The sequence below is a fragment of the Euleptes europaea genome, chromosome 9, assembly GCF_029931775.1.
Source record: "Euleptes europaea isolate rEulEur1 chromosome 9, rEulEur1.hap1, whole genome shotgun sequence".
Taxonomy (NCBI): Eukaryota; Metazoa; Chordata; class Lepidosauria; order Squamata; family Sphaerodactylidae; genus Euleptes; species Euleptes europaea.
In genome coordinates this window covers 8407068-8551246 of record NC_079320.1, presented here as the reverse complement: position 1 = coordinate 8551246, position 144179 = coordinate 8407068, and the positions used below count along the sequence as shown (strand labels likewise).

The following is a 144179-nucleotide window of genomic DNA, read 5'->3' as shown; positions in this document are numbered from 1 at the left end:
TTATTAATTAAAAAATATATATTTGAAATCATTTTCATTTGATTACAAGCAGAACAGCAATGGGAGCACAGAGGGCTTTCAAGAGACAAGAGGTACGCTGACGAAGGCAAATGTGATTTTTTTTGACATGTTGTTTGCAAGGGTTGCAACACCACTACTTACGTGAACAGATTGCAGGCTCCGTGGTGCCGCTGGAGGCAAAATATTCCTCTCTGGCCTGCAGGGTGCCCCGTTAAAGATTGCTGTTTCTAGAACGCAGCTTCAGCAGCCGTACGTAGAGACACCATTTCACTAGTTCAGGGAACAAATGACACTTCCCGTTGCTCAGCTTTTGTTGCGTGTTGGCATTTCTTTTGGAGGCCCGCGACTCATCGCAGTCAGACTGCGTCCGTGCTTTCTGTAGCCTTCTACGGATGTGCTGGCCATCCCGCGGCTAACTGCGATCCTTCCCAGTGGAGAAATTGTGTGGCTTCTTCTGAAATGGGGCTTTTGTTTTGTTTTATATATCAAAAGGCAATGCTTCACTGTTCTGAACAGGTTCGACCTTAGGCTTGCCAGCCTCCAGGTACTAGCTGGAGATCTCCTGCTATTACAACTGATCTCCAGCCAATAGTTCACCTGGAGAAAACGGCTGCTTTGGCAATTAGACTCTATGGCATTGAAGTCCCTCCCCTCCCCAAACTGTGCCCTCCTCAGGCTCCACCCCAAAAACCTCCTGACAGTGGCAAAGAGGGACCTGGCAACCCTGCCCACCTGCCTCACAAGGCGTCTGTTGCGGGGACGGGATGGGAAAGCGATTCTAAACCACTTTGAGACCCCTTAAAGGTAGGGAAAAGTGGGGCATAAAAACCAACTCTTCTTCTTCCTTGGGGCTGGAGATCAGCCAATGGTTCCTGATTCACACCGCTGGGCGGCAGACACAAGAGAAGGGGTATTTGGGGCTGTTGTCCCTCATCTCCTTCCCTGCCTTCTTCCCTCCTGTCTTTTTTCTTTCCGCTCAGAAACATCTTTATTCTAGAGAAACTTGAAACTGGGCTTCTTTTCATATTTTCAGGCGCTGCGGATTTTGTGTGTGTGTTGCTGTGAGCTGTTCTGAACATGATTCATTGACTCGTAAACAGTGTTTGACGGGTGCGATTTTCGTAGATCGATTGTTTCTTTTTCTGTCGCTAAGAGGCTGGAATAAATAAACGGGAGGGCTGTAGATTTTCTGAATACCCTTAACAGTCAAGGAAAAAGCGGCGAATAGGCATTCTGAGCCCCGTGGTGCAGAGTGGTCAGCTGCAGTACTGCAGTCCAAGCTCTGCTCACGACCTGAGTTCGCTCACGACGGAAGTCGGTTTCAGGTCGCCGGCTCAAGGTCGACTCAGCCTTCCATCCTTCTGAGGTCGGTAAAATGAGGACCCAACTTGCTGGGGGTAAAGCGTAGATGACTGGGGAAAGGCGACGGCAAACCACCCCATAAACACAGTCTGCCTAGGAAACGTCGGGATGTGACATAACCCCATGGGTCAGAACTGACCTGGTGCTTGCACAGGGGACTACCTTTTCCTTTTAGGCATTCTGAACCCTGACCTGCATGGTCCAGGCTAGCAGGACCTTGTCAGATCTCAGGAAGGTAAGCAGGGTCTGCCCTGGTTTGTATTGGGAGACCACCAAGGAAATCCAGGGTGGCTACGCAGAGGCAGGCAATGGCCGCACCTCTTAAAGCATCTTTGGGACAAAGCATCAGTTCTTCTTGAGTGCCACTCATTCAGGGGGCCTGCATCCCACAAAGGGATAGCACATAACAATGCACTGTAATAAAGAGGGGAGACAGAGGGCTTTTTGTTGTTGCTAAAACTGACAGTGTAAGAACATAAGAAAGGCCATGCTGGATCAGATCAAGACCCATCAAGTCTAGCAGTCTGTTCACACAGGGGCCAGCCAGGTGCCTTGAGGAAGCCCACAAACAAGACGACTGCAGCAGCATTGTCCTGCCTGTGTTCCTCAGCACCCAATATAATAGGCATGCTCCTCTGATCCTGTAGAAAATGGGTATGCATCATGGCTAGTATCCATTTTGACTAGTAGCCATGGATAGCCCTCTCCTCCATGAACATGGCCACTCCCCTCTTCAAGCCTTCCAAGTTAGCAGCCATCACCACATGCTTCTCCCTGCCTACTCTCTCCATACCATGCCTAATTTTATAGCCCTCTATCATGTCTCCCCTTAACCGCCTTTTTTCCTAGCTAAACAGCCCTAAGCGTTGCTCTAGCCCCCTGATCATTTTGATTGCTCTTTTCTGCACCTTCTCAAGTTCTGCAATATCCTTTTTTTAGGCGTGGTGACCAGAAATGTACACAGAATTCCAAGTGTGGTCTCACCATAGATTTGTACAAGGGCAGTATGAGAGCAGCAGATAGCAGGGTAGTGTGCTTCCTCCCCCCGGTCGCTTCTCTGGTGGTAGAAAGTACCATCAAGTCGCAACTGACTTCTGGTGATCCCTTATGGGGTTTTCAAGGCCAGAGAGGAACAGAGATAGTTTTCCCTGGCCTGCCTCTCTGTAGCAACCCTGGAGGTCTCCCATCTGAGTACTAGCTAGGGCTGACCCTGCTTAGTTTCCAGGTGAATTCTCTCAAAAACAGGGCTGAGCTTTCCTTCTTATGGATGCCAGCAGGGGAAACTGTTTCATCTTTGTACCTCACTGAGGTCCCTGTCCTCCCCAGGTTCCCCCCCTCAAATCTCCAGGAGTTTCCAAGTCTGGATCTGACAACTATAGCCCCACCTGGCATTAAACTGGCAAGAGAGGTGTGTCATAGGAGCTGGTGGCGGTGACCCAAAAAAGACCCCCAAAGCTCTTAAGAGAGTTGGGGAGCAGTGATGAACACATGAACACATGAAGCTGCCTTATACTGAATCAGACCCTTGGTCCATCAAAGTCAGTATTCTCTACTCAGACCAGCAGTGGCTCTCCAGAGTCTCAGGCAGAGGTCTTTCACATCACCTACTTGCCTAGTCCCTTTAACTGGAGATGCCAGGGATTGAACCTGGGACCTTCTGCACGCCAAGCAGATGCTCTGCCACCGAGCCATCTCTCCAAGGTTGGAGGCAGAGGTCTTTGACATCACCTACTTGCCTGGTCCCTTTAACTGGAGATGCCGGGGATTGAACCTGGGACCTTCTGCATTCCAAGCAGATGCTCTACCACCGAGTCATGGGCTCCCCATCTCTCCAGGGTTGGAGGCAGAGGTCTTTCACATCACCTACTTGCCTGGTCCCTTTAACTGGAGATGCTGGGGATTGAACCTGGGACCTTCTGCATGCCCAGGATGCTCTACCACTGAGCTATGGCCCTTCCCTGTATGATGATCCCTATGGGGAAGGTTGAGTTTCCCTCAGACAAAGCCAATCCCCCTAGCCTCTGGGTGCAGTTGTGCCTCCCCTGCTGGCTTGCTGGCCTTACAACATTTAGTGCCCAAAATAAGTTACTGATGTGTCTGCCTTCAGAGTGACTCCATCCATCATTCAAACCGCATTAAAATCTTAGGAGACAAACAGCCCCTCTCCTCCCCAAGCCTTTATTAGACAGTCTAATAGTCAATGTCATTACGGGAATGAAAAGACACATCAATCATTTCCATCAGGGAATTAGAAATGTACACTCCAATTTCATTTCTAACCCCAACTGTCAAAATAAGAAGTAATTAGCGTCTTCTTAGAATGAGATTCTTCCGGCTGCAGAAACGAAGACTAGAAACATCAGAACACAGATTTGGAAAAGATCGCGATTCTCTTATTCTAATTAGGCTCACTTCTGTCTTGCTTGGGGTACATTAGGAATGATTTTTCTTCTTTATTGAATCATAGGTGGACAGAGCTGAAGCTTACATTTTGTAAACTGTCTTTGCACAGGGCCGCCAATCGCTTTGGATGCATTATGGTGCCATTCCTTGAGATCTCAGTCGAGACGCCTGAGAGTGAACTTGGGTCCTCCAGTCCCTCCTATATAAGAAACATCTGCTCAAGGAATGAAGCACACTAACGTTCCCACAGCTGGACTGGATAGAACTCTCACGGTGTCTCCATCCAATGTCCCACTTCCATACTTTTCATCAGCCAGTGTGTTGTAGTGGTTAAGCGCGGTGGACTCTAATCTGGAGAACCAGGTTTGATACTTGTGGTCTTCCTAGATGCACCTGGTTGGCCACTGTGTGAACAGACCGCTGGAATTGATGGGCCTTGGTCTGATCCTGCATTGCTTTTCTTATGATCTTATGTTTTTATTCCCTGCTCCTCCACATGAACGGTGGACTCTAATCTGGTGAACAAGGTTGGTTTCCACACTCTTCCACATGAAGCCTGCTGTTTGACCCACCTACCTCACAAGGTGCCTGTTGTGGAGAGGGGAAGGAAAGGCAATTGTAAACTGGTTTGAGACTCCTTAAAAGGTAGAGAAAATTGGGGTCTACAAAACCAACTCTTCTTCGTCTTCGTCTACTTCTTGTTCCTCTTCTTCTTCCTCCCATGTGCCCATCTGCCTAGATCAATAATTTCCAAAGTCTGTGCTTTCCACATTGCCTTGTCACCCAAAGAACCCATGCAGGTCCAGCAAACACCCCTCTCCTAGAGGAATGTGGGGCACATTCTTGAATGAACACTGATTTCACATGGGGCACCTGGGTAGACTCCTGAAACAGATGTCAGTGCACCCTAAAAATATGCTCAACTATCCCATCAGAGAACATCACGGGGAGAAAAAAAGTTCTTTGACGCTTTTGCCTGTGTCTTGGTTACCTCCAGGATGGATAGGGCTGAAAAATACCCAGAAAAGTCAGCTCTGGGTTGGGAAATACCTGGAGATTTTGGAGGTGGAGCCTGGGGAGGGTGGGGTTTGGAGAGGGGAAGGACCTCAGCAGGGTACAATGCCATAGAGCCCACCTTCCAAAGCAGCCATTTTCTCCAGGGGAACTGATCTCGGTCGTCTCGAAAGCAACTGTAATAGCGGGAGGTCTCCGGGTACCCCCTGGTGTTTGGCAACCCCAAGAAGGAGGCCCAGGTTGGGCAGGCATTCTGATAAGATTTGTGATGCTCAAAGATGAAGCTTCCAAATGGATAATCAGGCAAGTCCATCTCTAAGTGAGCCCTGCCAGGCTCAGAGCAGGCAAGCAGCGTTCAGCTTCATGAGTTGCATGTTGATCCTTACGATCGTACAAACACACACACACACACACACACACACACACACAAGGGAAAGAGTATTGTCGCTGGCAGCAAAGCAGATTATAGACTATATTGCAGGAACTCTGCTTTTGAAGGTTAATGCGGTTTTGTTCCCATTCCCTCCATTCTCTAGTGATTGAGAGAGTCCAGAGGAGCAGACACTGTTTGGAACGATTTTCTGGGAATCGATCGGGATCACAGAAGTAGAGTTCATTAGATGAAGTGGCTTAAGTGTGCGGTTTAGACTTATGATAGCAATTTTTCCAGCGCCCAGGTTTTCGGGAGGTGTTGCATAGAGGGCTGCCAACCTCCAGGTGGTAGCTGGAGATCTCCTGGGATTATAACTAACCTCCAGGGCAACAGAGATCAGTTTGCATGGAGAAGATGGCCACTTTGGAAGGTGGACTCTATGGTATTATACCCCATTGAAGTCTCTCCCCTCCCAAACTCTGCCCTCCTAAGGCTCCACCTCTCAAATCTCCAGGTATTTCCCAACTCAGACCTGGCAAACCTAGTTGCACAGGAGGGCTACCTGCTTCCTTTGAGACCAGCCAAGCTGCCCTGATTCAGGTCTGCGAAGGCAGTTCGCCTTTTCATTTCTTCCCAGTGCCTCCTAGGTAAGGTTGCCAGCTCCGGGTTGGGAAATACATGGAGATTTTTTGGGCAGAGCCTGAGGAGGGTGGGGTTTGGGGAGGGGAGGGACTTCAATGCCATAGAGTCCCATTGCCAAAGCGGCCATTTTCTCCAGGTGAACTGAACTCTATCAGCTGGAGATCAATTGTAATAGCAGGATATCTCCAGGTAGTACCTGGAGGTTGGCAACCCTACTCCTGGAGTTGCTGAGCCTGGCAACTGGTGGAAGGATTGGGGACAGGGATGTAGGGGGGCATGATGTCAGCTACATTCCTACATCACTTCCAGGAAAAAATTGGAAGTAATGCAGGGTAGCTCTAGGAATTGTTGGAACCCTATGGTAAAACCATAGAGTTTTGAGAGATTCCTAGAACTACCCTCTGCCCTTTTTTTCCTGGAAGTTATGTAGGAATGCAGCCCCCATTGTCATTTTTTTTAAAAAAAACAACAACAACAAAAACAAAAATCCCCCTGCCACCACTTGGAGCAATGGGCCATGAATTCTTGAGGTCGGGATTACCCACCCTAACTGGAGCATTGGCAAGCATAGTAATCTTAGAAATCATAGTCTGAGGAGGGCAGGGTTTGGGGAGGGGAGGGGCTTCAATGGGGTGTCCACCTTCCAACATGGCCTTTTCCTTCAGATGAATTAATCTCAGTTGTAATCCCAGGAGATCTCCAGCCACCACCTCGAAGTTACCCTGAGCTTCTTGTACGAAGACTGGGAGAAGACTGTTGATGGAGCCCAAGGAAAAGAGGTCATCGTTTAGGCCCTTGTTTTCTTCTGGGTAATTTTGAAGCACATGAAGAGTTGATGCTTTCCTTCTTTTCATGTTTTTAAATCATTAATCATCTCACTGTCTTACTGTTCAAGACAGCGGGAAATTTCAGTAAGTTACTAAGGGAGGCAACATTCTTCATTAGCTCACCCAGAATAAGAGCACCAGAAGATTTGAAGCACCGCAAGGGAATCTGCCCACTGATTTACTTCTAATAGGTGCTCAACAGCATGTCCTTGCTTGCTATTTTTCTCCAGGAATTGACAAGCCCAACAGCATCTGCCTGAAAATTAATTAAAAGTGTAGAAATATAGCTGTAGGCATTTGAGGATTTCTTCTTCCCCTCCCTCATGAAAAGGAGTCCATAAAACACGTGCTTTGGTTTAATCAGCGAAAGGCCTACATGGTGATAAACAATTAATGCCACTTTCCTTGCTGTTCACCATGATTTATCAGGCAGCGAATCTGTGAGCTTCTCAACATCAATTCTGAGCGCTGTCAATCTTCAGAGCGCTTGCATGGCACAAAGACCATTTAACTTAATGGTGTGTGTTTTTTCCTGGTGGGCGGCCTCCTGGGAGCATTTCATATCTATAAAAAACAAATTGTACTAGAATGCCCTTACCTTCTCGTGGGCAATAATGAGAGGAAAAGTTGAAGGCAGCAGGAAAGGAGGAAGACCCAACATTAGATGGATCGACTCAATCAAGGAAGCCACGGCCCTCAGTCGGCAAAACCTGAGCAAGGCTGTCAAATGTTTCGGAGGACATTAATTCATAGGGTCGCCATGGATCGGAAGCGACTTGACGGCACATAATAAACATACACATACAGATGGTTCCCATTCTAAAATGAATTCTAATAAGTAATAATAACATATACATTTATAAATAGCATCTTTGTCATAGATACCCCAAGCCTCCAGTACTTCACAAGAACATAAGAAAGGCCATGGTCCATCATGTCCAGCAGTCTGTTCACACAGTGGCCAACTGGGTGCCTCTAGGAAGCCCACAAACAAGACAACTGCAGCAGCACTGTCCCGCCTGTGTTCCACATCACCTAGGCATGCTCCTCAGATCCTGGAGAGAATTGGTATGCATCATGACTAGTATCCATTTTTACTAGTAGCCATGGAGAGCCCTCTCCTCCATGAACATGCCCACTCCCCTCTTAAAGCCTTCCAGGTTGGCAGCCATCACCACATCCCGGGGCAGGGAGTTCCACAATTGAACTATGTGTTGTGTGAAGAAATACTTCCTTTCATCTGTTTTGAATCTCCCACCCTCCAGCTTCTGCAGATGACCTACATTCTAGTATTATGAGGGAGGGAGAAAAACTTCTCCCTGTCCACTCTCTCCATACCATGCATAATTTTATAGATCTCTATCATGTCTCCCCTTAACCGCCTTCTTTCTAAGCAAAACAGCCCTAAGCCTTCAAAGAACATGGTGGTGGTGGAAAGCGCTGCCAAGCCGCAGCTGATTTATGGTGACCCCAAAGGGGTTTCAAGGCAAGAGACAAACAGAGTGGTTGGCCATTGCCTGCCTCTATGTAACAACCCTGGACTTCCTTGGTGGTCTCCCAACCAAATCCTAACCAGGCACAACCCTGTTTAGCTTCCAAGATATGATGAGATCAGGCCAGCTTGATCCATCCAAGTATGGTGGTGGAAAGTGCTGTCAAGTCGCAGCTGACTTATGGCAACCCCCCCCCCATGGGGTTTTCAAGGCATGAGATGAACAAAGGTGCTTTGCAATTGCCTGCCTCTGCATTGCAACCCTGGACTCCCTTGGTGGTCTCCCACCCAAGTCCTAACCAGGCACAACCCTGCTTAGCTTCCAAGATCTGACGAGATCAGGCTAGCCTGGCCTAGCCAACTTGGGAGTGATAATTGGTGGTGCAAAGTGCCGTCAAATTACAGCCAACTCACGGCAGCTCTGCAGAATTTTCATAGCAAGAGACACTCAGAAGTGGCAAGGAACCCTAGATTTCCTTGGTGGTCTCCCATCTAAGTCCTAGCCAGAACTTGGTACCAATTCCCTCAGCCTTTTGAACAAAGGGTATAGTGCATAGTTTGCCTATTCATCAACACTGTAAAACAGCATTTCAGTATGTACTCCTATCTAACCCCCCAATCCAGCTGTTCACCTTGTATCTGACGAAGGGAGCTGTGACCCTCAAAAGCTCATCTACCGAAAATTTTGTTGGTCCCTAAGTTGCATCTGGAGTCAAATAGAGCTCTTCAACTGCAGACATGGCAAGAAGAAGAAGAAGAAGAAGAAGAAGAAGAAGAAGAAGAAGAAGAAGAAGAAGAAAAGAAGAAGAAGAAGAAAAAGAAGAAGAAGAAGAAAAAGAAGAAGAGTTGGCTTTTATATGCTGACTTTCTCTGCCACTTAAGGGAGAATCAAACCAGTTTGCAATCATCTTCCCTTCCCCTCCCCACAGCAGACACCCTGTGAGGTAGGTGGGACTGAGAGAGTGTGACTAGCCCAAGGTCACCCAGCTGACTTCATGGGTAGGAGTGGGGAAACAAATCCAGTTAACCAGATCAGCCTCCACCGCTCATGTGGAGAAGCAGGGAACCAAACTCGGTTCTTCAGATCAGACTCCACAGCTCCATGCCACCGCTCTTAACTATTACACTACGCTGGCTCTCCCTCTGAAACCACCCGAATGAAGGTGAACTCTACGAGCAGGAGACTGCTTGTGCCTTGTCAGAGAGCGATTGCATAAAACATTGAAGACAAATAAGAGTCCAAGAACTTTCAGTGCAGCTGGGTGAATTTATGCAGATGTCTTTACTGCGATGAGCCTTTGAGTACAACAGATGGTGTTAGAAGAAGAAGAAGAAAAAGAAGAAGTAGCAGCAGCAGCAGTAGTAGAAGTAGTAGTAGTAGTAGTAGTAGTAGTAGTAGAAGAAGAAGAAGAAGAAGAAGAAGAAGAAGAAGAAGAAGAAGAAGAAGAGTTGGTTTTTACACCCCGATTTTCTCTACCTTTATGGAGTCTCAAACTGGCTTACAATTTCCTTCTGAGATCTGATGAGATCAGGCTAACCTGGGCCATCCAGGCCAGGGGCTTCAAAGAACGTCGACCTCACATAAAACATATCCAGAATTTCCCAACTGATATGGAAATGTGAGGCAGAACCAATGGGAGGAAAATTGTTATGGCCAAAGTGGATATAAGCAGGAGTCTGCTTGCTGTGTTAGAGCCGCTCCTGTTGCGGCCAGAATGGTTAATACGACCTCCTTGCCTCTTTGCACGTAGGAGAACTGCTCCTTAATGGACTTAGTCTGAGGTGTTTTGATCTTTTGGCTGGAGCTCGACGGCCTCAGCTAGCAACCAGCTGCTCATATCCCTCTGTGCCACTGCACATTAACCTGGCTTTTTGTGCTTTCCTTCAGCAAGCCGGGGAGCAAATACTGCATTCAGCACTTGTTCACTGGGTTGCCAATTTGTGGTGGGAGCTCCGAGCCCTCCAAATTGGCTGGACTGCGACAGGTGCAAATCCAAGGTCTGATTGCTGTCACCCGGGGAGAAGAGCTGACAGGCGCCCCCAATAAAGGCATGTATCATGATCCCTCTTGTTTGTGGGTTTCCTGGAGGCCCCTGGTTGGCCACTGTGTGAACAGACTGCTGGACTTGATGGCCCCGAGTCTGATCCAGAAGGGCCTTTCTTATGTTCTTATGTTTTTATGCAATTGTTTGTAGAACTCAGGCATCGAATGCTGCATGGATCTGCTCAGCACTCCTTGCTTTGGGCTTCCATTTTTCCACTTCCTTGAGAAACCCTGAACTTCCCCCAAAGTCAGTCTCTGGCGGAGTACAATTTGTTTCTTTATTTTTCAGATTTCATATCATCTCCACATCTACAGTCTGTGCATTTCCCATGTGCAAAGCTGTCATTCGTAGCTACGGTGAAATGCCAGCCAGGTTCCCAAGAAAGTATAGATCCGGAATGTGCACACATCAACAGCTATTAGTTGTAATAGCTAAATGGAACCCCCAGAGTCAGGAGCAGTGTGCCTTGGGATTGTAGTTGAGTGGAGAAGCAGATAATGGAGGAAAGCTATTGCTTTTATGCTTTGTTCAGAAGATTCTGGAAGGCCTGTGGCTATACACAGCTGGAGCTGTCCTGATGACTCACAACTTCAAAAACATGCAATTAGGATTGCTCACATTTTGCTTAAATGTAGACTGCCTGATCCCTTCCATCATCCAGATTCTGAAGGGTCGAAAGGATGGGGAGGGGGTAAACATCTCCGATTCTCTATGTGCCTGCTCTTCAAGGGAGGGTTTTAATAGCCTGTAATATGGGAAGGAGAGCCCCGGGGCGCAGAGTGGTAAGCTGCAGTACTGCAGTCCAAGCTCTGCTCACGACCTGGGTTCGATCCCGACAGAATTTGGTTTCAGGTAGCCGGCTCAAGGTTGACTTAGCCTTCCATCCTTCTGAGGTTGGTAAAATGAGTACCCAGCTTGCTGGGGGTAAAGGGAAGATGACTGGGGAAGGCACTGGCAAACCACCCCATAAACAAAGTCTGCCTAGTAAACGTTGGGATGTAACGTCACCCCATGGGTCAGGAATGACCCGGTGCTTGCACAGGGGACTACATTTACCTTTACCTTAATATGGGAAGGGGAATAGAAGGTGACATGGTACAGCCCGATCTTGTCAGATCTTGGAAGCTAAGTAGGGTCAGTATTTGGATGGGAGACCACCAAGCAAGTCCAGGGTTTGCTACGCAGAGGCAGGCAACGGCAAACCACCTGTGTTTGTCTCTTGTCTTGAAAACCCTGCAGTGTTGCCACAAGTCGACTGTGACTTGACGGTAGAAATGGGCAGAAGGGAAGCCACACCGGGGGGAGGGGGGTTTCAAACTGAGGCTAATGCAAGGTTACGTTGGCAGTGGCAAAATTTCTACCAGTCCTTATGTCCTTTTAACAATAGATTTAGAATTACGCTGCTCAAGATTTATGAATCAAGGAGCTTCTAAGGGGGAAAGGAAAGGAAAGAAAATCTCTTTGGTCTCTAAGGCACTGCTGGACTGGAATCCAGATCTTCTGCAGACCAGCATGGCTAACCACCCAGAACAGCCTTCAAAGTCCACAGGCACACACACACACACACACACACAAGGTTGGAAGAGACCACAAGGGCCATCCAGTCCAACCCCCTGCCATGCAGGATCCCACAATCAAAGCGCTCCCGACAGATGGCCATCCAGCCTCTGCTTAAAGACCTCCAAAGTTGGGGACTCCACCACCCTCCGAGGCAGTACATTCCACATCGAACATCCCTCACCGTCAGAATGTTCTTCCTAATGTTTAGGTGGAATCGCTTTTCTATTAGTTTAAATCCATTACTCCGTGTCCTAGTCTGTGGAGCAACAGAGAGCAAGTCAATGGACTTAGTATTTCTATGCACATATAACAACAATAAAACATCACCTGAGATGATTAGAGAACCCAAATAGATTAAAATCAATTAGTGATGACTAACAACATAGTTTTCTTTCCTCCAAACAAACAAAGAAACAAAAAGAATTAGATCAGCGATATTATGCAAAGGATTTTTTTGGTCCTTTTTTTGTAACATTCTTCCCTATCAATACCTTTTCTGTTAGCCAAGCAATCCCAGCTGAGTCATCTCCAAGATGTAGTTGGGGCAACATTGAGGAACGGCTTGGGAGAGGAGTCAAAGGACAGCTGCTGACCATCCAATCTGTTGCAAGTACAAAGAGGAAAGCCAAAGAGGGAGCCGCTGAAACAGCCCGCCGGGAACCAAAAGAGAAAACCCAGCTGGAAAGGAAACACTTTTCTGAAATGATGGGACCTCTAAATATGGGTATGAACTTAGGCAGATCGCGAGAGGGAGGGCAGGAAGAGTTGCGCCAGTGTTTGGCTCTTGTGGCCCTTTCTGACATGCCCAGGGAAATGCCAATCACCACTTTTGGGCCAGGAAGCAATTTTCCTCTAGGTCTTCTGGGCATGGAGTAGGGGTTACTGGGAGTGTGGGAGGGGAGGTAGTTGTGAATTTCCTGCATTGTGCAGGGGGTTGGACTAGATGACCCTGATGGTCCCTTCCAACTTTATGATTCATTAGGGATGTTCTGAGTGGTGGCGGGAGACATTTTAAAAAAATTCTTCAAAAGTCCACCTGCTGTGAACATCTGAGGAATCCCACCTGCCTAATCACTATCATCTCATCTTTAAAAAGAAACAACACACTGGATCTACAAAGTAAATGTACCACATTTATTGAACAATTTCCTCCTCAACTACGAGAATTCATTCTCTGCCTCTGGGAAATTTTCTCATCAAAACGTTCAATATTTGAGTTTCTGAAAGCCAGAACAGGACAAACAATCAGGGTCTTCCCTGGGCACCTTCATGTGACAGGATTGCTCTTTCAAGTTCTCTCTTTCAAGTTTGCTCTTTCAAGGGGCAGGCAGCGGAGGCCGTCAAATGAGTCTTCGAAAAATGATCCCTTGTTGGTCTTCACAGCAGCATTTGAACCATCTCCCTGTGAGGCAGGTGAGGCTGAGAGAGAATGACTTGCCCATGGTCACCCAGCTGGCTTCGTGTGTAGGAGTGGGGAAACAAATCCAGTTCACCAGATTAGCCTCCGCTGCTCATGCGGAGGAGTGGGGAATCAAATCCAATTCTCCAGATCAGACTCCAAATCACCGTTCTTAACCACTACGCCATGCTGGCTCACATATTCCCCATAACTCTGAGAAAGAAGCCTGATTTATGCAAGCAGGAGAAAGAGGTGGGAATAAAGTGGTAGAATGCTCTACCTCAGGTGGAGATTGGGCCTCAGCCAGTAATTTTCCGTATATAATCTAATTTATGCAATAACAGCAAGATTGCAAGTGGAATTTGCTTTAGCTACTTGCATTTTTAGATGCACATTACATTTTGATTTATGGCCTCTAAACTGACAAATTCCATAACTGGAAGGAACACATTAAACTCTAACTTATTGTCTCTAAATTGATGAATTCCAAAACTGGAAGGAACATATTACATTCTGACTTGTCTCTAAACTGATTAATTCCAAAATTGGAAGGAACACATTAAATTCGGACTCATTGTCTCTAAATGGACAAATTCCAAAACTGGAAGGAACACATTAAATTCGGACTTATTGTCTCTAAACTGACGGATTCCAAAACTGGAAGGAACATATTACATTCTAACTTATCGTCTCTAAACCGATGAATTCCAAAACTGGAAGGGGAACAAAATAGTTTATATCTATCACAAGTTGTGACAAGATATACTCTATTGAAAAGGTGTTAAAAGGGGGGGCATTTAAACATATTATGGATAGCTGATAGTAATATGCAAACTCAATTTTTATTATTTGGGAAGTATTTTTAGAAATGTATAACAGTCATCATCATTGTAAGCTTTTTAATCTATTCTTATCAAGTACTGTATAGGGTATCTTACGATTTATGTTAAGATATATTATTATAATAATCACCATTTAATGAGAATCGTTATATCCCTATTTACTGCTCACTGTTGTTGCTTTCATCGTATACAATTTATTGTGTATTATAGCATTGTTTATTATATCATATGTATATTTTCCTCTCTTTTTTGATGCAATTGAAATGGGGTCATCTGCTGAAGCTGGAAGGTGAGAGACTCAAACAGATAAAAAGAAGTATTTCTTCACACAACACATAGTTCAATTGTAGAACTCCCTGTCCCAGGATGTGGTGATGGCTGCCAACTTGGAAGGCGTTAAGAGGAGAGTGGACATGTTCATGGAGCATAGGGCTATCCATGGATACTAGTCAAAATGGCTACTAGTCATGATGCATACCTATTCTCTCCAGGATCAGAGGAGCATGCCTATTCTATTAGGTGCTATTAGGAACACAGGCAGGAGGATGCTGCTGCAGTCAGTCTTGTTTGTGGGCTTCCTAGAGGCCCCTGGTTGGCCACTGTGTGAACAGACTGCGGGACTTGATGGGTCTTGGTCTGATCCAGCGTGGCTTTTCTAATGTTCTTATGGTTGTTTGTGATATGGCTTCTATTTTTTAAAATTTGCTCTGTTCTGTTTATACTTATAAAAATCTTTTTTAAAAACCATGTTGTGACAAGAGCATTTCTTCTTTGTCAGGAAAGTTTGAACATTTCCAAGGCATCTCATCCATCAAACTGAACAGATGTTATGAAAGGGTCCAAATCCCTCATGATTTTTTTTGACAAGCCCAACAAATATGAGTGCCAAAAAAAACCCCTGTAGTCACTATGAGAGATAAACTATGTACAACCTAATTCTATACCCTGACATTTCCCACGTCCCAGGCCTTTTTCAGTGGTGTGATTTGGGATCCAGCTTATGTCAAAGAGCTAGATCAAGTATTTATTGGTACAGGAAGATGGTCTCTCTACAGTAAGGCCAGTCTTACCCATTTTGGCCTTTTGTAATATTTCTAGGTCCTCAGATAAGACTAACAGGAAGAGGAACCTTTAAAAATAATTGTTGTATGAACAGTAACGAAAACATCTACAGCAGTCACTAGCCTTCTTCTTGAACTAAGCTTCTGTGATTTTAGGGTAGGATTGCCAACCACCATGTGAGGCCTGAAGATCTCCCAGAATTACAATCAGGGTTGCCAGGTCCCTCTTTGCCACCGGCGGGAGGTTATTGAGGCAGAGCCTGAGGAGGGCAGGGTTTTACATTTTCATGGAGTGAGGAATCAAACCCGGTTCTCCAGATCAGAGTCCATGGCTCCAAATCACCGCTCTTAACAACTACACCACGCTGGCTCTCCTCCCATCCAGAGATCTCCGTTCCAACTTGTATCTGACAAAGGGAGTGTTGGGTCTTGAAAGCTTACACCCTGAAAAACTTGTTTGTCTCTAGGGTGCTGCAGGACTCGAATCTAGCAGTTCTACTACAGACCAACGTGGCTACTCTTTGAAATGATCTTGAAATGAAGGATGTACAAATTTGGCCTTTCTGCTTGGTTATGTATGCTACGGTAGCCCTTATTTTCAATGCTACCTTGTCGTTAACTCATTTGTACTGTTTTAATCTTTTCAGGCGCTACAAGACCCTTTGGGTGAGCAGCAACTAAAAAACTAACTAACTAACTAACTAACTAACTAACTAACTAACTAACTAACTAGAGAGCTAACTACTTAAATAGAGAGCCAGCATAGTGTAGTGGTTAAGAGTGGTGGTTTGGAGCCATGGACTCTAATGTGGAGAAACAGATTTGATTCCTCACTCCTCCACATGAGTGGCGGATGCTAATCTGGTGAACTGGGCTGGTTCCCCACTCCTCCACACAAAGCCAGCTGGGTGACCTTGGGCTAGTCACAGCTGTCTTAGAGCTCTCCCAGCCCCACCTACCTCACAGGGTGTCTGTTGTGGGGAGGGGAAGGGAAGGTGATTGTAAGTCAGGTTGATTCTTCCTTAAGTGGTAGAAAAAGTCGGCATATAAAAACCAACTCTTCGTCTTCTTCTAAATAAACAAATAAGCAAATAAATAAATATCCTTTATGTCATTTAAACGCCATTGTACATTATGCTCCATTTACCTGCAGTTGATGTAAAGACATTGAACGTTGCATACATTTAAGGGGAAATCTGGGCACGAAGTAAAAGGAAATGGCATGAAAACTCTCTTTTACAGGCTTTTTTGGTAGTCCTTTCCTTCACACAGTGATTTTTTTTTTTTAAAGAGCCATTTATTTATACTGTCACTATTGAATGCTGTCATAGCACATTTCAGATCTCATAATTTTTGCTGTTCCTCTTTTCAGCTTTTATGGTTGCTTTCCTGCGAAGCTGCTGTTGTGTTTAATGGTTATGGATTTCCAATTCTCGCTTTTATGTGTCTGTCAAAGAGTACCTCTGGAATCCTTGGATGAAGAATACATAAATGGGAGATATTGATAGTTGGGGGTGGTTGGGGGAGGATGGGATTTCAGACCTGGGATTCAAACACTAAAGTGAAGATTAGGGAGGTCTGATACAGGCTAGTCATCTTGTATTCAATTGCATTTATTAACTGCTTGCCAAAGGATGGAATTAATTAAAAACGGCCGATATCATTTTCATCCTCATTTCATTCCCTTCTCAATAGACCTAGCAAAATTCGTATTGCCTGTAAAAGCTTTTCTTAATTAACATAGATTTTTATGAGGTTTTTTTTTTAAAGCAGCAATTCAAAATAGAGTCAATGGGCTTAGAAGGGTATAACTCTGCTTGAATGGGTGTTAAGTGCCGTCAAGTCACTTCCGACTCATGGCGACCCTATGAATCAATGTTCTCCGAAGCATCCTACCATTATCAGCCTTGCTCAGATCTTGCAAACTGAGGGCCATGGCTTCTTTGATGGGGTCAATCCATCTCTTGTTGGGTCTTCCTCTTTTCCTGCTGCCTTCCATTTTTCCTAGCATGATTGTCTTTTCCAGTGACTCTTGTCTTCTCATAATGTGACCAAAGTACACAGCCTCAGTTTAGTCATTTTAGCTTCTAGGGTCAGTTCAGGCTTGATTTGATCTAGAACCGACTGATTTGTTTTTTGGGCAGTCCATGGTATCTGTAACACTCTCCTCCAACACCACCTTTCAAAGGAATCCATTTTCTTCCTGTCAGCTTTCTTCATTGTCCAGCTTTCACACCCATACATAGTAAAAGGGGATTTGATGGCATGAATTAACCTGATTTTGGTGGCCAGTGACACATCCTTACACTTAAGACTCTTTTCTAGCTCCTTCATGGCTGCCCTTCCCAGACTCAACCTCCTTCTGATTTCTTGGCTGCAGTTTCCCTTTTGGCCAAGGAACAGGAAGTCTTTCTGGCTACCTGCAATCCAGGGGCTAAGAGGTAAGGACCATGATCCCATTGGCTCATGCCAGAATGTTCCTGCCTCTGGCCACATCTCCTAGGTGGCCCCTTCCAACTCTATGATTCTACGATTCTGGAACAATCTCAATTTCCTCATTGTCATCCTCAAAGTCAACTCTGCTTAGGATTTATGTATTGTATGTTATTTGTCAATTCTGGTTAGGATTTATGTATTTATATTACTTTTTTTCTGTCCCACCTTTCTCTTCAATGGGGACCCAAAGCGGCTTATATGGTTCTCCTCTCCTCCATTGTGTCCTCACAACAACCCTGTGAGGCAGTTCAGGCTGAGACTGGCCCAAAGTCTCCCAGCGAGCTTCCATGGCAGAACGGGGATTCGAACCTGGGTTTCCCAGATCCTAGTCTGACACTTTAACCACTACACCACACTGGTATATTGTCCTGCCACTCATCCAACCACCATTCATTCCCCCTCCCCAGTAATAATACTAACAATTTTAAGCTTGTACACAACCAACTGTAGAGGAATCTTGCAAATGGGTATATGGTAGGGTTGCCAACCTCCAGGTGATGGCTGGAGAGCTCCTACTATTACAACTGATTTCCAGGTGACAGAGATCAGTTCCCCTGGAGAAAAATGGCCATTTTGTCAATTGGTCTCTATGGCATTGAAGTCCCTCCCCTCTCCAAACCCCAACCTCAGGCTCCACCCCAAAAATCTCCAGGTATTTCCCAACCAGGAGCTGGCAACCTTAGTCTACGGCTAAATGAGATTTTCCTGCTGAACCACTTCTGTTCCTTCTTGTGCTGCAGGTAGTTAAGCCTAGGGGGTGTGGCCAGAGGTGGATACCTTCTGGCAGGAGCCAATGGGATCACGGTCCTTACCTCTTAGCCCCTGTCTTGCAGGTAGCTGCACAGTGGATCCAGGACCACCTAGGGTTGCCAGGTCCCTCTTCGCCACTGGCAGGAGGTTTTGGGGGCAGAGCCTGAGGAGGGTGGGGTTTGGGGAGGGACTTCAATGCCATGGAATCCAATTGCCAAATCGGCCATTTTCTCCAGGTGATCTGATCTCTATCGGCTGGAGTTCAGTTGTAACAGCAGGAGATCTCCAGCCATCACCTGGAGGTTGCACAAAATCAGTGTAGGTTAAGGAAAATGTCACTTTTAACAAAATACACAGCAACATAGGTTTCAATGCAATAGCATATAATGCACAATGTTTCCAATAATGAATTACACCGGAATAACAACTTGGGAGACCTAAAAACAGCAAACGGCAAAGTCCCACAGAACTGGTCTTGAACGCAAGGTGCAACGAATTGAAGAAAGGTGCTTGTGTCTAGTTGATCAAGTTCCGTGTCAATTTCACAATGGAAATAGAAGCATTAGAAACATTGTGCATTATACGCTATTGCACTGAAACCTATGTCGCTGTGTATTTTGTTAAAAGTGACATTTTCCTTAACCTATACTGATTTTGTACAACGTTATTAGGTATAGAGGTGTAATTTTTATTTCATTCATCACCTGGAGGTTGGCAACCCCAGGGCCTCCCCAGGGTCTCGGAGAAGAATGATACATTTTGTTTGTCTAAATTATAATTTTGAATTTCTTTGTAAGTTGCTTTGAGTCCCCGGTGGGGAGAAAGGCAGACCAGAAACACTTAAACAAACAAGACGGATCGTTTCCTATTGCTGCCCCGCCGAAGCTTGGGTTAATATATCAAAATGAACAATCACAAACCGAACGACGTTCACAGTTCCCAAACCACAAGACAAGTCCGGCCGCTGTGTAACCTGAGATATTTGGCAGGAGGCTTCTAGACGTGGGTTTGAGAAACCACCTAAGTAATGTTTATTTAATGCTACGTATGTTTAAGTAATGTTTATCTCAGCTGTGTTCCATCAGACACGATTTGTAAAGCGCTTCCGGGCGCGATGGAAATCTCTAGAGATTTATACTGATTTGGCGATTATCCAGATCCAGCCGTGCGCAACGAGTGGGCAGCTGGGATTGGCAAATGCGCTCTTGTTCACTTTGCGATGTAATTAGAAATGTACGCTCGTGCCCGCTTTGCAATGCAAACAAGGTCCTAATTAGGTGCCTTGTATTCAAAACCATATCCCACTATCCATCTGCATGCAGTCTGTTCATGACATTTCCAGTTCATCGGGGGGGGGGGGAGAAATGGGGCAAGAGCACATAGCTGGCCCCAATAGACTAGCACAGGGGTGTCAAACATAAGGCCCATGGGCCAGATCTGACCCCTTGAGAGCTCTTATCCTGCCCACGAACCAGCTTAGCCAGCCGAGGCAGTCACCCCTCCACTCCTGATCTGGGCTGGCGAGGCATGGCCCAGTCTTCAGGTTGCCAGCTCCGGGTTGGGAAATATCTGGAGGTTTTTGGGGAAGAGCCTGAGGAGGGCAGGGTTTGAGTAGTTCACAATATTTCTCTTTGGAGGGGGGGGCAACCCCTTCCAGACCCCATAAAATTGGACTCTCTTACCCAATCTTCACCAAACTTTGGGGATCGTGCAACGAATGTCCCTTCAAGCTATGCTGTGAATTTGGGGACTCTACCTCAAAAAATGTCCCCCCAGGAGAATTTTAAATGTACTTGCCTTTTTAGACTTGTCAGTAACGTCCGGCCGTCTGCTTCCTTCCTCATGGTTGACTGCAAGGTTGCACTTGATCATGGGAAATTGAGTTCTTAAGGGAGGGAGGAAGCAGCCATTACAAGGGTCCGATTTTATGGGGTCTGGAAGGAGTTGGCCCCCCTCCATACAGAAATATTGCGAAGTTTGCAATATTTCTCTATTGGGGGGGGCAACCCCTTCCAGACCCTATAAAAATCATACCTCCTTACCCAATCTTCACCAACCTTTGGGGTCCGTGCAACAACAAGAGTCCCTTCAAGCTACGTTGTGAATTTGGGGGCTCCAAAAATGCCCCCCCCGAGCTTCAAAATATCCCCATAAATGGGCCCAAATTCTTCTGGTAAACCCGAAAATAACCTGAATTCCCATATTTACTGGTATGAGTATTCGGCTTATTTTGGGTTTACCAAAACAAATCGGGCCCAATTAACCTGAACCTGAAATTTACGGGGGTTTTTTTTTTTGCACAGCCCTACTGATTCTACGACTTTAGGCAGATCATGAGAGGGAGGGCAGGAAAGGTTGTGTCAGTGTTTGGCTCTCGTGGCCCTTTCATGCATGCCCAGGGTAATGCCGATCGGCAGACTTTGGGGCCAGGAAGAAATTTTCCTCCAGGCCAGATTGGCCAGGTATCCTGGATGTTTTTTTTTTTTTTTTTTTGCCATCTTCTGGGCATGGAGTAGGGGTCACTGGGGGTGTGGGCATCTAATATAATAAACGTGCTCCTCTGATCCTGGAGTTGTAAATTTCCTGCATTGGCGGTTGGACTAGATGACCCTGGTGGTCTCTTCTAACTCTATGATTCTATGATCCAGCAAGGATCTTCTTAGGTTCTTATGTTCTTAAAAGGTAGCCAGAGGTTCCTGCTATCATAGGTGTTCCCCTCACATCCCCTTCTAGGCCTCTCCATCTGTCCCAGGGGCAATGTCAGCATTCTAAACAGACAACACTTTACTTACTTTTGATGGGATGAATGCAAACTTGGGAATTGGGTTCTCCCAACATTTAGGAGTATGCTTGCATTGGATGTATGCATGACACTGAACACATGGAACTGCCTTATACCAGGTCAGCTTATTAAGAACATAAGAAAGGCCCTGCTGGATCACACCAAGGCCCATCAAGTCCAGCAGTCTGTTTACACAGTGGCCAACCAGGTGTCTCTAGGAAGCCCACAAACAAGACAATTGCAGCAGCATTCTCCTGCCTGTGTTTCAAAGCACCTAATATAATAGACATGCTCTTCTGATACTGGAGAGAACATAAGAACATAAGAAAAGTCATGTTGGATCAGACTAATGTCCGTCAAGTCCAGCAGTCTGTTCACACAGTGGCCATCCAGGGGCCTCTAAGAAGCCCACAAACAAGATGACTGCAGCAGCATTGTCCTGCCTGTGTTCCAAAGCATCTAATATAATAAACGTGCTCCTCTAATCCTGGAGAGAACATAAGAACATAAGAAAAGTCATGCTGGATCAGACCAAGGTCCATCAGACCAAGGTCCATCAAATAGGTACGTATCATGACTTCCATTGACTTGTTACTGTCAGTACTGTGTCTCTTGTGTGGCAGCTGCTCTCCAAGTTCTCAGCTAGAGGACCTTCACATCATCTACTACTCAATCCTTTTCACTGGAGATGCTGGGGACTGAACCTGGGACCCTTGGCAATCAAAGCAGAGATGCTACCACTTGAGCCACAGCCCAGCCCATATTCTCTACTTGACTAGTGGGGGGATGAAGCCGCTGTTTTTAGTATAAATACCCAACTCATAAAACACTAGCACAGAGAAACAAAAAACCAGTAACAAATCTTTTTAATAAATAGCTTTACTTTTCATTCCTATATACAAGTACTTTACAGGAAACCCTAGGCGAGAGAGAGTCAACTCGGCAGACATGTTGAAGGAGGCAGACTGTGACCCCAAGCAGGCATGTTCCATTGCAGTCAGACGTGCGTGGTTGTGGAATCGCTTTCCAGTTGAACCGCTAGAAGCCAAATCCCGCTCATGCCTTGAAACTGATGGAAAACCAAAATTTGTTTTCAGCCATCACCGCATCTAATGATAAGTTAGGTCTGCTCTGGTATGGCAAAGCTCTCTGGTGTCGTGAGTGACAAACAGGCCATTCCATTTCACGGAAGTCTGCGGGAGGCCTCTTGGGAGGCCGGCCAGGTTCATCAGATTAGAGTCTGCCAGTATGCTGCAGTGGTTAAGAGCGGTGGTTTGGAGCGGTGGTCTCTGATCTGGAGAACCGGGTTTGATTCCCCACTCCTCCACATGAGCGGCGGAGGCTAATCCGGTGAACTGGATTGGTTTTCCTGCTCCTACACACAAAACCAGCTGGGTCACCTTGGGCAAGTTACAGCTCTGTTAGAGCTCTCTCTGCCCCATCTACCTCACAGGGTGTCTGTTGTGGGGCAGGGAAGGGAAGGTGATTGTAAGCCTGTTTGAGTCTCCCTTAAGTGGTAGAGAAAGTTGGCATATAAAAACCAACTCTTCTTCTTCTTCATGTGGAGGAGCGGGGAATCAAACCCTGTTTCTCCAGATTAGAGTCTACTGCTCTTAATCACTACACCACACTGACTCTTAGTGCCTTCTGCATGCAACGTGTTCCTCCACCACTGAGCGATGGCCCCTTCCAATGGGCCTTGTGCAGGAGAAGTTCCCAGATGACTCTTCCACATCTCCGAGCCAGGTCTGGGTGGGAAGTGCCAATGCTCAGCTTCTTTGTTTTGTAAATGAGTTCCTCCACCGTAGGCTATGTTTACATTTGCGGTATTGTCGGCACTGAAGCAGGATCCTCTGATGGAACTCCCGTGCTTGGAAAGAGAGGGACAGTGGAGCAATGTGGCACTAGAGATGATTCTCACTACAAGGCAGATGCTGGCACTGGAAACGCTGGTCATTTATGCATGGGGACTTCCACTCACGTTCGCCCCCGGTCTGAATCGGTTGTTCCTTGGAGCTCTGCATGAGTTTTCCCTCCATTAGAGATGACCTCGCGGTCAGCCCTCACAATGTCCAGGTCTTCCCATTCCATCTTCAGAGGAGTAACACTGAAGGACAGTGTCTCTCAGTGTCAAGTGTCCACAATACAGTCCACAATAGCCATGCGGATTAGCCTTGGATTCCACATGTTAACAGATCACTTCAGGATACAATGGTTCCACATTAACATACCACACCCTCATTAGCACATTTTCTTGATTCTTACAGGACAATGGTTAGCACATTACCTTTGTTACTTTTTGCAGGACAATGATTCAGCTCAAACCCAACCCCCTTCTGACTATATATTACTCTTCCTACACACTTGACACTGAGAGACACTGTCCTTCAGTGTTACTCCTCTGAAGATGCCTGCCACAGCTGCTGGCGAAACGTCAGGAAAGAAAATACCAAGACCACGGTTACACAGCCCGGATAACCTACAAGAACCAATGAACTCTGACCGTGAAAGCCTTCGACAATATTTCTTCCTAATTCTTCCTAATGTGCAATTAGGTTTTTTGGGGGGGATTTTCTCTCTCAGTAAGCCCTTCAAAGTAAGCCAATTACAAAGCAGTGTTTAAAGGGGTGGGGACTTGATTGGAGCTTGGAGACTGCTGGTGCATAGACTCCCAGCAGGAAAGCGTGGGTCCAGCAAGCAACGGACCTCAGGTAATACTCCCATGCATAAACGACCTTTATCTCTGTGCAATGTTGATTACATAGGCTGTTCTTGGATGTGATGTGCGCATATCCTGTATGTGCCCCCGGCCATCTGGATTTGCTCTAGCGCAGACAATGGCGTGGGCAACAGAAGAAGGCCCTGCTAGTCTAGACCTTACAAAGCCCCATTAAGTGTAGGCCTGGGTGTAAGCTCGGACGGTTGCCGCAGAGGCACAAGGACCCTGTTCTCCATGGCACAAACAGACCACATGACAACACGTACACTTCGTAACATTCTCATTCCCGAAGCTATGCAGTGCAGCCGAGATCAAATACCCTTCTGACGACATGCAAATGGGAGATTTATAAAAATGCCAATCGCTGGGACCCAAAGAGCCGAGAGCAGGACTTGGGCTTCTCCTCCCCACCCTCCTCTGCTCTTTTCTCCCTCTGCTTTAAAAAGCGGGGGGAACCCCTGATTCAACACAAAGGGCATTTGTTGGAAGAGATCAGCTGGTGACTCCTAATAATAATAATAATAATAATGAGTTGGTTTTTATACCCTGATTTTCTCTCCCTTTAAGGAGAATCAAACCGGCTTACAATAGCCTTCCCTTCCTCTCCTCACAGCAGACACCTTGTGAAGTAGGTGGGGCTGAGAGTTCTGAGAGAACTGTGACTAGCCCAAGGTCTCCCAGCTGGCTTCATGTGGAGGAGTGGGGAAACCAGCCCGGTTCACCAGATTAGAGTCCGCTGCTCATGGGGAGGAGTGGGGAATCAAACCTGACTCTCCAGATTAGAGTCTGCCGCTCATGTGGAGGAGTGGGGAATCAAACCCAGCTCGCCAGATTAGAGTCCACCGCTCTTAACCACGACACCACGCTGGCTAAGTGCACAGAGCCACATTTATACAAGCCTGTGGGAAGAGTGCACAGTGCTCTTTGGATCCTGGCCAGGCGGAATGTAAACCACACAGAACTGAACGGCAGGCACCAAAGCGTGATCCAGAAATGTCAAGTCCGTAAACAAACAATGGAGCGACGCCAAATTCTGAAAAATACTGATTTTTTTGTTTTGTTTCCTTAATATACACTATGTACACGACAGCTGCAAAACTGACCATACAATATATCACTGGTTTATAGAGATAAATTAGCAATACAATTCCAGTGGACTCTGTTGTTCCACAATACAAAAACAAAACATTTCCTAGCAGTGTAAACTTTGGTGCCTCTGGCAGCTTCCCTCCCCACCCCCATCCCAAATTAGACTTCTTTCTTTTTTAAATTAATAATAATAATAATAATTAAAAAAAAAAGAGCAGCCGATGTGCAACGTAGATTTCTGAGCACCAGAAACATAGCCAAACCCATTCGGCTATTTGTTTCGTGTAACTTTCCTTTGGCGCTTTCTATCAAAGCACCGAAGGGTTAACCGGATATTGGGAGAGGAGGAAGAGGAAGAAGGGGAGGACGAAAGCCACTGGAAAGTGAATCCAGCACTTTCCTCTTTTTTGTTTTTTTTTAAGCAGTCAGTCTGTCGAAAAAGCTCGCATTCGGAAAGCTTGCACGTACCCTGGGTACCCGGAACAAAGGAACGGAAACAAAGTCTCTGCTTTCCTCCTCTCCTTTTTAATTTGTTCTCTCTTCTCATCTTTCCACTGTGGAAGACTTCGGAGCCTGTCGCCTGTCAGCCTGCTGTTCGGTTCTCCTCGTGGTTCTGTTCGACGGAGCGCCCGCCGAACGGCCGCTCTGCACCACAGCAGGCTCAGTCGCTAGCAAGGCCAAGGAGCCATGGTTTGCAAGATGATCGCTCTTGGTAGGAGACTGATACGGCACTGCAAGGGGCCCAGAAGTCTTATTCCGCACAGGGTTGTGACCTCTCCGTTGGGAACGGTCAGATGCTCGGGGCCCGCTGTGGGATGGAGGAATGAGTGCGTGCACATCTTCTTCTGCAAGGGAGATCCGGCTCGAAGGGACTCGTCTCAACAGTGCGGACTCGGAGCGAGGAGGGACTAAAGAAGCGGGAGCGGCCCACATTTTGGGTACGTCTCCAGGGTTGGCCATCATGTCCTCGTCGGTCTCTGCAGCTTCGCTAAGGAAAGGGGGCGGGAGGGTGCTGCTGTGTTTGCTGCAGGATTCGCAGCAGAGCTTTTTGTAGCCAGGAATGGAGCAGTAGCGGGCCAGAACCTCCATCTGGCAGAAAATTGACTTGTCTCCCTGGCAAGGTTCATCTGCAAGACAAGACACAATGCTAGTTAAAGGAACATCAGTGTGGTGTAGGGGTTAAGAACGGTGGTTTGGAGTGGAGGATTCTGATCTGGAGAACCGGGTCTGATTCCCCACTCCTCCACACGAGCGGCGGAGTCTAATCTGGTGAACTGGATTTGTTTCCCCTCTCCTGCACATGAAGCCAGCTAGGTGACATAGGCCTAGTCACACTCTCTCAGTCCCACCTACCTCACAGGGTGTCTGTTGTGGGGAGGGGAAGGGAAGGTGACTGCAAGCCAGTTTGATTCTCCCTTAATTGGTAGAGAAAGTTGGAATATAAAAACCAACTCTTGTTCTTATTATTCTTTTTTTTATTTTTAAGATATGGAATTGCTCAAAAGATTCCTGTTCCCCATGGGCCACTTATGTGCCAAAAGATATGAGTGGGAATTAAGATCTAAAGTCTGGACATAGACTTCTTTTCTTTGGGCATAGAGCAGGGGTCACTGAGGGAGCGGGAGGGGGGAAATTCCTGCATTGTTCAGGGGTAGGGCTAGATAACCCTTGAGGTCCCTTCCAGCTCTATGTTTCTAAAGCCACATTTACGGTGTAATCCTAAACACCATTACTCCCTTCTAAGCCCATCGACTTCCATGAACTCAGAACTCTGCGAAGGATTGCGCTAACAGATCCTTCAGCTGAGATGGCTGGAAGGCATGAATCTTCAATGCTGCAATCCCCAAATGCCTACTTAACCCATCATTATGCCACCTTTCCTTCAAGGACCTCAGGACATTTCCTTCAAGGACCTCAGGACCTTCAAGGACGTTGTTCCTCTTCTTACATTTTATTATCACACCAACCCTGTGAGGTAGGACAAGGCTGAGAGACGGTGATGGTGCCAAGGTAATCTAGCAAGCTTTTGTGGCAGAGTAGCCTTTCCAGCCAGGCCTCCTGGATCCTAATCCAACTTCTCAGCAATATAACCCCCCCCCCCACCAAAAAACTAAGGCCTATGTGGGGTTCTTTGAGGGAAACCACTCTAAAACATGCCTCCGGAGAAGCACTCTCGACCAATCTTCCCCAGCTTAACGTTAATGCTTTAAAAACTTGAAGTGCCCTAAAGGTGCCTCCGGGGAAGCCAAGCGAAGCGTCGGCTGAAACCAGATTACAGACGCATTAAAAAAAAAGTCCCATCTGAATGCAGGCTGCGCTTTTGATAGAAGAAAAGAGAACAATTTGCAACAGTCAATAGCTGTCGAGCTCAGAGACCCCTTTCAAAGTTGGCCGTGACAACTGCACATACCTCCCTACACGCTGCAGCCACATTTTTGTTTGTGTCGAACGCTTGGGTCTGTTGTGTTCTCAGCTTGTTTGATTTCAATGGCATGCTCCAACGGGACCCTTTATCCCACCGCCAGTATATTTTATTTAAAACATTTATTAGCTGCCTTTCAAGACGGCTTACAGTGCAAACAGAACAAAAGACATCGAAATACATAAAGTATGTAAAAAAAATGAATAAAAATCACAATTTAAAACTGCCAGTTCTACCAACGGTCTCAGGTAGAGGTGTTTTACATCACCTAGCACCCGATCCTTTTAACGGGGGATGCTGGGGATTAAATTAATCATAGAATCACAGGGTTGGAAGGGGCCATAGAGGCCATCTAGTCCAACCCCCCGCTTAATGCAGGATCAGCCTAGAGCATCCCAGACAAGTGTTCGTCCAACCACTGCTTAAAGACTGCCAGAGAGGGGGAGCTCACCACCTCCCTAGGTAGCCGATTCCACTGTTGAACTACTCTTACTGTAAAAATCCCTCCCAATATCCCACTAAAAGCTCACTGGTGGGAACAAAAGAGAAGGCCTTTTCAGTGGCAGCCCCACAATCAGGGAACAACCTCCCCAGGGAGGCGTACCTGCCCCCTCACTCTCAATCTTTAGGAGGCAGCTGAAGACAGTTTTATTCAATGACAACATTTGATTGCTCTCTTTAAGAATTTGAAGGGCTGTCACTTAGAGGAGGGAAGGGAACTGTTCCTGTTGGCAGCAGAGGAGAGGGCTCACAATAATGGGTTTAAATGATGAGCGGAAAGGTACCGGCTGGATATTAGGATTTTTTTTTTTTTACAGTAATAGTTCTTCCACAGTGGCCCCTTCCAATTCTGTGAGTCTATTATTCTGTTGCCCCTAAGAGTAGCAATTCGGAGACAGACAAGGAATGACACCTAACAGGGAAAAAGGTGCTGACCCCACCTTCCAATCTGACTAACACTTCCTCTTCTGTTTCCCTGGCAGGGTCTTCTCCTCTTGTTTTGTACAAAAGACATTGCTTACTCCAACACTTCCAAACCCTGGAAAGATTACGCTCAGGATTGTGGGGCCCACACAAAGGAACAGGTGTTCAAGGGATGGGTTTAGGTGGCACCTGGGGATCTTTCACTATTACAACTGATCTCCTAGTGACCAAGATCAGTTCCCCAGGAGAAAATGGCCACTCCGGAAGGTGGAATCTAGGGCATTAGACCCTACTGAGGTCCCTCCCCTCCCCAAACCTCACGCTTGCTAGGGTCTACCCCCCAACATCTCCAGGTATTTCCCAACCCAGACCTGGTAACCCTAGAGAGCCAGCGTGGTGTAGTGGTTAAGAGCGGTGGTTTGGAGTGGTGGACTCTGATCTGGAGAACCGGGTTTGATTCCCCACTCCTCCACATGAGCGGCAGACACTAATCTGGTGAACTGGATTTGCTTCCCCACTCCTACACCTGAAGTCAGCGGGGCGACCTTGGGCTAGTCACAGCTCTCTTAGAGCTCTCTCAGCCCCACCTTCCTCACAGGGTGTCTGTGGTGGGGAGGGGAAGGGAAGGTGATTGTAAACTGGTATGATTCTTCCTTAAGTAGTAGAGAAAGTCGGCATATAAAAACCAACTCCTCTTCTTCTTCTTTGATAGGGTGGGGGGCTGGACTGAAGAAGGACAAGGGACCTCCTTCCTCTTCCACCAACACAGTTTTGCTGAGGAAGTGAGGTCGATTTTACCTCCAGGCCGCAGGTCTACACAGCCCTTCCTCTGCACCGATCCCAGGACCCAGGAGCGATCATTCCAGGAGTCGGAAAGGGCCGCAGGAGGGAAGGAAGGAAATCGCTGCATGCTCTGGATTGTTGGAAACGCGGCTTTCTATTCTCCCCTCCCTAGTATAGGGATGTGATCTCCCTTCCCCCATTTCGATGCTTCAAAACTATGTCAAGGTAACAATTTCTTAATTAAAAAATGTTATTTAGACAAAAAGCACAGATTAGCATCTTATTTGATTTCTCTCAGCATGTGGGGCTTCCTGTTCTCGGCATGGCTTTCTAGCTCATTACGCGCGGGGTCACGCAAATTACCAGCAGTCAGTTCAAGTGGCGGAAACGTTCACATTGATATGTATTTTAATTCTTCACTGGATACAATCTCAATGTGCTCTGCGAAATCAACAACACGTGGGGGACTCGCAAGGACTTGTGGGGGGCATATTATCCCCCCCTCCATTATTTCCTTTATTCTTTCCCTGAAAGCCCCCATACAGGGTTGCCAGGTCCCTCCCCTCCCGGGCCACCAGCTGGGGATGGGGGTGGGTAGGACTGCCAGATCCAGGTTGGGAAACTCCTGGAGATTTGCAGATGGAGTCTGGGGAGGACAGGGACTTCAGTAGGGTACAATGCCACAGAGTCCACCATCCAAAGCATCCATTTTCTCTAGGGGAACTAATTTGTGTAGTCTGGAGAGGAGCTGTAATTCTCCGGGATCCCCAGGTCCCACCTGGCATCTCTACCCCCTTTGTCTCTCCCCCTTTCCTGCTTCCTCATAAATTCATAGTTAGAAGGGTCCATAGAGGCCATCTAGTCCAACCCCCTGCTTAATGCAGGATCAGCCTAGAGCATCCCTGACAAGTGCTTGTCCCGCCGCTGCTTGAAGGCTGCCAGTGAGGGAGAGCTCACCACCTTCCTGGATGGCTGATTCCACTGTTGAACAGCTATTACTGTAAAAAAAAATTTCCCTAATATCCAGCCGGAACATTTCTGCCCTCAATTTAAACCCATTGTTGCGAATCCTATCCTCTGCTGCCAACAGGAACAGCTCCCTGCCCTCCCCTTCAAGAGCAATCATGTCCCCCCTCAACCTCCTCTTCTCCATACTGAGCATTCCCAACTCCCTCAGCCTTTCCTGGTAGGGCTTGGTCTCCAGGCCCCTGATCATCCTCGTCACTCTCCTCTGCACCCGCTCCATTCTGTCCGCATCCTTTTTGAAGTGGGTTCTCTAGAACTGAACACAAGACTCCAGGTGTGGCCTGACCTCCCCTCCTTCCCGCTCACCAGCCAACCTAGATTCAACTGCCCCCCCCCATCTTCAGCTGTCTTGCCTTCCCTTCCCCTAGCAGCCTCTGCCTGGGAAAGGAATGGCCCAGTTGGGCAGTCCTGGCTACTGGGCTGGGCCCAGTAGTGTGGTGCTGGCTGCCAGGCCATGCCTAGTTGAGTGGTGGGGAACCCACAAGGACTTGCGGGGGCTACCCTATTTTCCACTGTATCTCCTTCCCCATATTATTTCCTCTTCTCCTGGGGGGCCAGCGTGGTGTAGTGGTTAAGAGCAGCAGACTCTAATCTGGAGAATTGGGTTTGATTCCCTGCTCCTCCATGTGATTCCCTCCTCCTCCTTCTAAAAGGTAGAGAAAATCAGGGTATAAAAACCAACTCTTCTTCTTTTGGGTTTTGCTGCAACAGACGAACATAGTGGGATCTGATATCTTTGTATGGAACCCAAAATCATTCTGGGGGGCGATTAAGGGGCATTCAAAACCGGTTTCCCCTTTTATGCCGAGCCTAGCAGGAATGTGAACCCAATGAAGTCATTTTGTCAACATCACTCTTTTCAGAGGGGAGCAACAGATCGGAAAACACGATTTCACAAAAACGGAAAACCGCGGCATGCATGTTTGCATCATAGGCCTTTTACTGCCCTCTAGAGTCCAGAAAGTTACAAAACTACTCATACTTCATGAATTGGCAGGTAACTGTGTCAGTCCACGGAATAAATAAAAAAGCAACAGATGGATAATGGGCTGGATCTTGCGGGTCTGATCCACTAGTGGAAGCACTTTCCTCTGGGGGAAGAAGCCAGTGTGGTGTAGTGGTTAAGACGGGTGGTTTGGAGTGGTGGACTCTAATCTGGAGAACCAGGTTGGTTTCCCCACCCCTCCACATTGAGCCTCCTAGGTGACTTTGGGCCAGTCACAGTTCTCTCAGTGCTCTCTCAGCCCCACCTCCCTCACACCTCCCTATGTTCTTCACACAACGCATAGTTAAATTGTGGAACTCCCTGCCCCAGTATGTGGTGATGGCTGCCAACTTGGGGGAGTGGACATGTTCATGGAGGAGAGGGGTATTTGTGGCTACTAGTTAAAATAGATACTAGTCATGATGCATAACTATTTTCTCCAGGATCAGAAGAGCATGCCTATTCTATTAGGTGTCATGGAACACAGGCAGGACAATGCTGCAGTCAGTCTTGTTTGTAGGCTTCCTAGAGGCGACTAGTTGGCCAGTGTGCGGACAGAATGCTGGACTTGATGGGCCTTGGCCTGATCCAGCATGGCTTTTCTTAGGTTCAGAAGGTTCTGGGGAGATGAAGGGAAGGAAATTGTAAGCTGGTTCGATTCTTCCTTAAGTGGTAGAGAAAGTCGGCATATAAAAACCAACTCTCCTCCTTTTCCTTCTTCTGCTAGCAGCTCCTGGACACTTGGATGTGAGTTTTATGTAGTAGTTGTACAAGCAATGGGTTGGAGCCAATGGAAAATTTCTGCTAATGGAAGGGAGTGGGATTTCTGCTGATTCCCCATCCCCACTAGAGAACCTCAGCTTCCTCCCCATGCTGCTTCCGGGGGGGGGGGGGGTTCCTGTCCCAAAGTAGCATAATTTCAGGGGGAATTGTGGGCTACAGCAGGAACATGATAGGAAAGAAGAAGAAGATTTGGTTTTAATACCCTGCTTTTCTCTACCTTAGAGTCTCAAAGTTGCTTACAATCACCTTCCCTTCCTCTCCCCACAACAGACACCTTGTGAAGTAGGTGAGGCTGAGAGAGTTTGGAGAGAACTGTGACTAGCTCAAGATCACCCAGCAGGCTTCATGTGGAGGAGTGGGGAATCAAACCCAATTCTCTAGATTAGAGTCCACCGCTCCTAACCACTACACCACGCTGGAAGTCCCTCTCTGCTCACAGATGGCAATCTGTCCCGTCAGCAGAGATTTACCAGGAGATCCAAGCCAATGCCTGTAATTTATACTCATAACAGACATATACTGCTTATTTACTGGTCTAAATAAGGTTGGAGAATGCATGCATTTTGACGGGGAACATTTGGGGTAGGGAAACAGAAAAAATAAAGAATCAAGGGTTCAGTTTTGCATTGTGGAGATGCACCCGCCCAACAGCAACTCGGGGGTTGACACAGCACGGCTGAGAACTTCGAAATCATCCCTAGTCAACACCTGAACACATGAAGCTGCCTTATACAGAATCAGACCCTTGGTCCCTCAAGGTCAGTATTGTCTACTCAGACTGGCAGCAGCTCTCCAGGGTCTCAGGCTGAGGTCTTTCACATTGGCCATTTATGCATGGGAGGTTTTGCTTTGGATTTGCCACTCTCTAGAGGCACGTTTTCCCCATCCAAATTCTCCAGATTCTGAATGGGGGCTTATTGTGGAGTTTTGACAATTTGGATGGGGGAAATGTGCATCTAGAGAGCGACAAATCCAAGGCAAAACCTCCCGTGCATAAATGGCCATTACCTGACCTTTTCAACTGGAGATGCTGGGGATTGACCCTGAGAGCTTCGGCATGCCAAGCAGATTCTCTGCCACGGAGAGGCTTATCGCACCAACAATTTACAGCATATTATCATCGTGCTCGGTGTGTGTGTTTTGGATGCGTATTCTTCATTACCGATCGCACGGTGCCTGTTCAGACTGCTCCCAAGACGGCATATCGTCATATCGCAAGGAGGAGCGTGGGGGAGCACTGTGTCATGTCTACGTTGCTGATGCTTCCCCGCCTCCCCTCCCCTTTTTTTTCACGCATGCGCAATATCATTGATCCGAAGGAGTGCTGTACAGCATTAAGAATTGCCGCATTTGAACAGCAGGGAAACCCTAATCACAATTTATGCAGGCATACCCCCAACCCCCCCCCCCCCAAATGAGCCATTCCTTGCACAGTGCTAATCACAGAGCTGCCATCTTTTTGGGCGTTGGTCCAACAATCTTGCATTTTTTCGTTGGGACGAGCACATTAAAATAAAAATTTGAGAGCAGGGCGGCACCCCGGCAGCGGGAGAAAGGGAGGAACAGGCGGGGAGAAACTTTGTGCCGGTTGATCTAATGTTCAAACGTTCCCGTGTTCCTTTGTAAGACCACAAGCACTTGAGAGGGGGGGGAATTAAATAACAATAATGATTGTTGGATGCAAACGGGAGGGGAGGGGGAAGGTGGGATGGGACGAGAAAGGCTTTTCATTGGGTGTTGCAAAAAGAGGGGGGGAGAACTGAATAGCGTATATAACTGAACGCACCCCTTGGTTGCCGACACAACAAAATACATCGTGGTATAGGCGTTTTGGGGGAAAAAACAGATGTCTGGCGCTTCCAAAGCATTTCCAAGGCGAAATGGGAGGTCTGAGGTGCGATCTAACCTGGATAACACGTTTTTTAAAAACGTAGTATATATATAGCCCCGTGGCGCAGAGTGTTAAGCTGCAGTACTGCAGTCCAAACTCTGCTCATGACCTGAGTTCAATCCCAACGGAAGTCGGTTTCAGGTAGCCGGCTCAAGGTTGACTCAGCCTTCCATCCTTCCCAGGTCGGTAAAGTGAGTACCCAGCTTGCTGGGGGTAAAGGGAAGATGACTGGGGAAGGCACTGGCAAACCACCCCGCAAACAAAGTCTGCCTAGAAAATGTCGGGATGTGACGTCACCCCATGGGTCAGGAATGACCCGGTGCTTGCATAGGGGACCTTTACCTTTACCTTTAGTATATACTGAGTGCGTTAGGCCCCTGAGTCACAATCCTTCCCCCAACAGTAAAAGGGACAAAACATTTAAACGTTCTGGACTGCCGCTCTAAATGGTCTACATTTTTTGAGCTTATGCAAAAGGCTCTTCAAAGCACCATCCTTTTGCTTGCTCTTATCCTTAATTAAAAGAGCTTTTTATTTCAGAACTCAGAGCTGTTCTTGTAAAGAGCAACAATGTTTATGCAGTAAATAACATTTTAAGGAGCAGGAATTTTCAGTGGCTTTTGTACAGTATGTCTCCACAATATCACCTTTTCATTGGCTGTTACTGTTGCTTGTGTGGGTGTATGGTCCAGGATTTATAACCCTTTACTATACAGACTCTGGTATGATGCTCAAGGCCTATATGATCTCCTGACCAAACGGTCAGTAAGAAAAGATTTACAGAATGCTGAAGCTAAGGGAGTGGGGCCGTGGCTCAGCAGAAGGTCCCAGGTTCAATCCCTCTCACGTCCCGTTAAAAATATCAAGTACCAGATGATGTGAAAGATCTTCCTGAGACCTTGAAGAACCAATGCCCGTCAAAATAGAAAAAGAAGAGTTGGGTTTCATACCCCACTTTTCTCTACCTTCAAGGAGTCTCATACCGGCTTACAATCGCCTTCCCTTCCTCTCCCCGCAGCAGGCACCTTGTGAGGTAGGTGGGGCTGAGAGAGTTCAGAGAGGACGGTGACTAGCCCAAAATCACCCAGCTGGCTTCACGTGGAGGAGTGGGGAAACAAACTTGGTTCTCCAGATTAGAGTCCACCGCTCTTAAACCCTATGCCACACTGGCTCTCTCAGCTGTTGGCTGTTGGATAAGAGGCAGCTACATCAGGAAAAGCCTTGGGGAAAGCAGGAGAAGACTGCGCTAGTTACTGAAGGCTGAGGAGGGCACCCTGGGGAGTAGAGCCCAGGTTTAAAGGACAGCTCTCGATCCTAGGCCACACCACCTTTGTCTCATTGACAGAGCTTGTAGAAAGCATTGTTTGGGCATTTTGAGCAATTATTCTTATTTGTAAACTGACTATTGCTTCCTGAACTCTGCAAAGAAGAACACGCCCAAGAAAATCTAAATGAAATCACAGGTGATCTTGCCTTTAAAGAGCCAGTGTGGTGTAGTGGTTAAGAGTGGTGGTTTGGAGCAGTGGACGCTAATCTGGTGAACCGTGATGGTTCCCCCACTCCTCCACATGGAGCCAGCTGGGTGACCTTGGGCAAGTCACAGCCTTCTTTGAGCTCTCTCAGCCCCACCTACCTCACAGGGTGACTGTCGTGGGGAGGGGAAGGAAAGGTGATTGTAAGCTGCTTTGATTCTTCCTTAAGTGGTAGAGAAAGTTGCAGTGTAAAAACCAACTCTTCTTCTTCTTCTTCTCCTTCTTGTTCTTGGTATCTGACCAGCAGATCATATTCTGTCATGACCCTTTCAGCCAGCAGGGCTCAATAGGAAAAGGGACGCGATAGAACTTAACAGGCACGCTGCAAATGAGTGGGAATTTCCACCGGTGGATGTTTGATAGCATGGCAGCCAGAAATGGGAAGATCTGCCCTTTTTTAAAAGGACAGAACGTTCAGACTTCGTCGTGCAAGAGATACCACAGGAATACATGCAGTGTGGGCGAGGCAGGGAAGCTGCGCAAGAACTTGACTGCGCATGGGACTGAGAATTGTGCAACTCTGCGTCGGATTACACTGCAAACGTCACAAAGTAGCCTTCGCAAACGAGGAGGGACGTTGACACTTACCATTGCAGGGAGCAAGCTTGCACACCCGCACGGATTCTGGCTTTTCTCCGTCACACTGGTCACCGGCACGACATGAAACCTGCCTGGATTCGGTCCCTTCCCCACAGGTCACGGAACACTGCAGAGGAAAACAGAGAGGCCTGCCGTCAGGGAACCTGAAAAATGAACGTGTTGCAATCTGAGCCCTGGGAGGGAAGGCAGAGTGGTATAGTCCGATCTTGTCAGATCCTGGAAGCTAAGCAGGGTCGGCCCTGGTTAGTATTTGGATGGGAGTCCACCAAGGAAGTCCAGGGTTGCTATGCAGAGGAAAAGAGCAAGAGTCCAGTAGCACCTTAAAGACTAACAAAATTTCTGGCAGGGTTGAACACACATGAAGTTGCCTTATACTGAATCAGACCATCAAGGTCCATCAAAGTCAGTATTGTCTACTCAGACTGGCAGCGGCTCTCTATTTCTCAGGTAGAGGTCTTTCACATCACCTACTTGCCCAGTCGCTTTAACTGAAGATGCCAGGGATTGAACCTGGGACCTTTTGCATGCCAAGCAGAGTCTCTACCACTGAGCCACAGCTCACTACTTCAGATACAGCTAGAATGTGAGTCCATCTATCCTTAAGAAGAGAAGAGTGAATACACAATGGCAATGTAAATTATTACAACTAATAATGAAGCTCAAGACAATGCATTCTCCTGGATTGAATAGATGGATGGACCCTCACCAACCCTAGTGAGCAGAACAGCCTGCAGTTAGACAACCATAGCGAGTGTAATTAAATCACACTTTTTGTGGGATGGCAGACCTGATCCTATTTTGCATTCTGGGGCGGGGCAATTTCCTTTCCTTGCTGACATGCAATTTTGCCTGCCGCCCATCCCTATAGACCCTCACCCCTTTCTGAAGACGCAAACGTCTGGCAAGGCATTAGCGAACTTTTGGGGACCAATCGCTCCAAAATGAAAATTTCAAAAGCCAAAGATTCGGTGCTTACTGGACTCCAGGGCCATGTTTTCCACTGGCCGGGGCACGGGGATCGGTTGCACGGCCTGCGGCTCTCCGGGCGATCCCCAGTGCAATACTTGAAATGGATCGAGCGGTTCGCGCCGTCGTGGAGCAGCTGGATGCAACGGACTGTGCGGATCTGATAACCGGAGGTCCCACAGGTTTTGGTACAGTGTTCCCAGTCTTCCGATACCCAGCTAGGTGAGGAGGAGGAAAAAAGAACAGCTGTGAAACTTTTAGGCAATATTAATTCGTGCCAGAAACCCAGGCGCCAAAGACCGATTCCATCCAGGCGCGCACAAATATTTCATGATGCGCGGGCGGCGTTTCCCAGATGGAAAACTTCTGCTGACGGAACAGAGACTGGGAATTTTTAATAATTTACAGCGAGAGATGAAACAAATGTGATACGGCAACTGAAAGAAGTTTGTAGCACAAATACAAACTGGCTTGTGTTTGGAGCAAACGTGGCCCAGGAGGCTAGAGCTGGATGGGGTGTTTCTTTTTAAAAAGATCTATATTACATCTTACATAACAGTACATTTAAATATATCTATCTTGCATCCAGGTCTCTTAAGTACATTAAATCTAAAATTTGACTTAAAAATTTCATACAAAAGGTGAAAGGATATAAGGGGGTGGTAAAAGCTCTATGGAAAACAGTTTCATGGAGAAAAAGAGGAGTTGGCTTTTATATGACAACTTTCGCTACAACTTAAAGAAGAATCACAACGGCTTACAATTGCCTTCCCTTCCCCTCCCCACAACAGACACCCTGGGAGGTAGGTGGGGCTGAGAGAGTGTGATTAGCCCAAGGTCACCCAGCTGGCTTCATGTGTAAGAGTGGGGAAATCAACCCGGTTCAACAGATTAGCCTCCGGCGCTCATGTGGAGGGGTGGGGAATCAAACCCAGTTCTCCAGATCAGAGTCCACCGCTCCAAACCACTGCTCTTAACCACTACACCACACTGATTCAAGAGTTCAAGGCTGATACTGGACTTATGCTCTCGAAAGGACTAGGATCTGGTTCACGCATGCAGGAGAATGAGGTCGCAGCAGGCTGAGGTGATAGCATGGACTCTGTCACTTCAGACTGTGAGGAGTGGATTCTGGCTTGAGTGCTCCTTTGTGCAGACAAAAACCTCCCTGCAACTAGAAAGCTAGACAAGCAAGGTTCAGTCCTGCACCCTACATTTATTAGTTGAGCTTTAGCTTTGAGAGCAAACATTTTTAGGTGAACAGGTAAAGCAAGAATGAGAGAAAGATGGAAGGCACACCAATATGGCAAACTGAAATTAGCCGAAGAATCTATTTTTTCTTTTCACTGAAACTTGGGAGTGGTAACTGTGGGCAGGGCTGGTTCACCAAACTACAATTCATAGGGTTCCTGGAGGGGGTGGGATATGAAATGTATGTGTGTGCCGTCAAGTCACAGTTGACTTATGGCGACCCCATAGGGTTTTCAAGGCAAGATATGTCTGCCTCCATGTGGGCTGAGAGAGTTCTGAGAGAACTGTGACTAGTCCAAGGTCACCCAGATGGCCTCATGTGTCGGAGTGGGGAAACACAGAGGTCTTTCACATCACCTACTTGCCTAGATGCTGGAGATTGAACCTGGGACCTTCTGCATGCCAAGCAGATACTCTACCACTGAGCCACAGCGCCTCCCCAAAATTTCAGAATCCTAGATCACATGAACACATATGCTGCCTTCTACTGAATCAGAGCCTTGGTCCATCAAAGTCAGTATTGCCTACTCAGAACGGCAGTGGCTCTCCAGGGTCTCAGGCAGGGGTCTTTCACATCACCAACTTCATAGAATCATAGAGTTGGAAGGGACCACCAGGGTCATCTAGTCCAACCCCCTGCACAATGCAGGAAATTCACAACCAACTACCCCCACAACCCCAGTGATCCCTACTCCATGCCCAGAAGATGGCCCATATGCCCTCCCTCTCATGAACTGCCTAAAGTCATAGACCAGCATTGCTGACAGATGGCCATCAAGCCTCTACTTAAAAACCTCCAGGGAAGGAGAGCTCACCACCTCCTGAGGAAGCCTGTTTAGCTGAGGAACAGCTCTAACTTGCCTGGTCCCTTTAACTGGAGATGCCGGGGATTGAACCCGGGACCTTCTGCACGCCAAGCAGAGTCTCTACCATTAAGCCACGGCCCCTCCCCATTGAATGCTAGAAGCTGCGGTGCACAGGTGGACCACGGATCTATCCCTCACACCCCACCAGATGCCGCTTTTGAACCCCACGGGGCCGACTCCCCATACATTGCTGAACGTTCGCGAGTGCTTACAAAGGCTGCGTGCATTCCTGAAGGTTGCACATCCTGCGAATGGGCTTTGGCTTTTTGCTGGCTTCACAGAAGCTACGGTGGACCATTTTGTTTTCGCTCTTCCTGCGACACCCGTACTTGGTGTACTGGAAACCTGGAGAGAATAGTGACATTTGGGGAGGAGGAAAAAAAATATGCACCATTAAAAACGCGATGGCCGGAAAAAAAAGAAAGCACAGTGGGGATGTTTCAGCCTAATAACTCTCATAACAACATAAGAATATAAAAAGATACATGCTGGATCAGACCAAGGCCCATCAAGTCCAGTGGTCTGTTCACACAGTGGCCAACCAGGGGCCTCTAGGAAGCCACAAACAAGACGACTGCACCAGCATTGTCCTGCCTGTGTTCCACAGCAACCAATATATTAGGCATGCTCCTTTGATACTGGAGATAATAGGTATTCATCATGACTAGTAGCCATTTTGACTAGTAGCCATGGATAGCCCCATCCTCCATAAGAACATAAAAGAAGTCCCGCTGGATCAGACCAAAGGCCCATCAAGTCCAGCAGTCTGTTCACACAGTGGCCAACCAGGTGCCTCTAGGAAGCCCACAAACAAGACAACCACAGCAGCATTATCCTGCCTGTGTTCCACAACACCTAATATATTCGGCATGCTCCTCTGATCCTGGAGAGAACATAAGACCATAAGAAAAACCACGCTGGATCAGACCAAAGGCCCATCAAGTCCAGCAGTCTGTTCACACAGTGGCCAACCAGGCGCCTCTAGGAAGCCCACCATGGGGCCATGTGGGGCTGTTGCCCAGCAAGGCTTCTGATCAGCTACTGGAGATCTGATCGGTTGTATCGGGTTGGCAGCAGCTGCTGCCACAGCACAAGGATATTCCCTGTGTGACCGAGGGTAAGCTGTGGACGTCACTTTGTGCCTGGTACTGCCTCCTGCAGCAGCCGTTTTGTAGTTCCGCCCACCACCCTGTGTCAGAATTTCAAAGGTGCTGGAGGGCTCAAAAGGGTCGGGGAATCCTGCCCTACAGCCTTGTTTTAACCCCTGCCCTGCACACACACACACACACACACACTAGGACTTGCCTCCTCCACATGGCTTGGAACACTGGGACCAACTCTTCAAAGCCCATTCAAAAGTGTCCAGTTCCTCTTGCAGCACGTTGTTGCTGTTGACATTGGGCACCGAATCCTCGTGGATGATGTACTTGTAAGTCAGGCTGGACTGCGTGTCGTTGTCCTGAGGAATGATCTGCAGAAGGACAAGCAGACAACTTGGCGGGATTGAAAACGCAGGCGGGGACGTTTCCTGATCGGAGGAGGGGCTGTGGCTCAGTGACAGACCAGCTGCTCGGCATGCAGAAGGTCCCCGGTTTGATCCCCGGCATCTCCAGCTAAAAGGATCAGGTAATAGGTGATATGAAAGACCCTGAAGAGTCATGGCTAGTCTGAGTAGACAATACTGACCTTGATGGACCAATGGTCTGATTCGGTATAAGGCAGCTTCATGCGTAATCAACACATTTTTATCCTGCCCATCCCCTGAGGAATTCCGGTGGGCAAATATGGCTCCCTCCCCATCCATTTGAGCCTGACAACAACCCTGTGAGGTAGGTTAGGCTGAAAAAGATTGTAACAAGACCACCGCCCACGCGTTCTGTGGCTTTTATCTCCACCTTCCAAAGTAGAGTGATCAAAAGATGGCGGAAGGGAGACCAGTAAAGAACATAAGAACTATGAGAACAGAAGAAGAACCCTACTGGGTCAGACCAGCAGTCCATCTAGTCTATCTTGTCTCGCACAGCGGCTAACCAGCTCCTCCGGAGGGCCAACAACAGGGCATAGAGGCCGAGGCCTGCTCTTTATGTTGCCTCCTGGCAGTGAGATTCAGAGGTTGACTGCCTCTGAAGGTGGAGGTTCTCTTTAGTCACCATGGCTAGTAGCCACTGATAGACCTCTCCTTCATGAGTCTGTCTTATCCCCTTTTAAAGCTGTCTAGGAGGAGGAAGAAGAAGAGTTGGTTTTTATGTGCCAACATCCTCTACCATTTAAGGAGACTCAAAGCGGCTTACAACTGCCTTCCCTCCCCCTCCCCACAACAGACCCCTTGTGAGGTAGGTGGGGCTGAGAGAGTTCGGAGAGAACTGTGACTAGCCCAAGGTCACCCAGCAGGCTTCATGTATAGGAGTGGGGAATCGAACCCGGTTCTCCAGATTCGAGTCCGCTGCTCATGTGGAGGAGCGGGGGAATCAAACCCAGTTCTCCAGATTCAAGTTCACCACTCTTAACCCCTACACTACGCTGGCTCTCTTGCTTGTGACCATGTTCGCTGCTCAGAGCACCTAGGAGGAAGGGCCAGAGAACGACACAGCAGAATAAAATAATAAAACAGACAGAATGGAGTCGAAACTTACCAACACCACGACAGCGTCATGCAAAGGGCCGTCTGTATGAAGCGTTTCTATGTCGTCCTCTATGTGGTACTCCCATTCTATGCCCATGTCAATGAAGCTACGAGAGATGGAGCCTTCCTTTTTGCTGTTCAGAATGTAGTGGCCCGTTGCCTGGTTCTTAATGGCTAAAAGGAAGAAGGAAAACAGACACCATTTGTCATATAAACCAGCGATTCTCTCTCCCCCGCCCCGCAATCCAACACAGTCTTTACGGCTGCATGGTGCAGCATAACCTTGTTAGATTAGTTTCAGAGGGAAGCCCATGTTGGCCTGCAATAGAACAGCTGGATTGCTACTGGACTGGGATTTTGCTTAGGATTAGGATCTGGGAGGCCCCGGTTCAAATCCCCAATCTACCATGAAGCTTGCTAGGTGACCTTGGGCTGCTCATTCTCTCTTTCCCAGCCTAACAGAGCAATCTTACCATTGCTAGAAAGGTTTCCCGGAAGATCTAATAAAATTAGACTCAGAGATCTTCTGTCAGATAAGACCCACCAAATGACACAATTGGTTGCCCAGTTTTGCACCCAGGTTCGTAAACACAGAAAAATTTGAGAAGGGCCTTTAATCCTGATGAGTGGCAGAGATTTTAGTTCCTGAAATGACTTAATCTCTAGTATTTGCCCAGGAGAATGTCGGAAGTGTTTTGTGGACAGATATGTGTAGTTTTAGCTGGTATCTATTAGGACTATCCTGTGCTTATCAAGATCATTTGAATATAAATTTTATTCTTTCTGTAATTAATGTTTCTTTCGTATACCTACTGGTCGTAGACTGTAATAGTAAAGAACTGAGCAGTGCAATCTTAAACAGAGTTACACCCTTCTAAGTCTACCAAAGTCAATGGGTTTATAAAGGTGCAACTCTGCTTAGGATTTTACTGTAAACTACTTCATAGGACTGTTGTTGAGGATAAAATGGAGGAGGGTAAAATGGTGTACGCCACCCTGAGCTCCTTGGATGAAAAGTGGGATAAAACGTACCTAATAAATTACAGTTCATCGCGTGGACAAATAGGAATGTGTTCAAAAAAGGGAAGTGAAGACGGTTGGTGTATGGAAAATAACTCCTGTCTTTCACATCACTTACTTGCCTAGTCCCTTTAACTGGAGATGCTGGGGATTGAACCTGGGACCTTCAGCATGCTAAGCAGAGACTCTACCACTGAGCCACGGCCCTTCACAATCCTTTGACAATCCCACAGTTCCTTTGGAATCCTTTGACAGTTCCACAGTCCATGCTTTTATATACATATTTTTATTGGTTTTCAAAAATAGATAAGGGTACAAAAAGAGGAATAGGGAACAGGGAAAAAACATTACATAAATATTGTTCAACACTGATATGCCTGGTGTAGCCCCCTTATAGAATATGGTACTACATTAGCTGGCTAGTAAAGTGTATTTACTCTCTAACTTAATCCTATTGTAGCTCATAGAGTTTGATTGTTATTTTTTTTTGTTTTAATGTAGTCATAGAAAGGTTTCCATTTGTCTCTGTTTTGTTTTTGAGTATCCTTTTGTAATGTTTCAGTTAAGTGTGCCATTGGTATATATTCATAAGCTTTATCAATCCATGTCTCAATTTTTGGTATTCTATTTGTTTTCCATAAACTACTCTTGCCGCTGTAATTAAATACTTTAATACATCCTGTTGATCCTTGTCGATGTTATCTGGAGTTTTACTCAGTAGAAATAGTTTGGGCTCATATGCTATAGTTTGACCGATAATGTACTCTACGTTCTTATGTATTTTCTTCCAAAATTTCTGGACTAACTGACATGTCCACCAGCAATGATAAAAAGTGCCTCTTTTAGAGGCGTTTCCTTACTGTGTGTGTTAAGTGCCATCAAGTCGCTTCCGACTCATGGCGACCCTATGAATCAGTGTCCTCCAAAATGCCCTATTGTTAACAGCCTTGCTCAGGTCTTGCAGACTGAGGGCCGTGGCTTCCTTGGTCAAGTCAATCCATCTCCTGTTGGGTCTTCCTCTTTTCCTGTTGCCTTCAGCTTCTCCTAGCACGATGATCGTCTTTTCCAGCGACTCTTGTCTTACTGCTTCTTGACAAACTGTTTGCAGCTAAAATAAAAAGCCTGCCGACCCTTAAATCCCCCTCTGTCGGGTATCGATCTGATAAAAGGAAGCACATTTTATCTCCTGTTTTCCTACCCAGACAATAATGACGGGGACGAGGGCCGCCCTGTTGACGAGGTTTGCCTCCCATCTCTGCACTCTATGACTGCTCTTCTTCGAGGCCCAGACCCAGCCTGCGATTGTGATTAATATCAGCAATTGACAGTAATGTCCGGGCCGAGAGGAACCCAGTGACTGCAAAAAGATTCCTGTGGTGGCCGTCTACTTCGAAGGAACATTACAGGCATTTCTCTAAATCTGCTCAGATGGTCCCCTGCAGCGAGGGGAAAACAGACCCCCACTCCCGCCTCTCTGCTATTATATCTTCAGAGCGCTCAGCTGCCTGTAAATTGTTAGCCGTTGTCAAGCTTTGACAACTATTAAGCAAGGGCGTGTTGCATATAATAGCTGGCTAAATCTCCTGTTATCACACAGTATTTCAACACGCAGCCACAATGTGTTGAAATACAGCGTGTTGAAATACTGTGTGATAACAGGAGATTTAGCAAGCTTTGACAACTGGCATAGAAAATGTCCTAAACTGATATATATATTTTAAAATACATGGAAACAGGAATGGGATACACCAAGGTGGAGGGGGGGGAGAGTATGTTTTGATATTAAAAGTAATGTGTAGAATTTTTTTTTTAATTGGGATCTCCGAAAGCAGCTTTTGAACTTGGAAGCTGAGGGGAACATGGCCCATTTATGAAAAATAAATTGGAATGATATGATATTTCATAAAGTTAAAATGAGTGCAGGCCTAACACCGTGAGTGAAAATCCTTCTAACACCCTCCAATTTTTAAACTAATGTTTTAAAGTTACAAAATGAAGCGCAAGATGAGCCCATAAAGAAGAAATCATGTGAATCAGAATTGTTCAGAAGGAATTTTTTTAAATAAAATAATAAAACAAAACAAAACAACAATAATATAATGAGAGTTGGTTTTTATAAGCTGATTTTCTCTGCCTCTTAAGGAGAATCAAACTGGCTTAAAACCTCCTTTCCTTCCTCTCACCACAACAGAAACCTTGTGATGTAGGTGAGGCTGAGAGAGTTTGGAGAGAGCTGTGACTAGCCCAAGGTCACCCAGCTGGCTTCATGTGGAGGAATGGGGAAACTAACCCGGTTCACCAGATTAGCCTCCGCCACTCTTAACCACTATACCACGCTGGCTACATTATAACAGAACAATTAAAGACGATTTTTCATCAGAAAAGGTCAGTAGACTATACTACTGATATGTATTATCTGATGTTGTATGCTTTTGTCTAGTTCTTACTGCATTATATTTCTACTTACATAATACCATTTCTCGCATTGTTCAACATGTCAAGTTTAATACATGACCTGTTTCAGATTTCTGCTATTCTAGTGCTATTATACTGTTTGTTAGATACCTCCTTATTCCAATAATTCTACTGCTGAAGAAGAAGAAGAAGAGTTGGTTTTTATATGCTGACTTTCTCTACTACTTAAGGAAGAATCAAACCGGCTTACAATCACCTTACCCTCCCCACAACAGACACCCTGTGAGGTAGGTGGGGCTGAGAGAGCTGTGACTAGCCCAAGGTCACCCAGCTGGCTTCATGTGTAGGAGTGGGGAAACCAACCCGGTTCACCAGATTAGCCTCTGCCGCTCCTGTGGAGGAGTGGGGAATCAAACCGGGTTCTCCAGATTAGAGTCCATCGCTCCAAACCACCGCTCTTAACCACTGCACCACGCTGCCTTTGCTCTCAGTGAGAAAGGTGGATGATAAATAAAACAGATAAACGAACAGCTAGATAGCTCAGTGATAATAAGAAGCATCTCCAGTTAGCATTTTTCAAGCCTTTGGATTTTAGCAACTATTATGGTAGCCCTATATGGTAGGCTGGTATTACCCTCCTCGTATTGCAGGAATCTTCCAGAAAGTGGCTTAGGAATAAAGGCTGTTGCCGTCAACAGCCAAGCAAAAGCCAAGAAGCACTTACCAAGAATGTGAGGGGAAGCCTCGTCTTCTTGGAGAGACACATGTCTAGCACCCGGGGGGATGTCAAACATCTTAAGGTACCCTTTGGCATGTGCAGCAAGGCATTGGGAGGACGCAGAAGAAGAAAGAAAACAAAAATCATAGCAAGTGTTAGTCAAGAAGAGGCAGAGGCCCCATTTGCAGACGGGGAGCATCCATTGACCCATGAAGAGTACTAAGAAAAGAAGACATAGGTTTGCCGTGTCGAGGGGTTTACGAAACTGTGCTTTTCCTCCCACTGGGCACAGAGGAGGAAAGCGAATCATATTGCAAACCTATCAGTCACTTACATTATTATGCTGACCAGATGACCATAACAATTTGGATCATCGAGGCAAAGAATTTATGCATCCTTGGTTTCGTGGAATGACAACAACGCAGTCGTACAGACCATCTTTTTGCTTTTTTATCATTCGCCAGCCCAATCTTTGACCCTGCAGTCTAGTAATGGCGAATCACGAACAATCCATGTTTTCCCACCGATTGATCGGGGTAGTGAGTGTTTATTTATTTATTTACTTCCTTCTTTTATACCCTGCCTTTCTCCCCCATGGGGACCCAAAACGGCTTACATTCTTCTCCTCGCTTCCATTTTATCTTCACAACAACCCTGTAAGGTAGGTTAGGCCGAGAGTGCGTGACCGGCCCAAGGCCACCCAGGAAACTTCCATGGCAGAGCGGGGATTCAAACCTGGGTCTCCCAGATCCTCATCCAACACCCCAACCATGACACTGCACTGGCTCTCAGTGAAAGCACAGCAGTTACTGCTGGAAATCAAATTCAGCATGCCAAGGATCTCATCCATCCCATTTTTTAGATGACAGATGGATGAAGGTATGATGTTTTCAGATGACTGTCATTTGAAGAAGAAGAGTTGTTTTTTATATGCCGACTTTCTCTACCTTTTAAGGAGAATCAAAAAGGCTTACTATCTCCTTCCCTTCCTCTCCCCACAACAGGCACCTTGTGAGGTAGGTGGGGCTGAGAGAGTTCAGAAAGAAGGGTGACTAGCCCAAGGTCACCCAGCTGGCTTCATGTGGAGGAGTGGGGAAACCAATCTGGTTCACCACATTAGAGTCCACCGCTCTTAACCGCTACACCACGTTGCCTTTCCAATCAAGAATTTCTCACAGGAAGCATAAAAGGTTTGCCCGTGTTTTCTTTTGCAATGAGTGTAAGTGACTTCTCAGCGGTGAGTTACGAAGCAAAAAGAAAGAAATGTCTACGGCGGCCATGGATGCTCAATGTTCTGCAGCTGGGCGACGCTTACCCAGGACATTTTTAGATTCTTTGGTTTCAGAAACAGATACGTCACGGGCTCCTTTTGGCAAAGTGAACGCTCCTCTTGTCTTCCCTTAAACAGAATGCCTTTTGTTAGTGACCGGGGCACTGAAGTCTTGCATTTTCATTGACTAACTCACGCGGATGTCATCGATCCGTCAGGCATATTGATTACATTCACAAATCCATTTTAAACATTTTTCACCCGCAGCAATTCTGAACGTAGTCAATGAAAGTTAAGACTAAAACAACAGTCATGAAAAATCAGTCGGATACTTGCAGATTTGATTTTCCAGAACCTTGAGCTCGTTTTGGCACCTCTTGCTTAACTGTTTCCCTGTTGGAAGAGGTTGGTTAGACTTTTGGGGGTTAATTCCTGGATTGCCAAATGAAATCTAATGGTAAAAGGTGAGACATCCCCTGTGGGAGTGGAGATAAAATGGTCAATAGTTTGAAATCCTAGCCCCAAGGATGATGTCCAATCAGACTCCCTCCCCCATTAGTTTTGTGTGCATTCAACTTGTCATGTGAATGGTTCAGATACGGTTCCACACCCCGCAGCGACATAGCTTAGAAAATCTTTGAAAAGTGGGTTGAGCCAAGAAAAGATGAAGTGTAATGTGAACGATTCATAAGACTAATTCATGTCATTGTAACAGAAAAGACTATTTCTAGATGCATGAACTGACATAAGTTTAATGTGTGTGTGTGTGTGTGTGTATAAAGTGCCATCAAGTCACAGCTGACTTATAGAGACCCCTGGTGGGGTGTTCAAGGCAAGCGATTAAGCAGAGGTGGCTTGCCATAGCCCGATCTCGTAAGATCTTGGAAGCTAAGCAGGGTCAGGACTTGGAAAGGAGAACACCAAGGAAGATTCTGTAGAGGAAGGCAGTGGCAATCCACCTCTGCTTCTCACTTGCCTTGAAAACTCCTTGCTGGGGTTGCCATAAATCAATTGTGATTTGGCACTTTACACACACATAGACACTGGGTTCTGGGGCTCAGAACTGTTTAGCGTTGGCAAGGTTTTTGCAGCCATGTGCCTTGGATCATGCCTATTAGTATAACTGGTATAATCCCCCCTTCTCCTATTTTGTCCCATATTTTTGTACTTTATTTTCATATTGTAAGTTGCTTTGGGTCCCCATCGGGGAGAAAAGCGGGATATAAATAAACAAATACAATAATGATACCAATTACTATTTTCTGTAACATATAATAAAGTAATATAATATGATAACAATTTTCTGCTTTTTAATGGTGCTCAACATCTGTTATTTGGGGCAGCTGACTGGTCTGCTCAGTGGTTGAGCTAGACATGAGAAAAATAACATTTTCCAAGCCTTCCTTCCTTCCTTCGAATCATAGAGTTGTAAGGGTCCATAGAGGCCATCTAGTCCAACCCCCTGCTCAATGCAGGATCAGCCTAGAGCATCCCTGACATGTGTTTGCCCAGCCGCTGCTTGAAGACGGCCAGTGAGGGGGAGCTCACCATCACCCCAGGTAGTCGATTCCACTGTTAAACAACTCTTACTGTAAATTTCCCCCCAATATCCAGTTGGTACCTTTCCACCTGTAATTTGTACCCATTATTGCGAGTCCTATCCTCTGCTGCCAACAGGAACAGCTCCCTGTCCTCCTCTAAGTGACAACCTTTCAAATACTTAGAGAGCAATCATGTCTCCTTCCTTCCTTCCTACCTACCTACCTACCCATCACCTTTCCTACCTACCTACCTACCTACCAATGTGTTTAATGTGTTACATGTCTGGCAGCCTTTGATTTATCAGAATGCACAGAGGACCATTTTTAGTGTCACGACTACCTTATATTGCACATCTTCAATACTGCAAAACGTTCTGTGTGTACGTCCCCACTCTGTATCTGCACAGCTGGTTCCCTGATACAAAAGGGAATCGGGGAGCTCCTAAGCACAAGGAACTCTGTGCACAGACTGAGATCTTCACGTCTGCAATGGAGTGGCTGGACACACAGAGTTCATACTTTTTTAAAAAATTGCTTGGTTTATAGCTATAGCACAGTGACTAAAAGCAACAGAGAAGAGTCAGGGAGGTGGAGTTATCCCTACCAGGCTTCTTTGGAGTTCGTGTGAACGTCCCTTTGACTGTCCGACAATGAGAATTATCTCCCCCACATACTCCGCACTTGTCTTCGGCTTTGTTTGACCCGATTTCCTTGTCGCAGCCTACTCTCTGCAGAGAGAAGTTCAACCACAACACCAGAACTCAGAAGTGCAGGAGGTAGAAGAGCTGATTTTTATACCCCACTTTTCTCTACCTTTAAGGAGTCTCAAAGCATCACCTTCCCTTCCCCTCCCCACAACAGACACCTTGTGAGGTGGGTGGGGCTGAGAGAATTCTGAGAGAACTGTGACTAGCCCAAGGTCACCCAGCTGGCTTCATGTGGAGGAGTGGGGAAACCAACCCGGTTCACCAGATTAGAGTCTGCCACTAGGGTTGCCAACCTCCACCTAGTAGCTGGAGATCTTCCGCTATTACAACTGATCTCCAATCGATAGAGATCAGTTCACCTGGAGAAAATGGCCATGTTGGCAATTGGACTCTATGGCACTGAAGTCCCTCCCCTCTCCAAACTCCACCCTCCTCAGGCTCCGCCCCAACAATCTCCAGGTATTTCCCATCCTGGAGCTGACAACCCTATCCGCCGCTCATGTGTAGGAATGGGGAATCAAACCTGGTTCTCCAGATTAGAGTCCACCACTCTTAACCACTACACCATGCTGGCAAAATAAATACACGTGTCTCAGGCTAGGACCCCGTCCTTTTCTAAAGGGTCTTCTTAAAAACATTCACAGAGCTGGAAATATTTTTATCCAACACAACTCAAGGCTTCTCTCATGAGAAACTCTATTTAAAACGAGTGACAGAAAACGAAACCTAAGGAACCACTATCACTACTCACCACACATTCTCCGCGCACACAAATGCTGAAGGGGTCTTTGTAGGAACAGCGAGTTCCATCGTGCGTCAGTTGTTTCATATATGCCACATCTCCTGTCTCTTTGGACTGGCAGTAAAGCTGGCATCTCTTGCTGGCTACAGGAGGCAGTAATTAATTTATTAGTTATGGAATACCACTGCTAAAAGAGCTCCATGGCGCAGAGTGGTAAGCTGCAGTACTGCAGTCCAAGCTCTGCTCACGAACTTGAGTTCGATCCTGATGGAAGTTGGTTTCAGGTAGCCGGCTCAAGGTTGATTCAGCCTTCCACCCTTCCGAGGTTGGTAAAATGAGTACCTGGCTTGCTGGGGGTAAAGTGTAGATGAATGGGGAAGGCGATGGCGAACCAGCCCGTTAACAAAGTCTGCCTAGTAAACATCAGGATGTAACATCACCCCATGGGTCAGTAATGACCCCGTGCTTGCAAGGGGACTATCTTTTTATAATTGCTATCTCAGGATTGCTCTAAGGCAAGGGTCCCCCGCAAAAGCAAGAAAACAGGCTCATTTACCATCAGGATGCTCGTACGGCAGCCAGTGGTGTTTGGTGCTCTGGTACTCGAAATGCGAGTTGCGCTGCTGGCACTGCTGAGCTCGGAAGTCTTCGTAATGTTTTGGACACTCCTCCATGTTGCACAGTTGGTACTCAAAGTTGACACCCGCACAGTCTTGACCCCCATTCACTGGCCTTAGAGGGATGAAGAGTTAGAGAAGAGACCACATTAGGGAGACTCAGAAGTCGTATCATAAATCTTATTTTCCCCCTTCCAACGTCCCAGCAACCTTTTTTTTTTTTTTGCCATCAAGTCACATCTGACTTATGGCGATGCCTGGTGGGGTTTTCAAGACAAGAGACATTCAGAGGTGGTTTGCCATTGCCTGCCTCTACATCACGACTGTGAACGTCCTAGGCGGTCACCCGTCCAAACACTTGCCAGGGTCGACCCTGCTTAGCTTCTGAGATCTGACGAGATCAGGCTAGCCTGGGCCATATATATATATGGCCTGCCTCATATATATATGAGGAAAGGCTGAGGGAGTTGGGAATGTTCAGTCTGGAGGAGAGGAGGTTGAGGGGGGAACTTTTAAGTATTTTTTTTATAAGCTCTCTTTTAAGTATTTTTTTTAATAAATTTTTTATTGCTTTTTCCATAAAGTTGATACAATAATCCCATTCGATATGCCATCTAGCTTATTTTTCCATATATAAACAATAATAATACAATGCTGAATGGATATCTTCATAGTAAAATACATATAACAATTTGAACTCCCACCCCCCCAACTTCCTCTAACCCATTCTTAATCCGGTCACTTCTTTGTATCATTCTTTGTCTATCCTTCTAAAACATTATATATTTATTTTTATTTATCTATTTCTTTCTAATATCCATACAAACTCCATAACTTTGTAACCCTATTTGATATGATTAGTTAACATTAAAAATAATTAAAAATGTTAATGGGGTATAAATTATTCCAAAAACTAGGATAGAACTACACATACATAACATTATCATGTAAATTAAACTTTTATTATTATTATTTCCCTACACCTCCCCTTATTCCCATTATTTTAATACCCTCCATCCCTTCTTTTTAAAAGACTTTTTCTGTCGAGGGTTTCTATTGTTGCTCTCTTTAAGTATTTGAAAGGCTGTCAGAGGAGGGCAGGGAGCTGTTCCTGTTGGCAGCAGAGGATAGGACTCGCAATAATGGGTTTAAATTATAGGCAGAAAGGTACTGGCTGGGTCTTAGGAAAAAATGTTTTTACTGTAATTCAGCAGTGGAATGGGCTGCCTAGGGAGGTGGTGAGCTCCCTTTACTGGCAGTCTTGTACACATGAACACATGAAGCTGCCTTCTACTTAATCAGACCCTCGGTCCATCAAAGTCAGTATTGTCTACTCAGACCAGCAGCAGCTCTCCAGGGTCTCAGGAAGAGGTCATTCACATCACCTACCTGCCTGGTCCCTCTAACTGGAGATGCTGGGGATTGAACCTGGGACCTTCTGCATGCCAAGCAGATGCTCTACCACTGAGGGCCCCCCCCTTCCTCAAGGAGCGGTTGGACAAACAGTTGCCAGGGATGCTCTAGGCTGATTCTGCATTGAACAGGGTGTTGGACTAAGCGGCCTGTTCGGAGAAGGGGGGAGGATCCAATGTTGTTTTCCTCCAAGTCATAATGCGTAGCTTGTTGAACCCGCCCTCCCCCCTATAAATGCCTAGATCCAGCAGGTACAAAGACGCTTTTCTGATTTACATGGGATTGTTGCACTGGCGCGTTCTGAAGCGGACGCCAGTTCCGCACGTCCGCGAGCAGGAGCCGAACTTCGTCCAAGCGCCCCAGTTGCCATCTTGCTGGAGTTGGTTTGTATTCTTCCACATGCAGTGGCCTTTATAGCACCACTAAGGGAGGGAGAAAACAAAAACGAAACAAAACAGACTCTTGGAATTTATTTTAGCAGACTGTCAGTTTGACCTGCACAAGATTTCCATGCAGAATGCAAAGAGCTGGTCTGAGCCTCGGCAGCTCTCAGTGGTTTGCACGAGAACCCCTCCAGGGATGCAGTCTCTTGTACCAACATTATTTTACGCTCATGGATGGCTTACTGGACTTCCCTGACTCGAGTCCAATAGCACCGTAGAGAACAACAATGGGGGTTACTGCACTCAGCCTTCTAGGGCATTTTTTAAAGTTGGACAACGTTATATAATAAATCGTTTCTGATGTGTTCCCTACCGCACTCTTCTACTCCAGCACGGTATAGGATTTCCGAAACGTTGCATGGAGGGGGGGCGGGGGGCTTCTTGCCGGACTCGCGGGTCCTGCTGCCGCGCCGAGAAGCACCCTGGAGAAGGGCGGCTGGGCTGGGGGCGGGGGGCGGGAGGGCTTCTCGCCGGACTCGCGGGTCATTAGTGACGTCACTTAAACGGAGCAAACCAATACACCGCTTGTAAAGGGTTTTTGGATACCACGGCCAATGAACTGTTGGAAGACGTCTTCACAGCTGAAGGGGCCAAAGTAAGTGCGAACACCATTTTTTACAACGATTTCAAACTCTTAATAAATCAGTGGGAAAACACTGAAAGTGCGAACAGATTTTTTTACAACATTTTCAAACTCTTGAAACATTGTTGGGAATACCTAGTGCGGTAACGGCCAATATTTCAGTGTATGATTTTTTGAAAGTCAAGGTGCCCTTTGTCAGACTGACCGAGGGGGCTTTGACTCTCGTTCGCTCATACCTGAACATCTTGTCGGTCGCTAAGGTGCGACTGGACTCGAACCTAGCTGGTCTGCTGCAGGCCGACCCAGATACCCTCTGAAACTAGGTTTCCCTGAAATATCTGGTTAATTAGATCATCAGTAAGAAACAAGCAACCCCCATTTAACAAGAGTCCAATAGTACCTTGAACAAAATTTCTGGCAGGGTATGAGCTTTCGTGAGTCACAGCTCACTTCTTCGGATAACTGTGACAACTGAAAGTTCATACCCTGCTAGAAATTTTGTTATTTTGAAATTTTTCTCCCTCTCCCATAATACTAGAACACGGGGTCATCTGCTAAAGCTGGACAGCGAGATCAAAACAGATAAAAGGAAATATTTTTTTTTCACACAACGCATAGTTAAATTGTGGAACTCCCTGCCCCAGGATGTGGTGATGGCTGCCAGCTTGGAGGGCTTTAAGAGGGGAGTGGACATATTCATGGAGGAGAGGGGTATTCATGGCTATTAGTTAGAATGGATACTGGTCATGCTGCATACCTATTCTCTCTAGTATCAGAGGAGCTTGCCTATTATTTTGGGTGCGGTGGAACACAGGTAGGATGGTGCTGCTGCAGTCGTCTTGTTGGTGGCTTCCTGGAGGCACCTGGTGGGCCGTTGTGTGAACAGACTGCTGGACTTGATGGGCCTTGGTCTGATCCAGCAGGGCCTTTCTTATGTTCTTATGTAGTCTTTAAAGTGCTACCAGACTCTTGCTCTTTTCTACTGCTACAGATAGACTAACACAGCTACCTGTCATCATCTATCTCCATTTAACAAGTCCCCCAAGAACATTTTATACCGGGGGGGGGGGGACGATGACACAAAATCAACCCAACCCAACATCTTGTTTCTGCCTCTATGCACTGAAATGGGATCTACCATTTATACCCGAAAGGGGATTCTCACTTTGCTCGGTGCGCATTCCGTCCCATCAAGTGGCGGCCCTTTTTTTGTCTTGCAGAAATAGGGGTTATCCGGATGGCTGCACCACAGCTGTTTGCACGGGTCAAAGGTTCGAAACTAAAAGGATGAGAAATCGAGATACGTTTTCCCCCCTGAAGAAACAGAGGATGCAGTTCAGAAAGAAAAAAAAAGTTGCAAAGATAAAACAGCATTGTGAACCCAAAGTGTACCAGCACGTGATGGCACGTAACTATTTTGGGATACGATATTGTGAAAATTTCAACACCCAGTCCTCAGCAGTTAAAACAGAAAGGTTCATACGTTTACTTCATTCAGAACGAATTTGCCCCTGTTCCTAAGGTAAGATTGATACGATTGCCCGTATTTCTTTGGAGCGTCCTTGGTATGCTAATCAAAGGAGGCATTATATTTCACTGTGTTTGCCGGTTAAGTCTAATAAATATTCTTATGACCTAGTCACACGTCTACTCGCTGATTGGGATCCAGAAAGAACTCTAGCAGTTGCCTTCTCCCCCCCCTTTTTGTCTACTGGGTGATTATCAACAACAATTCATTGCTCAAAATCAGTGTATGTGGAGGACTGGGGAATTGAACCCGGTCCACTAGATTACAGTCTGTCGCTCTTAACCACCACATCGCGCTGGCTCTTAGTTGACTCAATTCTGGCTCAGTTGGAGAATTTCTCCCCATGCGGTCCTTCGGGGTTAGCTCAGGGAGTGCACAGCTTTCGTTTCTAGTGATTTAGTCATTTTGAGGCTTCACAAAGGTGCTGAAGAGCCTCAGGCAATCACATTGGTCATTTATGCGTGGGGTTTTTACCTGCGGTTCGTTGCTTGCTGGACCCACACTTTCCAGTTGGGAATCTATGCACCAGCAGTCCCCAAGCTCAAATCAAGTTTAAATAAATTCTCCTTTGTAATTGGATTACTTTGTAGAGCTTACTGTGAGAGAAAATTCCACCCCCAAAACCCAATTGCTGCATAAAATAGCATTTTAAGAGCAAAAAACAAAAAATGGAGCAATCTGAAAGGAGGGTGGGGAGGAATCCAAGCCTCGGATTTAAAAAGCCTTTCTTCTGCTCAGAAAGAGCTCCCAGGAAGCATTTGAATCTCCGCCTCTTTACACGCTGCTTTGTAATTGGCTGTGAGAGAAACCAAGCTTGCGTGTCCCGTGCTTTGCCTTAAGCATAGGGATTTCACAGACCGGGGGCAAACATGAGTGAAAGTACCCATGCATAAACATCCACTGATTGTTCACACCTGTGGTCTATTGTTTTGGGGCAAAGCAACGATTTTGCTTCATTGAAACAACATTTCCCTTACAAAACAGAACCAGGCTGTGAACATACTGTTCTGCCTTAACTCAGACTACCCCTCCGAGCACACTGAAGATGCTGCGTCAATCAATGATACCAATGGGACATTTCCAGCATGGAAGCTGCAGGCCAGTGGCTCCCTAAATTAACTTAGGTACAATCCTCACACTATGAGGACTGCGATGAATGGACATCGCTTTCCCCTTCAGCATTTTCTTTCTGCCCAGCAATCTTGGCATCTCCCCCAAAAGCGTCTGCTTGTTAAAGATTTAATCATTCCAGGGACATACCGCCGTACACATTCTGTAGCCCACTCCAAAATCAAAGCGGCACTGTTCGTCCATGGAGTAGTTGATCCCCGGCAGCTCCGGAAGTTTGGGCCAGTCATGTTCGAAGGGGTCGTCGAGGAGGCAGTCGTAGGAGCTGTGGGAAGAGCAAAAGGTGGCATATGAGTGGCAGGTGACCAGACCGCAATCCTGGAGTCAACCAGAAAAGGAAAAGGAAATGCCTTCTTAGCATCCTTGGTCCATCAGTCAGTACACGAGTCGTCTTCTCTCTTTAAGTATCTGAAAGGCTTAGAGGAGAGCAGGGAACAGTTCCTGTTGGCAGGAGAGGAAAGGACTCGCAATAATGGGTATAAATTATGAGCAGAAAGGTATGGGCTGGACATTAGGAAGACTTTTTTTTAAGAGAAAGAGTATTCAGCAGTGGAATCAGCTGCCTAGGGAGGTGGTGAGCTTCCCCTCACTGGCAACCTTCAAGCAGCGGCTGGACAAACACTCGTCAGGGATGCTCTAGGCTGATCCTGCATTGATCAGGGGGGTTGGACTAGATGGCCTCTATGGACCCTTCCAACTCTGACTCTATGAGATCCTAAGTTCATTTCCACATGCCACCAGGATACGAGCTCTCTGCATCCTCAGCCCCTCAGTCCCGCTTTTGCCAGCCACAGATGAGTTCTTACTGTAGGTATCTCTTGAGTTCCTGGCCACTGCAGCGGGACCAGTGGTACCGGTGGAAGGCTGCTTGCACCAACGGAGCCATGACACTCCCCATGGCCGTCTCGTCCCCGCACCGGTTCCCTTGCCCGTCATGTTCCATTCCCAGCCTAGAGTCAAAGAAATTAAAAGGGGAGAAACTGTGTTATACATACATACATACATACATATTCAAAAATGAGCTTCTTCCCTACAAAGTCTTCAGTGGGAAACCTATGTGGGGGGGGGGGAGTCACATGATGCAGCCGCCTCGTACTGAATCAGACCCTTGGTCAAGATCAGTATTGTCTACTCAGACTGGCAGCAGCTCTCCAGGGACTCAAGCAGAGGTCTTTCACATCACATATCACCTGGCTCTTTTAACGGGAGATGCCCAAGAATGATAGAGTTGCCGTCTCCAGGTTGGGAAACACCTGGAGATTTTGGGGACGGAGCCAGAGGAGGGCAGAATTTGGAGAGGGGAGGGACTTAAATGACATAGAGTCCAATTGCCAAAGCGGCCATTTTCTTCAGGGGAACTGATCTCTGTCTCCTGGGGATCAGTTGTAATAGTGGGAGATCTCCAGCCACCTCCTGGAGGTTGGCAACCCTAGAGATTGAACCTGGGACCTTCTGCATGCCAAGCTGAGTTGGGGGAACTCTTTCAGTGACTCATTCGTCTTTGGCTACATCTCCATTTGCTGGACGGCCATTGTGAGAAGGAAGCAGGTCACAATGGGATATCACATCCTCTCCAAGTTTCCCCAAAACTTATTCCATTTCCATACAAGACCACCATTATCATTTCCACCACACCCCTCTTGTCTTTCTATTGGCAACTGGGAAGGAGGGTCTCATAACCCCATCAGGAGGACAGATTTGGCCCAGGGTCTCTCCCTCCCCCGAAACTTCCAGCAGGACTTACACGTGTCCAGTCTCATGGGCAACTACGAAAGCGGAGGAAAACCCATCTTCATGGTTGAGCGTGCAGCTTCTGACCGGGTGACACATGCCGGTGACTGGAGCGTACCCTGGTGAAAGCATGAAAGTGGGGGATTCCTTGAAATCTCTGTCTTTTGACAACCCAACAGATACTGCAACAATTTGATCCAGCTCAAATGTATCAGCAATGTGATTTGTGTGTGTGTGTGATGTTTGTGCACACACACAAATTGCTGCTTCTGTTTTGGATTTTATTAACCTCTCTTTATTTCTTATGCCCTGAACTGGATGGCCCAGGCTAGCCCGATCTCGTCAGATCTCTTCAGCAAGAATGGTAGGGTGTGATATTATCTCTAGCTTGAAAAATAATAAACTATAGTTAATTCTTGCCTAGACCCTATAGCAGTTATGGCTAATGAATAAATTTTAGTATAAATTATGAAATGTAATATGGTCAATTTGGTGGGAGGGAGGATATAATGTTTTAGAATGTAGTACTGTTATGATCTTGCTTTTGATATATTATTGGATATTTAGCCACACACACGAATATGGAGTGTTTACTGTATTGTGGGTATGCAAGTTGTTGTATGTGCGTAATGTTTGAAATAGAAGAAGAAGAGTTGGTTTTTATATGCCAACTTTCTCTATCACTTAAGGGAGACTCAAACCGGCTTACAATCACCTTCCCTTCCCCTCCCCACAACAGACACCCTATGAGGTAGGTGGGGCTGAGAGAGCTCTAACAGAGCTGTAACTTGCCCAAGGTCACCCAGCTGGCTTTGTGTATAGGAGTGGGGAAACAAATCCAGTTCACCAGATCAGCCTCTGCCGCTCATGTGAAGGAGCAGGGAGTCAAACCCGCTTCTCCAGATCAGAGTCCACCACTCCAAACCACTGCTCTTAACCACTACACCATGCTTGGAAACTAAGAAGGGTCAGCCCTGGTCAGTATTTGGATAGGAGACCACCAAGGAATACCAGGGTCGCTATGCAGGGAAGACAATGGCTAACCACCTCTGTTAGTCTCTTGCCTTGAAATCCCCATAAGTCAGCTGCGACTTGATGGCACTTTATTTATTTATGTTCACATTTATAACCCGCCCTCATCCCCAGCAAGCCAGGTTCAGGGCAGGTCTTTACACACACTTCTTTTAAATCTGTGGGGCTCCTCTGGGTTTTCAGGAGTCTGAAGTGTAACCTGGACTGGCCCCATGTTGTGAATTTTTGGATCCACATGTAGGCCATCCCATAAAGCAGTAAGCGAAAATGATCTGTTGATTAATTCCACAGCTATCTGAATTCAGCAAGAAACAGTATTAGAAAAGGCAAAACTGACAATATGGCCCTTGGCGGGGGGGAAGAGGTCTTGATCGCAGTACCTTGCATTCCAGCTGGTCCAAAATCTTGCCTGGTTAGAAAGATGGCGTGGTCATGGTGCTCAGAATGCTTGGGATCTGCCCGCTGTTGCTGGTATGCCCAACGGCACACGTTCTCCAGGCTCCTCGATGGATTTCCTCGTTCGATTAAGCTGATGGACTAAGAGAACGCAATGCATGAGTCAGAGCAGAACACGAAGCTGCCTTATACTGAACCATACCGTGAAGCTATCAAGGTTGGTACTGTCTACTCAGATGGGCAGTGGCTCTCCAGGTTTTTCACATCGCCTACTGCCTGAGCCTTAACGGCAGATGCTGGGCGTTGAACCTGGGACCTTCTGCATGCCAAGCAGATGCTCTACCACTGAGCCATGGCTTCTCCCCAAAGGCCAAGACTCAGTGGTAGTGCATCTGCTTGGCATGCGGAAAGTCCCAGGTTCAATCCCCAGCATCTCTCCCCAAAGGTGGGTGGGTGGGTGGGAAGGAGAGAAGGAAGCACACATAAACACATACATGAAGCTGCCTCATACTGAATCAGACCCTTGGTCCACCAAGGTCAGTACTGTCTAGTCAGACTGGCAGCAGCTCTCCAGGGTCTCAGGCAGAGGTCTTTCACATAACTTACTGCCTTATTCTTAACTGGAGATGCTGAGGATTGAACCTGGGACCTTTTGCCTGCCAAGCAGATGCTCTACCACTGCACGGTGGTGTCCCCCCCCCCACATGCAAGACAACACTCAGCAGTTGTTCAGATGAGACTGCTGCAGCTGTAAAGCTGAGCTTTGCTTACCTTCTTTACTGCTGGGGAGAAGGTGGCACTCTTATAAAATAAACGTAAGATAGACCCCACACACACACATACGCATAGCACACACCATCTCTAGTATTCTGTGAGGTAGTTGGGGCTGAGCGAGTTCTAAGAGAGCTGTGACTAGCCCAAGGTCATGTGGAGGAGTAGGGAAGCCAACCCGGTTCACCAGATTAGCCTCTGCTGCTCATGTGGAGGAGCGGGGAATCAAACCCAGTTCTCCAGGAGGCCTGAAAATTTACTAAATATTCCTACATGTTCAATCGCACAGGGCGATAATTATTTGCAAGCCCTCACGGACCATCTGTGACGTTGTCCTTTCACCCGCCCCAGCCTTCCCGCAAGACAGATTGGGAAGAGAAAAGGTGAACCGTCCGCCTGGTTTATTTACCTTGGCATAGCCGAGCATCATCATGCGCACCAGCACCACGTTGATGTGGACCCCCAAGGATTCGTCGTGGTAAATTTCATTCACCTGAGAAATGGAGAGAAATGGGACAGAAGGAGGGGGAGGGTGGAACCCAATAAATAATGATTCAGTTCAGTAAGAAAACACACACTGTGGTCCAGGTGCTCCACAACGTGGTGACTGTGAGCATCACCAACACCTTTCCTGGTGCCCGTCGAGTGGTTTTAGACAGGAGATGAGACGAGATGGAGCTTTTGCCCAGCAAGGCTTCTGACTGGCAATTGAAGAAGAAGAAGAGTTGGTTTTCATATGCTTTCTCTACCACTTAAGGGAGAATCAAACCGGCTGACAATCACCTTCCCTCCCCCTCCCCACAACAGACACCCTGTGAGGTAGGTGGGGCTGAAAGAGCTCTAAGACAGCTGTGACTAGCTCAAGGTCATGACTAGCCCAAAATCACCCAGCTGGCTTCGTGTGGAGGAGTAAGGAAATTAACCCGGTTCAGCAGATTAGCCTCCGCTGCTGATGTGGAGGAGTGGGGGACCGTCACAGCAGAACATCAGAGAGGCAGCCCTGCAGGTAAGTGGGTCCAGTACCTTTACGGGCTTTGTAGGTGATAGTTAGAACCTTTAATTGAGCCCACTCAGTAACCAATTAGGAGGTTTGGAAGCGGCTTATGTAGAATCGATCCTTTTTAAAGCTGCAGACGCATTGATTTCCCTTCTTCACTCACAAAGTGATTTTCATACACTGTCACCAAGACTGGCTATTGGCTAAGGAAAAAGCTGCTGTCCGGTGGTAAATGTGTTAGAGAATAGTTTACATAAGCCCTTTCCGCTAGGAGTGTGTCTGCAGTCCAAGTAAGGTTGCCAACCTCCAGGTAGTAGTACACAATTCAAACAAGAAGGTAAGTAAAATATAACATGAATTATATAATGTGATCCAATACAATGCTTGTAGATCTCAACAATATACTATGAACAACTCCACCAATAGTTTACAAGCAGAAAGAGTCTCTCATATTATCCCTTTCTAAAAGGTGCAACATTTGCAAATTAGGATCCACAAAAATGATGAAGCCTAAACAGAGCTAGCTGGACAATTCAGATGTTCTAGCCACAGCATGTCAATTTCATGAGTTTCGTGGCTCCGTGGAGTTGGAATGGATCAGTCTATAGTACGCGGCGATTATGCAAGAAGCACACAAAAGTGCAAAGGAGCACGCAGAAGTGCACAGATGACCTTCCCAGGTATTCTGCCATTTCAAATCCAAGGGTTTCGTCAGTGTGCACTGTAGGACATCTTACAATCATCCATCAAATTTTACACCTAATTGTGTGCTGAAACGCTTCCAACACAGTCAGGTTCGTAGAAAGTGGGCGGATCCTAATTTGTGGATCCTAATTTGGAAATTTTGCACCTTTTAGAAAGGGATAATATGAGAGACTTTTTCTGCTTGTAAACTATTGGTGGAATTGTTCATAGTATATTGTTCACCTGATTGGCCACTGTGCGAACAGACTGCTGGACTTGATGGGCCTTGCAGGGCCTTTCTTATGTTCTTATATTGTTGAGATCTACAAGCATTGCATTGGATCACATTATATAATTCATGTTATTTTTTTACTCACCTTCTTGTTTGAATTGTGTTCTACTCATCCTATACTGTATTTGTACTGACCCTATTGGTACAGAGGTGTGATCTGATATATATACAATCTCAAGGTAGTAGCTGGATCTCCTGCTATTACAACTGATCTCCAGCCGACAGAGGTCAGTTCCCCTGGAGAAAATGACCGCTTTGGCCATTGGACTCTATGGCATTGAAGTCTCTCCCCTCCCCAAACCCCGCCCTCCTCAGGAGGGAGATCTTCAGAGGAAATAACATCTCTCATCAAGTATCAAATAGATAACAGTCTTTGGATATTCTCTGAATTAGCAGCAGGTGGCGCTGTGCCCCCTTTTTAAAAGACCAGGTATTCTTTTACTCCAGATGTTTCAGGAATAAAGTCAGCTCAGCAGTTTGCCAAGTAAAGTACATTAGTATTGAAATTCAAATACTCCAAAATGGGAGCATCATTATCATATCTAAAAGGCACTGCGGACATTACTTTGCCCAGCTAAATATCCAGGTTCTAAGTCAAGACACCATAATATAATTAACATGCTTCAGGTACATTGGCTCTGATCCAGGCGACTGGCACCTGGAAGCAGATTCTTGGGCCCAGAACAAATGTGACTCTCGGGATTTGTATTCAAATCCCAAGACAAAGTGGGGGGGGGGGGAAGAAACCATGAAGAGGCCTTATATAGATTTCTGATCCATAACAAAAATAAAGAGCGTAAGAACAAGAACATAAGAAAAACCATGCTGGATCAGACCAAGGCCCATCAAGTCCAGAAGTCTGTGGTGTAGTGGTTAAGAGTGGTGGTTTGGAGAGGTGGACTCTGATCTGGAGAAGAGGGTTTGATTCTTCACTCCGCCACATGAGCGGTGGAGGCTAACCTGGTGAACTGGATTTGTTTCCCCACTCCTCCACACGAAGCCAGCTGGGTGACCTTGGGCTAGTCACAGCTCTCTCAGCCTCACCTACCTCACAGGGTGTCTGTTGTGGGGAGGGGAAGGTGATTGTAAGCCGGTTTGAGTCTCCCTTAAGTGGTAGAGAAAGTCGGCATATAAAAACCAACTCTTCTTCTTCTTCACACAGTGGCCAACCAGGGGCCTCTAGGAACCCCACAAACAAGACAACTGCAGCAGCACCTTCCTGCCTGTGTACCACAGCACTTAATATAATAGGCATGCTCATTTGATACTGTACAGAATAGGTATGCATGACTAGTATTCATTTTGACTATTAGCCATGGATAGCCCTCTCCTGCATGAACATGTCCACTCCCCTCTTAAAGTCTTCTTAGTTGGCATCTATCACCACATCCTGGGGCAGGGAGTTTCATCATTTAGCTATGTGGTGTGAAGAAACGCTTCCTTTTATCTGTTTTGAATCTCTCACTCTCCAGCTTCAGCAGATGACCCCCATTCTAGTATTATGGGAGAGGGAGGAAAACTTCTCCCTGTCCCCTCTCTCCATACCATGCATAATTTTATAGACCTTTATCATGTCTCCCCTCAGCCACTTTCTTTCCAAGCTAAACAACCCTAAGCGTTTTAACCGCTCCTCAAAGGGCAGTTGCTGTAGCCCCAAGGTCATTTTGGTTGCACCCCTGTGCTGGATCCCCAGTCTGGATTCCCCCTCCCCAAATTACCTTCTGCAATCATAATATATGCTGGGAAACCAGAATACCATTTGGAGAGGTGTCCTTACAAGTGCGGCTGAACTAAAAACAGATCCCATTGGGACATGCCTCATCCAGTCCCACTGGCTACAACAGCTGTACCAGGGCTACAATAACTCCAGCAATAACTTTAATGCATCATCAACTTCACACAGCCATCTATATTGTACGCAAAAGGAGAGAATGGCATTGGTCCTGATTGACACCATTTGTGTGGATAATAAGAACGTGGTTAAGAGCGGTGGTTTGGAGAGGTGGACTCTGATCTGGAGAACCAGGTTTGATTCCCCACTCCTCCACATGAGCGGCGGAGGCTAATCTGGTGAAATTGATTTGTTTCCCCGCTCCTGCACACAAAGCCAGCTGGGTGACTCTTAGAGCTCTCTCAGCCCCACCTACCTCCCAGGGTGTCTGTTGTGGGGAAGGGAAGGGAAGGTGATTGTAAACCGGTTTGAGTCTCCCTTAAGTGGTAGAGAAAGTTGGCATATAAAAACCAAATCTTCTTCTTCTCAACAAGAATCTAAATCCGACTACAGCAATGTGCTCTACGTGGGTCTGCCCTTTAAAACTGTCCAGAAGCTAATCCATCACCCTACTCTTTTCTTTCTTTAGGACTTTTTGTGAGAATGAGGGAAAAAAGATCAACTAATGCATATAGTTACGAAAGTTAAAGGTGGAGGTTAAAAGTGGGCAGGGAGAAGCTTTTCTCCTGCTCACTTAATACTAGGACGCGGGGTTATCTGCTGAAGCTGGAGGGTGAGAGATTCAAAACAGATAAAAGGAAGTCTTTCTTCACACAACACATAGTTAAATTGTGGAACTCCTTGCCCCAGGATGTGGTGATGGCTGCCAACTTGGAAGGCTTTAAGAGGAGAGTGGACATGTTAATGAAGGAAAGAGCTATTCATGGCTGCTAGTAAAAATGAATACTAGTCATGATGCATACCTATTTTCTCCAGCATTCAAGGCCTATTATATTAGGTGCTGTGGAAGACGGGCAGGTTAATGCTGCTGTTTTCATCTTGTTTGTGGGCTTCCTAGAGGCAACTGGTTGGCCACTGTGTGAACAGACTGCTGGGCTTGATGGACCTCGGTCTGATCCAGCACGGCCTTTCTTATGTTCTTAAGTGGTACTGTAAATGTTAATGTACGTGGAAGAGTTGGTTTGGGTTGGGCGAGTTCAAATTATCATTCTGCCAAGAGGCATATTTGGTGTCCTTGGGAAAATGTCTTTCTTGGTCTAACCTTGCAAGAACTACCTTCTTTGGTGGCTAAGTAGGGCAAAATATTGGAGAAACACACAGGCCTGCCACATCAAAATCTGTAGGATGCTCCATTGGGACCACCAATTGACTCAGGTCGAATGGGCAGATGCGGAGCTAAACTGCACCTCTGCCACAAGGAAGTGAATTTGGGGTCTACGGCTGCCCTTGCAGTAGACAAGCACCGAGGAAACACACTCACAATATTCATCAGGGTTAGGAGGTAGTTCTGGACATGTTCTTTGCCATGGAACCGGACCACCGAGTCGTCCACCCCGAGAAGCACTTCAATGTTGTAGTCGTCATCCCCGGAGTGCCTCCGTTGCCTCAGTGTCTCATTGAGATGTTCCTCTATGATTGTGTATGCAGAATCCAGACTTTGTGGGCCTCCAAAATCAGACTCTATGGAGAAACAGTAATGAAAGATTCTGTTATCACTATTCTGCTCAATCGTTCTCCAAGGGATCCCAGGTGTTCTTTTTCATTTGTTTGGTTTCAGGCCATGCCCACTCAACTGGATTAGGGTCGGGCGAAACCCACAAGTCTTGTATGGAACTAATTTTGACTATCCACATTAGACAGGTGAACGACCGCTAGATTTTTGGCTTCTGATTCTGGTAGAGGCCCCAACCAAATGCTCTGGCTGTCTTGCAAAGCATAACTATACGAGGAGAGGGCTAGTAAATTGTCCAAGGAGGGTTTGACTTTCAAGACATCGTGAATAATAATAATAATAATAGTTAGTTTTTATGTGCTGACTTTCTCTACCACTTAAGGCAGAATCGAACCGGCTTACGATCACCTTCCCTTCCCCTCCCCACAACAGACACCCTGTGAGATAGGTGAGGCTGAGAGAGTGGCGGAGGCTAACCTGGTGAACTGGATTTGTTTCCCCACTCCTACACGTGAAGCCAGCTGGGTGACCTTGGGCTAGTCACAGCTTTCTCAGCCCCACCTACCTCACAGGGTGTCTGTTGTGGGGAGGGGAAGGGAAGGTGTTTGTAAGCCGGATTGATTCTTCCTTAAGTGGTAGAGAAAGTCAGCATATTAAAACCAACTCTTCTTCTTCTTCTAAGCTGCTGCCCTGGTGGAATGCGGCAGGTGAACTAAACTCTCTTGTCGCATATTGTCATTTCACATCTCCTATAACCTGATCCTTACTAGAGGTGCTGGGGATTGAACCAGGGACCTTCTGCATGCAGAAAGAGAGTGAAAGGCCCCAGGTTACCCAGTAAGTTTCATTTGCGGAGGATTTGAAACTATATCTCTTCAGTCATTCAAAGCAGCACAGGAAGCTGCCTTATACTGACAGACCATTGGTCTATCAAGGGCAATATTGTCTACTCAGACTGGCAGCAGCACTCTGGGGTCTCCAGAGAAACTCTTTCACCAAGATGGCGAGGGGTCTGGAGACCAAGTCCTACAAGGAAAGGCTGAAGGAGCTGGGTATGTTTAGCCTGAAGAGGAGAAGACTGAGAGGGGATATGATAACCATCTTCAAGTACTTGAAGGGCTGTCATATAGAGGAGGGTGCCGAGTTGTTTTCTGTTGCTCCGGAAGGTCGGACCAGAACCAACGGGTTGAAATTAAATCAAAAGAGTTTCCGTCTAGACATTAGGAAGAACTTTCTAACAGTTAGAGCAGCTCCTCAGTGGAATAGGTGGTAAGCTTTCCTTCCCTGAAGGTTTTCAAGCAGAGGCTAGATGGCCATCTGTCAGCAGTGCTGATCCTATGACCTTAGGCAGCTCATGAGAGGGAGGACATCTTGGCCAACTTCTGGGCATGGAGTCGGGGTCACACATACTGTGTGGGGGAGAGGTAATTTTGAATCTCCTCCATTGTGCAGGGGTTGGACTAGATGACCCTAGTGATCCCTTCCAACTCTATGATTCTATGAATCTACAGCACCTACAACTTGATCCTTACTAGAGGTGCCAGGGGTTGCACCAGGGATCTTCTGCATGCCAAGCAGAGAATCTTCCACTAAGCCACAGCCTCCTCTGGACTCAAATCTGAGAATAGCGTTGCACATAATACTTGCATGGCTCCAACATCGTCTGGCTCCTTAGCTGGGAGTTCTCTCTCCCTCCCGGATACATCTCAGCAACATGACGAACCCCCTCCCCTCCTTCCCACATCAAGCAGGAAGACTTCCCTCGAGGTGCGAGCCGCCGCTTCTGCGGGTGCGAAACCAGTCCTGGCAAACAAGGCCCCACCGTTTGACCTCCGGCTCCTTTCATGCGCAAGAATGCTCAAGGCGGCGATGGCAGACAAGTGGGAAATTCATACCCTGGCTCCACTTTCTAAAAACGGCTCCTCCTGGCAAAGGGTCTCTGGGGTGCCACGTCCCATGGAAATATACGAGGCATGTCATCATAGGATTATGCCCGCTGCATGAATGGAAGAGTCTGAATCGGCAGGTCAGGGAAGAAGAAAGAGCCGTCTGCTGCACCCGGGGCCCTTGGATTTGGCTGCCGTTTCCCTCTTTAAATAAGCGGTTTTGTGGTCAGGGGAGAAAGTGGAGAATCCTCCTTTGTGTGTGTGTGTGTTGTGTACCTAAGAGGGAAAAGAGCACCACAAAGCATTTTCTTTCCCCTAATATTTGGCTAGTTCCTAGGCTGGTAGGGTAAAAGGCAGAGTTTACATACATGGAAAGTCTTAATGAAATGTAAGAATCAAGTCATGTTGAAAGCGAGACACATACACACACACACACACACACAATAATTTGGTCAATTTTAGTCTATTTGGAAATCTTAATTAGGAATGTTTTTGGTTGAATTGCTATAATTTCTTACCTTTTGGATAAATGATACATGTGTTTTACTGGCTTATGCTGTATTAATAATAAACCACACAAACACAGAGGGGGGGAGGGAGAGAGAGAGGAATTCTGGGCAGTTGCTGAGTATAGGGTTGCCAACCTCCAGGGACTAGCTGGAGATCTCCTGCTATTCCAACTGATCTCCAGCCGATAGAGATCAGTTCACCTGGAGAAAATGGCCGCTTTGGAAATTGGACTCTATGGCACTGAAGTCCCTCCCCTCCCCAAACCCCGCCCTCCTCAGGCTCGGCCCCAAAAACCTCCCACTGGTGGCAAAGAGGGACCTGGCAACGCTAGCTGAGTAGTATATTTAGGGATGAAGGCCCTGGGTGGTTAAATCACATGATTCGTTAAAATACACCATTTCATTATTAAAGTATTAAGGGAAAGATGTGATGCGATGGGGCAGTCACATTTATCGTTCACGCATCTGAAAGTCTGCATTCCCTTTTCACATCAAACAAGGCCTCCTCTGTCTCTGCACAAAGCAAAGGCGTTCTTTCAAAACCGTCTCCGTATTTAAGTGAGCAACAAATCTTCTCTTCCCCGCTTCCTTTCCTCAGGTTTCCTTTCTGCTACCAACTTTTGGGTCAAGTTGTGCATGAAATAAAAAGAGACCCCAAACTTGCTTCTTAATGACATAAGGGCACATATTGTATAGTGGGCACAGCAAACAACACTTTACAAAACATGCAACTCAATCTGTAAGGCTGCCCACCTCCAGGTACTAGCTGGAAATCTCCTGCTATTGCAACTGATCTCCAGCCAAGAGATCAGTTCCCCTGGAGAAAATGGCTGCTTTGGCAATTGGACTCTATGGCATTGAGGTCCCTCCCCTCCCCAAACCCCGCCTTCTTCAGGCTCCGCTGTAAAAACCTCCCGCAGGTGGCGAAGAGGGACCTGGCAACCCTATCCATGTCCCAACCCTGGAATTCCTTGGTGGTCTCCCATCCAAATACTAACCAGGGCCAACTATGCTTGGCTTCCAAGATCTGATGAGATAGGGCTTGCCTGAGCCAACCCTAGCATAGAGGGAGCCAAACAGAAATCCATGCCTTGCTTCCAACTTGTAGATATGATGTCGAGTGCTCAAGGAACACGGACGGTGTGAGCGAACGTTTGTGATGGTGCTCCCAGGTCACACCAGGCTCTTTGTAATTACAAACCCAAACCCATCGGTTTGTTATAGAAGAAGACGAAGAAGAAGAGTTGGTTTTGATATGCCGACTTTCTCTCTCACTTAAGGAAGAATCAAACCGGCTTGCAATCACCTTCCCTTCCCCTCCCTACAACAGCTGGCTTCATGTGGTGGAGTGGGGAATCAAACCCGGTTCTTCAGATCAGACTCCCCCGCTCCAAACCACCTCTTTTAACCACTACACCACGCTCTTAACCACTACACCATGCTAGCAACCAGGCATTCTCATTTAGGAAATGCACGGGTTTCATAATGGAAAGGTAGATGTCAAGTCACTTCACCCTATCCCTTTCCTGATTGAAGGACTGTCCTGTTTCCCGAGAGGCCTAGAAAATTAAGAACATTGCTGAGTAAGTATCTTGCCCACCTGCCATACACATGCACGCGCTCCTTTGCAGAAAACAACCTGACCTTATTTTGAAACCTTGGATTCAAGCCATTTAGGTCACTAGGACAAAATATTTGATTGAGCTATTTCCGCTTAACTTGATTGTGGGTCAGTGGAAGATTTTGTTTAGGCGAGCACACAGCTTTTCAACTCAATATATTTGCCACCGCCGGCCTCTGCTTCGCTCCTCTGGTACTCCTTGGTGGTCTCCCATCCAAATACTATCCAAGGCAGACTTTTGGGTTTTGGGATGTGTGTGCGATACGTATTGTCAAGTCGCTTCCGACTCATGGCGACCCTATGAATCAATGTCCTCCAAAACATCCTATCTTTAGCAGCCTTGCTCAGATCTTGCACATTGAGGGCCATGGCTTCCTTTATAGAGTCAATGCATCTCTTGTTGGGTCTTCCTCTTTTCCTGCTGCCCTCAGCTTTTCCTAGCATGACTGTCTTTTCCAGTGACTCTTGTCTTCTCATAATGTGACCAAAGTACGACAGCATCATTTTAGCTTCTAGGGTCAGTTTTGGGATGGGGTAACTCTGTTATTGACAGTGGCTTTTCAACATAAAGTAGATAATACAACTGAAGGTGTTTTATTGAACTAGGCAGTCTAAGTTCCTGAACAGTATTGCTTTGCATTTGTTGGCGGCCACAAGACTTGTCTCAGCAAGGACATGGAAGTCGAATTATAGACCTTCAGTTGGAGATTGGCTATTTAAAGTAAAAGAGTTGCTTAAACTGTTAAAATTAACTCTAGCACAAAAGCATCATGGTCCTCAAAGAATAATCAGATTGTGGGCCACTGTCATTCTAAAGACACGCATGTGTAATGAAACTGGAAAGAACTGACCAATTAACTTTGATTGGATGCATATAGTTTGAAGTGGCATTTGCTTATATGCAAGTTTTTCTTCCTTTCTGTTTAGCCGTATGTTTTATCATTTTTCTTTGTACTATGACAGAATGGTATAGTGGTTAAGAGAGGTGGACTCGAATCTGGAGAACCGGGTTTGATTCCCCACTCCTCCACATGAGCAGCAGACTCGAATCTGGTGAACAGGACTGGTTTCCCCACTCCTACACATGAAGCCTGCTGGGTGACCTTGGGCTAGTCACAGCTCTCTCGGAACTCTCTCAGGCCCACCTATCTCACAAGGTGTCTGCTGTGGGGGAGAGGAAGGGAAGGAGATTGTAAACCAGTTTGAGTCTCCTTTTTTAAAAAAGTAGAGAAAATCGGCATATAAAACCCAACTCTTCTTCATCTATGTTCATAGGGACAGACCCATTTCTTTTATGTGTATGTGTAAAAGAAATGAAGAAAAGGAAGAGTTGGTTTTTATATGTCGACTTTCTCTACCACTTAAGGAAGACTCAAACTGGCTTACAATCACCTTCTCTTCCCCTCCCCACAACAGACACCCTGGGTGGTAGGTGGGGCTCTTAACCACCGCTCTTAACCACTACATCATGCTGGCTCTTAACCACAGCTCTTAACCACTACATCATGCTGGCTCCCTACAGGTTGCATCTGCAGTAGCCCCAATGAAACTTATAAGAAATATACCAGAAAGGTGGAACTCCGTGAGAGGGCTCAAAAATTCACTCCCTACAAAAAAAGAGGGGGGAAATCACAACGGGCTTCGGGTGGTATAAGGGTGTCCCCGGAGCTCTGATCTTCTTCTTCTTCTCCTCCTCCTCCTCCTCCTGCTTCCCCCATATGGCATTGGCCAGGATAGAGGGCGGGATATAAATCCAATACATAATAATAACAACAATAATAATAATTGCTCGTCTACATGCAGTTCTTATGATCCTTGCATAGTGGCCAAAGGTGACTCCTCTTTCCGTTTTCGTTAGCAGAACTAGAGGTTGCATCCAACCCGTGCGTTCCTTCAACTGTAGCCCGTACAAATTTTCCCCAATGTGGACTCAAAAGGAAGGAGAACATCGACTTAGACTGAACCTACCGGAGAAGCACTTCTCAAGTAGTATTTTCAGAAGCACACAAGGACATGTTACTGTGGACCCATCTATTCTCCACCAACTGAGAAATTCCACCGTGGCGGTTCAAAGAGGGACAACTGAGCCAATCGGTGATGTCATTTGTGAAAGCCACCCTTGGAAAGGGGCCCTTTTTTGTACGGCTACAGTGGAAGGAACGCACGGGTTGGATGCAACCTCTAGTTCTGCTAATGAAAACGGAAAGGAGTCACCTTTGGCCACTATGCAAGGATCATAAGAACTGCATGTAGACGAGCAATTATTATTATTGTTGTTATTATTATGTATTGGATTTATATCCCGCCCTCTATCCTGGCCAATGCCATATGGGGGAAGCAGGAGGAGGAGGAGAAGAATAAGAAGAAGTGTTGGCTTTTACATGCTGACTTTCTGTACCACTTAAGGAAGAATGAAACCGGCTTACAATCGCCTTCCCTTCCCCTCCCCACAACAGACACCCTGTGAGGTAGGTGGGGCTGAGAGAGCTGTGACTAGCCCAAGGTCATCCAGCTGGCTTCATGGGGAGGAGTGGGGAAACAAATTCAGTTCACCAGATTAGCCTCCACCGCTCATGTGGAGGAGTGGGGAATCCAACCCGGTTCTCCAGATCAGAGTCCACCCCTCTAAACCACCGCTCTTAACCACTACACCATGCAGGTTGTGTTGGACTATATGTGGCGCTTACCATTAATCAAAAGTTGTCTTCTGTTCAAATAGGACCTATATTGCGCACGTGTGTGGGCATGTTTTAATGGGGCAAAATGCACCGCACTGCGCGTTTTGGCCGCACTTTTCCTTTGCAGAAAGCCATCAATGGCAACAGCTGTTTTTGCTTAAAGAGTCGTAAAAAGAAAAAAAAAAAGGAGTTTCCAGCAAATGAAAATACTGAACTGGTTCATATTATGTCAGGTGTATGGAAGAAAGAGTCATTGGAGGAATGATCTCATAGGCATTCTTCCGTGCGCAGCTGGCAAAAATCTGCCTGCCTTCACCCCTCGTCAAAAAACAACTCCTGCCTTCGCACATGCTGCTGGCTCTCCCACCCGTCGGACCCCCCCACCCCCCGCTACATTTCCATTAAAGACACACATGCTGCCTTTGGAAGGCCAAGGCTGAACATTAGGTCACCAGCTTCCTTAGCAACATGTTGCAGCATTTTTGGGCTTGATAGATTTTTTGAACTTGCAATTTTTTTTTTACATAGTTTCCTGTTCAAGATCAGCGTCCGCCGCTCATGTGGAGGAGTGGGGAATCAAACCCAGTTCTCCAGTTTAGAGTCCTCCACTCCAAACCACCACTCTTAACCACTCCACCATGCTGGCTCTCACTGGAAGTCTCAAAGCAGCTTACAATCACCTTCCCTTCACCTCCCCACAACAGACACCTTGTGGGTTAGGTGGGGCTAAGAGAGTTCAGAGAGAACGGTGACTAGCCCAAGGTTACCCAGATGGCTTCATGTGTAGGAGTAGGGAAACAAACCCGGTTCACCAGATTAGAGTCTGCTACTTTGAACCACCGCACCGCGCTGGCTCTCAAGAGAGCGATGAAGAGATGAAAGGTAGGAGCTGACTTTTAGACGTGGTTTTTATTTTTTATTTTTTTACTCTTGGTCATACAAGATTATTATTAACCTAATTTCTTATAAGGGCAACTCCAAAATCTACCTGCGATCAGTCGATATTTTAAATGTTGTGCTATTTAAACGGTTAAGTAATGCCTATGTTTGTCTGGGGTTTCAAAATTTTGTCCTTTGAGCTGCGTCCCATGTTTGTGCCATACAGCAAGCTGTATTTAACTTTTATTTTAAACAGCGGCTCGTGGAAGAAGGTTCGTTTTTTGTAAACAGATTTACAGTACTTCTTGGCTCCCTCCACTCTTGGCGTGCAAATAAGTTCACTTTCTCTTTTTTTTTTAATGAGAGAACTCATTTATGCCTTATGCTGAAGCTTGCAAAATCGAATTTAACCTTAAAGCGGCTCTCGTCGACATAGTGAGGTGTCTGTTCATGGGAAACAGGCACAGAATTCTTCTCAATCGTCCTCCGAAAATATCCATCCGAATTAAAAGGGACATTGAGGATCGGAAATAACAAAGAAGAAGAAGAGTTGGGTTTTATATGCCAACTTTCTCTACCACTTAAGGGAGACTCAAACCGGCTTACAAACACCTTCCCTTCCCCACAACAGACACCCTGTGAGGTAGGTGAGGCTGAGAGAGTGCGACTTGCCCAAGTTCACCCAGCTGGCTTCATGTGTAGGAGTGGGGAAACAAATCCAGTTCACCAGATTAGCCTCCACAGCTTCTGTGGAGGAGTGGGGAATCAAACCCATTTCTCCAGATCAGAGTCCACCGCACCAAACCACCGCTTTTAACCACTACACTTCGTGAGCCTGAGTCTACTTCGTCTGATCTTTTTCTTTCTTTCTTTCTTTCTTTCTTTCTTTCTTTCTTTCTTTCTTTCTTTCTTTCTTTCTTTCTTTCTTTCTTTCTTTCTTTCTTTCTTTCTTTCTTTCTTTCTTTCTTTCTCTCTCTCTCTCTCTCTCTCTCTCTCTCTCTCTCTTTCTCTCTTCCTTCCTTCCTTCCTTCCTTCCTTCCTTCCTTCCTTCCTTCCCTCCTTCCCTTTCCCCCTGTTCCTAGACCAAGGTTTTGAACAACAAAACCATAAAACTTAAAGAAGACCAAATCTCTAAAAACATCTCCCTTCGTCTCTTCTCTGCAGCCTCCAAAAAACGAGCAACAAAATAGGTACGCTGAGGGTCAGAGTCCTCTAAGAGGAACTGAACCTTTTGCTCCAAAGTTGTTCGAGAAGATGTGGACCATTTGTTAAAACATGGTATAATCCATTTTAGCCTAAGATGGTATACATAAGGACAGTGCAAAGGGATATGTACCAAGGAGCCCACTGACTGAAGAGGGCAGGGACACAGCCGGTCTGAAAAAGGGATATTTAGCTTACGGCCCAGCACTTTGTCTGATCCATAACAGAGTAGGTTTGGTCGAGGAAAGGTATTACTTAAGATACTTTTAAACCCCTCTTTCACCAGCACTCAATGTGCCTTTAAAAGGTAAAGCGAATCCCCTGTGCAAGCACCGGGACGTTACTGACCCTTGGGGTGATGTCACATCCTGACGTTTACTAGACACTTTGTTTACGGGGTGGTTTGCCATCGCCTTCCCGAGTCATCTTCCCTTTACCCCCAGCAAGGTGGGTCCTCATTTTACCGACCTCGGAAGGATGGAAGGCTGAGTCAACCTTGAGCCGGCTGCCTGAAACTGACTTCCGCCGGGATCGAACTCAGGTCGTGAGCAGAGCATGGACTGCAGTACTGCAGCTTACCACTCTGTGCCACGGGGCTCTTCTCGATGTGCCATACAATGACATTTAATAACATAACTTTCATAACGCTATTAAGACAACCTCATCAGAGCCATAGATTGGTAGCATATTCTACAGTCAGAGACCAAAAAGCCTTGCAGAGGTTTGGGGAAACTCTTCTGAACCCTCCTTGTAGAAGTCTGGGAAAGTCCTCAACAGCTCAGCAGACTAGACACCTTCCTGGCATGGGGTTAGATCCAGCCAGGTGTTTTGTTTTTGGTGGAATCGCGCCTAATCGAGCCAGCATAGTGTAGTGGTTAATAGCAGTGGTTTGGAGCGGTGGGCTCTGATCTGGAGACCCAGGTTGGTTCCCCCACATGAAGCCAGCTGGGTGAGCTTGGGCTAGTCACACCTCTCTCAGCTCCACCTTCCTTACAGGGCGTCTGTTGTGGGGAGGGGAAGGGAAGGCGATTGTAAGCCGGTTTGATTCTTCCTTAAGTGGTACAGAAAGTCGGAATGTAAAACCCACCCTTCTTCTTCTTCTTGAAGATATTTGCATGTCACCCCGACTAGGCAGGTTTTGAAGCTCCTGGTGGGGCGAAACATTTGTGGGATTATTTAAGCAAGCCAAAAATGTTTCCGTAAGACTAAGAACAACCAAAAAATGATCCCACCAGCTGGAAGTCGGCTTCTAATGGCTATAAGTAGCCTTCCCCTGCGAACAGACACAAACAAGTCGCGAACAGACCATCCATTAACTATCAGCAGCTCTCCAGGTTTTCAGGCAGAGGTTTTTCACATCACTTACTGCCTAATCCTTTTTCATCTGAGATGCCAAGAATTGAGCACGCAAAGCAAAAGTCCTACTTCAGAGCCGTTACCCCCTCCTCTAAGACGCCCATCCACATCTCTTAGGCTAGGGATACAAAAACTCCATGCAAGCAGTAACCACTGGCAATGAAATCACCGGGACTGATGTATTTTAAATGATGAAAATCAAATAAATAAAAAGAAAATGGAATGGGGGTGCTGAAGAGGACGGGAAACAGGTTTGTTCTCCGCCTCGTCCCTCTCACTTAAATATGCAGGTCTCCATCTCGTCCTTCCTTTAATGCCATTCCTAGAAGAAGAAAAAATCCAACTCCTCAATTTTGCAACAACAGCTACAACAAAAAAGAGTACCCCAGACTAATCCATTTGCATTCACGGAGGTCAGTCGATAAGGAATGCAGACACCCGACATATTGCAGATGAACCACTAATGTACTTTGGATGAATTGGCTTAATCAGCAGGGTTTTATTTGATGAATAAGTTCTGGCTCACCCCCGGCTGCAGTTGGGCGCCGTCCGTTCTCATCCTAAGCTTCGTGTGCTAAAACCAGGATTGCATTAGCTTCCCCCCCCTCCCAGCACACAGTTTTTATGCCACTTCTTTAATGACATGCTCCAATAAATGGTAAGGGGGTTTATTAGCTTAGTTAAAAGGAAATGGGATTTACTGCAGTCGACATTAAGGGAGCTGGAGCATCTTAAGCAACAGGAGAGGGCTGCGTCAGCTCACCCACACTAAATAATAGATACCTCTTATCTACATAAAAGGGTCCTTGGTATCCTTGACAGTGTATTCATTTCCACAGCTCAAAAGCAATTTTTTTTGCTGTCAAGTCACAGCTGACTTATGGCGATCCTGTAGGGCGCTCAAGGTAAGAGGTGTTTGGAGGTGGTTTGCCATTGCCTGCCTCCGAGCCATGCCCCCGGGTATTCCTTGGAGTTCTCCCATCCAAATACTTGCCAGGGTCAGGGCTGAGGGTGTGTGACTGGACCAAGGTCACCCAGCAAGCTGCCATGGCGCGAGTGGGGATTCGATCCTGGGTTCCCCAGGTCCTAGTCTGACACCTTAACCAGCATGGTGTAGTGGTTAAGACTCTAATCTAGAGAGCCGGGTTTGATTCCCCACTCCTCCACATGAGCGGCGGAGGCTAATCCAGTGAACTGGATTTGTTGCCCCACTCCTACGCACAAAGCCAGCTGGGTGACCTTGGGCAAGTTGAAGCTCTCCTAGAGCTCTCTCAGCCCCACCTATCTCACAGGGTGTCTGTTGTGGGGAGGGGGGAAAAGGTGATTGTAAGCCAGTTGGAGTCTCCTTAAAAGGAGAAAGTCGGCATATAAAGACCAACTCCTCCTCCTCCTTCTTCTTCACCATGCTGGATCTTAACGGCAAAGTAGCAAACACAACTTTGACCACACAGGTATTCAGAAATATAAGTCCACATATAATGGCAGCTCAACAACTGCACACACACAGTATGTGTGATACACAAGTGTTTCCCATGCATGCCGTTGCCATGTTTTTTCTGGACAGAGGAGTGCACGTATTTTGCACCTGCATAATTCTTTCGGAATAAATAAACCCAAACGTTGGAAAATTCAGTGGTTGGTTTGTATGTATAGAAGCTCTACGCTCATGCAAAAGACATGTGTTGTCTCTGTTCAGACAGCATGGCCACAGCTTGGAAAGATCTTCACTCCCAGTACATGTGGAGGTAACGTCTGAAAAGGGATTTTGTTCTAACAAAATGCTGAGCTCCTGTACACATATAGTGAACACACACACATATATATATTGCACACACACATAAGCATCTGTTTGCAAGTAATGGCTAATACCTGTTCACTTTAACGGCTAATACCTGGTATCTGGATATATATATGGGGTTCAAAGCATGCATTCAGAGGTTTACTCATTCAATGTAAGAATTAATAATCATGTGAATGCTGCCCACAAATTGTACACACATTCACCATAGCAAGTATTGGGCTTAATTTTCTTCCAGTCACACCAGATGTGATGCTGGCAAATCCAAGACGTGATATTTAGTGCTTTGGTACTGACAGTTAGCAACCACAGGGAGCCCTGAATGAGATTGTGGTCATGGGGGGGGGGGGGAATACCCCTCCCAAGTGTTACTACAAACTCAAATGCCCCTTATAAGCATGATTTGCCTAATAGAGGAAAACAAAGAGGTTATTGAATGGTGCTATACTGTTTTGCTCACCAGTTAAGACCATTTCTAGCCCAGCTCTCTATGCTTGATTGCGAAGATGAAACAGGTGGTAAGTAGACTGGGCTTGTAATTAATTACGTCTAATTATTTTTAATTAACCCAGAACCTTGCTCGGTGACCTTGTGCCATTGCACACTTTCAGACCCAACCCTGGCTAGTATTTGGATGGGAGACCTCCAAGGGGTACCAGGTTCGTGACGCGGACGCAAACAATGGCAAACCATCTCTGAATGTCTCCTGCCTTGAAAACCTCACAAGAACCTGCCATAAGCCAGCTGGGACTTGACGGCAAAAAATAATAATCTAATAAAGTGTTGTTCTCTGACTCACAACAGCTCACGACAATCCAAGCACTCGACTTTAAAGTGACACAAGTTTTGTAGTTTTGAAATATTGTTGAAGGCTTTCATGGTCAGAGTTCATTGGTTCTTGTAGGTTATCCGGGCTGTGTAACCGTGGTCTTGGTATTTTCTTTTCTGACGTTTCGCCAGCAGCTGTGGCAGGCATCTTCAGAGGAGTAACACTGAAGGACAGTGTCTCTTTGTAGTCTTGACTACAACACACTAACACAGCATCGTGACAGAGATCTTATAGTTGTTGCATTTAATTATTTTCATCCACTCTCTTGTAAGTAGGGTTACCAGCTCTGGGTTGGGGAATTCCTGGAGATTTTTTTGGGGGGTGGAACCTGGGGAGGACAGGATTTGGGGAGGGGGTATAATGCCGTAGTGTCCTTCTTCCAAAGCAGCCATTTTCTCCAGGGGAACTTATCTCTGTAACCTGGAGACCAGTTATAATTCTGGGAAATCTCCAGCCACCACCTGGAAACTGGCAACCCTACTTGTAAGCACGTCTCATACCCAACAGATGGTTTACAGATTATTTTTTTAGAAGACATCAATGGTGCCACACGCACAACCCATTTCAGATCAGGATATCACCCATTTGTGTGTCCTGGGTCTTTTATGCATGGCAGTTTCACTCTCCGTCACCCCTCTAATGACTTCGGGTCTTTTTATTGATTATGCATGGAGTTTCCAACCTTCAGAGGTCACTTCACTCTCCCCCTGCATTTCCCCGTGTTTTGCCCGCATTTTCAGAGACATGTTTTATCTCAAATTTGAAAACGCAGGCAATACACAGGAAAACACAGGGGGAGAGCGAGGCGACCGCTGATGGTCGGAAACGGCGTGCATAATCAACACAAAGACCCGAAGTTGTCGGAGGGTTGACGGCGAGGGAGACAGCCGTGCGTAAAAGACCCAGATCTACCAAAGATTGAAGGTAATATACTGGGTTGTTTTTAAATCTATTTCACGGTATATGTTTCTTGTTTGCTACCTAAAAATTCAGGGGGACCTGAAGACATGGCCATGGAAAGAAACTAATCCTGTTGTTTCCTACCAATGACATGTACATTTTTCTTCATTACAAAGAGGTTTGATACAAAGACGAAGAGGACGGTTGTCTTCATTTAGCAGAGGAATCCATGCTAAAAGCAACTTAGAATTTCCAGGAGGATCTGGAGCCGGCACTAGCAGAAAACGCTTGTTTTCCTACCCTGAATTTGTTCTCCATTGCAATGGGAGGGGGAATCATTTCACGGTTTATCTCCACTTATTTAGTTACTTTTAATTAACCGAGCAACTCCCAGGGATCTCCCACCCACAAGGTGGGAGAGCTACACTTTTGGGAGGTCGATCCTTGTTCTTCAGGGTTGCGTACAGAGAGAGCAAGTTAAACCTCATAGAAAGGAGGCTAAAGAGGTCAGGGAATGTGAGTAGAATAGGTTAAAACTGGGGGAGGGTTATCTTAGGCTGTTTTTGCTGAGTTTCACGTTAATATATCACACATTGCTATTTCCTAGGTTCTCGGTAGATTCCTAAGTCTCCTGGAGCACTGTGGTCCCGGCTTGCGCAACTTGTGACCTTCAACAGCGACGATCATCATGCTCATGAGAGCCAGACCGATTTAATAGGTATCATGACATTCCAGGGCTGAGGAGACCCGGGTTCAAATCTCCATTTCCCCGTTTCGCCACCAAGCTTAAGAGGTGACCTTGGGCTATACTTTCTCTTAAGGGCTGCCCTCGAGAATGATCCGGAAACTCCAGCTAGAGCCCTGGGGTCATCCACTGAAGCTAGGGTTGCCAGGTCCCTCTTTGCCACCGGCAGGAGGTTTTTGGGGCGGAGCTTGAGGAAGGCAGGGTTTGGGAAGGGGAGGGACTTCAATGCCATAGAGTCCAATTGCCAAAGCGGCCATTTGCTCCAGGGGAACTGACCTCTATCGGATGAAGATCAGTTGTAATAGCAGGAGATCTCCAGCTAGTACCTGGTGGTTATACAATTGAGAACTCAGCACGCAGGCTCACAAAAGCAAACTATCCAACAAGTAAATGCACTAATGCAAATGACTACATGCACGCAGCAAAACTAATGACTACAAACTGTATATTCTATAACATATAACAAGGCAAGAGAATGTACTGTAATCCACGGGAAAGAACAAATAAATCAAACGGCAATACTCAAGTGTAACAGCCAAGGAGCAGCCGCTGTTAGAGCCTATCCCGGCTATAAACGACACGGACTTGTTGCCCGCACCTTGGCTATTACACTTGAGTATTGCCGTTTGATTTAGTTGTTCTTTACCGTGGATTACAGTACATTCTCTTGCCCTGTTCTATGTTATAGAATATAGAGTTTGTAGTCATTAGTTTTGCTGCGTGCGTGTAGTCATTTACATTAGTGCATTTACTTGTTGGATAGTTTGTTTTTGTGAACCTGCGGGCTGAGTTCTCAATTGTATAGCAGAGTTGTCTTCAGTATAGGGTTATCTTGTTTGATTTTGCTTGTTAGTACCTGAAGGTTGGCAACCCTAACTGAAGCTGAGGGGTGCACATGAAGCTGCCTTATACTGAATCGGACCCTTGGTCCATCAAGGTCAGTATTGTCTACTCAGACTGGCAGCAGCCTCTCCAGGGTCTCAGGCAGAGGTCTTTCACAACACCTGCTTCCTGGCCTTTTAAACTGGAGATGCCAGAGATCGAACCAGGGACCTTCTGCATCTCCAAGCAGATGCTCTTCCACTGAGCCAGGGCCAACGGATACAATGCAGAACACTGCAGCAAGGGTTCTTACTGGGACCCAGCTCAGGGCCCACATTCAGCCAGCGCTCCATCAACTGCACTGGCTCCAGGTGGAGTACTGGATGAAGTTCAAGATGCTACTTTTAACCTTTAAAGCCCTAAATGGTCTGGGACCTTCGAATCCGTGGGACTGCCTCTCCTGGTACCCCCTCCAGAGAGCTTTACGCTCCGCCAATAACACCTTAGAGCCAGCGTGGTGTAGTGGTTAAGAGCGATGGTTTGGAGCGGTGGACTCTGATCTGGAGAACCGGGTTGGATTCCCCGCTCCTCCACATGAGCGGCGGAGGCTAATCTGGTGAACTGGGTTTGTTTCCCCACTCCTATACATGAAGCCAGCTGGGTGACCTTGGGCTAGTCACTCTCTCTCAGCCCCACTTATCTCACAGGGTGTCTGTTGTGGGGAGGGGAAGGTGATTGTAAGTCTCCCTGAAGTGATAGAGAAAGTCGGCATATCAAAACCAACTCTTCTTCTCTTCTTCTTCTTCTTACTGGTAGCCCCTGGCCCAACAAGTGCCCAGGTCCCCTCAACTAGGGCCATGGCTTTTTTGGCCCTGGCCGGGGCCTGGTGGAACTACCTTTCCAGTGGGACCTTAAGGAATTCCTACAGTTGAGGGCAGCAACTGAGTCCTCAAATATAGGCCCGGCTTTTTTAATTTTAAAGTTTATTAATTAATATGGTTTTATGATATTATATGTTACTGAGGATGTTAGCTGCCATGAGCTTGGCCTCGACCGGAGATACAGATATAAATTGGAAAATTAAATTTAAAAATCTACTGTCAATAATGCACAGTAGCGCCCTAGCTGCCATGTTTACGGATCACACCATCCGTTACAGACTTTGTTGAATATCTGGTTGCCCTTTTATTGATTTTAGGGGTGGTTCCACGTAGCTGATCAAATGGAGCCTGAGGAAGGCTTCGGTCCGCCTGGGTCCAACGCTTTTTTATTTTATTTGGGGAGGGGGAAGGACTTCAGTAGCACCGCTGAACTGATCTCTATCGGCTGACGATCAGTTGTAATGGCAGATCTCCAGCTAGTACCTGGAGGCTGGCTACCCTAAAGTGTGCCCACTTCAGAATCAGCAAATGACTCCCAAGCATGGGGCAGGACGTTCCCAAAAAGCTAGAATGGGAAGAAAGGAAAATCCCAGGTGCTTCGTGTTGGGGCGCTGTTAATTTTTGTCAAGTATCTTGACATGGCTCTGCTTTAAAGCAAACAAGCAAACGTAAATACTTCATCCTTCCTCGCCAGCACTAGAGGAACATTCCTGAGAAAGCAATAAAAAGAATTCTGGTCTCTTCTGTTGTGGTCTTAGGCTAACAAAGCCCACCCTTGAGTCAACTTCCTGGAATATTCAACAATGTCCTTAGGAAGACCTTAGGAATTGTAATTGTCATTCCTTGCAATGCGTCGCTGGCCTCCTTTAATTAGTCTATCCCACTCCTCCTTTCCGAGTTAAAAAGCCATTTGTCAATGCAGAACCAATAAGCTGTCTTGGAGTTGTCTTTATTTAACGTCTTGGGCACCCTCCGCATCCTGGAACCAGTGAAATACTGGAGGCCGTGACAACGACGCTTTTCCCGTGATGGTGGCCATGAAGGCTTGCCAAAGAAAATGCTGCCGCCTGGTCATCCCACACAGCCGAAGAACTTGGGAGAGGTTTCCAGGAGAGAAAAATGAGTCTCTGTGACATTTGGTCCTTGTGTATAAATGGTTGAAACAGAACAGGTTACCAAGAGAGTTGTTTCAGATTTCCTACCGAGTGGGAATATAGGAACAAAAAGGCAGTGGTGAGGAAGTGTCATGAGAAGAAGAAGGGTTGGTTTTTTACATGCCAACTTTCTCTACCTTTGAGGAGAATCAAACTGGCTTACGATCACCTTCCCTTCCCCTCCCCACAACTGGCACCCTGTGAGGTAGGTGGGGCTGAGAGAGTTCAGAGAGAGTTGTGACTAGCCCAAGATCACCCAGCAGGCTTCATGTGCAGGAGTGGGGAAACCAGCCCGGTTCACTAGATCAGAGTCCGCCGCTCATGTGGAGGAGTGGGGAATCAAACCTGGTTCTCCAGATTACAGTCCACCACTCTTAACCACTACACCATGCTGGTATCTGGTGTCTGTTCTGCCTTTGATTGAGCTGTTCTTTGTGTTAGGTTTCATGACCTGATTGCAACCTTGTGAATTTCAATACTACTTGAGCTGATTGACTTTCGTTAATGATTTAATCTGCTGCATAAATCATTGCCGCCTCTTTGCCCTTTTAAATTGGACAAAGTCTGTTCTTCTACAGTTTGGATCTCCTGCTCTTTTCCGTTTAATTCGTTTTAGTTTGATCACACTGATTCAATTTGAAAATTGCTAGATTTTGCTGGTGTTTCGTAGGTCATTTTGAACTGTAAGGAACATGGAATATAAATAAATGGGGGGGGGGAGAATCAGAATTGCAAAGCAAAATTGTGTTTTATTTAACATTAATAATATGCACCATTGTCCTGTTTACAGAACATAAGAATGTAAGAGAAGCCATGCTGGATCAGACCAAGGCCCATCAAGTCCAGCAATCTGTTCACACAGTGGCCAACCAGGGGCCTCTAGGAAGCCCACAAACACGACAACTGTAGCAGCATTATCCGGAAACTCTTTTTATTTAATTTCAACCCGTTGGTTCTGGTCCGACCTTCTGGGGCAACAGAAAACAACTCGGCACCATCCTCTCTATGACAGCCCTTCAAGTACTTGAAGATGGTTATCATATCATCTCTCAGTCTTCTCCTCTTCAGGCTAAACATACCCAGCTCCTTCAACCTTCTCTATAGGACTTGGTCTCCAGACCCCTCACCATCTTTGTTGCCCTCCTCTGGACCCGTTCCAGCTTGTCTACATCTTTCTTAAACTGCAGTGCCCAAAACTGAACACAGTACTCTAGGTGAGGTCTAACCAGAGCAGAGTAAAGGAAGCATATCAGGATAGATCTTTTGCAACATGTAGGCTCTCTGCTGCCTCCTTGTTTATTATATATTCTAACTTTCTGCCATAGATTCAGGGGATATCCCAAGGGTTTCCTGGTGGCTCTTCGTCTAGGCATTGATTGAATCCAAGCCTACTAAATTCCACCATGGTTATATCATATGCCTCCAGACCATGTTGTGGAATGCAGAACTCACCAGTTGGCAAGACTCTTTTTAAAGGCATTTTATGTTGCCTTTTCCCTTGATGCCAGGTACTTCACTCCCACTGAGCTGTCCAATTCCATTGGAGCCTGCATTTGTTCTTTTATTAATTGTTTGGGGGTGACTATGCCAATTTCGTGTAAACTGCTTCAAGTCTAGTGTGTTCCATGCGGATCAAACAATTCACAGAACTGGGCCACGCAAGGCTAGGGCACAGGCTTCTATAAGCCCTGGGGTTTGCAGAAAAGTCAGCTGTATTTTTAAAAAGTAATTAAAAATTAAGAGTGCCATTTAGATAACACTCTACTGGGGTAGGTGATGGACCAGCAGTCTCTCTCTTGGGGTGATAATCTAATTACGCACTTATGCATCACACCTCAAAAAAGCCACTTCACAATTATCTTAGACAAGCCACTGCAACAACTAACTTTCTGCTCACCTCAATGAAGAGGGGAGGTAGTTGTGAATGTCCTGCATTGTGCAGGGGGTTGGACTAGATGACTCTGGTGGTCCCTTCCATCTCTATGATTGTATGATTCTAAGAATGCTGGGTTTAATGGCAAAATTGGTGGGCATCATCCCCTCCTTCTTACTGGCTGCACCAAGGTTGAGCAGAGAAACAAGACAATCACCCATCTTTTTCTTTTTTTCTGCTTTGTGATGTGAATGAAAGGGTCTCTTATCTCCGGCAGTCCAGCCCTGGAAGATAGCCCAGCTCTGTCTCCCAGAGATTTCAAAACTAATTCTCCAGAATCTTGTCTGGACAGATGTAACCTCTCACATACTTAAAATGCTTGGAAAAGAATTAGCGAAGGAGATGTCCTTGATAAGAATGACTGTTCCTCTCCGGGTAAAAAGAAAACATGGCGGGGTCACGATGTGAGACCTAGCTGATGCGCTTTGCTACGATTTACGCATGTCTGTAACCTTTAAGAGCATGACACAGCCGAAGGGCAGCCCACTAGGAACCATGCCCTGCTGTGCGAATGATGTTCCCACGAGTCATTTCCGTGCAGATTCCCAGTTATTTATTATTACCGGGAGCTGTGACATCACAATCAAGAGAAACAAGACAATTTCCTCTTGGGATTATTTATAATAGTTCTATAAAAAAATATGAATGAAAACCACTGACATAATTCTTGGAGACAATTGACACAGGCCCTGGGGAATGTATTACCACATGGGGAATGTATTACCACAGAGGGATGCATGTAGGAGATATTACATGAGAAACTGATAATACTGGAAAGATCCATCAGGAAGAAGAAGAGGAAGAGGAAGAAGAAGAGTTGGGTTTTATATGCCAACTTTCTCTACCACTTAAGGGAGGCTCAAACCGGCTTACAATCACCTTCCCACAACAGACACCGTGTGAGGTAGGTGAGGCTGAGAGAGCTCTAAGAGAGCTGTGACTAGCCCAAGGTCACCCAGCTGGCTTCATGTGTAGGAGTGGGGAAACCAACCCAGTTCACCAGATTAGCCTCTGCCGCTCATGTGTAGGAGTGGGGAATCAAACCCCGTTCTCCAGATCAGAGTCCACCGCTCCAAATCACCGCTCTTAACCACTTCAGAAGAAGAAGAAGAGTTGGTTTTTATACCCCTTTTTCTCTACCGAAAGGAGTCTCAAAGCGGCTTACAATCACCTTCCCTCCCCCCCTCACAACAGGCACCTTGTGAGGAAGGGGAGGCTGAGAGAGTTCAAAGAGAACTGTGACTGGGAGAATCTTGCACACAGTCCTACACACAGATATTTCCTGTAAACACTATCCATTTTCATAGCTGATGTAGCTTCTTACAGAAGCACACCTCCATGAGAATCATCCCCCAAAACTCTTCTTCAGAGGATGAACTTATACCAGAATTGATCCACAAAGGAAATATTTTTATTTCTAAATAAAGATCCCCCTTCATCGTTAATTTACAGCCAACAAAAGGCAGTGTAGAGATGAAATGACAGACAAAAGTCAAATGCCATGCCAACATTAACCTGGTATCCTTCATTAAAAGGTAAAGCACCGGGTCATTAATGACCCATAGGATGACGCCACATCCCAACGTTTACTAGGCAGATTATGTTTACGGGGTGGTTTGCCATTGCCTTCCCCAGTCATCTACACTTTACCCGCAGCAAGCTGGGTACTCATTTTACGGACCTCGGAAGGATGGAAGGCTGAGTCGACCTTGAGCCGGCGACCTGAAACCAACCCCATTCACCAGATTAGCATCCACCGCTCATATAGAGGAGTGGGGAATCAAACCCGGTTCTCCAGATCAGACCCCACCGCTCCTAACCACCGCTCTTAACCACTACACCATGCTGGCTCCTAACGATGTGAAAGACCTCAGCCTGAGACACTAAAGAGCTGCTGCCAGTCCGAGTAGACAATACTGTCCTTGATGGACCAAGGGTCTGATTCATTATAAGGAAGGTTCATATGTGTTCACACGGTGGCCAACCAGATGCACCCAGAAGCTCTACAACCGGAAGGAGGAGGCCAAAGACGCTCTCTGTTCCTGCCACCAGCACTAGTATTCAAAGGATTACTACTACTGAACATGGAGGTTCTTTTCCACCACTGTGGCTAATGGCCTCTCCTTTGTGAATTCATTTAGTCCCCTCCTCAAGCCAAGTGAACAGAAGAGCATCACCTCAACACAAATTCAAACGAGCCAATGAGAAGCCCAAAAGCCACAGCTAGCCCCACCCACTTTCTAAAGGCACTTGGTGGGCACCAGGAAAGCGGTCAGTGGGCCCCCATAGCACCCACAGGCACCATGTCGGGGACCCCTGAAGACGGTGGAAGATAGAGAAACCTTGAGTCCTTCTGGAGCTAAAAGCGATGATGCAAAGCCCCGCTGAGATAAATTTACCAAAAAAACACTTAATAAGTTTCCAAACCAGGAGAATTTTCATGAAGGGAAAATGCATCACACCGTCTTAACAATCCCTGACATCGGTCTGTGGTGACATAGAAAAATCTCTCTTGGATGCCCTCTTGAATGTACGCACATATTTGTGTGCAGAAAAATGACAGCGAGAAACCACAAAACGCTACCGGACTCGTGGAAACGATTCTCCTTCCCTGCTCTGGCATCAGCCCAGCGTTCGCCCACAAATATCTCTCCGTTGGGGGAAAAAGAATCCCCTATATCCCCAGTGAGCTGGGAATTATTTTCTATGCTCCCACACACCGTACATTGGTCTCCCCCCAAAACTGATTTGGAAACTCCAGTTGGTGCAGAACACTACGGCTCTACTATTATCGGAAGATGGATGGAGTACGCCTATTACTCGCATCTTTCAGTCGTTCCACTGGCTGCTAGGGTTGCCAGGTCCCTCTTTGCCACCGGCGGGAGTTTTTTCTGGCAGAGCCTGAGGAGGGCAGGGTTTGGGGAAAGGAGGGACTTCAGTGCCATAGAGTCCAGTTGCCAAAGTGGCCATTTTCTCCAGGGAAACTGATCTCTTTCGGCTGGAGATCAGTTGTAATAGCAGGAGATCCCCAGCGAGGACCTGGAGGTTGGCAACCCTACTGGTTGCCCATCAGTTACCCAGCCCAATTTAAAGTATTGCCTATCACATATAAAGGGTTGCCAGCTCCAGGTTGGGAAATACCTGGAGATTTTGGGGGTGGAGCCTGAGGAGGGGGGGCTTGGGGAGGGAAGGGACTTCAATGCCAAAGAGACCAATGGCCAAAGTGTGGACATTGCTGTGGCTTAATATTGAACCTTTATGGACTTTGCTAGGCTTTGAATTACCATTGTATGGATGAGATAATGTGGGGCTGAAGAAACCAAGGTGAAACGGCCGTCCCCCATCTTTTGATCTATAAATTTTGGATCTATACCTGTTGGATTTATACCTGAGAATAACTTATGCCATTGGAACGGATCATCTTTGAAATATTTAAGAAGAGGACTTTTTTGCCTGTAAAATTACTAATTCCATGTATATATTGTAAATTGTTTAGTCACAGTTGTTAGGAATATTTGCTTCACACTGTTTGTCTCTCTTTTCTAGCACCTATTAATATTTGCATTTTGCTAACTGGCTCTGTGCATTTGTGTACCTTTTACCCGTGCTAAGTACCTGGAGGTTGGCAACCCTAGAGGGGGGGACCTGGCCACCCTACCGCTAGAGTCCCTTTGCTTGCTGAGTGGAAAGCTTTTTTTGCGGAATATGTCGAAAAGAAAGGTCCAAACAAAGACACAAGCCCCCAAACAAAAACCTCCCTGCTCTCTCCACTCTATTTCCCCCTTTTCCAAGTGCCCCCTAAGTCCTCTCTTGCGCTTCGTAATAAACCGTTGCATTCCCCCTTGATGGTATGTTAACACTGCAGTATATCTTTGACTGCTGAGCAGACTTCAAGCCGCGCAAATGTCATCCGAAACTCCCTCCGGAAGGTGCTCTCGCAATTATCGGCAGGCCTGGAGCTTTCAAGGTGAAATAAGGTGACCTCGGAAAAGCCGGAGGTCTGCAGAGCGGGCATCCGTCCCTCCGCGCCCCCCTCCCAGTTCTCCCAACTTCGGTTCCAGAAGCAATTCTCAAGTAATTTTGGAGTTCTACAAGTTTCCCACCTGGGACAAAGACAGCGAAGCCCGCTTCCTTAGTAACTGTGTTTGCCACTTTAGCGTTTGGGTTCTCGTCGTATCCCGGTTGGGAACAGAGGAAAGGTGAATCTGTTGGTGCAACCTATGAATGGATATCCATTGTGGAAATACTGGAACTAAAAAATTGTATGTGGTTGCTGTTATACTTAATAAGAAGATTAATCATCGTTGGAGACCGTATTGGAGCTACTGAGGCTAAAATTAAGGAATGAGTGTGCAAATATGATGACTGAACGGGACTGATGAAGAACTGTGAAACGATCGCCTCCCTAGGCATCGCCACTGTGCACCCTCCTTCAGAGAAGATTGTATTTTTGGAATGAATGTGACTGTACTTTTTATAAAAAAGGTAAAGGTCCCCTGTGCAAGCACCGGGTCATTCCTGACCCATGGGGAGACGTCACATCCCGACGTTTTCTAGGCAGACTTTGTTTGTGGGGTGTTTTGCCAGTGCCTTCCCAAATCATCTTCCCTTTACCCCCAGCAAGCTGGGTACTCACTTTACTGACCTCGGAAGGATGGAAGGCTGAGTCAACCTTGAGCCGGCTACCTGAAACCAACTTCCGTCGGGATCGAACTCAGGTCGTGAGCAGAGCTTTTGACTGCAGTACTGCAGCTTACCACTCTGCGCCACGGGGCTCCTGTACTTTTTGTAGTAACAGTGTAATTTTCATGTAACACTGGCCTTGTAGCCTTTGTGGATCATTCAAATACACTTATCATAGAGTGATATATAGCCATAGTCTGTGCTTAGTACCTGGAGGTTGGCAACCCTATATGTCAGAGCGTGTGGGGTTGCCCTGGGTCTGCCTTCACATGATGTTGTCACGCTGCAGGTTCCCCTGCCCGCGGAACAGCCGACCACTGAAATGGAGCGGGGCCACGTGGGCCACGATGAAGTCACGTCGAACGGCTGCCTCCCTCCGGATTCAAACCATGCCAACGGCTTTGTTAGCTGGACGTTCCTCCCTAACACCACGGGCCTTTCGCCTATGTATTTGTGGAGCCGTTCCAGAGGACCTAATTCGTTACACTTTATTCTGCCCTCTTTACACAGAGCCCAGATCTAAATTTCTCGGAGCATTTCTAAATGGCCTAATTTTTTTTTTCAGATCCAGAGAAGCTGTTCATTCTCCCGTCAGACACCGATCCTGATGTTTCCTACAAAGTGTCAGTTTTCGCTTTAGTGGCCAAGAAAATCCAAGCTAAAGCTGTTTTTAATCAGGGTGTTTAACATATTTAATTATTAGCTTCTTGGGGGTCAGACAGTTTTAAAGCTATTTTAATGTCATTTTAATGTCATTTTAATGTTTTGTATGATAGATTGGGATGACCTTTGGCCACAAGCAATAAACTTTTATGGCTTACTCACATCGAACCGTTTGGGGAACCAGATGTGGTGGAAGGAAGAAAAGGGAAAAATGCAACAAGGATCTGCTGATTTTGGCATGAGCTGTGTATGAGCCGTGTCCTGTCTAGATTCGGCCTGAAATGCTTATTCCTTATTAAATTATTCCTTGTTAAATTGTTATTAATGTGATGTGATACATGACCTGGGGACCTCACTCGCCAAATTCACACATGCGGGTTTCAAAATACTTCCACAACGCACAGGACGTTGGGGTTGCCAACAGGCCTGGAGAAAAATACCCTGCCCCTTCAAAAGAGGCTTGCTGGGTAGAAATGGGCAGCCCAAGCTTTTCATGGCATGGAGGTAGGGTTGCCAACCTCGAGGTGGTGGCTGGAGGACTCCTGCTATTACAACTGATCTCCAGGTGAAAGAGATCAGTTCCCCTGGAGAAAATGGCCTCTTGGGCAATTGGACTCTATGGCATTGAAGCCCTGCCCCTCTCCAAACCCCGCCCTCCTCAGGCTCCACCCCCCAAAATCTCCAGGTAATTACTAACCTAGAGCTGGCAACCCTACATGGAGGTGAATCACATTGCATGGTAAACAGAGTCAGGGTGGTGTAGTGCTTAGAGTGTTGGACTAGGATATGGGAGACCCAGGTTCGAATCCCCATTCTGCCATGGAAGTTCGCTGAGTGACCTTGAGCCTGTCACACTCTTTCGGGGGGTATAAATGCTTAATGCATAGATAAGTAAATAACATCCCATTAAGCTTCTTACAGCTTAATGCAACCCTTACTGTAATGACAACCCTTACTATGCTTGCAGAATAGACAGCGCATGTACTTGTATAAAATGCACATCTGCACACACAATACAAGAAGAAGAGTAGTTGGTTTTTATATGCCGACTTTCTCTATCACTTAAGGAAGAATCAAACAGGCTTACAATCACCTTCCCTTCACTCCCCACAACAGACATCCTGTGAGGTAGGTGGGGTTGAGAAAGCTGTGACTAGCCCAAGGTCAACTAGCTGGCCTCATGTGTAGGAGTGGGGAAACAAATCCAGTTCACCAGATTAGCCTCCGCCACTCATGTGGAGGAGTGGGGAATCAAACCCGGTTCTCCAGATCAGACTCCACCGCTCCAAACCACCGCTCTTAACCACAATACCATGGTGGCTCTCAAATTCTTGGAAATGGAAAAAAATAACTTCTCCGGCATCATCATGCCAAATTAAAAGGGAAAATGGGACTCTGCCAGGCCATTTGGAGATTTCCTTTTTTCAAAACACACACACAAAAACACACACACACATGTGTTTTATATGTACACATACAATGTAATTAAGGTTGCCAACCTCCAGGTGGGGCCTGGAGATCTCCCAGAATTACAACTGACCTGCAGACTACAGAGATTAGGTCTCCTGGAAAAAAATGGATACTTTGGAAGGTGGACTCTATGACATTATACTCCACTGAGGTCCCTCCTCTCCTCAAACCATACCCTCCCCAGGCTCCACCCCTAAATCTCCATGAATTTCCCAACCCAGAGTTGTCAACCTAAATGTAATGTATGCACCCAAGAAAAGCACATATATACCCCAGGGAGAGCGCTCCCTGCTACGTGTAAATCCAGCTGCCTGCATGAGTTTGTCATTATATAATGCATCATGAGATTCTCAGTGTCCTTCAAAATAAATAAAAAGAAGAAACAGCGACTCTCAAGGTGTGCACGGTCTGCTAAAGACAACCAGACATCTCTCATCGATTGCCCTAAAGTCCAGCAGCCAGGAAAACGTGACTGCAAACTGCAAAGACACCACGATCAATTTAAGGGTACTCAATATGGACTGTTAGACTTTTTATCTGATTATGCTTACCAAAACACTGCCCTTTTGTACAGCTGAAGGAATCAGTACACTGCTGTGCTGAAATTAAATTGCCTTCATCTAATTCAAAGTATAACGTTCTCTCCCCTCCCCCCCAGCCCCCCAACGAAGCAATTTTTCATTGCAACTTATCTCCAGGTGACAGAGATCAGTTCCCCTGGAGAAAATGGCTGCTTTGGCAATTGGACTCTATGGCATTGAAGTCCCTTCCCTCCCCAGCCCCCAGCCTTCTCAGGTTCCACCCCAAAAACCTCCCGCTGGTGGCAAAGAGGGACCTGGCAACTAAGGTTGCCAACCTCCAGATGGAGGTTTAGCAAAAACAACTTATTATAATCTTAATCAAGTTTAAATATCAGTTGCAAGTTCTGTAGGTACTACCGTGCTGGATGAACCTGAGGAGTAAAAAAATTAGTTCCCAACCTCCAGGGCTGGCCTGGAGAAAAAATTATCCAGGTAGCGGCTGGAGATCTCCTGCTATTAGAACTGATCTCCAGCCAACAGAGATCAGTTCCCCTGGAAAAAAATGCTTGCTTTGGCAATTGGGCTCTACGGCACTGAAGTCCCTTCCCTCTCCAAACCCCATCCTCCTCAGGCTCTGCCCCCAAAATCTCCTGGTATTTCCCATCCCGGAGCTGGCAACCCTACCTTCTCGCCTTAGGCGAATCAGAAAAGAGAACCGGCAGAGGAGTCTGAGAAAGGGACGTGGTACAGCCGCCGTTCCTTAGTTTGCGCGGGTAGGCAGGCTAGTAAGAAAAAATACGGTCTAGAAACTTTAAGCCACTGGTTCCCAACCGGGGGTCCATGGACCCCCAGGTGTCCGGGAAAACTAAATTAAGGTCCGCAAAATAAAGTTATAAACCCATAATAAATTAATATTTTCCATTAAAAGATTTCTATTATAAAAATATATATTCAAATATTAGTCTAAGTTTAACGTTTAACTAACAGTTATGATTAAAGTTTATTTTCAAATTCTCTGAATTTTTATTTTGAACCTTGGGGTCCCTGCACCGAACAAAAAAGTCCTAGTGGTCCCTGGTCAAAAAAAGGTTGGGAACCACTGCTTTAAGCGGTTCTATTTGCAGGGCTGAGCTAACGTTAAGCACACCCGAAAGGACGGGCCGCCTTAACTTGGCTGCTATCAGCTCTTCTCTTTCTCTGAAACTTTCTAGGCAAATACCTGCGGCCACTTCCAAGAACGCAGCAACCCAGCGTGACCTCTGGCGAGAACCTCCGCTCCCATTTCATTCGGCGACTGCCTGGTTCGGTTCCCTAACTTGGCTCCCGATTTTACTCGGGTGGTTCCCCACCACCCCCCAATTCGGACCCTGAAATTTCCCCCGTCGAGCAGTGCGCAGACGTGAGAGAGTGTGCATGTATGCACGAGAGCGCATCCGCGCACGAGAGGCGCACTCTCCCAATTTTGTTCCCGATAAACTTGGCCTGAAGCCACTAGGCTCGCTGAGAATGACTCACTGGCCCTGTTTATTTGGGGCCGGTCCTTATTTATTTATGAGACAGGGCTGCCCAGTTACTTCAGGTCTGGCTCCCAGCCTGCAGGGAAGGAAATTTCCCTCGAGGACTCTTGTTCCCTTACGTGCGGCGCTGGGCAGACACGTCGGGGAAGCAGTTTCTCCTCGGACAGCGTTCCTTCCTCGGGGTTCTTGTGCCAGGTCGAAGCTTGCATGGTTTTCTGGCCCTCAACGGGGCTGGGCTGGCCAATGAAAAGCCCAAATTGTCTTTCAAAAAGAAAGCCAATCTCTGGTTCTGGGGGAATCACAGTTCTCCATCATCTGCTTTTTCTTGGAGGGCTTCTAGGATTATTAAGCTTTTTTTTTTTTGGCCGTTGGCCATTCAAGTTAGGTGAGAAGAAGAACGGGGCCAGGTCTCAGATCTCAAACCCTGTAGCAATATGTTTGGGGTTAGAATTTTTTAATCGTAATACAGAAATTGTAAATTGCATGTGTTTATGAACACACAAGCGGGAGACCTTATAAGACAGGGGTGTCAAACTCATTTGTTACGAGGGCCAGGCATAGGGTTGCCAACCTCCAGGTGCTGTCAAACCAAACCAAACAGGGTCGACTCAATTATCAAAAGCTATATTCAAAGTTAACGAGTACAAGCAAGTGTATAAAATGTTGTGCAACTAGATACAAAGATATGAAGCTGTACAGAAGGGTAGCAAATACAGCACAAAGCTCAATGGCAGTCTCCAAAGAGGAACGAAAAGCAAGTCAGGGACTGGAGCAGGTGGAAACCACGATCTTGCCACTACCGATTACGAGCAAGGCGACACAACGAGATGGAGGGAACGCTTTCCCGGGTAGTTGAGGCGCTTTCACTTACGAGAGCTTCATCCGCCTCCAAAAGAGGGAGTATCTGGACTCAGCCAAATAAAGTCATGATTGAACAAGTAGGATTGACTGAACATCTTCAGTTCTGTTTTGCTATTTTTAATTTTAATTTTTTAGAGAGATTTCGTGCTCTTGACAGCGTCTGCTTCAATTTGCAGCCCTTTGGTGGGAGCACGAAATCTCTCTAAAAAATTAAAATTAAACGTCACTTGGTCAAGCCGGGCCATGCCTCGCCGGCCCAGATCGAGAGTGGAGTGGTGGTGGCTCCCTTGGCTGGCGCGCGGGCTGGATAAGAGATCTCAAGGGGCCCCATCCAGCCCCCAGGCCGTATGTTTGAAACCCCTGCTCAAGGACTTGCACGGGGCGCATCTCATTTTCCCTTCCCCCCATTTCCTTTCCTAAAAGCCCCAGCACCTCTCTTTTTCCTATTTCCTTCTCTCCTTCCCACCCACCAGTGAATCTACCTTTATTTGACTTCCTAGGAAAACTTCATGCGGTTCCCGCCACTTGGCTGCACAGTAGGGAGCCCACAAGGACTTGCGGGGGTGACTTAAGTTCCCCCCGTATCCCCTTCCCCACACTATTTCCTCTTTCCCGTCTCCTGGTAATCACTACAACCTCACCCTCCCATGCTTTCCACCACCACCCCAATATAATTTCCTCTTTTAGATTTCAGGTTTTCCTGAAAGCCTGGGGCTTTTTTCAGATTTGTAGAAAGATCGGCCTTGTCTATTTGTGGTTCCAATTTCTGGATTTCAGTATTCACAGATTTGGCCGTGTTTAGAATTAGATATATTGATAGGGTTGCCAACCTCCAGGTACTAGCTGGAGATCTCCTGCTATTACAACTGATCTCCAGCCGATAGATATCAGTTCACCTGGAGATAATGGCTTCCTTGGCAACTGGACTCTATGGCATTGAAGTCCCTCCCCTCCCTAAACCCTGCCCTCTGCAGGCTCCACCCCAAAAACCTCCTGCCGGTGGCCAAGAGGGACTATCAGTGTGGTTAAGAGCGGTGGTTTGGAGCAGTGGACTCTAATCTGGAGAACCGGGTTTGGTTCCCCACTCCTCCACATGAGCAGCGGAGGCTAATCTGGAGAACTGGATTTGTCTCCCCACTCCTACACATGAAGCCAGCTGGGTGACCTTGGGCTAGTCACAGTTCTCTCAGCCCTACCTACCTCACAGGGTGTCTGTAGTGGTGAGGGGAAGAGAAGATGATTGTAAGCCGGTGTGATTCTCCCTTAAGTGGTAGAGAAAGTCAACATATAAAAACCAACTCTTCTACTTCATCATCAAGAAGGGCAGAGGAAACTGGGGCAGGGTGGGGGGGAGAGATGAATGTGCCAAACTCATTCCAGTATCACTCAAGCTTGGATTGGCACTGGACATTAACCATCTGGCTGTCTTGTATTTTGCTCCTCTAGAATGGCACAAATATCACAGATTGCCTTAAAAACAGATTGTCCTTTTTATGCTCCTTCTCTGGCATGTACAAAATGTATCCATGTTATCATGGAGACAAAATCCTAACCCCTGCGTAGTCAGCCATCACGGGCACTTTGCAGTGCTTCCAAACTGGGGCTTCTTTTGGAGCAATATTCACTTTCCTAATTGCTACTTGTTTCAATGGATATTTGATTTCTTTAAAAAAAAAAAAAAAAGATTAGTCCTATATTTTTTTTAAGTAGGGCCTCCACCCCTACTTGCCCAGATCAACAATCCCGTAGAGCTCTGAATATTTGCCATATTTGATGGTATTTGGAATACTGAAGAAGCAGTTAAATCTCCTACCAAAAGGCTGCAGAGATGACGAATGAAGCAAAACGAAGAGTATTTTCTTGGAAAGCTGTAGGCAAAATTAGACTGCTACTGCAATGAACTGGAATTCGGTAAAACTTAACTCTTTTCCCCCACTGCAGCAACAGAAGAAGGAGATGGAGGCTATTTTACCTGTTTTCCCTTCATCGTCGCAGCCCTTTGCTCTGTGGTGTGTTTGGCCTGAGAAGCTCTCCCACGACAAGCAATAGGTTACTTGGGAAAGGGGAAAGCAATCTGCTCTGCCAAAACCTTCCATGAACTCTCTCAGCGGATTCAACCCTACATTGGCAGGTTTGTGTTTTGAATACACCACCTCTTAAAAGCAAAGGTAGACCCCAGTGCAAGCACCAAGTCATTACTGACCCGTGGGGTGACGTCACATCCCAAAGCTTATTAGGCAGACTGTGTTGACGGGATGGTTTGCCATTGCCTTCCCCAGTCGTCTGCACTTTACGCCCAGCGAGCTGGGTGCTCATTTGACCGACCTCGGAAGGATGGAAGGCTGAGTCAACCTTGAGCCGGCGACCTGAAACCGACTTCTGTTGGGATCGAACTCAGGTCCTGAGCAGAGCTTTGACTGCAGTACTGCCGCTTACTACTCTGCGCCATAGGGCTCCACCTCTTACTGGAACCATTTTTGAGTCTGGATGGCAGGCAAGACGTTCACCTCAGATTTATGATTTCCCTGCATATCACCATTGTGACTATCTCTAGGGGTCTATTTTAGCCCTACCCCTCCTGTTCTTTGGGAACTCATATGCTGGGGCTCCTCTCTACGGAATACGGGGAGCAAAATAATATGTGCTGCCTTCTCTGCCACAACTTGAATGGACGCTGAGAGCTCCCAGCTACATTTGAGAGAATTCTCTGCTTGTCCACGAACCACTTGGCTTCTCAAACATTCATAAAGGATAAAAATAACATCATTTTGAAAAGGGGGAGGAAAGGAGATCTTGCAGGTCAGAATCAGCAATAATTATCTTAAGATGGACCGACCACATTCTGCTTACACCCCAATATATCCAGACCGAACCAATTACTCTGAAACAACTACAAGTCCGTACAAGTCAGCAACCTAAAAACTCAGACAGCTCCGCCATGTGTTTTCCCCCCTCTGTGACTTAGAAACGAAAATCGAATATAGAATGTCATATCAGCTCCCAAGCGGAAAGTAGGCCAATGGGGTTTCTTGCACACATTGCATTCTTCAAGTACAGACAAGCACCAAGGCATACAAATGTACTTTGGGGTCTCTTGCGCTACTTGTTCCATCCCCGATCATACACTTTCAAAAGTCCTAGGCCTTTTATGCATGGCTGTTTCCCTGGCAGTCACCCCTCCGACAACTTTGGGTCTTTCTTTTGATTATGCGTGCCATTTCTGACCGTCAGAGGCCGCCTCGCTCCCCCCCTGCGCTTCCCTGTGATTTGCCCGCGTTTGCAAATTTGTGATAAAACGGGTCCCTGAAAACATGGGCAAAGCGTGCAGAAACGAGCAGGGAGAGCAAGGCGACCTCTGACTTGAGCTAGTCACACTTCTCTCCAAACTCTCTCAGTCCCACCTACTGCACAAGGTATCTGTTGTGGGGAGGGGGAAGGAAGGTGACTGTAAGGCGATTTGAGATTCCTCAAAGGTAGAGAAAATTGGGGTATAAAAACCAACTCTTCTTCTAAACTACCATACCCCAAATAATCAATCTTTTATGTGACTTTCCACCCCTTTCATCATCTTTCAGTAATATTTAATTCCACGAAAGATTTTGGCTTAACAAATTAATTTGGTAGTATCATCTCTGCTTATAGGACTCCATCCTGCCTGAATCCAGCTCAAGAATCGGGTTACATTGCACGGCACAACCAGTCCCCGAAGACTATTTATTCGCACAATCGATGCACCATCTTTGCAACACAGACAGAACGGTCTCTCTGGCATAGAAAAGAAATCCTCGTTTTGGGGACAAGTACCGCAAATGGAATTCTCATGTTGGAAAGAAAACTCTAGAAGTGCCAGCCAACGTAGCTAAAATAATCTCTGGCGATAACTTCAAAGAAAGATAAAAACTTGAGCTCTACCTTCACTTTGGAAGTCTGGAAGAACGTCTGTTGGATTTTGCGCAATTGCTGACCTCCGGTAGACGACATGAACCCTTCCGCTTTCTTCTTCCGCCTGCTTCCCTTTCTCCAATGGTTCAATGAAATACTCATCTTCATCCGTCCTAATCATTCCAGCCTGGTGAGGGAAGAAAAGAGGAAAGCCACAAGAATGTGATGAATCCATCTTACAGACTCAGTATCACAACAAATTCCTACTGGCACCTTTAAGTAGTGAATGTCCTAATTATCTATTTATCGAGAGCCAATGTGATGTAGTGGTTAAGAGCAGTGGTTTGGAGCAGTGGACTCTAATCTGGAGAACCGGGTTTGATTCCCCTCTTCCACATGAGAAGCGGAGGCTCATCTGGTGAACCGAGTTGGTTTCCCCACTCCTACACATAAAGCCATCTGGGTGACCTTGAGCAAGTCACAGATCCCTTAGAGCTCTCTCAGCCTCACCTACCTCACAGGGTGTCTGTTGTGGGGAGGGGAAGGGAAGGTGAATGTAAGATGGGTTGATTCTCCCTTAAGTGGTAGAGAAAGTCAGCATATAAAAACCAACTCTTCTTCTATTTTATTTTAAAGCAGTAGTAATGACAGAAGTTGTAAACCAAAGTTTGTGTCTGGGCAGCAGCGTGAATTAGTATCGGTTTTCTTTGCTTTGCTAGTCAGGGGCGGTTCCAGGTTTTGGGAGATCCCAGGCAGACAGTATCCAGGAGCTCTGTCTCCTCCTCTGACTACCACCAGGACCTGCTCTCATGCCTTCCTTCCAGCCCACCCCCATCTGCCCAAGTGTGAACACATCATGCTGCCTTCTACTGTTTTAAGTGCTTGTTCTCCCCTAAGAAAACATGATTTCAAACTAAGCATGAACTCATGCTTTGCACAGCAAAAGAGAGCCCTGTATCCAGATTCTACTGCTACGTATCTAAAGGTTCTGTGTAACAGGAAGCGTTAAGAGACAGCTTGAACACATGAAGCTGCCTTATACTGAATCAGACCATCAAGGTCCATCAAAGTCAGTATTGTCTACTCGGACCGGCAGCAGCTCTCCAGGGTCTCAGGCAGAGGTCTTTCACATCACCTACCTGCCTAGTCCCTTTAACTGGAGATGCCGGGGACTGAACCTGGGACCTCCTGCAGGCCAAGCAGATGCTCTACCGCTGAGCCAAAGTCCCTCCCCATTTGTATCTGTATTTGGCACACATACAAACACATAGGCACACTGGCGGAGCTGTGGACAAAGGCAGGTGGCAGAAGGAGCCCTGTTTTGCCGCTCACAAAACAGGAGCCCCGCAGCAAAGGCTTAAGAGTTCTGTGCTCCAACCGTTTAAGATCGATGCACCAGCCAAGCAGACACGTCGGGCCTGCCAAGAGAAACACACGAGACCGGGCAGAAGGGAGGTGCACACGGAGGGGGGCTTGGAGAGAGATTGTGCAGTTTCTAGAGACAGCTCTGCAGTCTCTGACTTCTGAAAGAGCGGGCATGAAAACGTGCTTTCATAAGAGCGACGCTGCCCGGCCTTCAAAACACACACCTTCCCGAGCGCAGCAGACACTGCTACCTTTCACCCTCTCTGTTGGTTTAAGGTGTGTTCGGTGCCATGACTGGGCAAAACCTGCGTCACCGGCTACCTGCCCCTCGCTTTTTTAAGCGCTGGGAGTGGAGCCGCTGGGAGCCGCGCCGAACACTGGCCGATTTACTAGAGGGGGGAACGGCAGCCAAGGAGAGGCGGCGGAGCCCACATCACACGTCCCTCCGCCAGCCCCCACCAAAACAAGAGCTGTGGCCGGGTGGATTATGGATTTCCTAATTCCGCAGCAAAGGGGATGTATCTCCAGGCGGGTCTCGCAGGGAGGGCAGCGAGGGGTTTCTCTCCTGTCATTTTATGATTTGTAAGCTTTGCCGTTTCGCAGGGGAAAGGATTCCAAAGAAGCCATACGCATGAATACCCATGCTGCTACCTTATCCTGAATCCGATCCTTGGTCCATCAAGGTCAGTATTGTCTATTCAGACTGGCAGGGGCTCTCCAGGGTTTCAGGTGGAGAGCTTTCACATCTTCTACTGCCTGGGACTTTTAAATGGAGATGCCAAGGGTTGAACCTGGGTCCTTCTGTGTGCCAAGCAGAGGCTCTAGGGCTAGGGTTCCCAACTGCCCGGTTGTCGTGTGCAATTGCCTGCCAATCAACCGGGCTGCCCACTAATCAGCTGATGGTTGGTGGGCGGAAGCAGAAAGGGGAGAGCAATACCCCCCCCCCCCGTGCAAACTTCAAGCACAATACTGTTACTTCCAGCTTAGAAGTTGGACAAAATGAGAAACATGACCTTCCTCCGCCTAGAAGTTGGACAACATGAGAAACATGACCTTCATCTTGTCTTTCTGAACCCTGAGTAGAAAGTGGGATCTGGACGCTCCTGGAATGAAGGGGACCACACAGAAACAGAGAAGATCGAAAACTCTGGCCGTGGCCTTTTATGCATGGCTGTTTCCTTTGTGGTTACCCCTCCGATGACTTCGGGTCATTGTTTTGATTATGCATGCTGTTGCTGACCGTCAGAGGTCACCTCGCTCGCCCCCTGCGTTTCCACACGTTTTGCTCGTGTTTTCAAAAATAAAACAGGTCCCGAAAACGCGGCCAAAACACGGAGAAACTCAGGGCGAGAGCGAGGTGACCTCTTACAGTCGAAAACAGCGTGCATAATCCAAACAAAGACCTGAAGTCCTGAGCCCTGTGTTGTTCAACATCTTCATAACTAATTTGGATGAAAGAATAGAGGGGATGCTTATTAAATTTGAAGATGATAATAAATTGGGAGGGGTCGCAAATATGGTAGAAGACAGAACCAGGAAACAGGATGATCTTGACAGGCTGGAGAATTGGGCTAAAACTAATAAAATGCATTTCAACAAAGATAAATGGAAAGTTCTGCATTTAGGTAGGAAAAATCAAATGCATAATTATAGGATGGGGGAGACTTGTCTGAGCAGTAGTGTGTGTGAAAAGGATCTTGGGGTCTTGGTAAACCCAACAGTGAACATGAGTCAGCAGTGTGATGCGGTAGCTAAAAAGGCAAATGCGGTCTTGGGCTGCATCAACAGAAGTATAGTGTCCAGATCACGCGAAGTGATGGTATCGCTTTACTCTGCTCTGGTTAGACCTCAACTGAAGTACTGTGTTCAGTTTTGGGCACCACAATTTAAGAAAGATGTAGACAAGCTGGAATGTGTCCAGAGGAGGGCAACAAAGATGGTGAGGGGTCTGGAGACCAAGTCAATCAATCAATCAACCAATAACTTTAATACGGTCCAAGACCAGCAGATAAAAATATATATACATAGTAACAGGATAACGACTATGCACACCAATAAATATGTGATAAAAATAGTCAAGGAGACCAAGTCCTATGAGGAAAGGTTGAAGGAGCTGGGTATGTTTAGCCTGAAGAGAAGACTGAGAGGGGATATGATAACCATCTTCAAGTACCTGAAGGGCTGTCATAGAGAGGAGGGTGCCGAGTGGTTTTCTGTTGCCCCAGAAGGTCGGACCAGAACCACTGGGTTGAAATTACATCAAAAGAATTTCCGTTTAGACATTAGGAAGAATTTTCTAAGTTAGAGCAGTTCCTCAATGGAACAGGCTTCCTTGGGAGGTGGTAGGCTCTCCTTCCCTGGAGGTTTTAAGAACATACGAAAGGCCCTGCTGCATCAGACCAAGGCCCATCAAGTCCAGCAGTCTGTTCACACAGTGGCCAACCAGGTGCCTCTAGGAAGCCACAAACAAGACAAGTGCAGCAGCACCATCCTGCCTGTGTTTCAAGCAGAGGCTAGATGGCCATTTATCAGCAATGCTGATTCTATGACCTTAGGCAGTTCATGAGAGGGAGGGCATCTTGGCCATCTTCTGGGCATGGAGTATGGGTCACTGAGGGTGAATTTCCTACATAGTGCAGGAGGTTGGACTAGATGACCCTAGTGGTCCCTTCCAACCCTATGATTCTATGATTCTAAGTGGTCAGAGGGGTGACCACGAAGGAAATAGCCATGCATAAAAGGCCTGTGTGAGACCTTTACTCTGCAGAGGAGGGGATATTTAATAGCAATAGTCGCTGGATCCCATTTCATGAAATGTATATAGGACTTTTTCAACCTTTTTTTTTAAATCCACAATGCCCTTAAGTTCATTACCTTTCAACAGTTCTCATAACACAAAGCACATGCTCCCTGCTTTTCCTTTCCGGGGACTAAAGCATCAAACTTAACCACACACACATGAACACAATTAAGGGGCAGTCATTTGGAAAGCGGCACGCTGTTCCTGCGCTCTGCCAAATCCCTGGCCTCAGCACCCAAAGGCCCGTTCCAAAAGGGTCAGGCCATTTGAGCTGGGCGAACTCTGGATGGTGACGCAAAAGCCCTGCGAATGCACACAAAAATGCAATCAAATCTCCAAAAAAAAAAGAAAAGAAAAGAAAGTCCTCCGTTTAGATTGGCAAAACCCTACCTTACTGCCCACACCTTTGGAGTTAATGGGCTAATATTTAATCAGAAGCGTGTGGTACATCAAAAACAACTTCTTCCCGAGTCTTGCCGGGATGCCTGAATCTAAAACATAGGGTTCTCTTTTCACACTGGATAGTTCCACACCTCTAATTCCTATTGCGTCGTTCAGTGAATGTCCCACCCTGTCGTTTGTATTGATTCACTGTTTTGTAATCCGTCTCGAGTTCAAGTGAGATATCACTTTTTTTTTTTACAAATTGAAGGTGTGTGGCAACCCTGTGTCGAGCGAGTCTATCGGTGCTATTTTTCCATGTGCTCACTTAGTGATTCTTTTGCGTCACATTTTTAGCAATATTTTCAATTAAGGCACGGACATCGTTTTTTGAGGCACAATGCTATTGCCCATTTAATAGACTACAGTATAGTGTCAACGTAACTTTTATATGCACTGGGAAACCGAAATATCTGTGACTCATTTTATTGCGATATTCGTTTTATTGTGGTGATCCAGAACCAAGCCAGCAGTATCTCGGAGATATGCTGGAAGGCAGCAGGAAAAGAGGAAGACCCAACAAGAGATGGATTGACTCTATAAAGGAAGCCACGGCCCTCAGTTTGCAAGACCTGAGCAAGGCTGTTAAAGACCGGACGTTTTGGAGGACATTGATTCATAGGGTCGCCATGAGTTGGAAGAGACTTGATGGCACTTAACACACACACACACACACACACACACACGCTTGTATTTCGAAAAGAAACAGAAGTTCTTTATTGTAAGAACTCCATACTAGATAGGAAAGGCACAGTAAAAGCTTCCATCGATCAGTAGTTCAGCAGTGAAATCAGCTGCCTAGGGAGATGGTGAGCTCCCCTTCACTGGCAGTCTTCAAGCAGAGGCTGGACAAGCACTTGGCAGGGGTGCTCTAGGCTGATCCTACATTGAGCAGGGGGTTGGACTAGATGGCCTGTATGGCCCCTTCCAACTCAATGATTCTGTGATTCTATAACACTCTATAACAAGATAGCTATGAGAAAAGGCTAAGGGAGTTGGGAATGTTTCATCTGGAGAAGAGGAGGCTGAGGGGGGGACATGATTGCTCTCTTTAAGTATTTAAAGGAGGGCGGGAGGCTGTTCCTGTTGGCAGCAGAGGATAAGACTCGCAACAATGGGTTTAAATTGTGGGCAGAGAGGTATTGGCTAGATATTAGGGAAAAACATTTTACAGTTAAGAGTTGTTCGACAGTGGAATCGGCTGCCTAGGGCGGTGGTGAGCTCCCCCTCGCTGGTAATCTTGAAGCAGAGGCTGGGCAAGCACTTGGCAGGGATGCTCTAGGCTGATCCTGCATTGAGCAGGGGGTTGGACCAGATGGCCTGTATGGCCGCTTCCAGCTCTACGATTCTGTGGTTCGACGTGCAGCACAAGCTTGTAAATAATCACCACTCTCACACTCCCCTTACTGTACCCTGTTTTAGCTGAAGAATTCTTTAAATATTGAAGAGTTGGCCCCTTCCAAGGAAGCAGCGACTATTTTTAACGTGCGACTCATGCTGGCTCCTGGCCCGACATCTTCGTCAAGCCAGCCAAGTGGTGACATTGGTCTGAGCAGAATCACTCCCCTTTCTGGCCTGCCCCATCACCCGGCAACCAAAATGTTGCCTTCCCCCACCCAGCTTCTTTAACCTTTCGCCCAGCTAAGCAGGGCAGGTGTGACGGCTGAGCATCTTTCGCCATTGGTTCCCGCTTTGAGGAGGGATGTTCTTGAGGTGATGTTCTCATGGTGCATCCCTATTCTCTCCAGGATCAGAGGAGCATGCCTATTATATTAGGTGCTTTGGAACACGGGCAGGATGGTGCTGCTGCAGTCGTCTTGTTTGTGGGCTTCCTAGAGGCACCTGGTTGGCCACTGTGTGAACAGACTGCTGGGCTTGATGGGCCTTCGCTTGATCCAGCAGGGCTTTTCTTATGTTCTTATGAGCGGACATGTTCATGGAGGAGAGGGCTACTAGTCAAAATGGCTACTAGTCATGATGCATACCTATTTTCTCCAGCATCCAAGGAGCATGCCTATTATATTAGGTGCTGTGGTACACAGGCAGGACGGTGCTGCTGCAGTCGTCTTGTTTGGGGGCTTCCTAGAGGCCCCTGGTTGGCCACTGTGTGAACAGACTGCTGGACTTGATGAGCCTGGGTCTGAGCCAGAAGGGCTTTTCTTATGTTCTTATGAGTTCCTGAACCTAACAGGGACCCGTAATAGTTGGAGAGGAAGCACTACTGCTAAGGTCAGAGGGAAACACAAACAGAAAGCCCCAGAACCTTATTTCTTTGGATGACGTATTCCTTTGGGTTCAGCAAAGGATCTGCATTCTCCGTGGATAGTGCCTCTTAGCTTGAACTACTAGCTCAGTGGTCCCCAGAGTGGTGCCCATGCCATGGTGCCCAATGACACCTTTTCTGATGCCCACCAAGTGTTTTTAGAAAGTGGGTGAGGCCAGGTAGGAGATCTGATTGGCTGTGCAGATTTTTAAAGAAATGTTGCTTTGGCAGCAGCTGCCACCACAGCACGACGATCGATGCTGTGCGACTGAAGTTAAGCTGTGGCAGCCGTTTTGTGGCTGGCTCTGCCTCCTGCAGAAGCCGTTTTGTGGCAGCCGTTTTGTTGCTGCCACAAAGGTGCCTGCAGGCTCAAAAGGGTTGGGAACCCCTGAACTCGCCCTTTACTTTTTGTGATCCATACAAGGAATTTTGAGATTCCATGTACAAATATCCAACTTTTGTTTGGGGAGGGGCCGTGGCTCAGTGGCAGAGCCTCTGCTTTGCATGCAGAAGGTCCCAGGTTCAATCCCCGGCATCTCCAGTTAAAGGGACTCAGCAAGCAGGTGATGTGAAAGACCCTTTTCTGCCTGAGACCCTGGAGAGACGCTGCAAGTCTGAGTAGACAGTACTGACTTTGATGGGCAAAGGGTGTGATTCAGCAGAAGGCAGCTTCCTGTGTTTAACAAGTTCCCCTTACTACTGAAGGGATGAGAAGTCAGGCTCAGAGGAGACCGAAACCTTCACCTCAGCTCCTGTCAGCAAGGGGACTCGGAGCCAAATTCCTTCTCTCACCCTTTAGGTCCCCGCTTCCATGTTTCTCTTGCAATGCTAATATTGGGGGGGGGGGGTGATTTGGAAGGGAGAACTGATGCAAGGGAAACCTTAACTCCGCTCCATCCACCAATTCTCCCCTTCTACCCATTTTAAAATCAGGGCTGATTTTCCTGAGCTGGGGATCTGAAACCAGAATAGCCCCAGGTACCAGGACAAATGAGCTGGAGAGATTTGCAGTACACAGTCAGGTGATAAGGGAAGAAGCATCCTCTCCTGTTACTGGCAACCAAGATCAAGTTAATTCTTGCCATCATATTCCCTATTACTATATATTAGGGTTACCAACATCTAGGTGCTAGCTGAAGATCTCCTGCTATTACAAGAGCTCTTCAGCCAACTTCAGTTCACTGGAAGAAAATGGCCGCTTTGGCCATTGGACTCTGTGGCATTGAAGTCCCTCCCTTCCCCAAACCCTGCCCTCCTCAGGCTCCACCCCAAAAAACCTCCCGCTAGTAGTTAAGAGGGATCTGGACAATGAAAGCTGGACAATGAAGAAAACCGATAGGAAGAAAGTAGATTCCTTAGAAATGTGGTGCATGAGAAGAGTTTTACGGATACCCTGGACTGCTAATAGAACAGTGGGTTCTAGATCAAATCAAGCCTGAATGGATCCTAGAAGCTAAAATGACTAAACAGAGGCTGTCGTACTTTGGTCACATTATAAGAAGACAAGAGTCACTGGAAAAGACAATCATGCTAGGAAAAGTCGAAGGAAGCGGACGAGGAAGACCCCAAAAAGAGGAAGACCCGACAAGAGATGGATTGACTCCACAAAGGAAGCCACGGCCCTCGGTTTGCAAGATCTGAGCAAGGCTGTTAAGGATAGGACGTTTTGAAGGATATTGATTCATAGGATCGCCATGAGTCGGAAGCGACTTGACGGCACTTAACAAACGCACACACACAACTTCTCCTGCCCTCCCAATTCACACCCTACAGTACCCCCCAATCCCACCTTAACTTTCTGGGTATGTCTTTGCAGGCGTAACATGGAGTTCTACCAGTCCGTTTTGCTGAATTGTGTGGGCGAAAAACCCTGTTCTGCCTTTGCAAAAATCTATTGGAAGCACTTTTGCTGTTTTCACCCTCCGAAAGAACGAGGCCGCCGCTTCGACTTGGCATGAACGGCTGCAGTCGAAGTTCCAAGCCCTTCTCCGTGTGTGTCAATTCAGTTTTTCCTACGATCCGACGAGTCCTAGAAGAACAGGAAGAGGGAAATGCACCCCCTTGGAAAAACTATTATTTCTGAAGGTGGATTGGGGGCTGATGAATCATGCTTCCAAAAAAAGCAAAATCCGAAGAACTATACAGCAGAAGGAAAACCGTAAATGCAATTGGTTTTAACATGCAGAACAATGCACAGTGGAAAGAAGGCTCCTCCTGTGCCATAGCGATTTTGGGCCAATTTTACAGACCACTGTGCATGACAAGATCTCCTGTATGAGCCCCTGAGCAAGGGCAATAATAACAATAGCAACAACGTCATACCAGATCAGCTACAGCAAGCAACACCAGAGGTAGGTATACGGCTGGTTCCAGGGATGGGGAGACCATGTGTCAAACATAAGGCCCGCGGGCCGGATCTGGCTTCTTGAAGCCTCTTATCCGGCCCACAAGCCAGCCGAGGCAGCCAATCACGCCCCTCCCCCCATCCTGAGGTGTCAATTATCAAAGACTGTTAAAAGAAAATACTGTAAGGTCATTTATGCATGGGAGTTTTACCTCTAGGAAGCCCACAAACAAGAATACTGCAGCAGAATTATCCTGCCTATGTTCCACAGCACCTAATACAATAGACATGCTCCTCTGATCCCAGAGAGAATAGGTATGCATCATGACTAGCATCCATTTTTACTAGTAGCCATGGATAGACCCATCCTCCATAAGAACATAAGAAAAGCCATGCTGGATCAGACCAAGGATCAAGTCCAGCGGTCTGTTCACGGAGTGGCCAACCAGGGGCCTCTAGGAAGCCCACAAGCAAGTCAACTGCAGCAGCACCATCCTGCCTGTGTTCCACAGCACCTAATATACTCGGCATGCTCCTCTGCTACTGGAGAAAATAGGGATGCATCATGGCTAGTATCCATTTTGACTAGTAGCCATGGATACGCCTCTCCTCCATGAACATGTCCACTCCCCTCTTAAAGCTTTTCAAGTTTAGACATGGCGTGCTCCTATGAAGCAAAGACAAAATACGAAAAGTGCGTAACGACAAAACGGAAGAACAATAAAGGCACTGGACGGAACATCATTCAATCACTCCATCTGAAATTGTTCTACCGAGCCCACATACTAATCCGGCAATGTGCCCTCCACCTGAAAGGGGAGCTCTCTCCAACACAGCCCATTAGCCAAGAGTCAACTGTGGAAGAGGCCGGCCTCGGGCAGCTTCCCACCAGCCACATTCTTGAAAGGGTGCTTTTTAAGAAGAGAGGAAGGGAGGTGGATTTGGCAGGCCAGCTCGGGATTCTCTTCCAAGCGTAGGAAGGAGCTGGCAGGGGAGCAAAGGAAAAGGAAGGTCACCGAGGGCCAGCGACACAAGGCTGTACCAAGCGGATCGGCAAAGGACTTGTTTCTTGGAGCTTGAACGGAAGCAGATTTTTGCCCAAGGGTGAACGTTTTATACCGGGGTCTCTCAAATTAAGAGCCTCCAAATCTCACAACACACATTTTAATCTTCCAAGACATTCCATTGCTGACCTAAGAGTAGCAGGCCTCAGAGAAGCTTCAAGGGGAGATTGCAATGTGAGATTGCTGGACTTGAGCTCATTCACAAATTCAGAACAATGGACTCCCCTCTCCCCGGGGCTGAATAGGGTCATAAGATTCTTCTCTCACTACAGCAGCTAATTTAATGTCCCGAAGCATTCCTCCTCTGCTCTAATCAAGCTGGTTACATGTCACATTGTACCTCTGCATCCTGACTCCTTTCTTTGCAACACCCCTCTCACCTTCTGAATGGGATACAAGGACCCAGGGGTCTCCATTCCTATTTGTATCTGATGAAAGGAGATTTAACCCTCGAAAGCTCATACCCCAAAAAATCTTCTTGGCCTCTAAGGTTCTACTGGACCCCTCAGCAGCTTTGCTTGCTGAACACTTTCGCTTTTCTCCTCGGTTAAGCTCAGAAGCTGGCATTGATCTTAAGTGAAAAGTGCCATAAGGAGGTGCCAGTTGTCTTATTTGTGGGCTTCCTAGAGGCACCTGGTTGGCCACTGTGTGAACAGACTGCTGGGCCTGGGTCTGATCCAGCATGGCTTTTCTTATGATCTTATGTTCTCTCCAGTATCAGAGGAGCATGCCTATTCTATTAGGTGCTGTGGAACACAGGCAGGATGCTGTTACAGTCATTTGTTTGTAGGCTTCCTAGAGGCCCCTGGTTGGCCACTGTGTGAACAGACTGCTGGACTTGATGGGTCTTGGCTTGATCCAGCATGGCTTTTCTTATGTTCTTGTGCCTTCCTCTGCATAGCAACCCCCATCTTTCTCGGTGGTCTCCCACTCAAGTGCAAACCAGGGCTAACCTTGCTTAGCTTCCCAGCTGCAACAAGATCAGGCTGGTCAAAGCTATGCAGACTGCTGGAGTGGCAATGTCGATATAAAATTCTGCCTTGCTGGCAATTTTAGATCAGTCATTGTAATGAGTGTGTCGGCTTCACGGTTTGGCATGAATCCTGAGCTCCTCGTTAGTATTTATTTATTTAGGATATTTATTTATTTAGGATGTTTCCATGCCACCTCTTCAGAGCCTTGCTGGAGCTGGCTTACGTTTAAAACCACATCACTGTACTCAAAACAAGCCATTAAAAATAAGCCATTGGACACAAACAGCATTAAAAACTATCCATAAAACAGGAGCAGAGCTCGTAAGATAAAGCCCTAATAGCCCGATCTTGTCATCGATGTGCTAGACATGGGCCTGAACCAACCACAGAGGCAGCAGGAAAAGAGGAAGACCCAACAAGAGATGGATTGACTCTATAAAGGAAACCACGGCCCCCAGTTTGCAAGACCTGAGCAAGGCTGTCAAAGGTAGGACATTTTGGAGGACGTAGATTCACAGGGTCACCAGGAGTCGGAAGTGACTTGACAGCACAACACACACACACACAACCACAGAGACAAACTTGAACAGACATGAAGCTGCCTTATAACCAGTGCAGTCTTCTCCTGCCTTCCCCAAGGCTTTTCCTGTTGTAGCTACTTCCTGTCCAACAGCCAACTGCTGAGAGAGCCAGCATGGTGAATTGTTTAGGATCGGTGGAGCTAATCTGGAGAGCCGGGTTCGATTCCCCACTCCTCCACAAGAACAGCAGACTCTAATCTGGTGAGGCGTGTTGGTTTCGCCACTCCTACGCATGAAGCCAGCTGAGTGACCTCAGGCCAGTCACAGTTCTCTCTGAATGCTCTCAGCCCCACCTACCTCCCAAGGTGTTTGTTGTTAGGAGGGGAAGGGGATTTTAGGCCACTTTGAGACTCCTTAAAGGTAGAGGAAAGTGGGGTACAAAAACTAACTCTTGTTCTATTGTCTACTCAGACTGGCAGCGGTTCTCCAGCATCTCAGGCAGAAGGTCTTTCCCATCACCTTCTTCCAGATTCTTTAACTGAAGGTGTTGGGACCTTCTGCGATCCAGGCAGATGCTCTGCCTCTGAGCCAGGGCCCTGCCATGGCTACTGTGGTGTAGTGATTAGAGTGTTGGATTAAATTGAAAATCTGGGCTCTGAGATCCCTGATCAATAATGGAACACGCCGGATGACCTTGGATTAGGCACCCTCTCTCAGACTAACCCTATCCCACGTGGTTATTGCAAGAACAACATTCATTTAGCACCTGGTTGGCCACTGTGTGAACAGACTGCTGGATTTGATGGACCTTGGTCTGATCCAGCATGGCCTTTCTTATGTTACCCCATTTTTCTTCCCAACAGGAACCCCAAACGGCTTACAACACTCTCTTTTCTGTTTTATCCTCACAACAACCTGTGTAGTGAAAGAAGAGTTGGTTTTTACACCCCAATTTTCTCTACCTTGAGGAGGAGGAGGAGAAGGAGAAGGAGAAGAAGGAGAAGGAGAAGAGAGCCAGCGTGGCTCTCGATAAAGAAATGAGGATGCTTGAGCCATAAATGGTACCCTGTGCAGCTGGCAGGAAGAGAAGAATGTACTAGAATGGAACTGAACTGTGCAGCGGGGCACTCTCCTGTTCACTAGCGCACTGCGGAGGGAAATGCCCGTCTTCAGCCACTGCCTTCAGCCACGTGTGCCTCTGGATCAGGGCCAAAGCTCAGTCAGCTCTTGGCTGGTTTCCTGCCATGTTCACCAAGATGTGTAAGGCAGTAGCAAATGCCTGCAGCGTTGTCTCGCAAAGCAGAAGGATCAGCCAGTTAATTAATTTCACTGGCTCACCAGTGGTCAGAAAGCCATTTATGTACAATCAACTGGAAGCGAAAAGACATGGCTAAGTTAATATTTTTAAAAATCGGGCAGAGACGGGGGCAAGTAGAGTGTGAATTGGTGGGTGAATTCTTCATGCAACAGTGACTCAACATAAGAACATAAGAAAAGCCCTGTTGGATCAGACCAAGGCCCATCAAGTCCAGCAGTCTGTTCACACAGTGGCCTGTCTTCCACAGCACCTAATATATAAGGCATGCTTCTCTGATCCTGGAGAAAATAGGCATGCATCATGACTAGTATTCATTTTAGAACATAAGAACATAAGAAAGGCCATGCTGGATCAGACCAAGGTCCATCAAGTCCAGCAGTCTGCTCACACAGTGGCCAACCAGGTGCCTCTCGAAAGCCAACAAACAAGACAGCTGCAGCAGCATTTCCTGCCTGTGTTCTACAGCACCCAATATATTAGGCATGCTCCTCTGATCCTGGAGAGAATAGGTATGTATCATGACTAGTATTCATTTTGACTAGTAGCCATGGATACTCCTCTCCTCCATGAACATGTCCATTCCCCTCTGAAAGCCTTCCAAGTTGGCAGCCATCACCACATCCTTGGGCAGGGAGTTCCACAATTTAACTATTTAACAGGGTTTTGAAGCCCCCCCCTACTGGGGGGCAATGTACAATTCTTGGGGGGGGCATCCATAACACTGGGGGGGACAAATAAGAGGCTTTTGAGATTTGGGGATATCAGGCAATCCCTTCTGCCCACTAGCAATGGCGTCTAACAGCCAGTAAGCTTTATACCACTCACCCGTCCCAGAGCATAACATTTCAGATATGAGCTTTCTCCCTTTAAAAAGTGGCATGCGGCAATGAGAGATCCAACCTAACATTTAAGAGTTGGCTGATGGCCATCAGACACAAAGGTCTCATTGAGTGTATCCTTGAGATCTCTGTGTTGTAGGCACATATATCATAAATATCCTCGCATAAATAAGGTCGCCTTGTCTGGAATTCTCTTTTTATATCCTTAATTTTTTTTAAACTTGTGACTTGGAGGGTGTTTGATAATAACCTTGTGCATGGGGGTGGGGGCAGTAACGGACTCAAGGTTAGCTCAATTTGAGTCCAGCAGCAGCATAGAGACCAACAAGATTTTGGGAGTATAGAATCATAGAGTAGGAAGGGGCCATAAAGGCCATCGAGTCCAACCCCCTGCTCAATGCAGGATCAGCCTAGATCAGTAGTCGGCAAACTCATTAGTCAACAGAGCCAAATATCAACAGTACAACGATTGAGATTTCTTTTGAGAGCCAAAACGCCTTTTAACAACCATTCATGCACAGGAGGTTTTGCCTTGGATTTGCCGCTCTCTAGATGCACATTTTCCCCATCTGCATTCTCAAAACTCTGCAGGGGGGCTTATTGTTGAGTTTTGAGAATCTGGATGGGGAAAATGTGCATCTGAGTGGCAAATCCAAGGCAAAACCTCCCATTCATAAATGGCCAATAACCCCCCATGCAGAGTTTTGAGAATCTGGACGGGGAAAATGTGCATCTGAGTAGCAAATCCAAGGCAAAACCTCCCATTCATAAATGGCCAATAATTCCCCATGCAGAGTTTTGAGATTCTGGATGGGGAAAATGTGCATCTGAGTGGCAAATCCAAGGCAAAACCTCCCATTCATAAATGGCCAATAACCCCCCATGCAGAGTTTTGAGAATCTGGACGGGGAAAATGTGCATTTGAGTAGCAAATCCAAGGCAAAACCTCCCATTCATAAATGGCCAATAATTCCCCATGCAGAGTTTTGAGATTCTGGATGGGGAAAATGTGCATCCGAGTGGCAAATCCAAGGCAAAACCTCCCATTCATAAATGGCCAATAACCCCCCAAGCAGAGTTTTGAGAATCTGGATGGGGAAAATGGGCATGTAGAGAGTACAAATCCCAAAAAGAAAGTACAAATGAATTAAACATGGCTTCGCACCCCCTGGGCCCCGTGGCCTCCCCCAACCCCCACTGACCTCTTGGCGGCCGCCCTGGCGCATCCCGGCCGCCTCGGCCTCCCGCGCTCGCCTCTCGGCCTCCTCCTCCTCGCTGCCGCTGCCTGGGCTCCTTCCTTCCTTCCCTCCCTGGCCGGCCTGCCGACCGCCCGTCTGCCCCTCCTCAGCGCCTCCGCCTCCTCCGCCAGCCAAAACCAGTGCGAAAAATCCCGCCCGCTGATTGGCTCCGCCGCCCGCCTTAGCACTGCCAGCCCTCGAGCGCCGCGTTCAAAACCCGTCCGCGCTGTGAGGGGAGGTAAAGGGGGGAGGAGGAGGAGGGGTACGACAGGGAGAGGGAGAGTCCACTCCAAACCTCTGCGCCGCAGCCGGTGCGGCGGGAAGGGTGGGACAACCCCGCCGGGGACTGGAGGGGGCCACCAGCTACCACCTACCCTTTCCCAGCAGGATCTCCAGTGGGGGGAAGAGCAGAAAACCCGAAGACAGCCCGTCCAGCGACCGCGCAGCCACCCGAGAGCCGGGAGAGAACCAGCTGGTGCGTGGCGCTCTACCGCAGCCTCTTCAAAGCCCTGACAACCAGCTGAGACGCGGGCGGGAGCGCGCGCCCGGGGAGGGCCGGGGAGATTGGAGCAACCAGGCTGGGAGGCTGGAGGAGGCTGATGCAAGCCTCTCTTGCCCTTATGTGGGCATGGGGTGGAGCCTAGGAGGGGAAAGGGGGGTGGGATGAGGACGGACGGCTATAAGCGGCTGTGGGGCGGAGGCCGGGTAGGAGCGAAGCAGTGCCACCCGGACGGGCAGAGCCGCACTCAAGGGGCCAGAGAGCCACATGCGGCTCGCGAGCCACGGTTTGCCAACCACTGGCCTAGAGCATTCCTGACAAGTGCTTGTCCAGCCTCTGCTTAAAGACTTCCAGTGACAGGGAGCCCACCACCTCTCTCAGTAGCTGATTCCATTGTCTAACAACTCTTAACTGTAAAAAAAAGTGTTCCTAATATCCAGCCAGTACCTTTCCTGCTGCAATTTGAACCCATTATTGCGAGTCCTATCCTCTGCTGCCAACAGGAACAACTCCCTGCCCTCCTCTAAGTGACAGCCCTTCAAATACTTCAAGAGAGCAATCCTGTCCCCCCTCAACCTCCTCTTCTCCAGACTGAACATTCCCAACTCTCTCAGTCTTTCCTCATAGGACTTGGTCTCCAGGCCCCAGATCATCCTTGTCGCTCTCCTCTACACCCGCTCCATTCTGTCCACATCCTTTTTGAAGTGAGGCCTCCAGAACTGTCAAAGATAGGACATTTTGGAGGACTTTCATTCATAGGGTCGCCATGAGTCGGAAGCAACTTGACGGCACTTAACACACACACAGTTAGGTCTTTACCAAGTCAGTGGTAAACAGTAACTAGCAGATGTTCTCAGATCACACATCTAGCACTGTCCAATAACATCCCATTCCCGTTGTATGTTTTCCCTATGTGCATGCAAATTGCCTACACTATCAAGGACAAATTGAATATTATGAAAATTGCCCTTTGATATCCCTTTGGATCCATTCCTCTTGCAAGGGCACTTTCTTCTTTGATCCTCTTGTTCTTGGACAATAGACCTACATAGAATGAACGTATGATGACGAACTGCAGAATCCTTATTTTAACACCTCTGTAGGTTTTTGTGGTTGTGCTATCGCTATCACTAGAGAGCCAGCATGGTTTAGTGGTTAAGAGCAGCTTACTCTAATCTGGTGACCCAGGTTTGATTCCCCACTTCTACACATGAGCCACAGACTCTAGCCTGGAGAACCGGGTTTGATTCCCCACTCCTCCGCATGAGCAGCGGACTCTGATCTGGTGAACCGGGTTGGTTTCCCCACTCCTACACATGAAGCCTGCTGGGTGACCTTGGGCTAGTCACAGTTCTCTCCAAACTCTCTCAGCCCCACCTACCTCACAAGGTGTCTGTTGTGGGGAGAGGAAGGAAAGGCGATTGTAAGCTGGTCTGAGACTCCTTAAAGGTAGAGAAAATCGGGGTGTAAAAACCAATTCTTCTTCTTTTTGTTGTTCTATTACTATCTGCCACGGGCCCCTCATTTTCTGCATCCTGCCACACACAACCCCCCAGCTGCTCTTTGCTTTACATCCTATTTAGAGACTTTTTCCCATTTTGAGATTCCCAGACGTTTCTACACAAGGGTCCGCTGTCTCATTCCAAGGTATTGCTCAAGCAAGCGGCACATGTTCACCCTGACGACAATGGTCTGAACAGTTGGTTTAAGAACATCCCATAAATCAAAGAAGATAGCAATCGGTTTCACAAAGTATTTTGCTGGTTGCAACGCCAGCGAGTCTGGAATCTTGTAGGCAAACCTGGTACGAGAGTTCCCGGTTTGGTGTCCGGCAATGTGCAGTAGGTTCAGTCTGGGTCACCAAGACATCCCGGGCTGACCTGAACAGTAAAAGAATCCGCTATCTCACTTTGTTCCGTGGCTGACATTCTGGATACATAAATGCCAAATGTTCAAGGCTAGACACAACACTGGGACAGAAGCTCGGGAAGGACTCCGACATTAGTTCTGGAAGGAACGAATGAAGTTCTTATCTCATCCCTCTTCCAAGGAGATCAAGGCAGTGTCCACAGCTCTTCCCCCTTCCAGGAACGGCCGTGGCTCAGTAGCAAAGCATCTGCTTGGCACGCAGAAGGTCCCAGGTTTGACCCCCAGCATCTCCAGTTAAAAAGATCTGGCCGGAGGGCGGGAATTGGGGATGGGAGGGACTTCAATGCCAGAGAGTCCAATTGCCACAGCGGCCCTTTTCTCCAGGGGGAACTGATCTCTATCAGCTGGAGATCGGTTGCAATAGCAGGAGATCTCCAGCTAGCACCTGGCGGTTGGCAACCCTACATCGGCCCTGAGCAACTGTGCCCGGTGAACACACCCTCCTAAAGCTAACCACCGGTCTATGTTTCATCAGGGCGGTGGTGCAGCGCGCCTGGGCCAACCTGTCCCGCCTGGCTCTGCAAAATCGGGGCCCACAGGACTGGATGGGGAAACGGTCCCAAATTATTTAAAAGGACCATGGCAGCGCTTTCTATCGGCCCAATATTATTCTCCCCAGTCTTCGAATGGCTTTAATATCTGTGGGAATGCAGACTGTGCCTTCTGCCATTTTAGCAGGCTGTCATGCAAAAACACTGACCGTAGCTCCTCTGTGTATTTGTGGAGCCTTGGCCCCAGAAGACTTTCCACATTAAATTTTGTTTGGCCCTGTGTATACAGAGGCCAGAAATACATTTCTTGTTGATATTCTAAAAGGTATAAACTCTTCTCCTGTGGAGGAGAAACTAAATTTCCTTCTTTCTGATTTGGATCCGTGTGGTACGCTTTTTGTAGCGGGGTACAATTTTTGCCTCAGCAGCCAAGAAAACGCAGGCCAGAGCCACGTCTAAAGGCTGAACCGTTTTAAATGTACATTGTAAAAGCATTTACGCGTTTTTAATTGTATTTTTAAAAGCCTTGAACAATATGACGTGTTTTTTTTTGCTTTTGCTATAGTCATGTGTGTCCTTCCATGCGTCTAAAATTATAATGGCCTTTGACCACATAAAATAAATAAATATTATTATTATTTTTGAAAAAAGAAAAGAAACTGTCTCTCCTATGGGATACTGACAGTGGACGGCAAGTACTGGCAGGTGCAGAATTGCAAGAAACAGATCCGATGGCAGGGGGACCGGGTGGGCAGCTGGCCGCTACCCACTTGCTCTCTGGTTCCCATGACAATTCCCCGGTGCCACAGATGGGGCAGGTGGTTTAGCAAGTGCCTATCCTCCTCCTCCTCCTCTCTAACTTTCTCTTCTTTATTTATTTGTGTGCTTATTTGTTTACCAGATTTATATCCCCACCACCACTACAGCGGGGGTGATGGTGGGTGACAAGTCAAAGCAACATTTAAAAGCAAAACAGAGAAGAAGAAGAAGAAGAAGAAGAAGAAGAAGAAGAAGAAGAAGAAGAAGAAGAAGAAGAGGAGGAAGAGGAGGAGGAGGAGGAGGAAGAGGAAGAGGAAGAAGAAGAAGAAGAAGAAGAAGAAGAAGAGTTGGTTTTTATATGCTGACTTCTTCTATCACTTAAGGAAGACTCAAACCGGCTTACAATCACCTTCCCTTCCCCTCCCCACAACAGACACTCTGTGAGGTAGGTGGGGCTGAGAGAGTGTGACTAGCCCAAGGAGGTCACCCAGCTGGCTTCATGTGTAGGAGTGGGGAATCAAACCCAGTTCCCCAGATTAGCCCCCGCCGCTCATGTGGAGGAGCGGGGAACCCAACCCGGTTCTCCAGATCAGAGTCCACCGCTCCAAACCACCGCTCTTAACCACTGCACCATCTAGCATATATAAAGTAGCTCCAAGCGCTTTGGATGCAAGACGGAATACGAACTAAGCATCTTGGAAACATTCACATTTTTTCCTGCCGGATGCTACTGACCAAGTGGTATTGCCATCAAAGAACACTTCATTAAAAAACAATTATATAGAATATATCTTACCAGACCATCGCAGTTGCTAACAGCAACTGACGCTCCTGGGATATCCACAAGGTCGCCCACATAGGCACAATTGGTCCAAAGCGTTTCTTTTTTCCATATCCGGTCCGTGACACCCCCGGTCTGACCCGGCTTAACCTTGTCGGTACCGTTTCCAGTTTCCACCGCATCTTCGTGCCATTCCACCACTGCCCCAGGAGCTATCAGTCGGGCGTTCGGCCGCAGCCGAAGGTGGAAATCCCTTCCAAAGGCTGTTACGTTGAAATACCGCGGTTTAGGGCTTGGGGCCGCGTCCCTTCTGGACCTTCTGAACCAGCTGGCGGAAACAACGTTGGAGATGTAGCTTCCGTCCGCATTGGTGCGGATCGGGGTGGCTAAGGCATACTGCTTGACTTGGCTGGTGGGTGTTTCTAACCGAGGCAAAGAAACAAGAGGGAGAATTAACCAAAGAAACAGTACAGAGACAAATGGAACCGAATCTATCAAAGCAGAGTATGAAACGCGGACACTGGTTTCAGCAAAAAAAGACCCGCATCGAAATGGCAGAAATTCATCGTGCGAGAACAAAAGAAGATCCATCACAAAGTTCTTTTTTCACACATGAAATGGCTTCATACCATTGGTTCCCAACCTTTTTTTGACCAGGGACCACTAGGAGTTTTTTGTTCGGTGCAGGGACCCCAAGGTTCAAAATAAAAATTCAAAGAATTTGAAAATAAACTTTAATCGTAACTGTTAGTTAAACATTAAACTTAGAATAATATTCGAATAATTTTTTTTATAACAGAGAACTTTTAATTGAAAATATTAATTTATTATGGGTTTATAACTTTGTTTCGCGGACCTTAATTTAGTTCTCGCGGACCCCTGGGGGTCCATGGACCCCCGGTTGGGAACCAGTGCTTTATACCAAGTCGGAAGCTCCGTTTATCAAGATCGGTTTTGTCTACTCAGACTGGCAGCGGCTCTCCAGGGTCTCAGGCAGGGGTCTTTCACATCACCTAGACCTTGGGCTAGTCACACTCTCTCAGCCCCACCGACCTCACAGGGTGTCTGTTGCGGGGAGGGGAAGGTGATTGTAAGCCGGTTTCCCCACTCCTCCACATGAAGCCAGCTGGGTGACCCTGGGCTAGTCTCAGCTCTCTTAGAGCTCTCTCAGCCCCACCCACATCTTACAGTTTCTGTTGTGGGGAGGGGAAGGGAAGGTGATTGTAAGCCGGTTTGATTCTCCCTTTAGTAGTAGAGAAAGTCGACATATAACAACCAACTCTTCTTCTTCGTACATGTGGCAACTCACACATGAAGTAGCAAATCTTTAAGTGACCGGACATCAGTGAGTACTTAAAAAAAAAATTAACTTTTAAGCAAAGGAAGGCACCATCCAGACAACAAGTGACGATGGGCCACACAATATAGAAGGTAGAAATTAACATTTGGAGTATCAATTGCCAGATTTTAATTTTGTCTAATGAAGGTATATTGATGATCAATTAAAAAATATTTTTCTTCCCCCCCCCCACCCCCATTCAGGTCATCGCTTCATCACTTTACAGCATACCTTTATACGTATATGTATTTCTGGATGCGTATCTAAAATACGTAAATGTATATATGACCACTGAAGAAGGCCTAATGGCAGCTCCTCCCCCCCCCCGAACAACCCGAAAACACCTCCCATGACGCTGGATCATCCCCTGGAATGCCGGCGCAGACCTTTACCCCGGTGGGATGCCGGCGTCCCAGGGTGGCGACTGGCCCCACCGGCATTGGGGCCACTTACAGCGGCGTAAGTAGCCCGGATGCCGGCATGGAGGGTCCGGACGCCGGCACAGTGCCTTCCGGGCCTTCTAAGGGCGTTTGCCCTTAAAAGTCAGGAATACGCTGTGAGCTAGTATTTTCTTCTGTATTTTAGATATCTTTTGCTCTGTTTCTATTATTATATAACAATAAAAAGTAAAATGAGGGGGAGAAAGAATGACCATCACTTTCCTCTCTCTCTCTAAACTTTTAAAGTCTGGGAGTCGTTTCCCCAGACTCCAGCATGCAGGGGCAAGGAAGCATCCCCCCCACTTTTTAAAAGAAAAGAACCAGCTGCCTATAAGCAGGTGGGAACAAACAGAAGGAGGAGATGGTATTTCAGCTGAATTGTCTGCAGCTAGCAGAGGTCTTTCCAACTTCTGTACATGAAGAACTGGAAGAAAAGTGGGGTTTTTTTTAAGTGTTCAAAGGCAATTATAATTAAATGTGACATGCTTAAACACCAAAGACGTCCAGACTTCTCAAATGACTTCCTTCGTCCTTTTTCCAGAGTCTACATTAGATGGTAATGCAATACCATCCCTTGGCTGCGGAATTGTCTTCCCTTCATTTCCCCACACCCCCCCTCCGCATTTTCAAGTGCAGCCTGTTGAGTCAATGCAAAGTTGTATTAAGAGTCAATTAAAAGAAATATATGGATGAAAACGCTTGCACACAAGTCTTCAAACACATTTCCTTGGTTCCAGCAGAATGTCTGGACAGGAGAAGATGGGTATAGAGCACTGGTTCCCAACCAGGGGTCCGTGGACCCCCAGGGGTCCGCGAGAACTAAATTAAGGTCCGTGAAACAAAGTTATAAACCCATAATAAATTAATATTTTCAATTAAAAGTTCTCTATTATAAAAATATATATTCAAATATTATTCTAAGCTTAATGTTTAACTAACAGTTATGATTAAAGTTTATTTTCAAATTCTCAGAATTTTTATTTTGAACCTTGGGGTCCCTGCACCGAACAAAAAAGTCCTAGTGGTCCCTGGTCAAAAAAAGGTTGGGAACCACTGGTATAGAGCAAGAGAGAAGAGTGAGGGCCCCGGGGGAACAACCGCCACCCCTCCAAGAAGTGAAAGCAGGTAGTTAGGGTCACCAGGTCCCTCTTCGCCACTGGTGGGAGGTTTTTGGGGTGGAGCCTGAGGAGGGCAGGGTTTGGGGAGGGACTTCAATGCCATAGAGTCCAATGGCCAAAGCGGCCATTTTCTCCAGGGGAACTGATCTCTATTGGCTGGAGATCAGTTGTAATAGCAGGAGATCTCCTGCTAGTACCTGGAGGCTGGCAACCCTACAGGTAGTTCTACGAAGAAAATCTTCAGAAAAGTTCCCAGAAGTGTCTATCGTGTTGTGGAAAAAAAGGAAGTGAGCCGGAGAGGCGCAACTCCTCGCCCTAGAGCAGGGGTGTCAAACTCATTTGTTACGAGGGCCGGATATGACATGCTTTCCACAGGACCATTTCCTCAGCCCCAAAGTCTAATTAGAAGTCCATCTAGCCGAGTTCAACAGAGCTCGCTTTAGGAATGAGTTCAGCGGAGAATTCAGGAATTCAGGAATGCAGCCCAAAACACCTTGATTTACGTCTTCCAAGGTTCAGGCACCTTCTTCGCTTGCATTCGAACAGCGCTGAAAAGCCACAGAGCCCATACAGACCAGAAGTTTCACATCTTGGAAAGCAAAGCAGAGGATCTTCGAAGGGAAGGGCTGAACTAAATGAGGGGTGGACCTGCCTTGGCATTCCCATGTTGAACTGTCTCTATGCTAGAGTTAAGAGTTACATTCATTTTGATGCTCAGAGGACATGTACTCTGCTTGCCCTGGGCCTGTTATCTAAGGGTAATCTACCTTCCTTCTATCTGGATTCTCTAAAGTTATGTAGAACCTTCATGCATTCAAGATTTAATTGCACTTTTTCATAGTTTTGCCTGGGCCATATGCTAAAGATCCCTTTTTCAGACCGGCTGTGTCTCTGCCCTCTTCAGTCGGTGGACTCCTCGGTACATCTTTTGCACTGTCCTTACGTATACCAACTCAGGCTAAAATGGATTACACCAGTTTTTAACAAATGGTCCGTGTCTTCTCGAGCAACTTTGGAGCAAAAGGTTCAGTTCCTCTTAGGGGATTCTGACCCTCCGCGTTCTTATTTGGTTGCTCGTTTTTTGGAAGCCACAGAGAAGAGTCGAAGAGAGGTGTTTTTTGGACACGAGTCTTATTTGAGTTTTACGGTTTCATTGTTCAAGACCTTGGTCTAAGAACAGGGGGGAAAAGAAAGAAAGCTGAAGAGTCTACGGGCAAGCGCACGCATGGCACGGGAGTTCTGCGATGGGAACTTGTAAATAGTCCCTCATGAAAAGTGTGTGGGGGGGGGAGATAATGGTTGGATTAAACCAGCTTTTCCACTAGAGAAAAGGAAAGGGAGGGGCCACTCTCACCACCCAAAAGGCAACGCTGGAGATCATGGAAAAAAAGCCAGGCGAGACTGAGAAAGCAGGAAGAATCAGCTCAGAGGAAGAGAAAATGAAATATCTCATATGTGGGATGGAGTCCCATATAATTTGTGGGGGGAGGTAGTTGTGAATCGCCTGCGTTGTGCAGGGGGTTGGACTAGATGACCCTGGTGGTCCCTTCCAACTCTATGATTCTATGAACCATGATTGTTTCCCAAGGGACTGAAATTTCTTCAGTCAGCTCATAGTGAGAAAGTTGCCTTTTCCTCCCTCCTTCCCCCACCCTGAACATATGGTGGAATCCAAACGGGGAGCCTCGAGGGCAAATCTTTCACAGACGCTCCTCGAGACAGCTGTCCAGCATCATCTGGACGAGCCCAACGGCCAAGCTCTTGTCAGAAACCCCTCAACGTTATCAGTATTCTGTCACCTCCATGCTTGTATGCCGTGCTGAATTCCAGGACGGAGATTTCACAACTCTCAGCCAAGGCGGCTTTGCAGGATAAAATGCTATGCAGACTCCAGTCATTCTTTTTCGCTGGCTGCAATGGCTAAAAATATAGATCTATTTGAGAGCAGCGTATCATCGGGTGGTGCGTGGGAATTGCTCTGGGCCCGTAAAATATATGTTAGAGTGGAGGAGACAGCTCTGTGACTCAGGGGCAAACTACACGATACGCTTGTCCGCTCGCTTACACTGGCTTGCTCGTATTCCTCGCAACCCCACAGAAGCTGCAGGGAATTTTTTTATATAATAATTTTTTATTTTTCAACTATTAAACAACATAGACATCAGCGCCTTACAAACACAATACAGTATTTCATACTAATCTTACGTCATCTATCGTCTATCAGAACTTACTCTTAATAGACCTATTCTGTTTCTACCTTCTGTTTTCATCAACACTATATCATATAAAAGAAGAAAATAAAAAAGAAATTAGGGAGGAAAGATAGATTGATACTCTCTTTAATATTTCTAAAATAATTATGTAATTAAGTCACAGAATCATAGGGACCACCAGGGTCATCTAGTCCAACCCCCTGCACAATGCAGGAAATTCACAACTTCCTCCCCTCCACACCCCCAGTGACCCCCTACTCCATGCCCAGAAGATGGCCAAGACGCCCTCCCTCTCATCATCTGCCTAAGGTAATAGAATCAGCATTGCTGACAGATGGCCATCTAACCTTAAAAACCTCCTGGGAAGGAGAGCTTACCACCTCCCGAGGAAGCCTGTTCCACTGGTTTGACCCTACTTATGGATTTTATTATATGAATTATCAATTTTGAATAAATTGTTGTTGTTTTTCCTGACCACTGTCTATTATATATTTCTTATTTTTCTTAGCTTACTTGTCTTGTCCTCAGGGGGCAACCACTGGCTCACGTGAGACTGACTATATTCCGGAAAAGTGGTGTTTGTGGTCTGATAAAAGTTACCTGCAAATTCAAGGAGACGACTGGCTGAGCAGAGATAAGGCTTGGATTGAAAGGCTGGAAATGAAATTGAAGGAGTTTCAAGGAAGCCTTTTGAAGTGCCTGCAGCTAAGCTTTTTTCTCTAAGAGGCATCCTGGAACAGGTTTGATACTACATATTAAGGGGTCACAGACCCTGAGGATTTAAGACCCTCCTTCTTAAGACAAGCATTAAAGAAAGTTTCAGAACTCCACAGAAACTTTTTCCTGTTGCGCAAGAAATCCGACTTGCAATTCACACACGTATGGGGCGGGGGAACTAAGCAGCAGAAGAAGAGGGTTTTTTTTATATGCCGCTTTTCTCTACCACATAAGGAACAATCAAACCGGCTTACAATCACCTTCTCTTCCTCTCCCCACAACAGACACCCTGTGAGGTAGGTGGGGCTGAGAGAGCTCTAAGAGAGCTGAGACTAGCCCAAGGTCACACAGCTGGCCTTATGTGTAAGAGTGGAGAAACCAACCTGGTTCTCTAGATTAGAGTCTACCGCTCATGTGGAGGAGTGGGGAATCGAACCCAGTTCTTCCGATCAGAATCCACCGCTCCAATCGACCGCTCTTAACCGCTACACCACACTCGCAAGCGATTGTTCATTTATTTAGAGCAATTTTTCCCCCCTGTCCTCCAAGGACAGAGTTCTTCTCTCATCTTCACAACAGCACTGTGAGGTAGGCTGGGCTGAAGGAGAATGGCTGGCACCCGGTAAATTATCTGGCATGTGGGGATTGGAATCCAGGTCTATTTGGTCCAACTCTAATGCTGCACCACGCTGTCTTTCAGTGTACCTTGTTACTAACCCAGAGCTATTTTTACTAGTTGTCTGCCCACACACAGCTGTGTCTGTAGCACACTTGCAAAGACTGACGGTCTTTTAAATAAATAATCTTTTCCAATGTACAAAAGTTCTGTTCTGGAAGGGAACCTCAGGCTTAGCATATGTACACACACACATATGTATACACACACATATATTCCAAAGCACCCAGCCATCATGAATTAGTATAATTTATTTCTTAAATTTAAATTACCCTACCTTTCTCCATCATTTGCCTGTGCTCTGTTTTATTTGCACAACAACCCTGCAAAGTAGGTTTGGTTGATAGTATGTGACCGACCCAAGGTCACCTGGCAAGCTTCCATGGCAGGGAAGATTCTAACATGGTGAAGGCAGCCGGCCGCCCAGACAACTTCCAGCACCTCTTCCCTCAAAGGGTTTTCAGGAGAAGTTTGGAGTTGCATCTCCTAGGGAGATGCTTCAAGACCCCGTGATCGGCTCCAGGCTGAAGGTATTATTGAAATGCCCTGACCTGGATGGCCCAGGCTAGCCCTGTCTAATCTGATCTCGGAAGCTAAGCAGGGTCAGCCCGGGTTTGCACTGGAATGGGAGACCGCCAAGAAAGTCCTGGGTCACAACGCAGAGATAGGCAATGGCAAACCACCTCTGCTCACCTTGTGCCTTGAAAACCCTACAGAGTCACCACAAACCTGCTGCAACTTGATGGATATTTTCACCACCATTCCTATAACTGTGATCAGACTAGTCCTTTTACAGATTTTAAATTTGCCTTCTGGGGCATCACTCCAAGCCACGTGGAGGTCCCATCTGTGCTGTAACAACAGGGCGTCGATTGAATAAAGAAATATGTTTAAGTCTTAATCCAAGCCATGATCTACTGGCGTAGAACATGTTTCTTTGCAGGCGCTAGCAATGATCGTTTGTGGGTACCTAGAAGTGGAGCCCCACACACTTATTCACTTTTAAGCCCATTTAATTCAACAGATGGAAGAAGAAGAAGAAGAGGAAGAAGAAGAGGAAGAAGAGGAAGAAGAGGAAGTTGGTTTTTATATGCCAACTTTCTCTACCACTTAAGGAAGAATCAAATCGGCTTACAATTCCCCATAACGGACACCCTGTGAGGTAGGTGGGGCTGAGAGAGCTGTGACTAGCCCAAGGTCACCCAGCTGGCTTCATGTGGAGGAGTGGGGAATCGAACCCAGTTCTCCAGATCAGAGTCCACCGCTCCAAACCACCACACCACGCTGGCTCTCAAGTCTGCATAGAAAAGCAACATGTCTTTTGTATCACACATAGGGATATGACTGCATTTTGTGAGCATATTTGGTATCAGACGTTCTAGTTTCTGGAACCTTGCACGGAATAATATGGCAATCATCATCCCCCCACCCCACCACACTAACAATTTTTTAAAAAAAATATTTTTATTGGTTTTTAATAGAAAATGGGATACAGAAGGAAAAAGGGGTGGGGGAATAAAATTTTTAAAAAGAAAAGATATATATATAGAAAGAGAGTTAGCAATGCCACCTGCTTTGTTACCAGTGGAGCATCAGAAAAAAACAAATTTAGAGCCCTGGTGACGAAAAATGGGTAAAGGGGGAAAAAAGTCCACCCAGCAGAAAGAAACCAGTCCATCAGATATCCCTGCGATTTATCGCGTGGCCTGGCTTTCCCTGCAAGAAAATGGGGGCCCCACCAAAACAAAATGAAGGCTGGAAAAAAATATCAATCGGTGCAGGGGAATTAGATTTTAATAAATTCTGTAACCCCTATGCATTTCACACACACTTCTTCAGGGTGATCTTTCTCCAGTTGCTGGCATGGAACTCCAAAACGGAGAAAGATCCCCCCGAAGAAGCGTGCGTGAAACGCGTAGGGGTTACAGACTTTATTAAAATCTAATTCCCTTGCACCCATTATTGTTTTTTTGCCCTGGGTTTCCCTGTGCATACATTTATTTTGTTCATTTACAGTCTGCCTTTCTCGCCGAGGATCAAGGGGGATTACAAAAACATAAAGATAAGGCAACCCAGCAGCATAAAACATCCAATAAGCAAGGCAACAGGACAAAATCAGAAAAGGAAAAAACCAAGGGGAAAAAACCTGTCAAAGATACCAGAAACTGAAAGACATGGCAGAAAAAGCATATTAATGAGTCTTCTTACCTATCTGAATAATTTCTTCTTTAACAGCCTGGAAAGAGAAACAAAATGAAACAAGCGTTAATTTACGTCCGGTCCAAGACTCTAGTTTTGTGGTTGTTGTTTTTAAAAGAACTGCCTTTGTGGGTTGTGCGATGCAGTAGTTTGAGTATCTGAATACAATCTGGGAGACTCGGGTTCAAATCCCACTCTGCGATGAAGCTCATTGGCTGACCTTGGGTCGAACAGTCTCTCTTTCTCGGTACCCTGACTCACATGTTCGCCATGAGGATAAAAGGAGGAATGCATGTGACTCCCTGGAGGATCAGATAAAAATGTACTAGATAGCACACAACGCTGCCTTATACTGAATCAGACCATCCGTCCATCAAAGTCAGTATTGCCTACTCAGACTGGCAGCAGCTCTCCGGGTAGGGTTGCCAGGTGCCCGGTGGTGGCGGGCAAACCCCTGGCAATTCGCCCCTCTGCCCGCCGACCACCTGAGGGTCGGCAGGCAAACGTGCACGCGAGCGCACACACCGTGCGCACGGCACTTCTGGTTTACAACCGGAAGTGACGTGCACGCTCGCATAATCCTAACTGCAGCCCCATAGCCTCCCGTCGGAGGAGAGAGGGGACCTGAAAGCCCTATTCCGGATAGGGTTGCCAGTAGGGTTGCCAGGTACCTTACCTCCTCCGGCGGGAGGCTCTTCTTGTTAAGTGACGGAAGTGACGCATGTGGTATGCACGCGTGCTTGCACATCTGCCTGCTGACCACCTGAGGGTTGGCGGACAGAGGGGGAAATTGCCGGGGGTTTGCCCGCCACCAGCGGGCACCTGGCAACCCTAGTTGAAAAGGTCCCTCTTCGCTACCGGCGGGAGGTTTGGGGCAGAGCCTGAGGAGGGAGGGGCTTGGGGAGGGGAGGGGCTTCAATGCCACAGAGTCCAATTGCCATTTTCTTCAGGGGAACGGATCTCTATTGGCTGGAGATCAGCTGTAGTAGCAGGAGATCTCCAGCTAGTACCTGGAAGTTGGCAACCCTATCTCAGGCAGAGGTCTGTCACATCACCTACCACCTGGTGCTTTGCAGCAGGAGATGCCTGGGATTGAACCTGGGACCTGCATCATTGAGCCACATCCCCTCCTCTAATACACAGATCAATCAGAACAGTCCAGTCCAGAAGTTCTGCTGCAGGACATATAAGAGAAGCCAGGCGTCAGCGGTTTACTCTTGGCCACTGGGGTTCAGGTACACTGCCACTGTACGTGGAGGTTCCATGAAGGAATAGAATCATAGAATCATAGAGTTGGAAGGGACCACCAGGGCCATCAAGTCCAACCCCCTGCACAATGCAGGAAATTCACAACTACCTCCACCCTCCACCCCCTAGTGACCAGAAGATGGCCTCTCATGATCTGCCTAAGGTCATAGGATCAGCATTGCTAACAGATGGCCATCTAACCTCTTCTTAAAAACCTCCAGGGAAGGAGAGCTTACCACCTCCCAAGGAAGCCTGTTCCACTGAGGAACCGCTCTAACAGTTAGAAAATTCTTCCTAATGTCTAGACGGAAACTCTTTTGATTTAATTTCAACCCGTTGGTTCTGGTCCGACCTTCTTGAGCAACAGAAAACAACTCGGCACCCTCCTCTATATGACAGCCCTTCAAGTACTTGAAGATGGTTATCATATCCCCTCTCAATCTTCTCCTCTTCAGGCTAAACATACCCAGCTCCTTCAACCTTTCCTCATAGGACTTGGTCTCCAGACCCCTCACCATCTTTGTTGCCCTTCTCTGGACACGTTCCAGCTTGTCTACATCCTTCTTAAATTGTGGTGCCCAAAACTGAACACAGTACTCTAGTTGAGGTCTAACCAGAGCAGAGTAAAGCGATACCATCACTTCGCATGATCTGGACACTATACTTCTGTTGATGCAGCCCAAGACTGCATTTTCCTTTTTAGTTACAGCATCACACTGCTGACTCATGTTCAGTGTTCGGTCTACTAAGACCCCAAGATCCTTTTCACACACACTACTGCTCAGACAAGTCTCCCCCATCCTATAATTATGCACTTGATTTTTCCTACCTAAATGCAGAACTTTACATTTGTCTTTGTTGAAGTGCATTTTATTAGTTCTAGCCCACTTCTCCAGCCTGTCAAGATCATCCTGCATCTTGGCTCTGTCTTCTACCGTATTTGCTACCCCTCCCAATTTAGTATCATCTTCAAATTTAATAAGCATCCCCTGTATTCCTTCATCCAAATCATTTATAAAGAGGTTGAACAACACAGGGCCCAGCACAGATCCCTGAGGAACTTCGCTAGTCACTTCTCTCCAAGTGGACGAGGAACCATTAACTAGCACTCTTTGGGTACGATCTGTCAACCAGTTGCAGATCCATCTAACAATAATAGGATCTAACCCACATTTTCCCAATTTGTCAACTAGAATACTATGTGGAACCTTATCAAAAGCCTTACTGAAATCTAGATAAACTATGTCTACAGCATTCCCCTGATCCAGCAAGGTAGTAACTTTCTCAAGCATAATGAGTTGAAGAGTATAGCAAAGCCAAAAACAGATAGGTTTGGCTCGCTTGCCCTATAACGCTGGAAATCTCCTCCACCCAAAGGCATGGCATGGAATGAATAAGCAGCCGCTACCCAATGTACTAATAAAGCTCCATAAATAATGGCTTTCGCATAAACAGCTTGAGCTAATAAACCCAGATTTCTGAATGGGCCATTCTATCGCATTGTGCCACTATACCAAAAGAAATTAGCATCTGGTGGTTGAAGAAATACCTTCAGGAAAGGTAATTAAGCCTAAGATTCACTGGGGATGGAGTGTGTGCGGGGGGAACAAGCAAACATGTATATGCTGACAGCTCTTCAAGGTCTGAATACCGGGGAAACCAAAAGAAGCTGAAGACTCTTGTTTCTGCCCCAGAACTAAACTCACGGAGAAAAATGGGCACATTGCAATTTGTCTCTGAGCACACAGGTTTTACAGCACTTCAAAAAGCTGCAGGCCTATTTGGCAAAAGATGGCAGCAGGAAAAATGAAATAAGCGTGCCCAATGATGTCCCGCCATCTTCAGCTCTTGTCACGCCATCTTCAGCCCCCTGGCAAAATACCCCCCTTTTGCCTCTCAAACCTATTTGCATGCTTAGCAACCAACACATCTCATATAAAAACATCTTGTACATTTTAACTTGTGGTTATATTGTTTTAGATTGTAATGGCCTATGGCCTTATACGATAAACTTTATCTGATCTATAAAAGCAGTTCTTTTTGAACTGAGACCTACATTTAAATGTGCTGTAATTTGGGGGATAAGGAGCCCTGTGGCTCAGAGTGGCTCAGCTGCAGTCCTGCGGTCTAAACTCTGCTCACGACCTGAGTTCGATCCCGACGGAAGTCGGTTTCAGGTAGCTGGCTCAAGGTTGACTCAACCTTCTGTCCTTCTGAGGTCGATAAAATGAGCACCCAGCTTGCTGGGGGTAGAGTGTAGCCAACTGGGGAAGGAAATGGCAAACTACCCCGTAAAATAGAGTCTGCCTAGTAAACGTTGTGATGTGACATCACCCCATGGGTCAGTAATGACATGGTGCTTGCACAGGGGACTACCTTTACCTTTATTTTTTAAATGTTCAGGGCCCACTTGCAATGGAGCAATTGGGGACCCATGGAGATAAAAACAGCCATGAGCACAGATATCTTTAAAAGAGGGTTAGACAGATTCACAGAGGAGAGGTCCATCAGTGGCTACTAGTTGTGGTGAATAAATGGAACCTCCATATACCAAGGCAGTCAACCAGTGCTGAGACAACATCAGGGAAAGCCTTGGACGCTGTGCCCTCTTTGTTGGCCCTCTGAAGCAACTGGGTGGCTGCTGTGTGAAAGAGGCTGCAGGATTAGATGCACTTGCCAACTTGGCAGGCTTTAAGAGGGGAGTGGACATGTTCATGGAGGATAGGGCTATCCATGGCTACTAGTCAAAATGGATACTAGTCATGATGCACAACTATTATCTCCGGGATCATATGAGCATGCCTAATCTATTAGGTGCTGTGGAACACAGGCAGGACAATGCTGCTGCAGTCATCTTGTTTTTGGGCTTCCTAGAGGTACCTGGTTGGCCACTGTGAACAGACTGATGGGACTTGGTCTGATCCAGCAGGGCTGTCCTCACTTTCACAATGCAACTGAATGCCAATGCAGGACTTGGAAAAAGCAACAGGAACGGGATCCTCATTTGATGCCTTAGACTTGAGCTCATGCAAACAGCTTTCGTAGCCCTTCAAAACCCTGCGGTAGCTCCTTTTATTAATAGGGCATACACATTCCTAAGATTCTGGATGCGGTCATGCCCCAGGCTTACATAATGATATGATTCTCGCTAGTCTGTGCAAAAGCCCTCTTCACACATTACAGGAAACACGCATCCATTCTGCATGTACACACAAACTGAAGCCAGGGAGCAGCATCGGGAGAGACATGGGGTTTGTATCACAGGTTTAGCTGTACGTACACTGAATGTAACCCAAGAATTACTTAAGAAGAAGAGTTGGTTTTTATATGCCGACTTTCTCTACCACTTAAGGGAGACTCAAACCGGCTTACAATCACCTTCCCTTCCCCTCCCCACCACAGACACCCTGTGAGGTAGGTGGGGCTGAGAGAGTGTGATTAGCCCAAGGTCACCCAGCTGGCTTCGTGTGTAGGAGTGGGGAAACAAATCCAGTTCACCAGATTAGCCTCTGCATCTCATGTGGAGGAGTGGGGAATCAAACCGGGTTCTCCAGATCAGACTCCATCGCTCCAAACCACTGCTCTTAACACTATACCACGCTGGCCCTCCACCAAGCAGTAACTTGTGAACAGGTCTAAAAGAAAAGGGAAACCCTGGAATGAGCTCCCCCACACACACCAATTCTGTTGTGCAAAGCGATCTCCAAAAATTCATTTTTCCTTCTCCGTGGCCAAACACGGTTCTCAGCATACTGGCAGGAGGTGATATTGGCGCATGCAAACAGCATAAGCTGTTTCAAGGGTCACATGTATTAACTGTAAGGAGATGCAAACAGAAAAGTAGAGAGCTAGCGTGGTGTAGTGGGTAAGAGCAGTGGACTCTGATCTGGAGAAATGGGTTCGATTCCCCACTCCTCCACATGAAGCCTGCTGGGTGACTTTGGGCCAGTCACAGTTCTCTCTGAACTCTCTCAGCCCACGCGGAGGCAGGCCATGGCAAACCACGTCTGAACATCTCTTGCCTTGAAAACCCTACGGGGTCGCCACAAGTCAGCTGTGACTTGACAGCGCTTTCCACCACCACCAATCAGAAGAGTTTAGGAGACTAGCCCAAGCCTGCACAATTTGCGCCCCGCCGAGCCAAATGCACCCTGCCTTCCTGCCACTTAGTAAACTGGCAGAGGCTGTGGCTCAGTGGGAGAGCCTCTGCTTTGCATGCAGAAGGCCCCAAGTTCAATCCCTGGCATCTCCAGTTTAAAAAGACTTGGCCGTAGGCGATGCAAAATACCTCTACCGGAGACCCTAGAGAGCTGCTGCCGGTCTGAGTAGACTATACTGACCTTGTGGAACCAAGGCAGTATAAGGCAACTTCATGTGTGTTCATGTTTTGGCTGCCTCCTGGGACTTGAAAAACCAGAGGCATTTCAAGCCCCTGGTGGATTGCCAGACACTGGCTGGAAATTTAACAAATCACCTGTGCTATAAGCATGCAAAATGTATGGAAAACACAGCAACTATGACCAGATGTATAAACAAAGTGATTACATGCACACTTTGACAATGTTTGCATTTTGAATTGTCACTTCGTTTATACATTTGGTCATAGTTGCTGTGTTTTCCAGACACTGGCTGGTAGCCTGCCTTCAGCTTAGAGAGATACAAGCCATTTCAGTCAGCACTAACGTATGTGAAACGGATCTGCATTGGTCCCAAATGGATGTGTTGGTTGCTACGTAGCTCAGCAAACAGAATCATAGAGTTGGAAGGGACCACCAGGGTTATCTAGTCCAACCCCCTGCACAATGCAGGAAAATCACAACTACCTCCCCCCCACACCCCCAGTGACCCCCTACTTCTTTCCCAGAAGATGGTTATCATCTGCTTAAGGTCATAGAATCAGCATTGCTGACAGATGGCCATCTAACCTCTGCTTAAAAACCTCCAGGGAAGGAGAGCCCACCACCTCCCGAGGAAGCCTGTTCCACTGAGGAACCGCTCAAATGGTTAGAAAATTCTTCCTAATGTTTAGACAGAAACTCTTTTGATTTAATTCCAACCCGTTGGTTCTGGTCCACCCTTCTGGGACAACAGAAAACAACTCGGCACCATCCTCTATATGATAGCCCTTCAAGTACTTGAAGAAAATGCACTGCAGTTCGCTGTTCAAACACCCCCTCTGCCACAAAGGTCACTTACGCATGGCTGTTTCCCTCACCGTCGCCCCACCGACTATTTCAGGGCTTTGCTTTGATTATGCTTGCATTTTCTGACTGTCACCGCGCTCGCCCCGCGCATTTCCCTGCTCATTTTCCCAAAGTTTTCTGGGTTTGTGTTTAGCCAGCAACCAGAAAAAGTGGGGAAAACGTGCAGGGAAATGCATGGGGAGAGCGCGGTGACGTCCGACAGTCAGAAAATGCAAGCATAATCAAAGCAAAGCCCTGAAGTAATGGGGGGGGGGTGATCGCGAGGAAACAGCCATACGTAAATTGCCAAATGCTCTTAGGGGCCTTAGGCAAGACCACCCTCTCTTGATCCCCCTTCCCCGCCATCTGCTGTACGAGGCTAATCCTGGCCTACCTGTCAGGGCTGTTGTAACAACTGCAACAAAACAAGACGTGTATTTTGAATGCTGAAAGCATAACAGGTAGGTAAACTTTTTTAAAAACTTAGCATCCAAGCCGGCATCAAACCAGAGAGTTTAAAAACTCAACTGAACCCAAGCTGGAAAAAAATCCCCCAAATCTTAACCATTTGAGTCTTTGTAGGTTAAGAGAGCCGGGAGTTCCAGCATTAGATTTACTGCAGACTTTCCGCCATATGCAGGGCAAGCAAAGAAGTTAGGTACCTACGTAAGGACGGGATTGGAGGACGTGTCATTTAAAATGCACATCACTTTCTAACAATGAGGCTAGTCCATATTATTATTATTATTTTAATTCATTCGGAAATGATATTTTTTTTTAAGTCTAGGATGACTTCTTAAAACCAGAAAAGATGCGTCCTGAACAGGAGACAGAAACAGAGATCAAAAGGAAGGAGAGAGCCAGTGATTTGCCTCTCAACTTTCAAAGGGGGGGGCTCTTTAAGCTATACAAGGACAGAAGGAAGCAGGCAAGGTTCCAGAGGAACATGTGTGTGTCAAAAAACGGACATCTCTTTCCTTTCAGAGAGCGGTCCACGGGTTTCCATGCAAACAAAAGAAGCCGTGGGAAAATTATGGTATAAGGATTGCAAAAAGGTAGGAGGAAGAGCCCTTTTCTTGGATGTTTTGTTTCAAAAATTCATTGAAAGACAGGGGTAAGAAGAGTCAGATTGCATGCCTGGGAAACGCCAGGAAAATATTCCAAAATCAAAGACAAACATTTGCTTTGGGGGCACTTGAAGAAGAAGAGTTGGTTTTTATATGTCGACTTCCTTAAGGAAGTATCAAACCGGCTTACAATCACCTTCCCTTTCCCTCCCCACAACAGACACCTTGTGAGTTAGGTGGGGCTGAGAGAGCTGAGGCTAGCCCAAGGTCACCCAGCTGGCTTCATGTGTAGGGGTGGGGAAACCAACCCGGTTCACCAGATTAGCCTCCGCCTCTCGTGTGGAAGAGTGGGGAATCAAACCCAGTTCTCCAGATCAGAGTCCACCACTTTTAATTGCCGCTCTTAACCACTACACCATGCTGGCTCTCTAGTTGGCAGTGGTAGTGGAAAGGGCCCTCAAGTCGACTCATGGCTATCCCATGGGGATTTTAAGGCAAGAGACGTTCAGAGGTGGTTTGTCATTGCTTGCCTCTGTGCAGCGACCCTAGATTTCCTTGTTGGTCTCCCATCCAAGTACTAACCTGGGCCAACCCTGCTTAGCTTCCACAATCTGACGAGATCAGGCTAACCTGGGCCAACCGGGTCAGAGCTTTGGTGCGCTTAGCCATGAACACACGAAGCTGCCTTCTACTAAACCAACCCTTGGTCCATCAAAGTCAGTATTGTCTACTGCGACCGGCAGCAGCTCTCCAGGGTCTCAGGCAGAGGTCTTTCACATCACCTACTTGCCTAGTCCCTTTCAACTGGAGATGCCGGGGATTGAACCTGGGACCTTCTGCATGCCAAGCAGGTGCTCTACTACTGAGCCAAGGCCCCTCCCACAACGAAGAACATTACCCGGCACGGTGTTCAAATGCCTGCACACAGCACATCAGGGATAGAAACACCCCGTCCGATTTTGAGGGAAGGGTCTTGATTTCTCCAGAAGGTAAACTCGACGGGAGAAATCCTTTGCAGATCCAAGAAGGCACATGGGGGAGAAGTCATGGTTATACTATACACCAAGTGGATAGTGCAAGAAGTCCGATCCCGCGAGGTACAACTCGAGCCTACACAGCCAGAGGGCGCAATCCACAGGAAAGCATCTTGCGCATGCTCCACTGAAGTGAATGGAGACCACGCCAGAGCAGCATGCCCCTCATTCACTTCTATGGGGTTTGCTTCAGTGCATTCCCAACTAGATTGCGCCCAGAAGCTTGAAAACAGAAACAAGCAGGGTGTAACAGTGATCTCAATTCCTTGGCCGGGGTATCCCAATATCCACAATTTGCAACAAAATGAAACAAAAATGTGCACCCCCCACCCCCACCATGAAATTAGCAAACTGCTACTGTAACAGCACACACCAACTCTAGGCAGAGTTGGAGAGACAGCATGGTGTAGTGGTTAGAGTTGGACTTGGATCTGGGAAACCCAGGTTCGACTCCTCACTTTACCACGGAAGATCGCTGGGTGACCTTGGGCCAGTCACACCCTCTCTGCCTAACCTACCCTACAGGGTTGTTGTGAGGGTAAAACAGAGGAGAGAAGAATGATATAAGCTGCACTGGGTCCCATCGGGGAGAAAGGCAGACATAAATAAAATACATAAATACATATATAGAATACCCCAAAAGTGAGTAAGGGTGTAACTGCAATCCTCTGTCTGTAGGAGTTTACTTTTTTTTAAGCCATGCAGTTCAATACTCATAGATTCATAGAGTCGGAAGGGACCACCAAGGTCATCTAGTCCAACCCCCTGCACAATGCAGGAAATTCTGAACTATCTCCCCCACCACACACCCCGAGTGACCCCTACCCCATGCCCAGAAGATGGCCCAGGTGCCCTCCCTCTCATGATCTGCCTAAGGTCATAGGATCAGCATTGCTGACAGATGGCCATCTAGCCTCTGCTTGAAAACCTCCAGGGAAGGAGAGCTCACCACCTCCCGAGGAAGCCTGTTCCACTGTGGAACCGCTCTAACTGTTAAAAAATTCTTCTTAATGTCTAGATGGAAACTCTTTTGATTTAATTTCAACCCGTTGGTTCTGGTCCGACCTTCTGGGGCAACAGAAAAGAACTCGGCACCCTCCTCTACATGACAGCCCTTCAAGTACTTGAAGATGGTTCTCATATCCCCTCTCAGTCTTCTCCTCTTCAGGCTAAACATACCCAGCATACTGTCTTTCCAGCCAACAAGAGAAAAGAAGAAAACAAGCACATATCCAGAGACACACACACACACACACAGAGAGAGAGAGAGAGAGAGAGAGTGCACCAAAGGGAAAGTTAGAAACCAAGGAAGTTCTTCTATTACGGCGCAAATTAAAACCTTAAGGCCGATCTGGGCTTCTTTCCATGCAGGAGCCAGGGAAATTGCGATACAATCAGACCCATTAGGAGAGGAAGGGGGAAAGGAGGGGGGTAAACCCAGAAGAAAGTTTGGGATGGGGACAACTGCCTTTGCATCAGCATCTGCCGCACTGCACACGTATCCCAACACAGCCATGCTGACACGCTCAGAGAGAGATTAATACTGGTAAGAGTTATTATTAATAATGCCAACTGGAGATGCCAGCCTCCAGGTGGGACCTGGGGTCTCCTGGAATTGCAGCTCATCTCCAGACTAGAGAGATCAGTACCCCTGGAGAGAATGGATGCTTTGGAGGGTGGACTGTATGGCATTGTACCCCACTGGGGTCTCTGTCCTCCCCGGGCTCCATCCCCAAATCTCCAGGAGTTTCCCCAACCTGGATTTAGGAACCCTACCCACCCCCAATTCCCTGCCAGTGGCAACCCTAATGCTAACCAATAGATCTAAGGGAGCCAGTGAGGTGTAGTGGTTAAGAGCGGTGGTTTGAAGCAGTGGAGCCTGATCTGGAGGACCGGGTTTGATTCCACACTCCTCCACATGAGTGGCGGAGGCTAATGTGGCGAACCAGGTTGGTTTCCCCATTCCTTCACATGAAGCCAGCTGGGTGACCTTGGGCTAGTCACAGTTCTTTAGAGCTCTCTCATCTACCTCACAGGGTGTCTGTTGTGGGGAGGGGAAGGTGTTTGTAAGCCGGTTTGATTCTTCCTTAAGTGGTAGAGAAAGTCGGCATATAATAACCAACTCTTCTTCTTCTTCTAACAAGAGGATGATCAATTGCAAGAAAAATCTCGTTTGGGAATCAACAAGATTTCAGGGGTTCAAGCTTTCTGCAGTCAAAGTTCCCTTTCAGATTCCAGAGGAAGAGAGCTTTGACTCCAGGAAACTGAGACCCTGGAGATCTTGTTGGGTCTCTAGCGTCCTACTGGGCTCAAATCTGACTGCTCTCCTGCAGACCAGCAGGGCTACCCTGGGAGTGGCTGTGGCTCAGTGGTAGAGCCTCCGCTTGGCATGCAGAAGGTCCCAGGCTCAATCCCCGGCATCTCCAGACCAGGCAAGTAGGTGATGTGATCTGCCTGAGACCCTGGAGAGCCGCTGCCGGTCTGAGTAGACAATACTGACTTTGATGGATCCTACTCATTTAGATGATAAAGTTACACCCAGAACCATTTTGGGGAGGGGGCATGGCTCAGAGGCAGAGCATCTGCTTGGCATGCAGAAGGTCCCAGGTTCAATCCTCGGCATCTCCGGTTAAAGGGACCAGGCAAGTAGGTGATGTGAAAAGACCTCCGCCTGAGACTCTGGAGAGCCGCTGCTGGTCTGAGTAGACAATACTGACTTTGATGGATCCTACTCATTTAGATGATAAAGTTACACCCAGAACCATTTTGGGGAGGGGGAATGGCTCAGAGGCAGTGCATCTGCTTGGCATGCAGAAGGTCCCAGGTTCAAGGGACTAGGAAAGTAAGTGATGTGAAAGACCTCCGCCTGAGACCCTGGAGAGCCGCTGCCAGTCTGCGTAGACAGTACTGACTTTGATGGACCAAGGGTCTGATTCAGTAGAAGGCAGCTTCATGTGTTTAGGGGAGGAGCTGTGGCTCAGTGGTAGAGCATCAGCTTGGCATGCAGAAGGTCCCAGGTTCAATCCCCGGCATCTCCGGTTAAAGGGACTAGGAAAGTCGGTGATGTGAAAGACCCCCGCCTGAGACCCTGGAGAGCCGCTGCCGGTCTGGGTAGGCAATACTGACTTTGATGGACCGAGGGTCTGATTCAGTAGAAGGCAGCTTCATGGGTTCGTGGGTAGCCAGTCCGGGGGGGGGGGAGGAGGAGGGGGGGGGAGGATGCATCTACTTACTTCTCCGCCCGCCGAAGTCCTCAGGTGCCCCAGCACGGCCGCGAAGAAGCAAGCGGACAGCACAACCATCCCGGAGAGAGAGCGGGAGGGCGAGTTTCTTGCAAGGAAGCAACAAAAAAAAGGGGGGGGGAGGGAGGGAAGAGGGGGGCGGAAAGCAAGAGAGAGGGAGGGAGGGAGACGGGGAATGCCCAATTCCTGGGCTTTGCAACGATTGCAAAGGAGGGAGGGCGAAGGCAGCAAAAAAAAGAAAGAAAGACAGAAAGACAGAAAGAAAGAAAGAAAGAAAGAAAGACAGGAAGAAAGAAAGAAAGACAGGAAGAAAGAAAGAAAGACAGGAAGAAAGAAAGACAGAAAGAAAGACAGAAAGACAGAAAGACAGAAAGAAAGAAAGAACCCCCCCCCCCAAAAAAAAAATTAAAAAGAGAATTAAAACGCACGCCTGGGTTTGCACGCCCTTGGGTTTGCAAGCGGCAGCCCCGGCTCCCCTGGGCACCCTGCGCCAAGTCTGGCTGCGGCCGGAGGAGGCAGAGGCGAGGGGAGGAGAGAGCCCGGCCGGCCCGGGAGAGGGAGGAGGAGGAGGAGAACGGGGGGGGGGCGACTCCTGCTGGCGGCCAGAGCCGTCGGGCGGCCCCCCCTGCGCGGCCCGCCTCCTGCTGCCCTCCCCGCCGCCGGCTCCTCGCCTGCGGACCGGCCCGGCTGCCTAATAAAGCCCCCGCCGGGCTCCACCTCCCTGGCCGGCGACACAGGAACGCACGAAGCTGCAGCCTCCTCCTCCTCCTCCTCCTCCTTTTTTTTTTCCTATAAATTTTTATTAGTTTTCACCCAAAAAGAAAACATCACAAATTATAAATCACATAAACAAATAACTGAAAAACAAACAAAAATGACAACAAGAGCACTTGAACTACAGTTGTTCATCTTCTACTATTCTATTGTACAATAAACAGTGCCCGTATACCCACCCTCCACCTTACATGTGTATCCCACCACCACTGGACTTCCGGAGAAGTGTTCTGACAGTGGTTCTTGTAGGTTATCCGGGCTGTGTAACCGTGGTCTTGGAATTTTCTTTCCTGACGTTTCGCCAGCAACTGTGGCAGGCATCTTCAGAGTAGTAACACTGAAGGACAGTGTCTCTCAGTGTCAAGGGTGTAGGAAGAGTAATATATAGTCAGAAAGGGGTTGGGTTTGAGCTGAGTATTGTCCTGCAAAAGTATTGTCCTGTAAGTATCAAGATAATGTGCTAATGAGGGTATGGTATGTTAATATGGAACCATTGTATCCTGAAGTGATCTGTTAATGTGTGTAATCCAAAACTAATCTGTATGGCTATTGTTGAATGTTGTCTTTGTCTGGAGGTTTTTCAGGACAGGAAGCCAAGCCTTATTCATTCTTAAACTCTCCTCTTTTCTGTTAAAGTTGTGCTGATGTTTGTGAATTTCAATGGCTTCTCTGTGCAATCTGACAAAATAGTTGGTAGAATTGTCCAGTCTTTCAGTGTCTTGGAATAAGACCCTGTGTCCTGTTTGGGTCAGTCCATGTTCAGCCACTGCTGATTTCTCAGGTTGGCCAAGTCTGCAGTATCTTTCATGTTCTTTTATCCTTGTTTGTATGCTGCGTTTTGTGGTCCCGATGTAAACTTCTCCACAGCTGCAAGGTATACGATATACTCCTGCAGAGGTGAGGGGGTCTCTTTTGTCTTTTGCTGATCGTAGCATTTGTTGTATTTTCTTGGTGGGTTTAAACACTTTTGAAAAAACATAACCTACAAACAGTGTTTAAACCCACCAAGAAAATACAACAAATGCTACGATCAGCAAAAGACAAAAGAGACCCCCTCACCTCTCCAGGAGTATATCGTATACCTTGCAGCTGTGGAGAAGTTTACATCGGGACCACAAAACGCAGCATACAAACAAGGATAAAAGAACATGAAAGATACTGCAGACTTGGCCAACCTGAGAAATCAGCAGTGGCTGAACATGGACTGACCCAAACAGGACACAGGGTCTTATTCCAAGACACTGAAAGACTGGACAATTCTACCAACTATTTTGTCAGATTGCACAGAGAAGCCATTGAAATTCACAAACATCAGCACAACTTTAACAGAAAAGAGGAGAGTTTAAGAATGAATAAGGCTTGGCTTCCTGCCCTGAAAAACCTCCAGACAAAGACAACATTCAACAATAGCCATACAGATTAGTTTTGGATTACACACATTAACAGATCACTTCAGGATACAATGGTTCCATATTAACATACCATACCCTCATTAGCACATTATCTTGATACTTACAGGACAATACTTTTGCAGGACAATACTCAGCTCAAACCCAACCCCTTTCTGACTATATATTACTCTTCCTACACCCTTGACACTGAGAGACACTGTCCTTCAGTGTTACTACTCTGAAGATGCCTGCCACAGTTGCTGGCGAAACGTCAGGAAAGAAAATTCCAAGACCACGGTTACACAGCCCGGATAACCTACAAGAACCAATGAACTCTGACCGTGAAAGCCTTCGACAATATGTTCTGACAGTATTTATATATATATATATATATATATATATATATATATATATATATATATATATATATATATATATATATATATATATAATTTTTATTGGATTTTTTAACAGAACAAACACAATATAAAAGAACAAGAAAAAAAGAAAAAAAAAGACAGTATTTACAATTACCTTATACTATTTATATATAAGCGACATGTCTGTGTGTTAAGTGCCGTCAAGTCGCTTCCGACTCATGGCGACCCTATGAATGAAAGTCCTCCAAAATGTCCTATCTTTTGACAGCCTGGCTCAGGTCTTGCAAATTGAAGGCTGTGGCTTCCTTGATTGAGTCAATCCATCTCTTGTTGGGTCTTCCTCTTCCTGCTGCCCTCAACGTTTCCTAGCATGACGGTCTTTTCCAGTGACTCTTGTCGTCTCATGACGTGACCAAAATACGACAGCCTCAGTTTAGCTACATACATACGTAAGCTACATACTTTATCTATAATTCATTAACTATACTTGTAAAATTCATTTTTGCCAGTTCATCCCAAAATGCGATGGCCCTTAACCAAGTTTTTTTGAACTCTTCCATATCTTTACCATGTAAAGAATCTGTCAGTTTGGCCATCCGCATGTACATCCACAATTTCTCCAGTCTTTAATTGAAGGTTTATTCACTTGTTTCCAATTTTTTGCTATTGTAATTCTGGCTGCTGCAAAACTATATTGGCATATAACTCTATCATATTTATCCATATTCTTTTTAGGAATTCCTAATAAACAAAATGCAGGATCTTTTTTTAATTTTGTACTAATCAAATTATTAGTTTCAGGCTAACCTGGGCCAACCAGGTCAGAGCTTTGGTGCGCTTAGCCATGAACACATGAAGCTGCCTTCTACTGAGTCAGGCCCTCGGTCCATCCAAGTCAGTCTTGCCTACTCAGACTGGCAGCGGCTCTCCAGGGTCTCAGGCAGGGGTCTTTCACGTCCCCTCCCTGCCTGATCCCTTGAACTGGAGAGGCCGGGGATCGAACCTGGGACCTTCTGCATGCCAAGCAGAGGCTCTACCACTGAACCACAGCCCTTCTCCATAAGATTAAACCATACTCTTAGGAGATACGAACACATGAAGCTGCCTTAGGGCCCCACTCTCTTGGGGCCCCTCAAAAAATTTAAAGGAAATAATAATTATTTCACTGTTAATATACTTCTTAATTGTATTTCAGTTCAACAATTACTTTGATAAAATACATATTTTGTTATGTGCAAATGGCTTTAGATATCTATTACAGGTAGGTCCATAAATTACCATATAGCATATATTCAACACAAAAAACAGCGACAATTTGTTGTTGACAAAGGACAGCTGGACACACAAAGGGCCCCATTACCTTCAATAGCTTAGGGCCTCATCAAACCTAAATCCAGCCCTGGCTGAGAGTATGTGACTGGCCCAAGGTCACCCAGCAAATTTCCATGGCAGAGTGGGGATCCGAACCCAGAACCTAGTCTGACAACTTAACCACTACACCATGCTGGCTCACACAATGGGGTCCTAGGTAAAGGTAAAGGTAGTCCCCTGTACAAGCACCAGACCCATGGGGTGGTTTCACATCCCGACGTTTCCTAGGCAGACTTTGTTTGCGGGGTGGTTTGCCAGTGCCTTCCCCAGTCATCTTCTCTTTACCCCCAGCAAGCTGGGTACTCATTTTACCGACCTGGGATGGATGGAAGGCCGAGTCAACCTTGAGCCGGCTGCCTGAAACCGACTTCCGTCGGGATCAAACTCAGGTCGTGAGCAGAGCTTGGACTGCAGTACTGCAGCTTACCACTCTGCGCCACGGGGCTCAGAATGGGGTCATAATGAGTCATAAATAAAATAAATGGGTCATAATTAAAAGGCACCTGGGATTTTGGCCATACCACCCCGTTCCCAAACAAGAGTTTGTAACACTTAACTCAAAGGAGGGCATCTGAAGCACACTGGTGCTTCTGGAAACAACCAAGTGGTTGTACCTGGAGCTCTGCAAAATAAACTAGTCACAGAGAAGAAATACATTCAGATTCATGTACCATTCCATGCATGAAAGTCTTTTCTGTCTTTATTGAGGTGGTTATGCACACCAGCTTGCTGGGGGTAAAGGGCAGATGACTGGGGAAGGCACTGGCAAACCACCCCGTAAACACAGTCTGCCTAGGAAACATCGGGATGTGATGTCACCCCATGGGTCAGGAATGACCTGGTGCTTGCACAGCGGACTGCCTTTACCTATGCACACAAACAGCTGAGGGATTCAGTCCAAGGCAGCTCCTCCGGAGAGGTGGCATATCAGTTTCCCAAATACATAAATAAACCTGGGCTGGGCTCTTTCCAGGAACTAAACTTTTTTTTTTTTAAGAGAAACTGTTGTTGTGTAAATGATGGATAACCAGTTTGCTCAACATACTGTTTAATCATCGTTTACACCAGGGGGTTTCAAGGGAGATATTATTCAGAGGACATATTGCTCCATTTTCACCCCATTTCTCAACTGTGAGCAATCCCAGGGGGAATATAACTTCTGGATGATTTTGATCTCAGGTTCCTGCTATTCTGACCTGAAATTCTCCAATGATGATTCTCCTTTTTGTGAATCATTGAAACATAGAGTTGGAAGGGGCCATACAGGCCATCTAGTCCAACCTGCTGCTCAATGCAGGATCAACCTAGAGCATCTCTGACAAGTGTTTGTCCAGCCTCTGCTTGCGTATGTGTGTGTGTTTGTGTTAAGTGCCATCAAGTCATTTCCGACTCATGGCGACCCTATGAATCAATGACCTCCCAAACGTCCTATCTTTAATAGCCTTGCTCAGGTCTTGCAGACTGAGGGCCGTGGCTTCCTTTTTAGAGTCAGTCCATCTCTTGTTGGGTCTTCCTCTTTTCCTGCTGCCTTCAACTTTTCCTAGCATGATTGTCTTTTCCAGTGACTCTTGTCTTCTCATAATATGTCCAAAGTACAACAGCCTCAGTTTAGTCATTTTAGCTTCTAGGGTCAGTTCAGGTTGATTGGCAAAATGATTGGCAGTCTTTAAGCCTCTGCTTAAAGACTGCCAATCAATCAAATCTGTGGTTCTTTATTTTCTGCATAGTTTCTTCTTTCTTCCTTTTTTTGCGCTGGATTTTTCTACTACTTTGTGCTGAATTTTCCCGATCAATAAATCAGCATTAGACATACATACTTTATAGGCACAAATGAGACATATTTTATAAATACCATAAACATTGTAAAAACATGCACACAGTACAGGGGAGGGGTTGTGGCTCAGTGGCAGAGCATCTGCTTGGCATGACCAGCGGGGTGCCACAGGGGTCTCCAGGGGGCTGGACTAGATGACCCTGGAGATCAGCTGAATTAGCAGGAGCTCTCCTGCTACTACCTGGCAGTTGGCAACCCTACTTATACTGAATCAGACCCTTGGTCCATCAAAGTCAGTACTGCCTACTCAGACCGGCAGCGGCTCTCCAGGGTCTCAGGCAGGGGTCTTTCACTTCACCTACTTGCCTAGTCCCTTTAACTGGAGATGCCGGGGATTGAACCTGGTACCTTCTGCATGCCAAGCAGATGCTCTACCACTGAGCCACAGCCCCTCCCTGAACATAATGGATGCAAACAGCGCTTTCTGCAGCAAGCACCAGATCTCCTAACACTTTGGCAGATCTCCAGAAAGCTTTTGTGGCAGCGCCTAGAACACGGCTCCTCTATTTGTTGTCCGGGGTGTCCACCAAGTGTTTTAAGTGGGTGTGGCCAGGTAGGGCTTTTGCCCAGCAAGG

The 144179-nt window shown here is 46.9% G+C and overlaps 1 protein-coding gene across 1 annotated transcript; it reads right to left on the bottom strand.

Moving 5' to 3' along the window:
- Window positions 1-25420: 25420 nt before the first annotated feature.
- On the bottom strand, window positions 25421-137914 carry ADAMTS3 (ADAM metallopeptidase with thrombospondin type 1 motif 3). Its single transcript, XM_056855776.1, has 22 exons — window positions 137846-137914; window positions 126090-126117; window positions 117394-117800; window positions 97783-97939; window positions 64770-64969; window positions 59994-60077; window positions 58798-58954; window positions 57399-57504; window positions 56461-56604; window positions 55787-55919; window positions 54164-54277; window positions 52249-52394; window positions 50499-50674; window positions 49952-50085; window positions 49098-49221; window positions 45689-45769; window positions 41540-41703; window positions 40212-40377; window positions 39119-39251; window positions 36800-37007; window positions 35812-35929; window positions 25421-26004 (listed from the first exon to the last, which is right to left on the bottom strand). The coding sequence occupies exons 1-22, from the start codon at window positions 137912-137914 to the stop codon at window positions 25421-25423; spliced, it is 3633 nt and encodes a 1210-aa protein (XP_056711754.1).
- Between the last annotated feature and the right edge of the window lie 6265 nt (window positions 137915-144179).

Bases quoted from the DNA above. Each gene is read 5' to 3' on its own strand.
- ADAMTS3 (XM_056855776.1), bottom strand. From the start codon at position 137,914: ATGGTTGTGCTGTCCGCTTGCTTCTTCGCGGCCGTGCTGGGGCACCTG. The intron at 55,920-56,460 runs GTAAGAACTCAT...CTCTTCCCACAG, and splicing joins GAACTCAAGAGATACCTACA to CTCCTACGACTGCCTCCTCG. The intron at 35,930-36,799 runs GTAAGCACCGAA...TTTCCTCTGCAG, and splicing joins AAACATGGCCCTGGAGTCCA to TGTTCCGTGACCTGTGGGGA.